This window comes from Schistocerca piceifrons, chromosome 11, assembly GCF_021461385.2.
Source record: "Schistocerca piceifrons isolate TAMUIC-IGC-003096 chromosome 11, iqSchPice1.1, whole genome shotgun sequence".
NCBI classification, from domain to species: Eukaryota; Metazoa; Arthropoda; class Insecta; order Orthoptera; family Acrididae; genus Schistocerca; species Schistocerca piceifrons.
The window spans coordinates 69459058-69603236 of record NC_060148.1 but is presented as its reverse complement, the minus strand read 5'-3'; positions in this window follow the sequence as shown (position 1 = coordinate 69603236).

Sequence of the window (144179 nt, the reverse complement as noted above, 5' to 3'; positions counted from 1 at the left end):
AAGGATTCGAATAAACTTGTGAAGTACAACTAGCTGGTGCATGATTCCCATTCTTTCCATACATCATTAACTTATAGTAAGACAGTCACATCCAAGCCAACTTTTGCTTCAAGGATCATGCAATGGCATCACGGTATTACCGCCTCTAGCCTCGAAGACTTCGTCAACTCGGCGGGGAAGAGAGTTCCGGAAGTTTCTTCAGATACGCAGCATCTGCCCGAGGCCTCCCACTGACGCATCAGATCCCGCAGAGCTACCAGTGTGTGGGGATGTCGGCTGCCACGTCTCAGCTGCTGCTCCAGACAGTACCGTACAACGTCTGCGGCTCTGAGACCGGGTTGTCTAGTGGTCGCCTCGAGGTGCTGTAGGGCACCTGAGTGTTCGTGAAACCGGGAGTGTATGCACGCAGCCCTGGGAACACGACTGTGTGTGTCATCTGCTACAACGCAAGTGTCCAGAGAATAGGGCAACACTTCGTCACCGACAATGTTGAAATAAACGTGCTGGTTCAGGTTCACACTGACCGTAGTGACTGAATCCAAGTCGTGGTGATAGAAACACCCCCATGACACCATGGAATCACCAGTGGCTTGAACTGCATCCTCTATAGGCTGTCAGTCCAATCGCCACCTCCATAATTTCAGAAGAGGCGAAATCGCGCGACTCGTGTGACGCACCTCCACCCAGCCACTGTCCGTCTCTGTGTGGTTTGGCCCACTCAAGACGCGCAGCTGTGTGTGTCTGTGTGAGCGACGGCCGCTGACTCCAAATGTCGAGTCTGTGCAGCCACCTTCCGAACGATTGCTAGGCAGCTGGTTCACATGGAGCTGCTTTGCCAGGCATTGGCAATTTGCGTCTCGTTTGAAAGCGATCGCCAGTCACTTGGAGTGACAATCGTCAACAGCCCTGTCGGCTAGGATCTTTTTAGGCCACTGCCTCACATCACTACGAGTGGTTCACCATTCGTTGCAGGTACTTGGACAGTCCACATTGATAGACCAACAGATCGCGTAACTTTACTAGTGGTGTGGTCGTGGACATGTCGAAACGCAAAAATTCTTTTCTGCCAATTCTCGACATCTCCACGTCGACGCAGGTGACCGCCCTGATCCCACGCGAGCGACTGGCACGTACACACCGGATTGTCACCTCACCGTCACCACTGACGTCAACGGTGGAGCGTCACGTGACCGCCTGGTTCCTCCCCTGCAGCACGGCATCCAGCCCTCCAAAGCGACCACTGTGCTCAATTAAGTGGAGGCATAGCATTTCGTCTGATGACATTAGTTCATGCTTTCCAGAAGGTCTGCGTTTTGTACACTTTTAGCCAACAGTTAATTCGTCTATGATAAGCATCAGGTGGGAAATAACTTTGTAGTTGGCGACTTCAAGCAAACTTTGTTCGTTTTTAATTTCACTCATAAATGGATTACTTTCTTTCTACAAAAGACATATCGTTTTACGATCGCCACCCAAGTGTTGTTATTGCTGTTAGAGGCATATGTGTACTGTTCACTGGACATACACCAATTTCAAATCTTAGTTCCTCATTTGCACATAATGACATTTTAATATCATAAAGGAAAACGTTCCTGATGTTCTGCAACTACTATTTACATAATCACGGACTAGGATTCATGTTCTTATGCTGAGATATGATGGGTTGTGTTTAAATTCGTAACATCTGCTTAACATTGGGAAAATCCGTTGTGATATTATTTTCATGCTCTGTCGATCATCGAACGATAATTCATTTACTTAGTTTCATTTTCTGTCAAATATGGTTATGTCTCCGTCATACACACATGAAAAAAGTTTTGCATCACCCCAGTTCCCTGAACTCCTGAAGACAGACGTTGATTGTGGATATTGTATCACAGTTACAGTCCCTTCGACTGTTCAGAGATGTCACTAAACCCGCGCAAAGACGTAAACAACCGTGCATGAGCAGCGCTTATGACACGGAAGGGGTCCCACAGTTGCAGTCGTCGTTCCACCAGGAAGGAGGTACACGGCTGGTGTTGTCTGTAGTCCAACCATGCCTAGAGGGTCAATACCGCGGTTCGATCGCATCCGCATTGTTACTTTGTGCCAGGAAGGGCTCTGAACAGGAGAAGTGTCCAGACGTGGTGTGTACAGCATCTGGACCACCACCTCTGAAGGTCTCGCTGTATGGTGGAACAACGTGCAACGTGTGGTTTTCTTGACCAATAAAAAGGGCGGAAATGACGTTCATATCTATTCCAATTTTCTGTACAGGTTCCGGTACTCTCGGAACCGAGGTGATGCAATCTATTTTTTGATGTGTGTATTAAGTAGTGAAATACATCTCAACATATCCATATGTTACTAAGCAAGCTAATAAGATTGCTGAAACGTTGACCTGCCACATTCAAAAGGGTGATTAGATTAGGAAGGAAGACTCTAAAGCAGTAGATAAGTTGTCCTATTCAGGCAGCAACATAATTGTTTGCAGCCGAAGTAGACAGGACATAAAATACAGACTGGCTAGGGCTTGGAAAACATCTCCGGAAAATTGTTTTGCTGTTTAACATAAATTTCACCTTTAGGCTGTCATTTCTTAAGGTACTTGTCACGAGTGTATTCTTGTATGGAAGTGAAACATGGATGGTAAGCAGCTGACACAAGAAGAGAATATGAGGTACTGAGATGTAGTGCTAGGGCAAACTGCTGAAGAATAGGTGTTTAGATGGTTTAATTAATGAGAAGATACTGAATCGAATTAGAGACAGTAAAAAATATGCCACAACTTGACTGAAAGAAGGGATCAGTTGACAGAACACCTCCTGGGACGTCAGCGAATCGTCCGTTTGGTAATGGAGAAGTAGTGTGGGGAGAAAAACTTGTAGAGGGACACCGAGTGATGAGTACAGCAAACAGGTTCAGATGAATGCAGGCTGCAGTAGTGGAGGGGCTCGCACAGGATACTGTAGCATGGAGAGCGGCATCAAACCGGTCTCCGAACTAACAATGACAGCGACAAATAACTACGACAATTGTAATGATAACAGAAATGACGTTATTTCTCACTAATCTGAAATATGAATCTTGCTGACAGGTGGAAACTGTGTGTCAGGCCGGCACTCAGACCCAGTCCTCCTCCTTCTGCGGACGCTTCTCACACCAACTGTAGTACCGAGATATGAACAACAATGTGGGCATTGTCGGTCCGCCTTGATGCAAAATAGTTTTGTTGTTCGTTTATTTATTTATTCATTGCCCATGTTAGTTTCAGAGACAAATATCGTCATCAATGTAAAACATGCAGAAAATAGCACAGCTATAAAACGGTGTAAAACGTTATTACATGTTTACTGTTTGTTTTTTAAATATTGTGTTCTGTGGGTACTTTCATAATAGCTTATTTATTATACATTACAGCATGGTTTTAAGATTCTTGTTGGTGTTTGGGGCATATTTTCTGTGGTTTTCTGTTGCCGTTTTTCTCAACATAAATCATGTCATTTGCAACTGTGTGAGCGACTATTACTAAACAAATACGAAAACGTGAACTTACGTATGTCAGCGTTATGCGGTTGGGATTACGGTAGTGTTGTGGATACAGTTTTGGTGTGTACTAGGTTGTTACATAGTTTCTCGTGTACTCATGTTCGCTGGACGGCTTGCAGCTAGTTCTATACACAGAAAAACATAACCGTCGCACTTCTTTCATAATGCATAACGTTACGCCAACTTGCCGCTGGCGTGTCTCGTGAGAAATGTATCACACGTTGCAAGAAGGTTATGAAAATTTAAGCGCGAGTTCTGACGACTTCCGTTCCTCATTTATGTGTCTCTGTCTGATGGGCGAGTGGTTCTTTTGCAAGTGTGTGCTTTCTGTTGTGTGTCGTGCGTCAGTTCTCTCAGAGCAGTGAAGATTGTGTCGTTGAAAAGGGTTGTTTCTCCGTTTATTACGTTTTTCCCTTCCACTATCGCTTTTTGTATGTGATAATTTTCTTCTGTTGTTGTTGGTACAGGGTGTTTCAAAAATGACCGTTATATTTGAAACGGCAATAAAAACTAAACGAGCACCGATAGAAATACACCGTTTGTTGCAATATGCTTGGGACAACAGTACATTTTCAGGCAGACAAACTTTCGAAATTACAGTAGTTACAATTTTCAACAACAGATGGCGCTGCGGTCTGGGAAACTCTATAGTACAATATTTTCCACATATCCACCATGCGTAGCAATAATATGGCGTAGTCTCTGAATGAAATTACCCGAAACCTTTGACAACGTATCTGGCGGAATGGCTTCACATGCAGATGAGATGTACTGCTTCAGCTGTTCAATTGTTTCTGGATTCTGGCGGTACACCTGGTCTTTCAAGTGTCCCCACAGAAAGAAGTCACAGGGGTTCATGTCTGGCGAATAGGGAGGCCAATCCACGCCGCCTCCTGTATGTTTCGGATAGCCCAAAGCAATCACACGATCATCGAAATATTCGTTCAGGAAATTAAAGACGTCGGCCGTGTGATGTGGCCGGGCACCATCTTGCATAAACCACGAGGTGTTCGCAGTGTCGTCTAAGGCAGTTTGTACCGCCACAAATTCACGAAGAAGTCCAGATAGCGTGATGCAGTAATCGTTTCGGATCTGAAAAATGGGCCAATGATTCCTTTGGAAGAAATGGCGGCCCAGACCAGTACTTTTTGAGGATGCAGGGACGATGGGACTGCAACATGGGGCTTTTCGGTTCCCCATATGCGCCAGTTCTGTTTATTGACGAAGCCGTCCAGGTAAAAATAAGCTTCATCAGTAAACCAAATGCTGCCCACATGGATATCGCCGTCATCAATCCTGAGCACTATATCGTTAACGAATGTCTCTCGTGCAGCAATGGTAGCGGCGCTGAGGGGTTGCCGCGTTTGAATTTTGTATGGATAGAGGTGTAAACTCTGGCGCATGAGACGATACGTGGACGTTGGCGTCATTTGGACCGCAGCTGCAACACGGCGAACGGAAACCTGAGGCCGCTGTTGGATCACCTGCTGCACTAGCTGCGCGTTGCCCTCTGTGGTTGCCGTACGCGGTCACCCTACCTTTCCAGCACGTTCATCTGTCACGTTCCCAGTCCATTGAAATTTTTCAAACAGATCCTTTATTGTATCGCTTTTCGGTCCTTTGGTTACATTAAACCTCCGTTGAAAACTTCGTCTTGTTGCAACAACACTGTGTTCTAGGCGGTGGAATTCCAACACCAGAAAAATCCTCTGTTCAAAGGAATAAACCAAGTTGTCCACAGCACACTTGCACGTTGTGAACAGCACACGCTTACAGCAGAAAGACGACGTACAGAATGGCGCACCCACAGACTGCGTTGTCTTCTATATCTTTCACATCACTTGCAGCGCCATCTGTTGTTGAAAATTGTAACCACTGTAATTTCGAAAGTTTGTCTGCCTGAAAATGTACTGTTGTCCCAAGCATATTGCAACAAACGGTGTATTTCTATCGCTGCTCGTTTAGTTTTTATTGCCATTTCAGATATACCGGTCATTTTTGAAACACCCTGTATAAACAGAAAAACTTCTGGGGTAGAATAAAATGACCAACCTAAGTGATTATCCAACACAAAGATATCAAAGGAACCCAGAGACACTAATAGAAAACATCACATGCATCCTCACACAGAACCAGACAAAAAGAATGATACAAAGGAATCCTAAAGCCCGCATCTCGTGGTCGTGCGGTAGCGTTCTCGCTTCCCACGCCCGGGTTCCCGGGTTCGATTCCCGGCGGGGTCAGGGATTTTCTCTGCCTCGTGATGGCTGGGTGTTGTGTGCTGTCCTTAGGTTAGTTATGTTTAAGTAGTTCTAAGTTCTAGGGGACTTATGACCACAGCAGTTGAGTCCCATAGTGCTCAGAGCCATTTGAACCATTTATAATCAAACAAATTGCTGTTGAAAATGACTACAAAACAGATATCATAAACAATCTCAACAGCGAGGTAAATATGAAACATAAAAATAGCGGCCACCCACTCAAAAGCACAAGCAAAAAATCTGAAAACCCACAGGCCAAACACACAGACAACACAGCAGACCACATCACTCCAGGAAACGGAAACATATGGTACACACTGGCATACAGTAATAAAATATCACATAGAACTGGAAACATCTTGAAAAAGCAAGGGATCCCAATAACATTCTAAACAAACAACATAGTTCATAAAAGACTAAGACCAGACAAAAGAATCTCAGAAAAGTTCAGCATGCTGGAATATACCAGCTCACATGTAACTGCTATCAGGGCTAACCCATAGGAGAAACAATCAAAAATATCCGAACGAAGTACACAGAGTCCTAAAAAGTGACAGCACACATTCCACTTTCGCAAGACACCCAATGAACAAAAACTGTACCTCTACTAATATCGAAAGTGATCTACACACAACAGAATGCACACACACGCAAAAAGACATAAACGAAGAACAGAAGTCGTCAGAACTTCCGCTACAATTTTCATAGCGTCCTTGTAACATGCTATACATTTCTCGCGACGCATGCTAATGGCAAGATGTGCGAAACTTACGTTTTTCTGTGTGTAAAACTAGCTGAGAGCCGTGCCGCGAACGTAAGTACACGAGAAACTATGTAACAACCGAGTACACATCAGAACTGTATCCACAACACTACGGCAATCCCAACTGTATGACGCTGACATACATAAGTTAATGTTTTTGTATTTGTTTAGTAATAGCCGCTCATACAGTTGCAGATGACATAACCTATGCCGCGAAAAACGGCAACAGAGGCACACAGAAAATATGCCCCAAACACCAACAACAATCTCAAAACCATGCCGTACTGTATAATAAATAAGGTATTATGAAAGTACTCACGGAAAACAGGATTTATAAAGCAAACAGTACACATATAATAATGTTTTACAGTGTTTTATAACTATGCTATTCTTTGCATGTTTTAGATATAAAGACCCCATGACCCATTAATGATGGCGACATTTGTCGCTGAAACTAGATTGGGGAATAAACAACTAAACAACAAAATCGTTTTGCATCCAGAAGGACTCACAGTTCCCTTTTCTTGTATGCAAGCACCATCTGGAAGAGTTCCAAATAAAATTATTCTATGGAGACATGACTCACGACTTGTATTCACAGCTTCAGTTTTGACATTTTCTTTTCTCCGGCACCTCGTTCTCGGAATGATAAGATGTCAGCCACGGCATTTTGGTAAGCATGTTCCTGTCTTGGAAGAGGCATATGAAGAGCTGGAAAGAAGACAGGACGACAGGCAACTCCTACGGATAGCTAAAGCAAGAGATAAGGCGACCAAGGACATAACATCGGTGAGGCCGATAAAGGATAAATCAGGTGTAGTATTATACGACCTTGAGAAAATCCTGAATAGGTGGTGGGAGTACTTTCAAAGGCTATTGAATGAGGAAAATGTATGAGAGAACTATGAGTAAGGAGATATAAATGAAAGAATGACACAAAGTATAAGTAGGAAAGAAGTCCAACATGCGATGAAGAAAATGAAAAATGGGATGCCCTAGGAGCTGACCAAATCCCAATAGAAGCATGGAGAAGTCTGGAAGAACAGGGTACTGATATTCTCTGGGAACTAATGCAGAAGATCTGGAAAGGAGAAAGAACGCCGCATGTGTGGAGAAGCAGTATGCTTCTATATAAGGGCAATTATAGAGGGATAAAAGTACGAGTTTTTCAAATCGCTGCTTCTAACACTCTGACCTTGTATACAGGATGATGTTGGCTGTGTAATTCCCACCAGATGTTCTGATTATGTTACTTCGTGATCTTCCTAAATTACTTCAGGCAAATGCCCAGATGATTCCTTCCATGACCTCACGGCCAACTGTCTGCTCATCCTCGTTAAACTAGACTTACGGGTGTCCACATGCCTCTATATACATGTTTTCAGTTGTCAACCTGGGAAGCAACCGATGCCCAGTTTTCATCAAAGATGGATCCTCGAAGGAATAAAATTGCACTACACCTGCTACACGAACCGGGACGAGGGTGCTCAGACCGCCTGGTGGTGTCAGTACCCTCTCCACACTCGTCACGTGAGCTCGCGAGGGCCGCCTTCCAAGACTGTGGCGGTACAGGCCCGAGGAGCGACGGCTCGGCCAGTGTGTGGGCAGCACGGCGAGGGTCACGGGCAGGCGTGTCGCGGGGGAGCTGCGGGGCTCCTGCTGCACGTGTCGGACATTAATGATCTGGCAGACGTAGTTAACAGTCACTGCACAGACGGTGTAGTTGTCTGTACCAAAGTGAACATGGTCAGGGAAGGAGGGGAAATGTTGGATTCTGCTCGCGACGACAACGTACAGGAGGTCGCGCAGTCACGATTTATAAGTGGGCATCCGAGGCTGCCGTCGAATGACGGTACAGGATAATAGCTAAAATAAGGAGAATATATTTCAGTGCACACTGTGCAAGGGGCGCGCCCAGAGACGGAAGTTACCAGGTTTAGGCCATTCTAGGAGGCCAAACTACTAATTGAAGATGGCAACGGAAGGGGAGGCGATTCACATTAACTGACGTCTGTCTGCTCGAGGTCTGGGTCACGAGAGAGAGAAGCAACCGTGTTGTGCATTGCAGAGTGCTCCAGTGTCCACACACGTGACCTGTATCCCACACACGCTACTGGGTAAAACCGATGGCGTGAATCCACTAGCAGTCTCAGCACAGGGCTCAAGGCGTCTCTTGTCAGCGGCTTCAACTGGACAGAACTGCCACAGGCAGGCAACTTCTGTCACGTAGGCACAGCGTAAGTTGCTCTGGGAGAAAACTTGTAAAGATTTCATTGGGCCTTTGAAGTAAAATCTTTAAACCATTTCACTGAAATACTCCTTTACTGGCCATCAGCACGTCCAAAAGTACTACCTCAAAGCAAAAGCACCGCATGTACCTAATCGCATCTGGATAAGATCTCAACCTTCGAGCTGGACAGTGTCATTTATCACAAATTTCTTTCTATATGCATTGTTAACTGTCTTACGCATTTTCGAGAACTACTTGAAACTTTTCACGTGTAAGCGCTATTGTCCCATGCCTTTTGCTAAAGAAAGCTGCGGTCTGAGCTGCAACTTAAGGTAGTAGAGGTGCTTTTTCTTTTTCTCTCGTCCACATGTCACACATCGTCCTCTTTTCTTGGTGGTAGGCTTCCCAATTGTTTCAACCCACGGATCTTTGAATTTCTCTAGGAAAGTTGCTACGTTGACAGGAAGGGAAGCAACCTTATCTGTTTTGACTAGCTGAAGCCTCGTGAGGAAAATGCTAAGTCTTTCAACGAAAATGCTTCTTTTCTGGATTTACCTCATTTGCGTCGAAAATGATTTGAGCTCTTATTCCAGCTATATCGATTACAGAATAGGATACGACCAGTGGCCATCTTCTTGTGACCCATGCTATGGAATACGCTCTTCACAGTTGATCGACTACGCAGACCCCTCCATTTGCGACATTGTAATAACTGCCTTATTGCAACAAGTTTATCAGTTGCTCTCCCTTCTTGTCTTGAGCTTTTGTCGTCAAAACGGATGCAACGTAAAAGGAACAGCAGTCTTCTATAGGTCATCACATCTCCCGTAATCTCCATATTTCTGCCATCTGCTTTCCACAGTTCGACAACATTAGTGTGGCTGGCTTGCGTAATCCCAGAGAGGTAAAGCAATCCCAGTAATGCCGTTATTTCTTCTTCTGTAGTGTTTTTAGCACCCCTTTCTCTTGAATACTGTACACTTTCTTTCTTAGACTGAGTACAGAAGAGTGTGTACTTAATATTTTGTCAATCGTTTCCAGGCTAAGTACTGTCCATTTCACTTATGACGTTTCTGGATACACTTTCTGACCCAGGAAACATTTTTACAATATTCTTTCTTTTTGTTTTTATGACTACATTAGCGCATAATTGATTCCATTTTCATTTTTCTCTTTCCTAATAAAAATATAAACAGTGGAGAGCGACTGTTTGCGGTCATCGTCTGAATTGTGTTCCCGTTCGGGATCCGAACCTCGGTCACGTCGTGTGGCCAACTGTTCCTCTTCTTCCTCAGCGTCCTCGCCAATTTTCTTGCCTGATTCGGTGTCGAACCCTGGATCCTCGTCGAGTGGCCACGCAGCCTCCTCGTTGTCGGCCAGCTTTGTTGTGGCCTGTACAGGGTGGCAGGGCCCGCTTGTGGACCAAAGGTAACGAGGTGAGAGAGAAAGGAACGCCACTTACACGACTGGGCGCGTTGTGTACCTTGTATTCTAAGACAGCACACGCGTTGTTTATTATAAGTTTCTGCTGCTCACTTGGACGTATGACAACACAACTTACCACTGAGCTAGCAGAAGCTATAATGAAGGTATACGTACCGCTGGCAATTTTATAACAATAATGCAATTTTTTTATTTATTATGCAGAGAATTGGACAAGACAATGCCATTTGCGGGTGGCGCATTATATGCATAGTCGCGCTCAATCGAGAGTTAAACTGCAGTGAAGACTGAAAACTTCCTTTACTTGTTTGTAAACGTAAAACTGTGCACTTAAAAAATAAGCAGATAATAGTTATCCTACACCTGCCATACCAATGAGTAATACTTGGAATCAGTCGGTTTACAGAAACACGTAGATGTACGAAACACAGAAACCAACACAGAAACCTGTACTGGCAGTCGCAAATATTTCGCTTAAAGCCTACCTGTAAATAAAAGTTATTTGAAACGTCCTGCCTTCAACTAAATACAGTTTCTTCTTTTTCACCCACACATGTTTCGGCGAAGCTTTACCGTCATGAGAGGTTCCCTTCATTTTTCTGTCGAGCAAAGAATATATTCAAACTTCCTGGCAGATTAAAAAAGTGTGCCGGACCGAGACTCGAACTCGAGATCTTCGCCTTTCGCGGGCTATCCCAAGCACGACTCACGCCCCGTCCTCACAGCTTTAATTCCGCCAGTACCTCGTCTGCTACCTTCCAAACTTCACAGAAGCTCTCCTGCCAATCTTGCAGAAACTAGCACTCCTGGAAGAAAGGATATTGCGGAGATATGGCTTAGCCACAAACTGAGGGATGTTTCTAGACGAAATTTTCACTTTACAGCGGAGCGTGCGCTGATCTCAAACTTCCTGGCAGATTAAAACTGTGTGCCGGACCGAGACTCGAACTCGGGACCCTTGCCCTTCGCGGGCAAGTGCTCTTCCAACTGAGCCACCCAAGCACGAATAACGTTCCGTCCTCACAGCTTTAATTCCGCCAGTACCTCGTCTCCTACCTTCCAAACTTCACAGAAGCTCTCCTGCTAACTTTGCAGAAACTAGCACTCCTGGATGAAAGGATACTGCGAAGACATGGCTTAGCCACAACCTGGGGGATGTTTCTACAACAAAATTTTCACTTTACAGCGGAGCGTGCGCTGATATCAAACTTCCTGGCAGATTAAAACTGTGTGCCGGACCGAGACTCGAACTCGGGACCATCGCCTTTTGCGAGCAAGCACTCTACCAACTGAGCCACCCAAACACGACTCACGCCCCGTCCTCACAGCTTTAATTCCGCCAGTACCTCGTTGAGTCGTGTTTGGGTAGCTCAGTTGGTAGAGCGCATGCCCGCGAAAGGCGAAGGTCACGAGTTAGTCTCGGTCCGTCACATAGTTTTAATCTGCTAGGAAGTTTCATATCAGCACACACTCCGCTGTAAAGTGAAAATTTTGTTGTAGAAACATCCCCCAGGCTGTGGCTAAGCCATGTCTCCGCAGTATCCTTTCTTCCAGGAGTGCTAGTTTCTGCAAAATTCGCAGGAGAGCTTCTGTGAAGTTTGGAAGGTAGGAGACGAGGTATTTAGGAATGAAAGCTGTGAGGACGGGGCGTTATTCGTGCTTGGTTGGCTCAGTTGGAAGAGCACTTGCCCGCGAAGGGCAAGGGTCCCAAGTTCGAGTCTCGGTCCGGCACATAGTTTTAATCTGCCAGGAAGTTTGATATCAGCGCACGCTCCGCTGTAAAGTGAAAATTTCCTTCTAGAAACATCCTCCAGGTTGTGGCTGAGCCATGTCTCCGCAGTATCCTTCCTTCCAGGAGTGCTAGTTTCTGCAAGGTTCGCAGGAGGGGTTCTGTGAAGTTTGGAAGGTAGGAGACGAGGTACTGGCGGAATGAAAGCTGTGAGGACGGGGCGTGAGTCGTGCTTGGGTAGCTCAGTTCGCGTGGCCAGCAGTCTGGCTTTAGCTTTCGCCGCAGTCGCACGCTCCTTAAGTTTGCTCCGTGAACGTTCAGTGTGTACGCCACTGTTTTTGTGATTCGTGACTGTTTATTGGCTTTTTGCACGTGAATTTAGCTATTGGTCTTCGTTCATGTCGTCTTTCTACGTAGAGCTGTTGGGATTTCGGCGTTGTCCGAAATTTCTTCGCTGCAGAACACCGTGGCAAACTCCGTGAGAAAAAACGCCTTGATTTTCACCTTCGACAAGTACACCCGTCCAGTACAGCCCTCTGCACTTGAAATACACGTCTGGATTACCGAGGTATTTCGGTTCCATCCTGAATCTGTTCATACCATGCAGCTAGACTCTGATGAATACTGCCTTTTTGTAACGTTTAACGATTCCGTGAGAGTAGACCGCTTTCTGGAAAAATTTGGTTATGAAACGGAATTTATACACCGTGATGGTACTAAAAGAACTGTAAAACTCAGGAATTCAAAATGGTTCAAATGGCTCTGAGCACTATGGGACTCAACTGCCGTGGTCATAAGTCCCCTAGAACTTAGAACTACTTAAACCTAACTAACCTAAGGACAGCACACAACACCCAGCCATCACGAGGCAGAGAAAACCTCTGACCCCGCCGGGAATCGAACCCGGGAATCCGGGCGTGGGAAGCGAGAACGCTACCGCACGACCACGAGATGCGGGCAAACTCAGGAATTCCGAGTCTGTAATAAGAAATGTTAGGGTTTTGAATATTCCCATAGAAGTAGACAACTCGAAAATTAAAGATGTCGTTTCAAAGTGTGGGGTTGTCAGGCAAATAGTCAACGAAAGGTGGGCTTCGCATTTCAAGCTGCAGTGCTTTAACGGCATTCGCTCCGTGGAGATGGAAGTGAAGGCAAACATTGCCTTCCACATCTACGTTGACGGCACAAGGCGCATGTTATGTACTCAGGGCAAACACCTACATGTCATGTATGTAACGAGTCTGGTCACCTCCGTAAGGACTGCCCTCGCCGTGTTTTTGTGCTAAAAAATAACCTTACGTAACGCCGGAAAACAACACTCAACGATTTGTTGCCAGCCAGTAATACAACAGAACCGGCGGCTGTCGTGGATCCTGTTACTACCTCTGAAAATGTTGCACTTAATGTTAATGACTTTCCGCCTTCAAAACCTGCATTAACTGCTGAAATTCCGTCCCGTGAAAGCGTCCTCTAGAGGACACTGAAAAAAATGTTCATGAGGACCCTTCCTGTGAAACACCCGTTGCCAGGAAGCCGAAGCCAAGTCCTGTTGAAAGTGGTAAAAGGAGATGAAATGCAGGTCGACGTGGCTCCCACTTCCACACAAGGAATTATACCGCCACGAACAGATAGTGACGCAGCTCATAGTGACCTTTCACAGGAATGTGACTCTGAGCCTGAGGTCACAGCTGCAATAACCGCATCGAGTGCACAGCCCATACAGTGCGAACAGTACGAGGAAGTACCAAGTAAACAGCCTGCTGGCTCCAAAACGCAACACCGCGCCGAAGGAGGAAATAAACAAGCATCACCGCCTCGCCAGCAAGACAACGCAACCGACAACACCCCGGAGCCAAATATTGACGACTCACAAGCCTCCGCCGTTGCGCAAGACGGCCACCGTCGGAGGCTGCGACCGAAACCAGGTCTTGCTGTCACGCGCCATCAAGCGAAAACCACACCAGAGAAGAAAGACGTCAAGAAAAAGAATATTAAATATGACGTCATCAGGGCCAACACTGACGAGGAGAAAGAGGAAGACCACAGTGACTTATAGCAATGCATTGTCAGGATTTCAGGATAATTTTCTTTTCAAGCACTTTGTTTAAAAGCAGTAAAAATTTTTCTATGAAGCTAGTGCATGTAATGGGCACACAGCTTGTAAACATCGTGACTTGAAGAGAAGCACGTTGCTGCTATAATCATACCGACCAAATAGCTTCTTCTGGTATGTCTGTGATGCAAGTTTATAGCACTACTACTATTAACATTAATAAAATACAGTCACCCTTCAAATTGGCAGAAGCAGAAGAATTCTTGTACCAGTCTGGGACAGATATCGCGTTGCTACAAGAAGTTGCGATGACGGCATTTCGGATCCCAGGCTTTTTTGAAATTGTTAATGTTTCTACGAAAGCCATATTGGTACAGCCATTCCTATAAGGGAAGGCATTCCGGTGACTGAAATCGAACGACTAGAATCAGGAAGAGCCGTAGGCATAAAAATTTTCGATATGACCGTGCTTAACCTTTACGCCCCATCAGGAAATTCCCATAAATTGAATGGTGCGATGTGTTTTCAAGATGAAAAATTTATTTATTGAGGAAAAATCCGTGTTCTCTTATATTAGGTGGACATATTAACTGTGTTTTAAACCAGAAAGATCAACAACCCAATTTCAACTACTCGCCACAGTTAAAAGAGTTAGTAAGTGATCTACAACTCAAAGATGTATAGGAACTTCAGCACCCGACATCAGTCGACTCCACGTATATAACCAGCCACTCCCGCAGCAGACTAGATACAATTTATGTGCCACCAAATTTGGAATTGTTTTTATTAAACGTTGAAACTGTTCCCGTGTATTTTAGCGACCACAGTACACTCTTAACTTGCTTTAATTTAAGTGTACAGCCAACCCGTCGATTCAGAGGCCAATGGAATTTGAATATCTCTTTTTTAACTGACGAAGAACTGGAACAGAAAATAAGAGTAGCGTGGACTATGTGCCTCCGCACAGCAGACAAGCACCCAACAGTCACTGACTGGTGGACTAGGAGGGCTAAACCAAGGTTGCTGAAAGTTGTCGTGCAGTATAGTGTAGCGAGGCGCAGGGAGTTGAGGAATACAATGGAGTTTTATTATAAAGTTTTAAGAGACTTTTATCAAGAGCCACATGATGACGTAATTCATCTGAATGATATCAAAAAAATAAAAGCCAAGTTATTAAGCAATAATCAGCAATAAATGGAGGGACTAAAAGTTAAATCAAAAGCCACATCAGTAGTTGCTGATGAAACTGCTTCTCTGTATCACTTGGTGCGACATGCTAAAAACAGACGTCAAACTTTTATTGATGAAGTCCAGACGCGTACTGGTACAAGGTTCACATACCAGAAAGAAATACTGGACCAAGTCCACAGGTACTATGACAACTTATATGCCCCTACCACAGTGGACGATGCAGCCCTCGAGGACTTTCTCACTATTTTAGGTCCACAGTTGGTTGGTTCAAATGGCTCTGAGCACTATGGGACTCAACTGCTGTGGTCATAAGTCCCCTAGAACTTAGAACTACTTAAACCTAACTAACCTAAGGACAGCACACAACACCCAGCCATCACGAGGCAGAGAAAATCCCTGACCCCGCCGGGAATCGAACCCGGGAACCCGGGCGTGGGAAGTGAGAACGCTACCGCATGACCACGAGATGCGGGCCGGTCCACAGTTGTCGGGAACAGAAAACGCTGACATCCTGTCACCTATTACTAAAGATGAAGTGCATGAGGCAGTGCGTAACTCACCTCTCAAAAAATCTCCGGGACTTGGTGGCCTCCCTGTGGATTTTTATGCCCGCTACTGGTCTATAATTGGGGACAAGATCACTTCCATGGCGAATGTCGTCCTGACTGGAAAAGCGGTCTCTGCAGAGTTTAAGGAAAGTAAAATAGTACTGATTCCTAAGAGTAAAGGCAAAACCAACTTAAACAATTTTCGGCCTCTTTCGCTACTAAATTCTGATTACAAAATAATTTCGCGTATTATCAACAAAAGATTCCCTGCCTTTTCCAACAAAATATTGAGTCATCATTAATCTTGTTCTCCAACCAGAACGATATTCGAAAGTCTATCTGCATACAGAGACGTCATTGCAATTACGTCAGTGGCAAGTATAAAATGTGCTTTAATCTTTATAGATTTCAACAAAGCTTTTGACCGCGTTAGTCATAGATACCTCTTTGCGACGCTGTCAAGAATGGCTTTCCACCCTCAGATTGTCAACGTGCTAAGAAATATTGCAACAGGTATAAATGCGAAAATAGTAATCAATGGCCAAACATCTAACCCCATACAGATAAGGCGAGGGGTTCCACAGGGCAGTCCCTTATCTATGTTTTTATTTTCCGTACCTTTAGAGCCCTTTCTCCGCAGTGTCCACGCAAGACTAACAGGCATAACATTGAGTGGTGAGAAAACCGTCATACGAGTTTATGCTGATGACGTGGGTGTTGTAATAAGGAATAAGGAGGAAACAGTTACACCGGAAAGAGAAATCCAAAAGTACTGTCTAGCGTCGGGAGCGACAACCAATGAAAACAAAAGCAAAATATTGAATCTGCGGGGTCTAGATCACCTCCGACTGGCATGGGCAAAACAAGACAACAAACATAAAACTTTGGGAATAACCTTAATGGCATGTCCGATGAGGATGGCTGCTTTTAACTGGACGGAAGCTAGGAGGAAAGTTCATGGTGCTGTAATGGAGAACATCCATCGAACTGTGGACCCGGTGCGAAAAGTCAGATTCATGAACTCCTGCATTTTGTCTAAAGCGTATTTCACTGCACCGGTATTTCCAATTCCCAAACTAGTAGCGAAAAGGATCATGTCCACTGTTATCAATTATTTATGGCGTCGGTGCGACTACCGTTATACTGGATGTCAGATACGGGGGCCTCGGTTTGGTGGACATTCGAAATAAAGCGTCTGCTCCGTTCCTCAAACGGACTTTCCACATACCCAGAGAACTTCCACAATGTATAACCGCAAATCTCTTTGAGGCTGTGACACCCCATAGCCTGCAAGCACCGATTGATGTGCGAAGGATTAATGCCCGTCTGTAGTATCTGAGGAACTTTTTCCTCGAAGCAAGTTACCTTAGTGACGAAATCAGAAGCAACACATGTATCACAGCGCGCGACATCATACTTGAAAGGAAGTTAAATGAGGGCAGAAACAAAATTGAAAATAAATTCCCTATTTGTGACTGGAAAGCTGTATGGCGGAACATCAACTATCCCGGGCTATCTGCAGACGCCATTTCCGCATGGTACAAAACAGTTAACAATGTCATCAGCACCAAAGAGACACTGTATGGGATCGGTTTAAACCAGACACACCTTTGTGAAAAATGCAGTCTGGCGAATACGCTCATCCATAGATTCACCTGTGGCGGCAATGTGAATAACTGGAATTGGATCAGGCAACAAATCGCCTTTCTCGACAGATCCTCGGCCGAATATATAACGCAATCGCTCCTCCTGAGACCAGACATGACATACTTTCCGAAATTAAAAACCAACGCCATTAGCTGGTTACTGGGAAAATATGTTAATTATGTCATCAACAAACTTGGGTCGGACAACGAGATAGAATTACGCGTTTACATGAAGTGTGAATACGCAAAAATCAGCACGTATCCCAACCACAAGAAGCATTACGGCAACATGCTGAAGATCATTTTTGAAAGAATGGGTGTCGGTTAAATATGTGGCACCACTACAACACCTTGGAAGAGAACGAACAGAAGAAAATTAAAAGTCAGTTGTGTTCTTATTATTATTTACTATTACTTTGCTTCCGAAACTTCTATGTTACACGAAGAGTTTTTTCAAAATTTTCAGAATTACTCGTGTTCGACTTCCAAAGTACTTTGTGTGATTCAAGAAGAATTGTTAAGTTTTTGTCAGTGATGAGTTTCTACTCAGAGAAGAGGTTTCTTTGTCTTTCTTACATCGGAGAATGGGAATTTTGCGTTAAGATTTCTGCACACTTAGTGCTATGACCCATCTGGGGACATGAAAAAAGGGGTGGAAGGGGTTTGGGCCTCGACGCACCGGCAGTGCCGTGAAGAGACCCCACTGCCAGTGCGGCGTGTACCACGACGCCCTGTGACCTTCCTAAAAAAAAAAAGAAGTTTGCGCGCGGGAATAGGATACGGAAGGTCATGGGTTCACGCGTGGGCGGATACGAAAAATTTTCTTTTCCTCTTCATAAAAAAAAAGTTGATAGAGCACTTGCCCGCGAAAGGCAAAAGTCCCGAGTTCGAGTCTCGGTCCGGCACACAGTTTTACTCTGCCACGAAGTTTCATATCAGTGCACACTCGGCTGTAGAGTGAAAATTTCATTCTAGAAACATCCCACAGCCTGTGGGTAAGCCATGTCTCAGCAATATTCTTTCTTCCAGGAGTGCTAGTTCTGCAAGATTCGGAGGAGAGCTTCTGTGAAGTTCGGAAGGTAGGAGACGAGGTACTGGCGGAATTAAAGCTGTGAGGACGGGGCGCGAGTCGTCCTTTGGTAGCTCAGTTGGTAGAGCACTTGCCCGCGAAAGGAAAAGTTCGCGAGTTTGAGTTTTAATGTGCCAGGAAGTTTCATATCAGCGCACACTCCGCTGTAGAGTGAAAATTTGATTCTAGAAAGAATATATTGTTACACGGGGAAACGTATAATTTTAGAATTGTACATTTGCATTCGAAACGTTCTCAGAAAGATGTATGCGTTAATGGCACATGCTGTTGCTGATGTCCGTGTCTGCTATTTCCAGTTAGGCTGGTATCTCGGTATTGCAGATGACGTGCAGCTACATGAACAACGGCATGTGCTACTATGGTTTACATGTCTGTTATAACGTTCTGAGCAAAAATAACACATTCCCAAAAATATGCGTATCCCAATGCGATATTTTACTCTTTACTCTGCAGAAGAATAAAGGAAACCCGCTGGTGATAATGAGATATGGCTGAAATACGTGCCGGCAAAAAGAGAAGAAACCGTGTTTGTTCAAGGTTGAAACTTTTCAAATTTTTGTTCTTAAATCAAAGACGAGATAAAAAAAACTGAGATTTCATGTCGATAAATCACCTCAGATGAATACCTACTCACAACATTACAAGAAGCTGTGTGAAGCGAAGAATCTGAGAATACAAGACGGACGCCTGGCTGTCGCTCTCGTAGGGCCGGCAAAGACGAGGTCACACTAATTACAGGGCGCACAGGAGCGAAGTGGCCGGGGAGACGGTCCAGTATGTGCTACTGCAGGAAAAACCCTCTACCACGCACTTCGCAAGGGTTTGTAGAGTATGGAAGTGGAAGTTGATTTAGATATTACCAACATGTTATTTTTACAGCCTTATGACTGAATATTTACTTTCGCACAGGAAAAAATAAATTTCACGAACTAGGTGACTGACGCAAAAGCGGTAGTGCATGATATAGAAAAATATATTGTCCCAAATAATATATGATCTCAACCACATGCACCCTTATGTATTCTGTAATTACTGCTTCCATTTCCATACAGTTTGCATCCTTCAGCTTTACCTTTAGTTGCCCACATTAAAAATGGTGTTACAAGCAATTTGAGTGAGTGAGGCGCAGGAGTTTGAACTTTCTTCGACGTACAAGACTTTATTGTTTAAACGTTTGCATATCCCTTTAACGTCAGTAACGTCTTCACACTACGACATTCAGTAAACAGATAACCGAAGATTTCCGCTGCTCGCCTGGCATTGTCCTCGTTGTATACCAGCGTAATTTGATGTTATTCTCATATATGTACATACTACTCACACAGCTGATACTAACAGCTGGTCTAATGACATTTCTCAAAATATTGCAGTGTTCTCCGTAATTATCTCGAGTTGATGGCTTTTGATACTGCTGTATTCCTTGGTAATATTATGCTTTTAATATGTGTTATTCTGATGCGTTGTGTTTTACACACATGCTGTTTGTCACTTTTAAAAATGGACATCTTTTTCCTGGAAAATATGAAACGAACTTATGTGAAGTATTACATCTTACATCCAACCTGTGGCCACCGGTGACGCCTCAGGAGTTGACTGAGTGACTTCGCCGCAGCTGGGTAGGGGCTCATAATCACGGCCGGCCGCGCCGTGCCACAAGTCACGCGTGCAGCGTGTCTGGCCCACGGGCCCGGCCTGCCTGCCGCTCGGCTCCGCTCGGCTCCGCTCGGTCCTTCTCGGAGGCGCCCGGAAGAGCGCAGCGCTTCACCCGGCGTCGCGGTGCGGCGTCTTCCGGCCGGCAGGAGTCTCTCGAGTTCGGCAGACTCGCGCTGTCAGCGCTGTCTACCCTTCGCTGTGTGATCTCGGTACGATGGAGGTTCACTGGGCCAGTGGCTGTTTGCACGAAGGAGGCAGTCGAGCGATCTACCATCGCGATTCTTTAAAATGAGTGGCAGTGACAGAAGAGAGCGAAGAGGTTTCCCAATTCATATACGTTACTGGTAGAGCATATCCACTGTGAAACGACAATAGATGTGCATGTACATGGATGCTCTGCAGATCACACCTAAGTGCCTGGCGGAGGGTCCATCGAATGACTTTCACAACAATTCTCGATTATTCCAACATCGAACAGTGCGAGGAAAAAACGAATGTCTATACCTTTCCCTGATAGCTCCCGTTTCCTTTATTTTATCACGACGATCGTTTCTCCCTAAGTATGTCTGCGTTAGCAAAATATTTACGCATTCGAAGGAGAAAGTTGGTGACTGAAATATCGTGAGATGATTCTGCCGCAATGAAAAACGCCTTTTTGATGTCCACCCCAAATTCTGTATCATGTCAGTAAAACTGTTTCCCCTATTTCGGGGTAATACAGAACGTGCAGCTCTTCTTTGAACTTTCTCAATGTATTCCATTAACCCTATCTGGTGAGGATCCCACACTCTGCAGCGGTACTCCAAAAGAGGGCATACAAGCATCTCTTTAGTATATCTTACATTTTCTAAATATTCTGCTAATGAATCGCAGTCTTTGGGTTGCCTCCCCCTCAGCATTACGTGTTCTTCCCAATTTAAGTCGCGTCTGCCCATTCTGATTTAGGTTTTCCGTGATTTCCCTGAATCGCTCCAGGCAAATGCTGGGATGGTTCCTTTGAAAGGGCGCGGCCGACTTCATGCCCCGTCCTTCCCTAATCGAATGATACCGATGACCTCGCTGTTTGGTCTCTTTCCCCCAAACAACCCAACCCAACCCCAACCCCCAATCTAAGTGGCTCGTAATTATAATTCCTAGGGTTTTAGTTGAATCTGCGGGCTTTAGAGTTAGTGATTTATCGTGTAACCGAAGTTTAACAGATTCCTTCTAGCACTCATATGGAGGACTTCATTATCTAGGATCAATTGCCACTTTCCAAAATATACAGATATATTTTCTAAATCGTTTTGCATTTTTTGATCTCAGATTGTTCCTCAGATGGTTACGAAATCATTTATATAGATAAGGAACAGCAGTGGGCCTATAACACTACGTTGGGGAACGCCAGAAATCACTTGTGTTTCGCTCGATGACTGTCAGTTATAAGGAACTGTGACCTCTCTGACAGGATACCACGAACCCAGTTAGCTAACTTAGGTGATATTCCATAAGCACCCAATTTCAGTAGAAGCCGCTTGTGTGGTACAGTGTCAAAGGCCTTTTCGAAATCCTTGTCGATAGCACTCAGCACTTCGCGCTTCACAAGAATGATGTTTTCTGAATCCGTCTTTGCTGTGTGTCAATAGACCGTTTCCTTCGAGGTAATTAATAGTCCTCACACGCAATATATGTTCCAAAATCCTACTGGATATCGAAGTTAATAATATGGACCTGTAATTTACTGGATTACTCCTTCCACCGTTCTTGAATATTGGTGTAACCTGTGCAGCTTTCCAATCTTTTCATACGGATCTTTCGTCCAGCGGACGGTTGTATAAGGTTGTTATGTATGGAGCTGTTGCATCAGCATACTCTGAAGGAAACGTAACTGGTATGCAGTACGGACCGGAAGACTTGTTGTTATCAAGTGATTTAAGTTGCCTCACAAATCGGAGGATATCTGCCTCTAGGTTACTCATGTGGAGAACTGTTCTTGATTCGGATTCTGGAATATGCAGAAAGAGTTTAAAGATTTGATTGACAATGAAACAGGATTAAATCACGAATGTCGACAGACGAGATTCCTTGTTTTGTACATCAAAAAGCACTTTGTGCTAAATTTGCAGGCCTTTGGCACATGGCGAAATTGGAAGAAAGCATAGTATAATTGCTGAAGTCACACGCATCTTCCGTTTTCAGCTGCAACGGTTTTCAGTGAAACTGAACGATTCCTATGGAGACTTCATATCGTACTGCAAAGTACGTAGGTTATGTCGAGAGACATACCTGGAACGACTTAAAACTTGCTAGCGTTTAATAAAGGAATGCAGGAACGAAAATGAAAACATGTGCAATCTAGTGCAGATTTCACATTTTAACTGGACGTGACTGCACACTGCCCACAGTAATGCACTGCAAGCTAACTTTTTCCTCATTTGATGGGGATGGATTTAAAAAGAAAATCGCGTTTCTGGAACGGACACATTCTGACAAAGACAGTGAAGTTCCCTAAGATCACCGGTGTTAAAGGAAATACGGAGTTTGAAGAATACGTTGTGGCCTAGAAAGAATTACAAGGGCAGTTTTATAAAATTTTTGAGATTTTTAAAAGTTTGTTTACATTAGCGCTTCATTGCGTATTAATACAGGTTACGTAACATCAGTGCTCTTGTGCCAAGTCATCCTCTTCCTTTGTGTAAATTTTTCTGGCAAAACATGTCTAGCAAATGCAATGTTTGCTGTAGAAATCTGAAGGCGGGGATGTGAAGACTGTGTATGTTATGGCTTATTGGGGCGAATGTAGCGGCGAGGAAACTGGGAAGATAAGACGCTCTCCATGGCAACGTACGTTATGTAGAAAGGACAGAAAAGTCGCTGAAAAGGAGGCAAAAATTTGTGCCCTTGAGGCTGAATTAGAGAATGAGGACTTGGAAATATGTAGGCTAAGGGAGGAAACAGGGACGGGAAAGGTAGAAGCAAAAAGAGAAACTGTTGAAAAAACTTCGAAATTCAGTTAGTAAATCAGTTTGGCTTGCTATCTGAAGTAGTGTAGGAACGGGATGTTCCAGATACCGCCAAAACCTCACACACGCGATGTTCCTGTTGACATTACTGGTAGGTGAGGACACACTACGCATGGCCTGCACCTAAATAGGAAGGGGAAAGATAAGTCAGCTTCTCCATTAGCAGACACTGTAAGGGGGAGCCTCAGTCACACGAGGGTGACCCCTGTGGTTAATGGCACCAGGTAGACAGGTTTTTTATGTTAAGGTCAAAGTCCAAACAGGCAACACTCAAGAAAAATAGAATAACAGAAGCTTCATGTACAGTAAATAGGGATGAAGCTAAGGGTAGTATCAACTTACTTCATCAGAATATCAGGGGAATAAAAAATAAAGTAGATGATCTGTTAGCATATGAAGATGACCTATTACGCTGTCTGTCGGACAAAAACAAGAAGTTGTTAATCTGTGATGATTTCTAAGTAACCTTTCTAACCAGTTCAGATGGGAAAAGTGCAAGTGTTATTAATTACATATAGAATCAGCTATCAATTTCCCTACACATGTAGCTCAAGGCAGTAGCGCTCTGATAGATAATGTATTTGTACAGCAAGAGGGTGTAAAACTAACACATGCATTTCCATTGATAAATGGATTATCAGCCCATGATGTACAATTGATTAAATTGGAAAACACAGCAAGGTGTACAGTTCAGAAACCATGAAATAAAACTGTAAGGTTGCTCAACCCCGTGTTTATTGAACACTTCAGAGAAAATTTAATAAATGTTAATTGGGGAGATGTATATAATGAGCCAAACGCACTTGTGCCTGGGCATGGCCCGTGAGCCAATGTCTTGGCCACCCCATTTCTACACTCCTCGTTTCTTTTGTAATTCCTGCAAACACTAACACCTGTACTCGTTTTGATAACTAATTTAAATACAACCTACTGGTGAATTTTGCTTAATATGTATTCGGCCACTGTCCATGACATATTTCTGTGCCTAAGACTTCGTCTCCTAAATGTGGAGGCACCACCAGAGGCAATAAACAATGACACAACACTAACTTGTGGAAAGAGACCTATCTGAGATTTCAATTTTGATGTATTCTAGAGCTTCCAGCAGATAAGGGCAACGCTACAATGCTCATGAAATAATGAACCTACTGCAGAAAAACTTGCGTTGTATTACAACCACGAAGGTACAGTGAGATTAAAAGCAATCTCTCAAGATCAGTACTTAGGGTAACGCATCAGCTAGTAAAAGCCTCTTCGATTTCTCTCACCAACTAGAAATGTCTTACTAAATCAGAACTGGTCCCATCAAGATTGTGTGGTATACCAAAAATTCACAAACCCCTCATTCCATTAAGACCAGTTGTTAGCGCTAAGGACTGTTCGACAAGCGTGACTGCCAAATAGCTGGACAGTCTTCTACAGACCTCTGTAGCAAAAAAAGACGTATAAAAGGTTCAGTTCATTATGCAAAAAATAGAATCCTTCATGTCCATCAGATATTAGTCCATTGACACGTTCTATTACTGCTTACTATAGTTGCTCTTAATAAAACGATGTCACATATGGAATTTACACTCTTAGACAAAAAAAGGAACACTCCGTGAAGGAAATATCCGAAAGATACAGAAAGTAGGAGTTGTGCTGTACATGAGCAGACAAACAAGTGGATGACTTCTTCAAGAGCGAAGCTTAACAAGTTAAGTAAGTCAATAATGCGTCCTTATGTAAGCAATTTTTCATCTTGACATTGATTGACAGAGTTATTGGATGTCTCCCTGAGGAACATCATGCCATATTTTGTCCAAATGCTGCGGTAGATCGTCAAAATCCCGACCTGGTAGGACGTCCCAGCCTATATTGCTCCAATTATTCTCAATTGCGAAGAAGTCTGGCAACCGTCCTGGCCAAGGTAGGGTTTGGCAAGTCTAAAAACAAATAGTAAAAACTCTCCCCATATGCGAGAGGGCATTATTTTGGAAAAAAAGTTAGCCAAGAATGGCTTACCTTGAAGGCAGCAAAACGGGGTGTAGAACAGCATAGACGAACTGCTGTGCTGTAAGGGTAGCACAGATTAAAACCAAAGAAGCCCTGCTGTGAAAAAAATGACACCCCACACCATCACTCGAGGTTTTCAGACCATATGGCGGACGACAGTAAGGTTGGTATACCACGACTGTCTGGGGCATCTCCAGATGCGACTTCGGCCAGGAATCTCATTAACTGGAACAGTCTTCTATGATGACCCTCGCCTCTAATTGAGCCCCAATGTCCAGCAAAGATGTGTCTGGAAACGCCTTTGAGATTGGGGGTGGGGTTCCAACCTGACTGTCGCCCACCATGAAGCCCAACAACCGAGAGTGATGGTCTGCGGTGCCGTTCACTTTCATAGCAGGACCACCTTAGTAGTCACCCACACAGCAGAGCGATACGTCGACCATATTCCACGTCCAGTTTTGTTGCCCTTCATGGCAAGCCATACTGACATTACAAATCAGCAAGGTAATGGCCGCCCACACACACAACGAGTGTTTCTATTGCTCGCCAAACATACCTTGACTAGGAAGGGCACTAAACCTCTCCCCAACTGACAACGTTTGGGGCATACCGGGGAGGGCACTCGAACCATCTCGGGGTTTTCATGACTTAACCTGCCAGCTGGACATGTTTTCGGACGAAGTCCCTCAGGAGGACATTCAACAGCTCTGCCAGTAGATGCGAAGCCGAATAACTGAGATGGACCAAAGCGTTATTGACTTCTCTCAGTTTGTGAGGCTCTGGAATAAATCATCCAGTTTTCTGAAACTGTACTCATTACAACATTACAGGAAACACACTCAGCACAGTTACAACGGAGTTCTACATGTAAAACTGGAAGGAACAGCTCATCAGCCCAGCAAGAAAAATCACTATCGTTGGTTTTGTTATATTGATGATACTCATACTTCGTTATATAGCCTCATGGGCAAAAAGAACTCAGAATTTCTAAACTTTCCGAATGATATTAGTTATAATATAAAATCCAGTATAGAAAAAGAGAAAGAAGTTGAAATATTTTAAAATGTACGTCTACTTAGAAAATCCACAGATGTTAGGCACAGAAGGTCTGCAAAAACCTCACTCACACATGTGGATACATTCACAAAAATTCCAGTCATTGTCACAAACTGAAAAGAGCGGTAATGAGAACATTGGTGGGCTTGGCTTAAATAATGTGTCACCAGAGTAGTTGGAGGAACGCTCCGACCATTTAAACACTACTTTCAGAATAAATGATTAATCTGAGAAAGAGATAAATAGGGCAATAAGTCCATAAAGATATGGAGCTTCTCGTGAAGAAGAAACAAAGATTTACTCCCATTCGTAAAAGCAGTCATGGTTCACATGATCAGAGTACGAGGAATACATAGTATTGATGCAGTGTTTATACCAATTACGAAGGAGCGTGAATGTTTCGAACACTGTAAAGAATGTACGGCCAGCACTTGCCACAGGAGGAATATATAAATTGTCTTGCACACACAGAGAAGCACACATGTGTAGTACTCATTTCTTGCTTAAGGAACAGAAGAGCAGTTGTCATTTGCGAAATAGCAATAAATCGGCAGTTGCAGAACATCCACTGGGACCAGGGAAACTAAAAATTCGTCTCTGCAATACAGAACCAATATTACTGTGCTTGAATTTACAGAGAGGGCATTCAAATTCCAAAGCACGAAAGCAACTTTAACGGAAAGAGGAATGAGAGAAATTAGACTAGTTGCTGGCCTCAGTGCTGAATACAGAAACCAGCGCCAAGTGTTCCCCAGCAGAAGCTCGACAACACACGCACTCGTGACTCTGCGCTCTTAAGCAGCCGTCTGATGACATCATAGGGATCCGAACAAACAGTTCAGCTTGTTCAGTTTATAGAAGTTTCAAACTGCTGCCTGAGCCTTTATAGCCTCTGAAGATGTCTCCAGCATTTTGAGACGAAACGTTAGAGACCTTTCCATTTTTTTTTTGAGTCATCTGTCTTCTCATTCGTTTGATGTGGTCCACTACAAATTCCTCTCCTATGCCAACCTCTTCACCTCAGAGCAGCACTTGCGACCTACGTCCTCAATTATTTGCTGGATGTATTCTCCAATTTCGTACCATGGGAGTCATTCCCTGATGTCTTAGCAGATGACCTATCGTCGTGTCCCTTCCACATATTCCTTTCCTCTTCCATTCTGCGCAGAATCTCCTCATTCCTTACTTTGTAAGTTGACCTAATTTTCAGCATTCGTCTGTAGTACATCATCTCAAATGCTTTGATTCTCTCCTTTTCCGGTTTTCCCACAGTCCATGTTTCACTAGCATTCAAGGTTCTGCTCCAAACGTACATTCTCAGAAAATTCTTCCTAAAAATTAAGGCCTATCTTTGATACTAATAGACTTCGCTTGGTCAGGAATGCTTTTTCACCGGTGCTAATCTGCTTTCGATGTCCTCCTTGCTCCATCTGTCATTGGTTATTTTGCTGCCTAGGTGGTAGAATTCCTTAATTTGATATACTTCGTGACAATTAATCCTGATGTTATGTTTATCTCTGTTCTCATTTCTGCTACTTCCAATTCCTTTCGTCTTTCTTCGATTTATTCTCAACCCATATTTTGTACTCATTAGACTGTCCATTCCATTTAGCCCATCATGTAATTCTTCTTCACTTTCACTTTCAGGATATCAATGTCATCAGCGAATCGTGTCATTCATGCCCTTTCAACTTGAATTTTAATCCCACTCGTGAACATTTCTTGTATTTCCATCATTGCTTCATCGATGTACATACTGAAAATACGGGCGAGACACTACATCCCTGCCTACATCCCTTTTAAACCGAGCACTTCATTCTTGGTCATCCACTCTTATTATTCCCTCTTGGCTTTTGTACATATTGTGTATTACCTGTCTCTCTCTACAGCTTACCCCTGTTTGTCTCAGAATTTCTAACACTTTGCGCCATTTTACATTGCTCAACATCTTTTCCACGTCGACAAATCCTATAAACGTAACTTTATTGTTCTTTAGTCTTGCTTCTATCACGGACAGCAACGTCGGAATCGCCTCTCTGTTGCATTTACCTTTCCTAAGGCCAAATTGATAGTCATCTAACTCATCCTCAATTTTCTTTTCCATTCTCCAATATATTATTCTTGTCAGCAATTTGGATGCATGAGCTGTTAAGCAGACTGTTCGATAATTGTCGCACTTGTCAGCTCTTGCAGTCTTAGGAATTGTGTGGATGATATTTTTCTGAAAGCTAGATGGTACGTCGGCGGACTCATACATTTTATACATCAACATGAATATTTGCTTTGTCGCCAGTTCCCCCCAATGATTTTAGACATCCTGATGGAAGGTTATCTACCCCTTCTGCCTTATTTGATCTTAAGTCCTCCAAAGTTCTTTTAAATTCTGATTCTATTACTGGATCTCCTCTCTCTTCTAAATCGACTCTTCTTTCTTCTTCTATCACATCCTTCCTCATGGAGGCCTTCAATGTACTCATTCCATATATCCACTTCCTCCTCCTTTTTTGACGGTGAAATTCCCACTGCACTCTTAATATTACCACCCTTTGCTAACAATTTCACTGAAGGTTGCTTTGACTTTCTTATGCGCTGACTCAGTCCTTCCAACAATCATTTCTTTTTCGATTTCTTCACATTTTTCAGGCAGCCATTTCATCTTAGCTTTCCTACACATCCTGTCTATTTCATCCCTCAGTGACTAGCATTTCTGTATTCCTGAATTTCCCTGAAAATTTTTGAACTTCCTTCTTTCATCATGGGTAATAAAAGAAATACTTCAGTTATTTATTTTAATTCTCATGGTTTCTTTGCAGTTACTTTCTTTATACCTATGTTTTTCTTTCCAACTTTTATTATTGTCCTTTTCAGAGATATCCATTCCTCTTCAAGTGGACTGCCTACTGGGATATTCCTTGTTGCTGTATCCATAGCCTTGCAGATCTTCAAGAGTATCTCATCATTCCTTAGTACTGCTGTATCTGACACATTTGCGTATCGATTCTTTCTGACTTATCTCTTAAACTTCAACGTACTGTTTATCATTACTACACTGTGATATGAGTCTATATCAGCTCCTGCGTATGCCTTACAATCCACTATATCATTTCGGAATCTCTGTCGGACCATGATGTAATCTAACTGCAGTTCCCCATATCACCCAGCCTTTTCCAATTATACATCCTCCTCTTGTGATTAAGAGTATTACGCTATTACTAGCCGAAATTTATTACAGAAGTGAGTTAGTCTTTCTTCTCTCTCATTCCCTATCCCAACCCCACGTTCTGCAGTAACCATTTCTTCCACGTTTTCCCCTACAACTGCATTCCAGTCGCCCATGAGTATTGGAGTTTCATCTCCCTTTACGTACTGTATTACCCTTTCAATACCTTCATATACTTTTTCTGTCATTTTAAGCTTCCGACGTCGGCATGTAGTATCTGAACTATCGTTGTCGGAGTTGGTTTGCTGTCGATTGTGATAAGCGTAACTGTATCACTGAACTGTTCACTATAACACACTCTCTGCTCTACCTTCCTAAAGAATCCGACTCCCGTTATACTGTTTTCTGCTACTGTTGATATTACCACAATAGCAGGCCAAAATACGACCGTCCCGCCCCGCAGCAGAACCCATGGATAGAGAGAGACATGCAGCGGTGCCTGGTTACCTACACAGCCTTGTACGACGATCCCCAGTCGACATTCGAAACCTGTACTCGCCGGTGAACACAAGCCCACTCCACTGATCCAAGTTCTGTTTCACGTGTCCCCTTAGGCAATTTCTTCGCACTCCAAGGTACCAGGTAGTTTGTTATTGTTGTTCGTAGTGGTTGCCTAGTGACCATATTCATCTAGTGGAACTGGCTACTTACTGACTGTGTCGACGAGCCTCCATGTTGACACCAAACAGATGGAGTACTTTTACAGATAGAGACTCCAGCAAAACACAAGCGGAACTGATCCCACAGAGTTCTACCTCCATGATACAGAGGCACACAGGCAGTCATATGAGCCCCTGGATAGGACCAAAATTTCCTGCAGCTACTTCCTTAATTACCTTGGTGTCTCCCTCTTCCCGTCACTGTCATTTATGCAGCACTGCGCGGACCTGTGAAAGTCGTTTGGTTCTATTCTAAATCAACTGTACTACATTCCTGCAAAAAAACTGGGGAGCAAATGTAGACAAACAAAACAACGCTGCAATTTCTCTTGGTTATTGAGCTGTCGCATATTGTGCTAAAGCGTGGGAGAATGGCACTCATACAGTTAAGACGTAAGGAGCCATGTTGACTATTAATGACATTGCTACAACAGCTCCCACTTAGGAGTTGCACGTTCTGTCAAATTTTGTCCCTGCTAATCTCACAATCAAGGATGCCAAGGTGCTAATTTCTAAGACAGAGTGCTATAAGAATTCAGTCCAACTGAGTAAGGTAGCGCAGTATGGTCTTTCTTGTCAGGAGAGACCAAGATTCAACCTCATCCAAACGGCACAAGAGAGACATGGCAACGTCTTGAAAACGTGGTATTATAGTGGAAGTGCTGCTCGTGACTATGGCGCCCAGGAGCAGACGGTGAGCCATGTTGTGGGGGAGCGCCCACTCCATGGCTTTGAAGGCGGTCTGCTGTGATTGTCCAATCATAGTTCTGGCTGCATGTTTGTATGTGAATTCTTATATTTCATCAGAAATGATCAGTTCGCCAGAATATGTTAGCAGACTCGCATACCAGTCGTAATGTACGCAACAATTCCTGTCTGACACCTCGATTCGTCTCTAAGGGCCTGGCGACCTCTATCAATGGGAAACGTAAAAGCTGGAGAAAGGCAAGTTGAGTTTAGTTTTCCTGTTCTATTCTACAAAATACAGTCAAGTTTCAGAGTATCATCTGTCACATAAGCTGACTCCATTTTATTTTGAAAGGTTGAACAACATGGAATGGAACATGACAACGCTGCAAGCGGCTGATCTGAGGCATCATATCCTGTCCCAGTCCGTGCATGCTGTTCGACGCATCACAAGAGCCACGGCCAGCAGGGTGAACTGTCAGTGGTGGCGTCATGTTCAGTTTGAGTGGAGGGATAAACCTGGTGAGTATATTATTTGGAAGTTCGTTATTGTTAAATAAAGTGTAATGTGCTCATTTAGGTATTCTATAAAAACTCTCGTCGATGCTTATGATGATGGAGTTGCACCACATTTGAAAATTCAGTCCCAATAACAGTGCATAGAAATAAAAACATCAGAAGTAAATAATAACCACACTGGAGAAAAGAAACAGTTAGCTAATCACAACCAATTGCATCTAACAAGAGAAGATCACCAACCTGGTCTGATATACAAAACGCACACTTGCAAGGTGTGAGCCCCAGCTGTCTATGTCGCGCGGAGATTTGCGCCACGATTATGACTGTACGCAGTTAAGACCTTCTGAACACATAGGTTTTCAACGCTCGTGTACCACTTGTTTCTGGCACGCTCCGCTGCGTTCGCCCATTGCCGGAGCTCGAACTACTGTACGGTACGGTGAGTAAGAGGTTCGCGTTTATAGTGCCGATGAACCGACAAGCTATAGTGTGGCACGTCCAGGAGCAGTATACAGTGACGGTCAAATTGCCACGTTTAAACGTCAAAGCTCGCGACAGTTGTGACCGGTAAGCGTCGTTACATGTGGCTATTCGACTAACTCTTACACGAGGCAAAAGAAACTCTATGAGCGTTTCTTTGTGCTACTATTTGTACCTTGCGATTTAGTTGCGGCAGTCATAGAGAAGACCCGTTAAATGGAGAGAAGAATAGTTGATTGACGTTGGACTATTCTTTATGAGAGGATGGTGGTGACAATGATGACGAAACCCTTTCACCACGATCATTTTCGTCAAACAACTTCATTGGCAGAATGCGACGGAGACGTAAAATCACGAACTGACTGTTTAGGAAGCTTGCGTTGAAGAAGTAATATTGTCAGATTTCACCTTGCCTCTATCCGTAACAGAGATCTGTGTGTGTGTGTGTGTGTGTGTGTGTGTGTGTGTGTGTGTGAAACACATGGGGCAGACGTGACCGGCTCCACGCACGTCTTCCCACACTTGCGACATGAAGCAGGTATGAGGGCTCTGGACGTCACCCCGCTGCACAGTACTCTGCACTCGTGCATCAGGCAGCTGCAGTAGGGCGGAGCCAGTGGCAGGCAACCTGCACATGCAGAACTTTAAAAACTCTGCATTCAAGACGTCTAAAATGAGTGTTATCTCAAGTATGGCCATTTATTTTAAGAGATGGCGGGTGTTTGGTATCTAGGGTTGAGATCTCGCAAGTGTACGTTTTTCTCCTTACAAAACAAGGTCGAGTTAGTTATATTTATGTGGAAGGTTACAAGTAATAAACATGAAGGTTGAGGACAGATTTCATTCGATGTCAGATAAAGAGAGATCATGCTGACACAGGAGTAGAGCACACCGCCTCTAGCCTCGACAAGGGCCTGAGTTGGCCGACAAGGAGAGTCCACGAGTCTCTCCAGTTGTGTCGTGTTCAGCTGACGTCACTCAGCAGGTCCCGAAGACCCGCCAGATCGCAGGGACGTTGAGACCGCCGCTGTCCACACGCTGGTGCCAGACATTTGCTGTGAGGCTGAGACCGGATGGCTTAGCGGGCATGTCGGGATGCGGCAGGATGGCTGAGTGTTCGGCCGTCCAGCCAGGAGCGTGTCCACGCGGTCTGTGAACACGGCTGCTGTCTTGGGAGCGTCCCCAGGGTACTCAGCATGAAGGTAGCGCACAGTTCCGGATTAAAAAATCACTATGCGAGGTGATGCGATCTAGACTGCTCGCTCACTAAACTTCAGCACAGATCTCTGACACGTGACGTTTTAAGACTCCCGTTCATTGTAGTTGCAATAAGGGTGACAATGCAGGAAGGTACTGTAACTTTTACGAAATTTTTAGACCTTTAATGCCATATGCTACAGAGCGTACGGGGATCCACTACACGATGCCAACCCCAGCAGAACAGACACTAAGAGTCGCAAGAAAAGACATAGCCCATGTCCTTAGAAATAGTGTAATGTGCGTTATAAAAAGTAGCGGAATTTGGCACATTGTGTACATTTATTTACTTCTTTATGCGTTTATTCCACCTGATAAAATTAAGGCATTCGTGCACTCTCTTATATATAACCTGACAACTCAATGAGTCAACATTACGACATGCGAAGTACACGGGCAGCACACGGTAGTGATAACTATACTACTTCTGCTAATAACAACAACAAAAACAATGGAGACACATAAGAACACACGTTTCTTTTGATGGGACATGCACAACTGTTGATACACATCCCAGTGCTAAAATCAACTGCTGATGTATAATTTTCCAACTGTAGCAGGTATTATGACTGATGACAGAAATTAATGTATGGGGTTTCATAAATTCCACATGTTATGCTTTATATCAGAATACACATACTACAAAATTGTAGCTCTGCATCTTTAAGTTGACTTAGATGTAAAACAGTGTAACTGTTTCAAACTGTGGATGCATTACTTTTACATGTTTGTTCACCTTTCTTTTAACAAATTACATAATGATAAAAATATCAAAACTTCACGTACTGCAATTACATAACATTATTGCTTCAGTACAAACAGTCATGATTGCACACAACGTTTGGCCTTGGAGCGGAGTGGAAGAGAGGGGAGTCCCTTTTTCTCTCCCTCTGTCGCTCTTTGTTTTAACTTTGTTTTAACTCGAAACCGTCGGTAGCTATAGAAAACTCTCGCTTCCCCACGGGAGGTAGGCTTCGAAAAGGATGGAGGCACAGGAAAGTTCCATGTGAGGTAACGTCCTGGTGAGACTCTTGTTGATACTCGTACTTCTGTATTTAGGGGAAGAATTGTCCGATTATCTGTGTCTAGAAGTCGAAATCTATCGTTTTCTAAATCCTGCTCTTCGATTGTGTGGCACACCTAGGGCCAGACATAAGCTCAGATGTCAGTTGAATTGAGATGAAGTGTGGATTGAAGTTTAAGAGAATGGTCTAGAAGAACAAAATGCGGAAAGGAGTGGGACACTAAAGTGCAAAGCAATCACGAAATTCATTTGAATTTCTCTTGGTCTGTAGATATTACGTTGATGAATACCACACAGGCAGTTCATTTGAACAGAAATGGACACCTATGAAAAGGGCATCATAGAAATTGGGCAAACAAAGATAGACATAAGGAGCTAACGGAAAAGAAACCTTGGGAAACAGAAAAAAAACATAGCAATTGGCGAAAGTGTCAACCAAGAATTATTGAAGTTGGCGTCTAGAATATACGAGAATGGTGGTATACCATTAGACACAACAATGGAGATAAGAGCAGAAACTTGCAGGCCTATCGCATAACTAGCATAACACCTCATGTATGGAATTTGTCGACAGGACTAATATATACAGAGGAATGGAAAAGATAATAGAGAATATGATAGATGACGATCATTTTGACTGTCAGAAGGCTAATAGCATGAGAGGGCGGTACGTCTGATATTGTGACTGATGAGAGAAACAAAACTTGGAAAATAAAATGGCCACATTCATAGGCCCTAAAGACCTAGAAAAGGCATCCGGAAATGTAAACTTCTGCAAGATGTTCGAAATATTGAGAAAAATGGGAGTAAGTTGCAAAGAAGTACGGGTGATACGTACAAGAACCGAGAGGAAACAATAAGGTTGCATGACCAAGAACAAAATACTGTCCTATCTTCCTACCAAAGCGTTTGGTATGTTCCGTTCTTCACCGATTCTGCTGAGAACCTCGTCATTTTTTCTTTTATCAGTCCATCTAATTTTCGACATTCTTCTCTAGCACCACATCTCAAACGCTTCGATTCTCTTCCGTCCCGGTTTTCCCACTGTCCATGTTTCACTTTCATAGAATACTGTGCTCAAAACTTAAGGGGTAGATTTTGGGAAAGTCACCCAGAACTGTGGGTCAGGGGAAACTTACTGTACGAGATGAGAAGGGAAGACTAATTGTTAAAGGACTGCATCGGACGAGATTTGAAAACCTAAGAGCTTAAGACAAGGTGATATGCACGACAGAGATTACTGCTAAAACATTGATCACAAGTTATTAAGAGTGAGAAGGTAAGCACATTGTACATAACAGAGGTGGGATGGGGCTATTGTAGGAGGACACACTCTTGTTAACTCAAGATCAATGTTTTAGCAGTAATCTCTGTCTTGTATATTACCCTATCTTCCACCTTTAAGCTCCCTGGATGCGGTCCCCAACATTCCTTCTCATCTTGTACGGTAAGTCTCCTCTGATCCGCGGTTCTGGGTGACTTTCCCAAAATCTACCCCCTTTCCCCCTTTTCCAAGACCTGTCCAGTCCTTTTCCTTAACCCTTCTTCCTTCCGTTTCAACCCTTTTACCTGCAGAAGGAGCCACTGGCTCCGAAAGCTTGCCAATCACAACAGTTTCTATGTGTGTTATGCCGCTGCTTCGTAAGTCGATTCTTTTATCTATCCTATTAAATAATTTTATCAATGATTGTTTGATTTCGTTGTTACAAAACTGGCAGTTGATTTTAGTTGACTTCATTTGGCCGTGAACATCCTCTTTGAATGTTCTTCTCTACTCTTTACGTTCTCTTTCATTTTTCCATTATGAGTTAGTTTGTCCTTGGTTAAAATGGCTCTGAGCACTATGGGACTCAACTTCTGAGGTCATTAGTCCCCTAGAACTTAGAACTAGTTAAACCTAAGGACATCACACACATCCATGCCCGAGGCAGGATTCGAACCTGCGACCATAGCAGTCTCGCGGTTCCAGACTGCACCGCCTACAACCGCACGGCCACTTCAGCCGGCTACTTTGTCCTCAAGGTAGCAGAATTCTTTCAGTTCGTCTTGATCCTCGTCTACAATTCTGACAAGTTGAACACTGATCTGATTTCTGCTAGACCTCATTAATTTAATCTTTCTTTGGTTTAGTCTTAATTCATAGAGTCTACCCATTAAATTGTTCATTCTACTCAACATCTCCTACTGTTACCTCTGACTTCCATTGAGAACAGCAATGACATCAGCTATTCCTGTCACTGATAACCTTTCAACATGGATTTTAATTCCATTTCTGAACCCCATTTTTAATTCCGTCATTGCTTCTTCGATGTACAGATTGAATCGTAGGGGCGATTAGATGTATGTCTTTTACCTTTCCTAACCTAATCTGTTTGTTATTGGTCTTCCTACTTTATCCTCTTGTTTGATGTACATATTGCACGTAACCCTTCTTTCCCTAGAGGTTACACCCATTTTCCTTAGAGTTTCGGAAATCCTGCAACATTTTAAATTATCGTACGATTTTTATCTAACTACAAATCCTACGGACATGCCTAGATTTTCCTTAAGCCTCGCTTTAATCATCAATCGCCAACTGAGAAGTCCTTCGCTGATGCCTTTATCTTTCCTAAAACCAAATTGATCGTCATCTAGCACTTTCTCAATCTACTTTTTCCTCTTATATACATATTCTTGTCAGCAACTTGAGTGTGAGAGCTCTTTAGGTAATTGCGCGGATGTCCTCGCACTTATGTGTCCTTGAACATACAGAACTATGTGAATGATATTTTCAAGAGATACTGATTGTTTATCTGGAGAACCAGTTTGAATAATAATTTGGCTTCCAAATTTTCGAAATTCCTAAGAACTCTTCCACATTCCTTCCACATGATTTGATCGCGAGTCTTCCTGTTTGTTTCTGTGGGCTGCAGAGGTAGGCCCCTCGACGACCGCTGCTTCCCGTGACCTCTCACGAGGCCACCTGAGGACAGAGCAGCGTCGACCTGACCGCCACAGGCAAAACCGACTCCCGCCGCTGAACACCACAGAACGCCCTATACTATGCTGCTTGTGGTGTGGTGTCAGTGGCAGCCACAGATCTCAACCCAGGTTACATCGGTCTGTCTGTGATGGCTGGTGAACTTCTCCCAACCCGTGGCTATACATTCTGCAGTCGTTGCCCTACAGCCAGATGCCAGTGTAATGTGTCGGTACGATGCTCTCAAGTCCCTCATGCCGATGATTCGTTTTTTTACAGAGACATAATGATGCACGTTCTTTGGACTTTCTCTTTTGCGATTTGCGCTGAGTAATTCCAATGCAGTATTTTTCTTAAAGACGTTGTGTCTGCCATTAACTGTAACATTATTTGTTTTCACGACTACATTTTCGATCCTATGCCCTTTATACAGGTATACAGCAATAACCGAAAGGTGAAGTGCAGATGGCATGTATAGAACGCCACTATCCTCGCATACATGAGGCAGTTATATTACAAAAAATGCTAAAAACAGCACATCACTTGCATCGGGCCACTGAAGGTGTCAAAATTTACAAATCTTCTGACGTGTGTATATCTCACTGTTGTCTCTGTATGTTGAGTCTCCTAACTCCGAGAGTACATCAACGTTAGATGAGCGTAAGGATCATAGCAATGGCATAAGGTAAATTTATTGTTACTGATGTTAACATCACTAACATGAATCTCCTCAAATGACTGTTCATGTTGTTTATACGACAACTGAGGCGGTTGGTGGGGAACATATTCACAAGTCGTTTCCTCTTTGCTCTTAGCAGTGATTGTACATGCCACAGTAAACGTTTTATACCAGGGTATCTTAATATCGTGTTTACATTTGTTAACAAAATTTGGCATTCTGTTTACGATACAAGCATTTGATGTAAAGAAATAAGATAAGACATTTCTTTATTTTGATAGTGCGTAATAGTACATATGGTATCATCCATCGTCAAAGGCTTACAGTAGCTTGGCTGCTCATAAAAACATGGCAGTAATAATTATATATATCACAAAAGTATAAATCGCATTCACAACTCTCGTACATGAATTGATCGGTTGTCACAAATTACAGAACATTATGTGTATCATCATGTAATTGTAAAATGTACTGTTAATATGTAAGGTACTGTACCAGTACAAATGTAGTTATACATTTCCATGGTCCTTAGAAAGTTTAGGCCGAGAATGGCTTTTTCAGCTACACTTGCAAAACACCTTATTCAATTTTTTACTGCATTACTAAAATATATTACTTATGTTAAAATAAATACATCCTAAATATAAAAACGTTGATGATGTCCGTGCTGTAACTCATATGATTACTGACATTGTATATTGATCTAGTTTCAAAAGGTAAATGCTACCTGTATACACTTTGTGGGGGCAGAAAGTGAAAGCTGTGCTTCCTACAGAAGTCTGATCCACTGGCTTGTTCACCAGTCCGTCGTCTCCCGTCTTGTGCAGAACTGCAGGTCCAGGCGGCTGTTTACTGGGAGCGACTCTCCAGCTACTGGCGGGACTTGGCGCAGCTGCTCTCACTCGGTGCGACGCACGCCCCACAGCTGTTGGTTCCCCTCGCATTCGAACGAATGGTAAGTGGAGTTTTTTCCTCCTCTTATAAACTGTATTATACGTACAGGGGGTGAGAAAATGACACACACCACATGGTCAGTTCTTGGAGAGTGTTTCCCAGTTTACCTTCTTCACACTGTAGCTATCTTTGGCTCTCCAGTTCTAATACTAACCATCTGGAAGAATTCTGAACCAACCTCTACTTCTGTGAGCCTTTTGGGGCTATGATACCGGAAGGCTAAGCTCGAAATGGTTCGAGATCGAAGAAAATCGTCTGTATCTTTCTTTTCTCGTATTTTCTAGCTACTTCTTTAACAGATTCAGATAACTTTGCATCCAGTCCTGCTTTACAAGCTGAAGCATGTTAGCTTCATATTTAGTGGAGTGGTCTAGAGTCTCAGTGTGGCATTTCAAGTCTCCATCAGCATCTTCTCTTCCTAAGAATCTCTACTCCATATGGAAGGCCTATAAAATTACTTCTCTCAACATGGAGGTTCGTCAACTTCAAATCTCGTAATGAACCTGTATACATACCACATAATTTATACAGTTCGTTACAACTGCTCAAACTCTTCCCACCTTAACATTCACGTGACCATTTCCCACGACTCCATGGCCAGACGATAGCGCAGCTGACACCTGTGGCTCGACGCCATTGGTGGCCCCCTGTGCTCACCACTGCCATCCAGCACTGTCCGTGTGACACGGCAATGCCCCAGCCGCCGCAGCCACAGAGGACGCGCGTCAATAACGAAAACCTGCAGTTGAGGTCCACCAGTTGGAGCGTGTTGCGTCTGCGAGTGGCTTTGTTAAAGGCTCTGTGCTACTACAGTCACAACCAGAACATTTTATGAATATGTCAAGGCCAATGAAAATCTCTGTCAGACTAACGTGAAACCGGATGCTGCTTTCTGAGAGCATTCATCTCAGTCGTTAGCCTTTCTGCACGTGTCTCGTGGCCTAACTCGAACCATTATCGAGTCTGAATTCTCTGTCTATGATTTATGAACACCACCACCAGTGATTTTACCACTACCGAGAGTAAAAGCTATGTGCTCTTAACACATACACTCGACTCGCATTCGGGAGGACGACGGTTCAATCCCGTGTCCGGCCATTCTGATTTAGGGCACGGCCGACTTCCTTCCCCATCCTTCCCTAATCCGATGAGACCGATGACCTTGCTGTCTGGTCTCCTTCCCCAAACAACCCAGCCTTAACACATAGAATGGCCACTGTGCATTATGACTGTTTGGATTCTGACAGTAGTATACATGGCAAGTAAAAGGACGCAGTATGATCTGTGTCTTTGTGTAGGTTTTTGTGGCGTATGTAGCAACGTGCCAGTCCCTACAGTATCGCGTGAGCCTCATTTTGGATCCTTTGAGAAGAGAATTACGCGATACCTGTTTTAGTGAACTGAAAAGGTTCTGGGTAAATTAAATCTTTTTTCTATAAATATTACGGATGTTTGCTGGATGGTAATTTCAGAGATTGATAGTTGCGGGTTCCGTGTTTAAGAATGGTTTCTGCCGACATTGTATCATGTCCTGTCATTGCATCTTGTTTTCGTTACCATCATCCATGCATTTCACTGCAGCAAAGGCAATTTACCTGATACGTATCCAATATTTTGTAGAGTTAGTACCTCACAGCTTGCGAGAATGTTTAAAGGACGCCTTCTTTATTACGTTTGCGGTGCAGCTACACTTCGTTGATCATACACTGCACCTGCTTAGGAAAAGTGTAATTGCGAAACGTTATTCAGTGAAACTAATGTTGTACAGATAGTTTCGATTTAAAGACACACTTTGCTTTCTGAATGAAACTTAAGTCTTCCGACAGCTGCAGCAGTCTTGAGGTATTCGTATTCGAGATAATTCCTCTCGTGGTTCTTCACTACAGCCCTGCAAAGTAGTACGGCAGGGCGTGCTGTGGCCCAGGTAACGACGCAGCTCACGATTTTGACCCTGTGCCCCTGGTAACTGGGCTCTCACATAATACTGTGCACAAATATGTATGTATGTATATATGTTCAGAATAGTTCAAATGGCTCTGAGCACTATGGGACTTAACTTCTGAGGTCATCAGTCCCCTAGAACTTAGAACTACTTAAGCCTAACTAACCTAAGGACATCACACACATCCATGCCAGAGGCAGGATTCGAACCTGCGACCGTAGCAGTCGCGCAAATCCAGACTGAAGCGCTTAGAACCGCTCGGCCACACCGGCCGGCATAGATTAGGTCAATATGGCAGAGAGTGCAGTGGCACCATCGCAAGGACGACGGATTCAACGTTTTGGAAGGTGCCGATTCAAAAGTGTGCAGCACCTTCCAATTCACTGCTCCTGCACAACGAGGGAAATTCTGAATTTTATTTTTCGTTTTCTGTACTGCTTATCAACGTACGGGTAAGAGTCGACTGCAGCCACGTGTCACCACTACAGTGAGTTTGGGTCGGTCCGTACGCCGGGCCCCCTACTGTGTGGACTCGGCCCGTGTCGCTGGCTGGCCTCCCTCGCCCTGTGTCGTCGTGACGCCCACAGCCGGGCTGTCGGAAGCGCGAAGCGGCTCAGACCGCAAACGGGATGTTGGCTGCACGCTGACCGCTAACCGCACGCTGTCACAGCGAGGACGTGACGCACGTCCCACACACACACACACACACACACACATGTAAACGCGTGCAGTATTCCTGGCGCACATCCGCAAAGCTCTACTTACGCAAATACGAATTGGAGGCGATAAATCGCGATCCCGCCTAGAACCGGTCGGCCATGTATGTATGTATGTATGTAAATTAAAAAAATATTGTATTCGAAAAGGATTTTTTTTTCTCTGGCACCTGCCATCAATATAAAACTTATAAAGGAGGTATTTCATTCAAAAAATATGAAAAAGAAGAACAACTGTATTGTGAAAACAACTGAAAGCTTTTTAATTTCCATTTTTTCTCGTATTTGTGATATACGTAACAGTTTTGTTATTTCGTAATTGATTCATTACAATATACACATTCTTTTGTGAATAAGGAAATTTTTTAATTTCCAATGTCTATTAAACACTTATTAGTAACTCAGAGAGAGAGAGAGAGAGAGAGAGAGAAGTCTTCAGTGTGTACATACTTAGAACAGCAACAGCAATGGCAGCTCAAAAACAATACACACACACACACACACACACACACGCACACACACACACACACACACACACACACACACACACGCGCGCACCGTAAACATATAAAATACTTTCTTTACACGGATGCATATTGTACATGTTCCACACGAAATATATACTCTCTCTCTCTCTCTCTCTCTCTCTCTCACACACACACACACACACACACACACACACACACACATGGACGCACGCAGTGTGCAATGAAACATTCATAATCTCAAACATGCAGTCAGAACTGTGACAAACAGCTCATCAAACTATTCCACACACACCCAATCAAGTGGAACACCTTTTTACCTTTTTACTAACAAATAAACCCACCTAGACACGTCAGTAAATAATGTGAGTGCAGCAGATTTCCACACCTATGCCCCCCGATGAACCATTTGTGATCGTGGTAGGACACCCCTGCTTCCAGCTGGAATTGCAGTATATACCTCAGTAAATAACCTCAATCGAAAGGTCTCCTGATAAGCATTTGTGGCGCAGCGCCAATGCCCTAGAGGAGGCACCTGTTGAAGTCCCTGAACGTGAAAGTCTTTCAGGCTGTGCAAATCACCGTGTCTGTCATGCAGACTTGTGGGATAGTCCAGCTCTACCTCTAGGACATATCCCTCAACAGCACCAGCAGCCACATATTTGCTTTCCCCAGTCTGGTGATTTCCCCTTTGGACATCCATGAGAGCCCTTCAAAAGGGAGACTTAGTTGCACGGTTTGCCTCTAGAGACAGTTTACATCCAGGTAAAGGATGAAACTGAAATCGTCAGACAACCTGTACTCCCCCTCGATTATTTGCAAGCTATTTGCCTTGGCATACCTGCGCACACATTGGCAAAGTCACTTGTGGACCGCATGTTCCAGGAAGACATGCATCTCAACGTTGGTCAAGAATTCGCTGCTGGCTTGTGTCTTTCTTAACATGGCATCCCACGAAATCTCAGCCGTATGCTACAGAACTTCTCGAAGATGTTGCCGGTCAGATGTACATTCGTGTTCATCATTTTACATGTTCTGATAAATCAAAGATGCCGAAGTCCTGCTGTTCATTCACGAACTGCCCGTTCTTTCCATTCATTATGGAAATGCCTCTTAGTTTACTAGAGAATCCAGATATTCGTATGGAAAGACCCCTTCTCCGTCACAAGTTGAAACTCTTGAAACTCTACATCATCGAGATAAGAAGTGTCGGTGACAGGCATTCTTAAACTTCGGGAACCGTTTATCCTTGATAAGCATTTCCACACCTATTGTTTCCTGGCTCTAGCAGTCAATCAAGTGTCTTTCAAGAAACATGCTCTTGGTAAACGACTTGAGCCATCTACAGCAAAAATATCTTGCACCTTTTTTGTTTTCATTTCAGAGGAACGTATGTGGGACATGCATTTTATCCATACTTTGTGTTGCTTATCGTCTTCAGAGATTAGCAGCAGGTCTACACTTTTTGGATGTTTCTCGGCTAATATGGACAAGTAGAGGGGACCGCCTAATTTACGCTCGACTTCTTTGTCGATGTGCCACACAGCGTGTTAATGTTTGTCTTCTTCTTATGGCTTTCCTACATTCGGCCATAAACGAGAAATTAGAACGTCAGTGGACATCTGGTGTTTGTTGTGTATCTGTATGCCCTGTATTTTTTGGTTAATTTCTATCACTAGTGAGAAGCAACCATGGAAATCAATTTAAATTCCTCTCATCATGATTCTGGGCATTAGGACATGCTTTTTGTTAGCAGTGTATACTTTTGAACAGAGATGTAACTGAACCCCACAATAAGTTGATCAAAATCTTATGAACATAAATCAAGGCAGAGCATACAGCTGAGTGTCTTACAGGACTCCCTTTCCTGCACCTAAGAAAAGTGACTCAGTATGACCACTCTGGTATCGACTCACCCCATGACGTCACGACAGCTCTCCCCCTAACTTGGACAATGCTCTTCCCCTCAACAACACGTCGAACTCCTAATAACTCTGCACATGAGAAGGAGAAAGAGACGCAGTTGATATCTAAGGAAGGAGAAATAAAAATCCGTATTCGTATAATAATAATAATAAATTCTGAGTACTTACAAGTAAAACTGTTGTTGTGTTCATTACTGGAATACACTTCCAGCAACTCATCATCAGTGGGCACGTTTGTCATTAAGGGCATATCCAGCATGGGTACTAGAGGAGGTGTATGACGTCGGCAGGGGAATGTGTCTGAAAGAATATGGACAAACCCAAACGAAAACACAGGTGCAAAAGAACTAGTAGCTGTTGGTCGCGTCAAAACACCGATCATCGCATTGAGTACAAACTAGAGCATCTCAAAAATAACATTTAATACTGTAGAATAAGCGATATCTGCCTCTGAACGATCGAAGTCGTTCCCCAGAGATCATCATCATCGTCATCATCATTATCAGCTGCTGGGTTCAGATCCCACAGCGAGTAACGCCTGCTCGCACCTAGAAAAGAAGAAGTAGAACCCATAAGAATCACTTACACTACTAACCATTAAAATTGCTACACCAAGAAGAAATGCAGATGATAAACGGGTATTCATTGGACAAATATATTATTCTAGAACTGACAGTGATTACATTTTCATGGAATTTCGGTGCGTAGATCCTGAGAAATCAGTACCCAGAAAAACCACCTCTTGCCGTAATAACGGCCTTGACACGTCTGGGCATTGACTCAAACAGAGCTTTGATGACGTGTACAGGTACAGCTGCCCATGCAGCCTCAACACGATACCACAGTTCATCAAGAGTAGTGACTTACGTATTGTGACGAGCCAGTTGCTCGGCCACCATTGACCAGACGTTTTCAATTGGTGAGAGATGTGAGAATGTGCTGGCCAGGGCAGCAGTCGAACATTTTCTGTATCCAGAAAAGCCCGTACAGGACCTGCAGCATGCGGTCAGGAATTGTCCTGCTGAAATGTAGGATTTCGCAGGGATCGAATGAAGGTAAAGCCACGGGTCGTAAGACATCTGCAATGTAACGTCCACTGTTCAAAGTGCCGTCATTGCCAACAAGAGGTGACCGAGACGTGTAACCAATGGCACCCCATACCATCATGCCAGGTGATACGCCAGTATGGCGATGACGAATACGCGCTTCCAATGTGCGTTCACCGCGATGTCGCCAAACACGAATGCGACCATCATGATGCTGTAAACAGAACCTGGATTCATCCGAAAAAATGACGTTTTGCCATTCGTGCACCCAGGTTCGTCGTTGACTACACCATAGCAGGCGCTCCTGTCGGTGATGCAGCGTCAAGGGTAACCACAGCCACGGTGTCCGAGCTGATAGTCCATGCTGCTGCAAACGTCGTCGAACTGTTCGTGCAGATGATCGTTGGCTTGTAAACGTCCCCATCAGGACATGGCTGCACGATCCATTACAGCCGTGCGGATAAGATGCCTGTCATCTCGACTGCTAGTGATAGGAGGCCGTTGGGATCCAGCACGGCGTTCCGTATTACCTTCCTGAACCCACCGATTCCATATTCTGCTAACAGTCATTGGATCTCGACCAACGCGAGTAGCAATGTCGCGATACGATAAACCGCAATCGCGATAGGCTACAATCGGACCTTTATCAAAGTCGGAAACGTGATGGTGCGCATTTCTCCTCCTTACACGAGGCATGATAACACCGCTTCACCAGGCAACGCCGGTCAACTGCTGTTTGTGTATGAAAAATCGGTTGGAAACTTTCCTCGTGTCAGCACGTTGTAGGTGTCACCACCGGCGCCAACATTCTGTGAATGCTCTGAAAAGCTAATCATGCATATCACAGCATCTTCTTCGAGTCGGTTAAATTTCGCGTCTGTAGCACGTCATCTTCGTGGTGTAGCAATTTTAATGGCCAGTAGTGTATAAACAAAAACAATGTAGAAAATATGTATACTTGCTTTCATCCTCAGCCAAGGTGATCATCATGAGTGACATCACACCGTCGTCGGTAAACAGTGACAACAGTGCGGCGTCATCATTGTTGTCCAACGTGCGTGGCCATGACTGCAGTCACCATCGTCGTCACGGATACCGCACGAGCGCTTGACTCCGATACCAGGGCTGGCTGGCAGTCGGAGAGAGAGAGAGAGAGACTGGGGTCGCCCTCCGCAGGGCTGTTTACAAATCCCTTCAGCCACGCAGCGTGCGCTGATCAGCAATTCAAGTCGCAATCCATCACACTTCTCCTCTCCCCACTAACATTACTTACACATAGCGCATTGCGACAGTGCCCAGCGTGTTGGTACACATTTGAACATGCCTCTCTCAACTTGCTACTACTCTCACTACTTACCAAGTGTGGACGCAAGGAAGCACAAACGGGTTTATTTCTCGTAAGAAGAAGAACTTCCACATGTTAAACGAGTGGGATTGTGCTGTGACAGAAATGCACGAAATGGAATATGCTGGCTACAAGTAGCTGCTGATCGGTTACGTTTTGAGTGACACATTGCAGAAACTTGGGAAATCATCTCGACAGTTCTCCAAAAAGAGTGTAGATGTCACCTGGTAAATAAACGTAGCTGACAAAAGAACTGTAAAAAATGAGCTCGGGAGTATCTAAATAAATACAAAAATTTTATTAAGAAAATAATATTTGCACATATCTGCAACACAAGTAAATCCGTTTTTCTCTCCACCACCGTGCACTTGCCTAAGGTGTCTGACTGACATACAGTTGAATGATTCCAAATTCAGGATGGCAGTGTTCTTGAAAATTTCCCATATTCATACCACCACCTCACGACCTTTTGACTGCATAACGCTCTCTCTGTGATCACAGTTTCGGAGTGACGTCAGCATATCCTCACAGGTCATTCCTGTATCGTGGCGGCTACTGCGATAGTGGAATCGAGTCAATCACGCTACTGTCTTCCAAGACATGTCACACTTTATTGTTCTGAGCAGCTGGGCGGAAGTGACAACTGTGTAGAAACTTGTCGAAACACAGACTGAGTCGATGTGTGTGACAACAGCTACATCTTTAATCATCTTTAAACATGAAGCGGCCGCACTCGTCGTGGAGGCCTCGCCCGTGAGCAACAATGTTGTACCAGGAGGCAGGCAGCTTGGACCCTGGCAAGCAGGTCTTCAGCTGTATCTACAGGTGTTTTGTACATAACCTCAGAGAATGAGGTCTAGGGTTGTAAGATCCAGCGATCCCATGGCCATCAGAGAAGACCCCCGTATCCAGTACTACAATGAGTGTGAGTATTCTTCAGGTGCTTGGTGCTTGCAAACATTAACATCAAAGTGGAATGATCTTGGATAATGCCCTAAAATACCTTGAATGAGAATCTTTGCTGTTGGCCTCCGATATGGGTGGCGTGGGTGTTGTCCTCATTCTAGATCTGCCTGTTTGGCTTTTGAAAACAACATCACGGATGAATGAGGCCTCATCCACAAACAATACAAACTGTATGAAGTTGGACAGTACAGCGCTGTGGAAGACACTGGATTGACACAAGCAGACATAGGGCTCAAAATCCGTTCGTCGCAGTGCTTGCACATTTCATCTTTGATTACTCATTGTGCGCTGTACACAGCAACACACCTCACCATGAACACGACACGAGCTATCTGATGCAATGGACAGCTGACAGCAGGGTCAGTGGTGTGCTTGCGGCACAGGTTAATGCGCCACTGCGATGCTTGAGTGCTACGAGCCTAGTTGTGCACAGTAGGTCCGTTTGGTGGTCAGGTGTGTACACTGTTTATCAGCTGCTACTGTTCCAGTGCACAACGGACACCCGAGATCTTTGCAAGAGTGTGAAGAACTGCAGGCATCATTGCAATACATGCATTCAGACTGACAGTCGTTGCTTTGAAGAATTACTATGAGCTACATTGTTGTTAGGTGGTGTATGCTGTGTATGTCCTTAACACAATAAATATGCACTTTCGAGTGTTGGTTTCATATCTCAATATAATCTATTGCGGAACCACTGTCACCTGTTTCAGTGTGACCCAAAAGGATTGGGGACCCCACGTACAGAGAACAAGAGCAGTTCTGTCCCACTTCCCTCAGACTCTCCCGACGGCACCCATGTCTGTGGTGAGCACTCACCTTCCAGAACAACATACTGGGTGATGCTAGGGTAGACAGAAGAAAGGAAAACAGAATGGGCAAGTGCGAGAGGGACTCACGCACTAAGGGTTCTGTACAAACTCCCCATCTTGGGAAACGAGATTCCCAATAATTTTTGCCTGTTATCGACACTTTGTAACTTTATTGGCAAGATACTCCTCCCAGGAATACCAAGATCGGTTCAGAAATTCTACGTTATTTCCTCAGCCCAGCCCAAACAAAGAAGAACAAGCAAGCAGAGGACTTTAGTTTATGTATGTAGGGAGAGAAGATTTAATAACGTATTTCCGTTTACGTACTAAATCATGAATACAACATACATTTTGTGTTTGGATGCAGTAATGTTCGTATGTTATACTTTCAAAGGTCATGAATACAATGTATGTCCAAATCGAAAACGACATTTTTATGTGATATAATTAAAAGTTAACAAGTTTCAGATTTTTTGCTTTACTTGTACCGGAAAACTTAGTTGTTGCCAAATCTCACGATTCCAAGTCAATGGAGAGCACCCTATAGGTTTCGATGAGTGAGTTTTCGATTATCAAAACACGAGACATAAACGGCCGTATCTGTTGACTGGAGTCAGTTATAAGCTTACAGTTTTTACGCCGCCAAGGGTCCATATACCTTTGTATGTAATATAATTTGAACATGATAGTCATAACTGATCCAGAGAAAAAGATTCCCAACAGATGGACAGACAAATAGACTGATAAAAAATAATACGAAAAGTATTTTCTAGAGTTATATAGTTACCAATTACGGATTTGAAGATTTTTTCCTTTATTTGCACTGTGAAATCTGGCTTCTTCCAAAATGTCATGATTCTAAATCAACAGGGAGCACCTTATAGAATTTTGTGAATGATTTTTCAAGTATGAAAATGTGTAATTTAAATGGCCATATCTTTACTGCATTGACTTAGAAACCTACAATTTGTACAACGCCAAAGGAGCATAGACCTTAATATGTGACATAAATGCGAACTTCGTACCCGAAAATGGTCCAGAAAAAATGATCTTAACACTCGGACAGTCAATACATTCCTTCAAATCTGCAATATTCGAGACGTGTTCAGATACAGACGACATTGTGTTAGATGACGAGCAACATACGCAAATTTTTGGCAAAAGCGATCAGCCAGGCAACAGACAAACGCTACAAAATTTTGAGTCAAACTGACATTTCGTGTGTGCACAATTAACTCAGATAATGTTTCAGATATGGAGCGGCTGATGTCTATCGTTGCGTTTGTAGAAGGTCATAACATGTGTTCAGGTTTCTCACATCGTTGGTAACGAGTACGATTTTGACCGATTTGTCAACAGTCTGGCCATTCTATTTTCGAAAATTGTCCAAAAGTTTGAATAAAATCTCGTCAGAGCTCCAGCCACGCCATGTGGCTTTACACGTAGGAACTCGACGCTGCTGGCAGCTCCAGAACATTTAAGTTGGATACATCGTCACGGGAGTATACATTCATACATTCAGACGTCTGTAATGTCAGCTACCAAGAAATATCTGCACCTCTCTTATCGGATGTCACAGTTTGAGTAATGTATTTATTTAATAAAACCCCACTAGGCATCTGCTGTGCATTAATGTTTTTATGCCTGCACAAAACTGAATGTACTACACTCATGCGCTGGCAGTAATTTCAGTGTCATGTAATAGTGCTACATGTAACTGTATATTAAGACAGGCTGCTGCTTGTGGATGTTACGAAAGTAATTTGAACTATTTTCTGTGTGTCTCAGGGTATCCACGCAAGTGATCAGCAACTCCACGGTTGGATTAAGGACATGGAACGTGTGAAAGACATGCTGCGCACGAAATTAACCGGATGGGTACATGACATGCAATTAGCCAGCAAACAGGCGGAGCACTACGAGGTGGAAGAAGACAAGGACAGGCCAGGGAACTTGATAATCAGGTATAAACCAGTGTACACTCAAATGTCTGTCGCACTCACTATGGTTTATTGGAGTTTATCTCACTTTTATCCATGGAAGTATGCATTAAAGTTATAGAAAACACAGGGATCATATAATTCAAAATGGAGTAAAGAACTAGCACTAATAGACAGTAGTGAAGGACATGGTTACAGAAACTCGAGATTTACAAAGGTTTTTGACTCCGTTTAGCCTTCGATTTTTTGATTCGCATTGTGTCTTAAAATGTGCCACGTATTACGTAACAGACCAGCGGAGAAAACTCACACAAAAAACGATGTTACTGGAATTACTAGAGAAAGTATTGATGGTTACAGATACTTCCGAAGTTTTCATAATTTGTGGAAACAATGATGTGGAACCTGAAACGAAAAGTGAGCGTGTCCTCGTCTTATTCGGGACAAAAAAAAAAAAGAAAAAGAAAAAAAAACACTTGGGGAGAAATTACGGTAATACCATGTAGTAGCGACTCTAGTCCAGATACTGGCATCCAGTCGGTCAGGAAAAGAGGCCACAAGGCATGTTCATCTCAATAGATGGAGGAAAAATCCAAGCAGCGATGAGGGCAGGAAGCGGATGGCCATCGTGCTTATATTTTGTCCTGTGGTTGGTGTGTTTAAATCAGTCCGCAGCATAGAGCGTAAATACTGGAGGTTGTGAGCGGGAGGAAAGCGGAATAGTCTCTCGTGTGGTTGACATATGGGGCCGTGGAATGGAGTAGTGTAGGAGATATGTTGGCACTATGGAGGGTGACCAGGTGGCTTCCTATGTGGGAATGGGCAAGCTCCCAGCAGACACCCCAGGTCTTGTGGCGGTGTTGTTGGATTCTTTTAGGTGGCTTATTGTGGGGTAGCTATGGAGGTGGAGAACATGGATTAGGATGGACAATTAGACTCAGTCGTGATTGCTATCAATTGGATGAAAGACTTCTGCAGTTATATCTGAAGAGGTCGGTAGGGGAGACACTTTGGGATGAGTGTGTCTGGGAAATGGACTAGGTCTTCTGAAACGAAGGTGATCATCCGACATCTACAGTTAAGTTCATCATGGGAACTGATCTGGGTAAACAGCTGTGGAGAGGCAGTGGTCAGTGTGAGGAGCGAAATTATGTGCTATAGGATGATGACAGAGACAGGCAGTAGGACAGATCACGGCCAGGGTGGTAAAATACACACTCAGGATAAAGTATTATGCAGGATGATTGAACATGATTTGCAGCCAACTGGAGCTGTTTTTGAGGAACGGTATTGTTACTCCACAATGTTTATTGTGTGGGGATTTTTGGTTTGCTACTCCACATCTGTCATCAGAATTGTGAGTGGGTTACCGGTTCACTGTGTACGGACACATGCAGATAGTGTGACGGGATAAAACTATCGATATTGTGTCAGGCAGTGGGAATGAAGGTAACAGTGGTTGGGAAGGTGAACTGAAAATCGGAGATGGGTAGATTTCAAAACAGGGGTGCACTACACAAAGGAAGCAGCTGATCGGATAGCAGAGTACTTGTGGAGTGCACATGGGGGGTTTCAGACTGGCCAGTAGTTTGAGGTACTCTCATGAACACTCGCCAGTTGGTACACATTTAGGGAAATCAGATAGCTTTCAGAGTAAAGTCAGTTCGACTCTGAAACTATTATCAGTCAACTGTCGAAGTATTTGTAACGTAGTTCCCAAATATGCTCTCCTCCATGAACGTTCTCAGCCTCAAATTATTCTTGAATTGAGAGCTGGCTAAGACCCAAAGTAAAAAAACTCTGAGATATTTAGCGAGTCCTGGAATGTTTATCGGAAAGACATATTCGACGCCGTAGGAGTGGAAGCGTTCATTGCAGTTGACAAAAAATATTCTCTTTACTGAGGTTGAATTTGAGTGCAATAGTGAAGTTACGTGGTCGCACATAACAGGACTAGGTGAAACCATATCAGTTGTTGGATGTTTTTACCACGCACCCGACTGCGCTGGGACAGATTTTGAGCCATTCAAAGAATCAGCATTGCATAAATATCCAGATCACGCGACACTAGCTGGCGGTGACCTTAACCTACCGAGTATAGACTGGGACGTCTATGGATTCACTGCAGGTTGTCCAGACAGACAGTCTTGTGAAGGACTTTTGAACACGTTTTCCGAAAACTGTGTTGAGCAGCTAGTTCGTCAGCCAGCACAAACAGGCAGGACCTTATCGATGGCGTCAGCATAGAGATGGGGATTAGTGATCACGATGTCATCATAGCGACTATGGTTACGAAAGTCAGTAAATCAGTCGAGAACGCTAGGAGAGTTGATATGCAGTTGTCAGCGTCTCACTTAGACAATAAAATACAATCATTTAATTCCAAAATTATGTCCATAGAGGAATTATGGCTAAAGTTTAAAGAGACTGTAAATCGTGATCCGGAAAAATATGCGCCTACTCAGTGGATCAAGGGCGGAAAAGACTCATCGTGCTTTAATAACAAAATTCGGAAAATGCTGAGGAACGAAATGCTGTTACATTCTCGGTTCAAAAGAGAACGCGCAAATGAGGACAGCAAGATTTGTAGACATTCGTGCGTCTGTGAAAAGATCTGTGCGCGAAGCATACAACAGCTACCACGGAGAACCGGAAAAAGTTTTGATCCTCCGCAAAATCGTTAAGCGGATATAACGCTTCCATTACAGTCACACGTTGACCAGTCTGCTTTGGCGCTAGAATATTCCAAAAGGAAGGCCGAAGTTAAAAATTCCTCGTTTAAGAAATCGTTCACGCAGGAGAATGGTACAAACGTGCCGTCGTTTGACCATCGCATAGTAATGAGTACCGCAGGCGTAGAGAAACAGCGGAAAATAAATAAGTGACAATGCCTAGGTGGAATGCCAGTTTGGTTTTACAGAGAGTAGTGTGCGGCACTGGCCCCTTACTTAGCTTGCATTTACCGCGAATCTTACGATCAGCGCTAAGAACCAAGCGAATGGAAAAAAGTGCAAGTGAAGAAAGGTAAAAGAACGGACCCAGAAAATTGCAGACTAATATCCCTAACACCTGTTTCCTGCAGAATCCTTGAACATATTCTCAGTTCGAACATAATCAACTTTTTTTAGACTAAGGAGCTTATGTGCACAAATCAACACGGTTTTGGTAAGCATCGCTTCTGTGAAACTCACCATTTCCTTTTCTCGCATGATGCACTGAGAGCTATGGATGAAGGTCAACAGGCATACTCCATATTTCTAGATTTCTCGAAAGCATTTGACACGGTGTCCCATTGTGGGGTGCTAACGCAAGAACGAGCATATGGAATAAGTTCAGGGACTGCAGGTTGACAGAAGGTGACGGCGACAAAATTTCTGCTTGGTGTGATGAATGGCAGGTGGCTCTTGCTGTAGAAGACAGTGGATGAGTAGCAAAAACGAACCCATAATATCCGGATACGGCATTCCAAGTGTCCTGCTTACCACAGTCACTTCGTTGAAATATCTGGGCGTAATGTTGCGAAGCGAGATGAAATGGAATAAGCATGGGAGGATTCTGGTAGGGAAGGGGAACGGTCGACTTCGGTTTATTGGGAGAGTTTTGTGAAAGTGTGGTTCGTGTGTGAGGGAGACCCCGTTTAGGACGCCAGAGCGACTTCTTGTTCAGCATTGCTCGAGTGTTTGGGATCTGCACCAGGTCGGATTGAAAGAAGGCATCGAAACAATTCAGGGGGAGCAGGTAGATTTCTTACCGGAGTTTCGATCAGCATGCAAGTGTTACGTATATGCTTCGGGAGCTCAGGAGGGAATTGCTGCAGTGAAGAAGACACTAAAAAAAATGGCTCTGAGCACTATGGGACTTAACATCTTAGGTCATCAGTCCCCTAGAACTTAGAACTACTTAAAGCTAACTAACATAAGGACATCACACACATTCATGACCGAGGCAGGATTCGAACCTGCGACCGTAGCCGTCCCACGGTTCCGGACTGCAGCGGCTAGAACCGTACGGCCACCGCGGCCAGCGAAGACACTCATTTCGAAGAAAACAACTGAGGAAATGCAGAGAACCGGCACTTGAACCTGGCTGCAGAACGATCCTAATGACGCCAGCATACATTTCTGGTAGCGACCACGAAGACAAGATACGAGGAATTACGGCTCCTAAGGAGGCATATAGACAGGCGTCTGTCCCTCGCTCTGTCAGCGAGCGGAGCAGGAAAGGAAACGACTAGTTGTGGAACAGGGTACCCTCCGCCACGCACCGGACGGTAGCTTGCGGATTATGTATGTAGATGTAGATACAAAGGACGATAGTTGAGAGGAATTATTGGTTTCATGTTCGTAAATTTAGTGAAAACACTTTTGGCTTGGTTTCATTTGGAATCGTGATGTTTTATTCTATTTCATTTGTTTGGTCTTATGACTGCATGCATGGGGCTTGTAGTGTAATAGGTGGCCCCAGTTGTGTGTAGATAAGGACATTGACAGGAGTTTATGACGGCGGTGACGAAGCTACAGTGGTGGTGGATGTGGTTGGAACTTCCTGCACCGGCAGTGTTGGGGGCGATGGGGCGGGCCGCGGATGGGGGCTGGCGACGGTGGTGGCGACAGAGCCAGCGGCAGAGGCTGCTGGAGAGGGAGTCGACGGTGGCGCAGGTGGCGGCGACGGTGGTGGATCATTTGACGGAGGCAGTGGCGAAGGGGCTGCCAGACTACGGCTCTCTGTGAGTGGTGAAGCAGTGAAGACGACGGCGAAGGGTGGGAGATGATCGGCGAAGAACCACTGGCAGAGTCCATGTGAGAACTGAGGTGCTGGCGAAGTATAGTGGGGCGTGTCAGTAAAACGGAGGATATACGTCGTACTGGAAATTTTGGGAGGACATTTTGATGTTCACATGAGTAAAGCGAGTCAGAGAATATACTGCAGCCGAGAATGCGCTCATCGCGAGTAAAAGGGTGAGGGATGTTGCTCAAAACAAAGAACGTTCTCCGATTTCGTGTGAACAAAACTAGAGGAGCTTCTCACAACCGGAAAATATTCAAGCGAGATCTGTAGCATTCTTCGGGCTGAGTAAGTTCTGTTAAGTTTTACCCACATTTTGGCAATGATGGCAGAATTCATATTGCTTGGGAGGCAAAAAAAGAAATATATAGCCTAACGAAGTGCTGAATTGAGGAGCTGTAGAAGTTTATATCGCTTTGACAATAAGAACATCATCTGCGGACGACCTCTCAAAAGAAGTGAAAATTGAAACATTTTTAGTGCTATTTAGTAGACCCAAGTTTTCAGACTGACGTACGAGAACATTCAGCTGTAGGCCTACACCAAACAACCGTGTCGCTGACTTTTCCAGACGTTCATCATCATGTCTTCTCACAGCATAAGTCTTATATAGTGTGATGTTAGAAATAAGTAGGGTTACCAGAAAAATTAATAACTGGTTTATCGCAAACCTAGCGACCTGTTACTCGTAACGAACGCATGGTGGGGCGCTTGCGTGCTTGCCAAGCGAGCAGACAGTTGTGGGCCGTATTTAACCAAAATTATCTCGTGTTAGAGAACTCTGACAGAGTTTCGGCTTGGAGTAGATAAAAAGTCATGTAATCTTAAGATTTCGTTCGCATAATGTTCGCCCGACTTCTATAACTGAAAAGTTTTCCGCATGTTGTAAATTCGGTAACATCTCAAGAAAATGCATTTTCGTAAGCTGTACGTAATTGTCTTAATAATTTGTTGCCGCACATAAAATAAACAAAATGAAACGTAGTGCAACTCTGCCTGAACACACTGGTGCCGGTTCCAGACTTGTCGCCCGTTTGAGCGAGCTGAATGACAGGTGACACTGCGCGTGCTTTCTGTGCCGGACACGGCAGACCACACACACCGAGAACTCAGCAGGGAGCAGAGGTAGTGAGAAAAAGGAATCCTCTCGTCACAGATTATGGCTTCGAATGTTTTGCTCGTAAGAACTTTCCCTGAGAATGTTCTTTGGATGGAGAATCTTCTCCAGAGAACGTCGTCTTGTTTATTCATACGACGCAGCGTGTTTACCTTCTGGTGGATGTCAGTACAAAGGCGATAACCAAACACGCATGAGGGGTCACAGAGCTCCAGCGGCAGTGGTGCAGCTTAGGTAGCGCCCCCCTAGTCCAGGCAGCGCACCATTTCGTGTCTCTTCTGTAGTTCACGTATCGCCATTTACAGTCGGCCATTTCTAAATTCCGCCAATCCACTTCATTACTGGACTCGCATGATAGCCTTAGTAATGGCTACAGGCCAAAGCCGCCTATAGCACACTGACCCTGCCTCTGCACCCTAATTGACGACGATTGCCTTCCGTGGCAGCGGTCTGCCCCGCTTGTCGACACTCCAGCTCCATGTGGCGAGTATTTATTGCGTCCTCTGTTGATATGGCACTTTGTGTTGCAACGCACTTGCTCCTAAACTGAATATGGCAGTCAGTTTTGTATCATTATAGCAGTCTAGTACATTCGCAACTGTCCAGAAGTTTCGAGATTTTCTTTAGAGCTTGTTTCAGTGGATATTGTTTGTTCACTTCCTTGCTGCATTTAAATCCGTTCTTTCGTTGCCTTAGGGAATGAACGGCTCTATTACGTTAAAAACAGCCCTTTCCCGAAATTCTTCCCCAACCAAATCTCCGTATAATGTTTACTCAGATCATTGTCAGTATGCACGTACATCCTCCATCTGGGGCGTAGAAATGATGATTTTCATCACGGCACGGGTTCTGAGTCCCAGCTTGTCAGTGGAGTAGGTGTGGTACTGTAGCTCCAAGCAGAACAGCGTGCTGGTGTACGTAGCGTGTAAATGATTTGCGAGCCTTAGCACCATGGCACCACATGTCTACTATGTAGGAATCAACATGGATTCCGGAAACAGCGATCGTGTGAGACCCAACTCGCTTTATTTGTTCATGAGACCCAGAAAATATTAGATACAGGCTCCCAGGTAGATGCTATTTTTCTTGACTTCCGGAAGGCGTTCGATACAGTTCCGCACTGTCGCCTGATAAACAAAGTAAGAGCCTACGGAATATCAGACCAGCTGTGTGGCTGGATTGAAGAGTTTTTAGCAAACAGAACACAGCATGTTGTTATCAATGGAGAGACGTCTACAGACGTTAAAGTAACCTCTGGCGTGCCACAGTGGAGTGTTATGGGACCATTGCTTTTCACAATATATACAAATGACCTAGTAGATAGTGTCGCAAGTTCCATGCGGCTTTTCGCGGATGATGCTGTAGTATACAGAGAAGTTGCTGCATTAGAAAATTGTAGCGAAATACAGGAAGATCTGCAGCGGATAGGCACTTGGTGCAGGGAGTGGCAACTGACCCTTAACATAGACAAATGTAATGTATTGCGAATACATAGAAAGAAGGATCCTTTATTGTATGATTATATGATAGCGGAACAAACACTGGTAGCAGTTACTTCTGTAAAATATCTGGGAGTATACGTACGGAACGATTTGAAGTGGAATGATCATATAAAACTAATTGTTGGTAAGGCGGGTACCAGGTTGAGATTCATTGGGAGAGTGCTTAGAAAATGTAGTCCATCAACAAAGGAGGTGGCTTACAAAACACTCGTTCGACCTATACTTGAGTATTGCTCATCAGTGTGGGATCCGTACCAGGTCGGGTTGACGGAGGAGATAGAGAAGATCCAAAGAAGAGCGGCGCGTTTCGTCACTGGGTTATTTGGTAACCGTGATAGCTTTACGGAGATGTTTAATAAACTCAAGTGGCAGACTCTGCAAGAGAGGCGCTCTGCATCGCGGTGTAGCTTGCTCGCCAGGTTTCGAGAGGGTGCGTTTCTGGATGAGGTATCGAATATATTGCTTCCCCCTACTTATACCTCCCGAGGAGATCACGAATGTAAAATTAGAGAGATTAGAGCGCGCACGGAGGCTTTCAGACAGTCGTTCTTCCCGCGAACCATACGCGACTGGAACAGGAAAGGGAGGTAATGACAGTGGCACGTAAAGTGCCCTCCGCCACACACCGTTGGGTGGCTTGCGGAGTATCAATGTAGATGTAGATTTAGATGTCTTATGGGAGGGACAGCTTTCCAGTCAAACTGGGGACGCAGACATCACACGGAACTCATTATGATGCAGCTTCATGCTGTAATTGGCAACGTCGTTGTCAAGTAACAGTGATAACCAAGAACCATACTACAAGGAGTACAGGGAGTACTGATTGTTCTGCATTGTATCTGGCAGTATGGAAACTTTCCATCGTTGATGGGCTATAGGGAATGCATTCGTAGATTAATCAGGAAAAAATGGTCTCATACCCGATTCTGAGGGCTCCATTCTCATCACAACATGTACCTGACACATATGCATCGAATCGATGTACGGAACACTGACCTTAGGACAAAGTTTTACGGCCAACAATTTCTGTATGATAATTTCCACTGCCAAACGAGACACCCGCACCAACCACTCACGAAACGAGACCGAGCGAATGCTTCAGAGTCAAGTAAACAAACATTAGTATGCAATACTGAAGCGTCATTTTGTCAAGTTTTACGTCAACAGACATGTACTTTTGCACGTCATGCATACAAGTGTGAGATGGTGGGCTGCGCACTGCCGGATGTAAGCGGAAACGTTATAAAAATGCCACAACTGATAAGGGTATAATGAGTAAAGCAAAACACGTATTGAGAAATAAAAACACATGTTTGGCATTTGCAAAGACGAATTTGAAATAGCTTAAGTCATCGTATCGCGCTGTCCTTAGCCGTTGGATTAGCTGAAAGGGACTGAATAAGTGGACCTGCTTGACGGTACACTCACGTTTGTCCACTGAACTCATCTTCCTGTGTCATACAGTCTTTACGGAAAATGTTCGCACATGTCACATCACCTAAAGCAGGTAGGAAACTCCCTGGCAGGTCGGATCCGCGACGTTTCAAGTGACTGCACTCTCCACTGCAGAGTGAGGATTCGCCCAGGAAGCAACTCCCGAGGCCTCTGGTCACTGCAGTGCCCATCCTTCCGGGAGCGCTGGCGCCGCCGGCCGTGCAGGGGAGCTTCTGTGACGGCTGGAAGGCAGCGGCTGAGCTACTGGCGGAAGTAAGGCTGTGACGGCGGCTCTCGGTTCCTGCCTGCCCAGCTCGATGTCTATTTTTTTAAGGACGTCATATTCGCCATTGACTATAAAAATTGTTTTACAATTGCAGTTTCGACCTTATGAGCCATTTTCAAGTGGTAATGTGGAAGATATTGCTTCAGCTCATGACAGACGTGTCTACATGTCAGCGTCTAAAATCAAGTCATTCATATCCTTAACATAAATATCACATGATCACTCTCTTGCAATGCATACGAAATTCTTCTTTAAAGAAAAGAGGTATTCAGCGGCAAGCGCTGCAGTTCTGCTGTTTGATGTGTCTGAAACCAGTTAAAACGATATAGCAGCACAGAACGGAGTGGATGATCTGCAAGAAATAGTTACAATCGGTATATCACTCAAGTGCTCTGAAATCTAAAGATGAAATCTCGATGCGCTAAAATGCTAAAAAGACCAATGGATTTGCGATTGTTTGCTGTGTTACTATGCATCCTTTAAAGAATGAAAAAGTTCCAGGTTTGTGTCCCAGTCTGGTACATAGTACTCATCTATCAGGAAGTTTCTAATCCACTGCTGAGTGGAAATCCGCTCGGGATACTTTTAGCCGCGCGGGATTAGCCGAGCGGTCAAGGCGGCGCTGCAGTCGGGCTGTGCGGCTGGTCCCGGCGGAGGTTCGAGTCCTCCCTCGGGCATGGGTGTGTGTGTGTGTGTCCTTAGGATAATGTAGGTTAAGTAGTGTGTAAGCTTAGGGACTGATGGCCTTAGCAGTTAAGTCCCATAAAATTTCACACACATTTTTGGATACTTGTACGTTCTTGCATAAACTATACATGCTAGGTTTTCAACTTTTAACCCGGCACCTTGTGTGCTACAGGCGGCCGCTGTTGAGTGAACGCCTGCTGCGCTATCAGCCGTGGAGCCTCTCCTCTCACGACGACTTCAGTGCGCTGTGCAAGGAGCGGCAGCCAGAGGCGTCGCAAATGTTCAGCCTCGCTGACGATCTGTACGCCTTCCTTCGTGTCTACTGGTCCACTGCAGCTGAGATCATCGATTCAGAGCACGAAGATGATTTCAAGATTGTAGGTAAGTTTAATACTGGGACCCGGCCACTTCACGGTTATGCGCTGACAACTGTTCAGTTGTTCGAGGAATGAGATTCAAATACCCTTCTGAATATGTATTTTTAGCTCTTGCGTGATTTTGCATGCCACGCAAGATAATCTCTGGTGCTCTTTCCAAAGTCAGTGTTTAGATTCCTCGACAACTCTCCGTCTGGATCTATGACAAGCTAACTACTTCATTTCGACGTATTATTGACTTCTTCGTTATGGAAGGACTAAAAAAAGACTACGTACACAAAATTTTGGAGCGTTTAGAGAAGATTAAAAATAACAAAGTTTATGTGACACAAAGGTCATAGGTGTACCCTCCACCTGCTCGTGGCCCATGAAGGTTTCGGCGCCAGCGATGTACGGAGGCTGTGTGATGTTTTGGAGACGTTACTCAGGTGCCAGCTGGCTGCTAATGGTTGTGTAACACACTCGAAACAAGTGGGTGTCTCACAAATAACGGTTGCAGCCTCAGGCTAACAGGCAACCACCTCACCTGGGGTGTCTGCCAGTGCCTGGTACACTGAACAACTCGTCTCCCTCCCGTAGGAGGCACGCAGCACCTCTAAAACAGGGCCCATCCCACAGCACTTTGAACACCGTCTCTGAACGCCAGTGCAGATAAGACCTTCATACGTGTGCGACACGTGCCTCATATAAAAAAGTGTTCCTTTTTATCTTCTATAAACACTCTAAAATTCCGCACATGTAGTTTTTTACAGGCCTGGTCTAAGGCTTTTTAAAAATGGCGAATGCTCTCTGAAACATAACGGCTACAGACAAGCTAATTTTCTGTCGATACTGTAACTGGTGTAGTGATCTAAATTTCTCATGTGTGATCCTAGCACGATACTGTTCGTATTTACTAATTTTCTTTGACGAACAATATTTCGATTTGTAACTGAACAGTTAATTGTATGACGTACACTGTTAATATTATCCTTAGAGGTGTTAATACTATGAACTGTAGTAGGGCTGAGGAAACACAGCTATCGCACCTCTCTGCTAAACAACTATATTTGTTCGAATCACTATATTTTTTAAATTTATTATTTTATTATCGTTGCTGCACTTTATCTCTTACTCGATCACCTATCCATCGTGCACCAGACATGAAACGAGTTGTAATAGTTTAATTGTCTCTTTGTACCTGCCTGATAGCTTCTTGTTCGGCAGGGAGTACATCCATTTAAATGACAGGAAGGGGGGACAGTGGGCTTGTGCTCTCTCAGCGGAAAAATTATTTATGCCTGCCGTTATCACTCTTTACCGCTTCAGGCAATCGAAATTGCAGGGTTTTCATTGGTAGTAAGCGGACAAATTAAGAAACTAAGGTGGTCGAAAAGGGTTACAACAGATAAGGAAGTAAGTTATCGTAAGAATATCCGTATATTAGAACCAGGAGCTGTAATACTGAGAAAAAAGGCCTTTCCAAAATTTCGGCTGTCGCCGATAATTTACTGCAGACACTCATACGATTAATACTGGCACATAAAAGGAAATACGCATTGTTAGCAAGTTACCAAACAAGCAGACTCTTACCCCATCTGTTGCTAGACTGAGCTACACTCTGCAGCATGTCTATAATTATGACTGAAACTGTTATGGACACCGAGAACAAACGTGTGAGCTGTAGTTGATGTTTCAATTCCTCACGAGTGGCGACAAGATATTAAAGAATGAGCAGCGACAAGACCTTACAGAGTAGTGGACAACTAGCTGTTTGTCTGGAAGCTAACTTTAAGCCCGACATTGAAGATATCTTCAGGGGAAAGTTCTCGTGAAAATCCAGAGAGGACGTGGCAGTTCGGTCGAGATGGGGGTAGGGGGGGGGGGAGGGGGAGGGAAAGAAGAAACTGGTGCGAATCTCTTCTGAGCACGTGGCGATGTTCGAAATGGTTTGCACCATCCAGCAGGCTGCTACAACGGCCCTGTCTGAAGGAGTTGCCATGGCCACTATTTAAACCGTGGCGCTTCTCTGCCGGCTTCTTCACGCATCACTGTCCAGCAGAACTAGATGCTTGCCCACAACAGACCAACGTATCAAGAACTGAACCCTGATCTGTTGTCGCTGCCATTGTGTAAAATCACCTAAATCGCAAATCCAAGCTTACACACCTCACAAATACTTCCTGTGTGACGACTATCTGACCCAGTATCGCCGGCCGGTGTGGCCGTGCGATTCTAGGCGCTTCAGTCTGGAACCGCGTGACCGCTACGGTCGCAGGTTCGAATCCTGCCTCGGGCATGGATGTGTGTGATGTCCTTAGGTTAGATAGGTTTAAGTAGTTCTAGGGGACTGATGACCATAGATGGTAAGTCCCATAGTGCTCAGAGCCATTTGAACCTTTTTTGACCCAGTATCGCAGAACCACCTGGCCTACCCCAATTACAAACAAGACCAGTCCAAGTTGCAATTTTTTATTTTTTATTGATTCGATGATTTGTTTCGGACCGACACCCATTTTGAAATCACCATAACATAGTCGAAAATGGCATTTCCGAAGATGTCAAAAACGTGCAATGAACATTTACAGTGCATAGAGATAACTCATCGAATGAACAAAACCTTGGAACGGTTTTTCGTTCACTGATTACCAGATGTTGCTGACCCAAACCACTGCAGCATACTGGAAGTTCGTAAAACCACCCATGTTAACTATGCCAAATGTACAACCCTTGCACAATTGCATCATCTACACAGCCTCAACTCGAATGATCTAATAAATATAAAGTAAACGCATTATTCACGACACTAAACTTACATTTCGCACCCCAACAACTACATGCACTGCACCCTCACCATGAAAGATATTGAGTTCAGATCCACAGTTTTCTACACCGTCAGTCGAGCTCACCGTCATCATCTCAACAGTTTTTTGTGTCGCATCCCTAACATGAAAGACATCCAGTTTAGGACCACTGTTTTTCACAACATTCACTCTCTTTCAACGTCCACATATCGTCCAACAGATGACGATAACAGCCACAGCCACCTTCCATTTTAACATCCAAGTCACCTATTCCAAAAAGCAATCCAACTTTATCTTCAGCCACACCAAAACATCAGCTTAAAACCTATACCTAACCTTGTTTCGCCACATAAAACATCAAAACAAAGCAGCAGCATAGCATTCCATCCATATGTCTGTTCCGTCAGCTCCAACGAGATCTTCATCACTCACATGTTATCTCAATGCTACAACTATATTTTAATGCAAATTGATACAGTCACGTGACACAGTCCCAGTCACTATACACTCTACAAAGCACAGATAATTACTACAACATACAATCATATGGTACTGCCAATGGGTGCTTGTGAGATATCCTGATACCAGCACCTCATTCTGCAGATCAGAAACCCTGGGATTGGTGATACACATGAACAAAAACACTGCCACATTTTCCATAAACTGAACAATCTATTGAAAAAGGATTCATTCTCCTCTCATCCATAACAACCACACGTTACCAAACAACCTCAACAAGGCAGACTCAGTGCTTCATATCTTAAAGATATACTCACTGTATCTAATGACTGCTCGACAATTCGGTACATACAGTGTCACACAAATACGACCACCATGTCTCTTGGTCCCAGTTTAAAATACCTGTCTATAACGCCACAAAACGAATTAAATATAGCATTTACAACACAAGACTATAAAGTCACACATTTTGTGAGTGTGTGGGTTGGTGCTATTCTGTCATTCTGCACAGCAGATTAATCTGAGATGTACCCTTTACCCTTTGGCCCCTGCAAGATGCAATTTCCACCCCCACACTACTACAGAAGTCAGACGGACACTCCTAAAGTTCTAAAGAGAAATGCGTGAAAAACTTTCAGCAATAAATACCTTCTGGAGTCGTCCACTGTAAGGAAATGACATAAAAATTCACAAAATGTCTTACGTAACTAGTGGGATACCTGGGTACTGGAGTAGTGCTAGTTAGTGTAAGATAAACATGAAACTAACGAAAATATTTATTTATTTTGCAAAAATTCTGAGAAATCACAATAGCACTTTTAGTTATGAATAGAACACATTATTTGCGGGTTCTTTTCAGAATGTGAAGTTACCTCTTAAGGATAGGATTCGCTAATGAAATTTCTATACAAAGTTTAAGATTGTTATTGACTTGGCAGAATGGCTGAGAGCCGCACCTACTCAACTTGAATAATTATCAGTTAGAATGTTGCTAGGTACAGTTGAGGCTGTCACGTGTGATATGCAGTGAAGGGTACTGTTGTGGAGGAAATGTGGGGGTCGAAGAGCTGTAGCTGTGATGACTGCTGTCTGCACCGCTCGCTGCCGACAAATAAGATAACTCTCGTTCTATCTGGATTGACCTTCGCCAATCAAACTCTCCCTACACCTTGATGAAGTCAAGGACTGCTATTCGCCCCTAGTCTATTGGCGTGGTACACCGGTCAGATAACCAGTCCACCACGATGCCACTCAAAAATTCGCTCGCAGGCGTTTAACTATTACTCAGTCCATTCACACTGCACAATAAGTGTGTCGGCTAACACAGTGAACAACGCTTAATCGCAAGGACTCAATATAGAGTCGCACTTCGATTCGCTCTCGACAGAGGTGCTCTCCCAGTGAAGTACTGAGGAGAGACTTGTTCCTCGCTCTTTGAGTACATGTACGAATGCACACGCTCTCGTTACGTGTTCTCGCTCGAAGAGCGACAACGGAATGGACCCTCTGCACGCCAGACGTGAAGGGGTATATCTTTCGACCTCTTCCATTACTCCTTCAGCTCAAGGCGTCAGAAATATCGTCTGCCAATCAGCATTGCTCTTCTAAAACGGGAGAATGACGTTTTGTTTAAGGTGACCAATCCGGAAATATGTAGTATCGGTGTTTGGCGTTTGCTGTCTCCCTGTGAAAATCTCTGAAACTGCATTCTAAGTGTAAAGAATGCGTAGGCTGGCCGCTCCCACACAATGTAGCGGAATTTGCTTTTAAGCCGAACACGGGGTCGTCCTTTCACTCGGGCTAACGCTGTCTGCTCTACAGGCAGTCACTGGCCGATGTAGACAGCTTGTGACCGGCCTCCTGGGGTGCAGTTGCCTCTCTCGAGCTAAAAGCTCCTGTGACCGTCGTGTCTGGAACGTATGTGTGTACGCCAGCCTCGAGTATTTCAACCACGGTGCGCACTTGCGATTTATTAGTTATCTGCATATCGTTTACATGAATTCATACAATACTGACTTTATCTTATCGAGTTTGGGCTCGAATGAAGCGTCTTGATGTACAGAATATGATTGTGAGGGCGGAATATGTAACCAATGAAGGAGACCACGACGTCTTACAATTTCAGGAAATTCTTATGAGAGGCTGCTCATGACTCCATTACTTTCGACCTGCTTAAAAAACTCTTATTTCCTACTAGCTCTAGTCAAGTTGTGTGATATCATACTGTATGCAAGTTTATATCCCAAGGCTCACCTATGATTTAAGGGTAGTGTCTTTGTATACTAATCAAAACGTCATGGGACCCAGGATCAAACCTCGCTACTGCTTAAATTTAGAATAAAAATCATCAGTAATGATGGATGGGGGGATAGAGCTTCAAGGCACTTTCTTCCCCTGCTCCTAAAACCCTGAAGAGTCAGCAGTGCTCAAAGGCATGAGAATGCAGAAGGTAATGGGAACCACTGGTGTCTGTCCACAGGACATGTGGCCTATAATTGAAAAGTGGTATGATGACCCCTCCATTGGCGAAATATTCCGCAATAGTCGCACATTCGGATCTCTGGGAGGAAACTGGCAAGTGCCAGGTGTCCCAATGAATTATGTTTACTGTATAGCTCCTTGTCTGGCACAACATGCTTCTTTTGTTACTGTAAATCTTACTCAACAGCATATCTCCATCTGCCTCGATAACTTCACCTCTTGGTGTAGCCTCTGCTACATCAAAATCACTTATGTTAAAAACCCAAGGAATTATTACAATAAATACCGCCAATCATTTCTCTCTCCCTAACTTCCACCATGGCACACAAACAGGACTGTGTGGTGGTACCCTCTTCAAAGGTAAGCTGGTTCGAATCCAGGTGATGGAAGAAATTTGCATTGCTGGTATTTCCCCAGTAATGGGAGGGGGAATTGAAGCATAAGGTTTCTCATCACCAGACCTCGTGTCAGTGTTCTACATTACATTACCTCTCCTCAGTGTATCATGATACACTGATGCCTGTGACACTGTTGAAGGTGACACATGTGGTGTCGACGATACTCGCCTGCAGCAAATCGACAATCGACCACCGCAGAGATGCTGTACACCTAAGCAGCATCGCCACCGCCTATGAGAAAGAAGTAGTAAGCCACTCCTCCTGTAGCTTCGAGGCGCCACACACGACAAGTATTTCCAGCTCTGCCAGTGCCTGGTACGAGTTCTGCCAGAGTCCAGCCTGACTTCTGTTCCGTCTACGAGGGTATCAACAGTTCCATGACGACTGCAAAGAAGCGACGAATTTCTGCCTTCAGAGTGCAGTGTCGGCGTAACGTCACTCAGTCAAGCCTAGGCCAAGCATGCACGTACAGAGAGTCGAGGGCCAACAACAGACACATATTTGGCACAGTTGTAGTAAACGTTCAGTGCTCATCATGTGCAGACTTGCACTGTAATGCCGCTCAGTGTTTTCAGCAGCTCCTGTGTATTTGGACCCCAATTAATACCACACGTGCTCACACAGCCACAGCCACGACGAGCTAAAGATAAGTGTATTGCTTTCCAAACAATAAGGCGTTCTGATCATTGACTGTTTCATCTATCTACTTGTAAATTTAATAAAAGCATGAGACAACAACATGTGTGTCAGATGTGGATGTTAAGCTCTTAACGCATCCATTACAGTCATGTACACTCAACAGATAACACCGAGTCACAGTTCTCTCACAATGCAAGGACAGTGCCCAATTACGTGGAGGAAGATAAGCGCTTGCAGTAAGGCGGTGGACTTGCTGCTCCATTCCTCTCTGCTGACATGGGCAGAGGACTCCCACTTTCTCATATCTTGGAATAATCACGCATCCCCAGCTTACAACAAACTCAAATTAAGAAGACAGGAAACTCGACAATGTGGGGATTCCATCATTCAGCCATCCTCTGTACTTGGGTAAAACCCACTGAACGAGGCGATGCTGTGGTAAGCTGTTGGCTCCAAACTTGATTTTCGACCATATTTAGTTTCTCTGCGATGTCCCTACACAGCTTAAGGTGAATGACACGACGATTCCTATGGATGGACGCAGCTGTCCTGCTTCCCCGTTCTTCCCAATTCTGGGTTATGCTCTAATAGCTGTTTCACCAACAGGACGTTAACCCCTGATCTTGTCTCTTCCTTCGTCTTTCCAAAAGCCTTAGTGGCCCCAGTGTTACTTTCGCCAATATAGCTTGGATCTCAGCAATCTCAAAAATTTACCATTCCTTACAGTCTTAGAACACCTTGCATTCTGTATCATATTTGCAGTATCAGACGCAACCTCTACCAGCTGATTACATTGCCCTCTCTTCTGAAGTTCATCAGACTTTGCCACAAATTGTAAACGTCCCATAAACTTGGGGAACACAAGCAATTTTTCTCGCCTATCCTCTGGATACCTAGGCTTCTGGTGCGCCTATACCAACATGTCATATCCACCCTCCACTTGCCACACTTCTGTATCCTATTCGAGCGGAACTTCAGCTGGCTAGTTCTTCCTGTTCCAGAATAGTATGTAGACACTTACTCCTCCAACCAGCTATAATCCTAGCGTCTACGCCTCTTCAATATGTAGATGATCCCGCTTCCAGCCTCCTGACCACTGTCATCCCTCCCTCAACCTCCTTCTACCCACATCAACTTGTCAATCATACTTCCCAGCCCACTCCAACACCTTGAATACATACACCCTTTCTGGCCGGCACCTGCATCATACTGTATTACCCTCGTAGTAGTTATTGGGAACTGACTGCCAGTGACTTGCCAGAAGCAAGAGCCTTATCTTCACCATAGCACCATCATCAGCTTCAATGTACATGTGTTTATGTAGAGACGCTATGTCTTTTATTTTTTTGAAACCTATCATTTTATTCATTCTCCCATAAAAGCTATACTGGCCTAACTTCGATAGGCTGAAGAGCAGCAAAGTGTCCGAAGCTTGCGCACCACACGATAATGTTGTGGGAGTGGAATGAATAACAAAGAAAATGGAGTGTTTACGACAAAGTCGTGCATTCGGCCTTTCACAGAATGTGCCGGTGTATAAGAATCTTTCACAACTTATTCGTCTTACTGGGTATACATTTGCGCTCAACACGCCAATGAACTATACAGGGTGAGTCACCTAACATTACCGCTGGATATATTTCGTAAACCACATCAAATACTGACGAATCGATTCGACAGACCGAACGTGAGGAGAGGGGCTAGTGTAATTGGTTAATACAAACCATAAAAAAATGCACGCAAGTTTGTTTTTTAACACAAACCTACGTTTTTTTAAATGGAACCCCGTTAGTTTTGTTAGCACATCTGAACATATAAACAAATACGTAATCAGTGCCGTTTGTAGCATTGTAAAATGTTAATTACATCCAGAGATATTGTAACCTAAAGTTGACGCTTGAGTAACACTCCTCCGCTGTTCGATCGTGTGTATCGGAGAGCACCGAATTACGTAGGGATCCAAAGGGAACGGTGATGGACCTTAGGTACAGAAGAGACTGGAACAGCACATTACGTCCACATGCTAACACCTTTTTATTGGTCTTTTTCACTGACGCACATGTACATTACCATGAGGGGTGAAGTACACGCACACACGTGGTTTCCGTTTTCAATTACGGAGTGGAATAGAGTGCGTCCCGACATGTCAGGCCAATAGATGTTCAATGTGGTGGCCATCATTTGCCGCACACAATTGCAATCTCTGGCGTAATGAATGTCGTACACGCCGCAGTACATCTGGTGTAATGCTGCCGCAGGCTGCCACAATACGTTGTTTCATATCCTCTGGGGTTGCAAGCACATCGCGGTACACATTCTCCTTTAACGTACCCCACAGAAAGAAGTCCAGAGGTGTAAGATCAGGAGAACGGGCTGGCCAATTTATGCGTCCTCCACGTCCTATGAAACCCCCGTCGAACATCCCGTCAAGGGTCAGCCTAGTGTTAATTGCGGTATGTGCAGGTGCACCATCATGCTGATTCCACATACGTCGACGCGTTTCCAGTGGGACATTTTCGAGCAACGTTGGCAGATCACTCTGTAGAAACGCGATGTATGTTGCAGCTGTTTGGGCCCCTGCAGTGAGGTGAGGACCAATGAGGTGGTCGCCAATGATTCCGCACCATACATTTACAGTCCACGGTCGCTGTCGCTCTACCTGTCTGAGCCAGCAAGGATTGTCCACGGACCAGTAATGCATGTTCTGTAGATTCACTGCCCCGTGGTTTGTGAAACCCGCTTCATCGGTAAACAGGTAGAACTGCAACGCATTCTCTGTTAATGCCCATTGACAGAATTGCACTCGATGACTAAAGTCATCACCATGTAATTGCTGATGTAGCGACACATGAAACGGGTGAAAGCGGTGACGATGCAGTATGCGCATGACACTACTTTGACTCAGTCCACCGGCTCTCGCAATGTCCCGTGTACTCATGTGTGGGTTCATGGCAACAGCAGCTAACACACCAACTGCACCCGCTTCTCCTGTGATGGGCCTGTTACAGACCCGTTTGCGTGGTACGACCATACCTGTTGCATACAGTTGGCGGTAGATGTTTTGCAATGTGCGGCGCGTTGGATGCTCTCTGTCCTGGTACCGTTCTGCATACACCCTGCAAGCTTCAGCTGCATTTCGTCGACACTCGCCATAGATGAGTATCATCTCCGCCTTTTCAGAGTTCGAATACACCATGGTCACAGTTCCTACAACACTACACTATCACAGACGTCTGGTAACACGGTGTACTACAGTTGGTCTGCGTGCGGAGACGAATGCAGAATAACAATAGCAGCAAGCGCTACATGCGGACATTGCGACAGCTATACCAAACCACAACAGTGCGCTACAGCCACACTCGTAAACACGGTCGTCATCGTAAACATGTCCCTGCAGATGCTGCTCGCCGACCGTGGCCCGTGTTTGTTACAAGACGCAACTGAATGTCGGAGGTTTCAAGCGTCAACTTTAGGTTACAATATCTCCGGATGTAATTAACATTTTACAATGCAACAAACGGCACTGATTACGTATTTGTTTATATGTTCAGATGTGCTAACAAAACTAACATGGCTCCATTTAAAAAAAACTTACGTTTGTGTAAAAAAACCTACTTCCGTGCATTTTACTATGGTTTGTGTTAAACAGTTACACTAGCCCCTCTCCTCACGTTCGGTCTGTGGAATCGGTTCGTCAGTATTTGATGTGGTTTACGAAATATATCCAGCGGTAACGTTAGATGACTCACCCTGTATACATTGGATGATGTGTAGCATATCAGTATCATTCTCCTTTGATTTGTACTCCGAACAGGAATAGTGCTCGAGCAAAACGACCATCAGGACTTCTCAGAATGCAGTAGGTAAAACCGTCATCAAGCTGAGGCCTGGTTTGGTCACCACAGTGCTTCGTCAGCCACTGTCCTACTGCAGGTTGTCGTCACTCGCCGTCTTCCTACTTCTGAACTAACTTACCCAGTTAATAATTGTGGGACACAGTTAATTATTGGGTCTCTGAACAATTCTACAGTTCCAACATTTTCGATTTCCATAAATCAATGTCAGAGGTGAAAGAAGAGATAAGTGACAGAAGGAATCTCGGGAGCAATGGCTGAATCCCAAATCTCTGGAGTTGTAATCCCACATTCATCCACTCAGCAGATGAGGCATGTATGTCCCAATTGCATTTATTGCTGCATTATTATCATTACACTAGGTACGAGTGAGACGAAGTAATTACATTTTTCTCCGTGCTTTAGAATGTATGCAAACAGAGTATTAACAGTAAATCGTTCATTGTGGTAAAGGTACTTCCAAAATCGTCAGTTACTGTATTTTGTTGTGCTTTTTCTCGACAATCTCGTGCTAACGAAATAAACTGGCGACAAATATGCTCCATCACTTTTTTTTACGCTGCGTGGTGGGGTCACTAAGTTCACGGAGGAAAGTGAAATATCACAAAGTCGAGAATTCAGCCTGCATCCAATTTCTTTGTACAGGACGCCAATGGAGTTATGTCAAAAGAGTATATTCTATATGGACGTAGTTAGATATAAAAAAATAAGTATCCAACGGATCAATGTATGGACGATCACACCTTCCTCAGATATCTATGTGTCTCGCTGTCCCCCTTGCTTTATTGCGGATCGTTCTAGTAATTCTGCTTAGAAAGACTTCCTCAACACTTGTGTCAATTTTCCATTAATCTTTCAACGTTGAGCCACATAAGGCTTTATTATTCTTCATATTCAGTTATTTGCGTGGTAAGATCAAAAGTCTGTCATGATGATTTCAAAAGGTTGTTGAGGTGGTAATGTTGGGATTTCGTGGTAACCATTTTAATATGTCTTTAAATGTTGCAGAACCAAATAGAATCCGAGAATAAGTTGTTCATTAAGAAACCCACACATCTGAACAACGAAACGAGACTCAAGCTCCTTCCTTCTACAACCACACAAGATCCGTGACTGCCTTGTCATGGAGCTGAGATACTGAAAACTTCTGTTGTACAGAGAAATGGAAGTTCCCATTCATGCAAACTTCAAGAGAATGTGGTCCTGACAGGTATTCTGATCACACAATGACCCACATAAGGTGAGGTAGGTTCCCTTGCAACTCTTGCTGATAATGGGTACTTCCCTTAGACAAGAAAACAATATTTTTCCTGAGCAAACAGTGGTATATGGCACATTTATAAGTAAACAACACTCTTGAGCGAGACATGGCACAAGTCGCCACAACAAAGTACAGTAGGTTACAAATCGTTGCTCTACACCATTGTCAGATAATTCAGTAACAAACATGGGCCTAAATCCTTTCGTATTCATATTTTTTCAGTGTGGTCGTGCATTGTTGAAGAAGATGCTTGAAGTCCAACTGCTCTTTTGCAAATTATTTTCATTGGAGACTGCTAATCTGATTAAGAGTGGGTGACACACGTTTCCTGTCACTTTTTATTGCTTCCAATATGTGGTATGTTTTTGAGACAGCCTAAAAATACAGGACATTTATCTCAATCAGGCATGGCTACTTTACGAGGGGGACTGAGGCAAATGGTCTCATCATACCTTACATAGGTTTTCCTATCTGCGGATGTTCATGCACCCACGAATCCTCCACTAATCTCTCCTTTACAAGATAACTGTTGGTCCATGGATTCGGAACTCAAAGACTGCAGTGCTGAAACAAAAATATAATTCTGATAACATTGTTTTTTTGCCATCTTCAGTGCAGGACTATCAATAAAACCTATTTACTTCCTCATTTTTACTATGTCAAGAGCGATACAGGGACTTCTTGGACACCCTGTAGATGAAATAGACGTGCATAGTAACACGATATCTGTCTTTCTTAATACTCCTACTTTGTGTTGACATGCCGCCTTACATAGTTCTGGGTAACTGAACCTGGGTAATGTGGGTAAACGACGCCCAGGCTCGTCATCCAGAGAAGACTTTGGATTCAGCTGCCTGCAGTGTACGGCCACCACCTACTTGCTGTCGTTTTCTTGCAGACGGGGAGTGGCAGCTGGAGGACAGAAGCCACGATACGCTCTCCGTGGACACTGACTGCGTGCAGCTGTTGGTGAACGCCCTGGACCACCCCACGTGTCCGCTGGAAGACCTGCCACTGGAAGCCGTGAAGCAGCGCGAGCGGTGCCGCGAGCAGCTGTGGGACGACGTGGTGCAGAGGTCGCCCCACATACCCGTCACCAGCTACCTGGCCTACACGCAGAGGGTGGACGTCAACCTCTGTCTGCTGGCCTGGATGGCTGTCAACTCGTACGGCATTTGTCAGGACGTCCCGTTTAGTATGATACAGTCGGTGCACGATGCTCGCTGCTATTTCAATAGTCCTGACGATCAATCATGTCTGCAGTCGAACGCTACAGACGCCATCTGCTCTGTTTCCAGAGCTATTCTGTTGCTAAAGTGTCGCGACTTTTCCGTCATTCGGACTTCCCATAATTGTACGTTCACTAGGTTCGGATTTGGAGTATTCCGTAGTACTAACAGGATGCTCTATCAAAAGCTAACAGAAGAAACACTAAACTACAAGAACAGTTTAAACAACGCCACCTTGAAATACAAGGATTTCAAAATAGACAGCTTGAAGCCTTTAGAAATCTCATTTATACTGATAAATATCATTTTCCGTTTTTCGACTGCCGGAGTATACATGTATCTTCCCCAGTTACGCAACTTGCCTGGAAAGATACTCTTGTCCTTTCAGATCACGTGCATAGTCCAGATCCTGTGTTCTGAGGTCGTGTATCGTATGGCAGGCGTCCCTGACTTACCTACAGCAGTGCTGATAGACAGCGCCCTCACACTTCTCAGCTGTATCTGGCTGAACTCATTCTGCTACCAGATGTATTCTTGTGTTCGCCATCTCAGGCTTCCTAACCAGCTACTACCTGCTGAAGTAAGCCAGTTATTCTGTCGTGAGGTGCTGTGTGTGCTTATACCGTGGAGTATAGTATGTGTGGCAGCTGTTGCTTTGGAAAAGACGAGTAAATATTACCTGATCTACAGTCGTATGGTAGTCCTTGCAGGGATTTCAGTGTCTGTGGCATTCAATTTGGTTTGTCTCGGACTGCTTGGATACATGTACCTACGTAATCGGTGCTCCATGCGGCAACTCGAAATTGTTGATAACAAGAAATTTGCCTCAAAGAAGGAATGTCTTTTTATGTCAGTTAAGGCCATTATATTAAGTGGAACAGGAATTATTATTAGAACTGGGTTCCACCAAGCTCAGGGAATAGCGCAGGTAGTGTACTATATGCATCTAGTTACGATGGTGCAAGGACCAGTGCTCTTCGTCTGTTTCGTTTGCAATGGAACGACGCTCCCCATACTCAAGAACAGGATACTTCTTTGGTGGGACCCAACCAACATCCCTGCAGGTCTAGAGCTGTGTTCGGCAGCCGAGAGGAATCTGGCCAGGAGAAACAATGAACAGTCTCCCTTTTCAGAATCCTCGCTGTAGCCTCCTTCAGTATTTTTCGCAAATAACTGTTTCCACACTACACTGCATTAAACCCAGCAATAACAATGGACTCTACCTGGTATGACAATATTAAATGTCATTAAATCTGATATGGTACAGCCAGTATTTCTCTTTCCTAACGTCTCCTTCATTTATAACTGTGTGCTTATTTGTGAGTGGTAGCCTCTGTCTACCTATTCTAATGCACTGAGACTACTTACTAAAATTGTTGGGAAATGCTTCGTGTATACAACAGGCTGCGTCAATCACACGGCCTGTTATATACAAGGAAAACGCAGCACGTTGTCGGAGGAATTCCCGTTCGTCAGTGTCATCTACCGTGGCGATGGTGCATTTCTGGACACCTGTTCGTAGGACGTTTTTTCTCCGTTTTCCTTCGAGGATCTGTCTTTGCAGTTTGTCGGTTTTATTAATGTATAATGTATGATATTAGTATATAACATTATGTCTGAAACAAGGAAATTTTCCATATGTGTGTGAAAGATGTACTTTTACATGATTTGTAATTCAAGTACCATGACAAGAGACATTCAGATACTTATAAAATCAAAAGAGAGGGGCCAATGACTGAAGTGGTGTGTGCATGAAAGTGTAAATGGGTTTGTTCAGCTTATTAGTGGTTCGATTACATAGAGTGGCTCAAACAGGTATAGTAATAAAGTAACACATCACGTGTTGTGTGAAATGTGGCTTGAAGTGAACGCAAAGTGTCGAATGGCAGAGTTATAAGAGATTAGTATTATTGGGTTTGTGAGACAAGATGGTGATTTGTTAAGCTAGAGGTTTGTAAGGGTACTATGGCAGATGTTAAAAGTTAATGTTCCATGTGCCACTCTTGAGCAAGGAAGAACATTACTTAAAGGCGTATTTACAGGAACAGTACTGTGGAAGGATAAACTTGTGCCAGTACTGTGAGTCCTGGTAAACATGTGCCATAGTAGCTTCACCAGAAGCACACAGTACGCCGAAATTGTTGTGATTCGTAATCAATAGACGATCTCCCATTTGTTCAAATAAAACCTGAGTGAGCAAAGTAAAGGAGTGTCTGTGTGAATTTAGTGTCCAGCCCAACTGAAAATCCTGTGATAAATAGTACTACGTGGAGTGATTTTCGTGAATTTTGCACTTAGCAGGGACCCGCAGTATTAACCGCGATTTTCGTACTGGACGCAGTGGAACCAGAGGCCGCAGCGCCACGAGGGAGGCAGGTGCCGGGTGCAGCCCGCCTGGCCGCAGGGGGGCGCCGGCAGCTCAACACATTCTGTAAAACCGTTTGACGAAGATTTGCAGGCCGTGCGCCTCGATTCTGTCAGCGCAGCGCCAAGCCAACCCTGGCCCGCTCTGCGTGAAGTCACAAGAGCGCGCCGCGGCCTTCTCTTTAGGTGGTGGCGGCCAGAGCCGACACGGGGCCCACCCAGACAAGCGTCCTGCACCACCGGGACACGCGTAAAGTCGGTCCGACACAGTGGTCGCCAGCCGAGCCTCGACCCGCTGGAAAGTATCGAACCTCATCGCTCGAAAGCCAGTAGTTAACGGCCCTCGTGCTACCTACTTACCCCCAGGCAGGATCCCGAGTTCCGACCGCAGTACTGGGAACATTCACAGCCGAGTCCAGGAAATAACTTTCGACTGGCTGCACGAAATATACAGTTCAAACTCAACAGGAATTGTTCAAGGAATAGAGCAACATAATCGCACAAGAACAAGCCGGGATCAGCGGCAACCACAGCACAGGAGACCCGGTCCCAGCACTCAGCAGCAGCGCGACGCAGGCTGAACGCAACACGGCAGGCGCGACGCCAGCACGCTTTCTCGTGGACGGCGAACGCGCCTTGCATTGGTTGTGGCATGCTGGACTGCTCTTTGAAACGTTACTTTTGAACTTCGCATGCCAAAGTGTGCAGTTTACTAAAAACGTTGCTGGAAACAGGTAAGTACTAGCGCTGCTTGGTGATCACCATTCGACAGACGCAGAGACGCCACGTGGGACAGTCACGTCTCCACTGCTACACACCAGCAACACGGCTGACATCGCTAAAGGTCGAGGATCGAAAGAAGAGCCCTGTACACAGATGACACTGCGTACTGTTGTCAGGGCCCGACATGTGGCAGAATTAACGAGCAGGTCAGCCCCTTCACAAACAAGCAGGAATCATCGCTAAGCAAGTCGAGTAGGTTAAAATACAGTGGATCCACGAAATCTATCCTTCATCACCAACCTGTGATCTTCAACCACCCCTACTTTAAATAAATATTTATTCCTCACGTCATCTTCAGAGGTACTCTGACAGTCAGTTATAAACAATGAGGAAATACGCCAACTGGAAAATAAGATGTTATAACACAGAGAGATGTTGTTTCGCCCCTCAGTGTGAAGACTGGTTTTAAAAATAGCTCTCCATTCTACTGTATAACTTGCAGTCCTCTTCATCTCCAAGTAAATACTGCAGCCCACATCCATCCCAATCTCCTTACTGTATTCACCACCCGGTCTTTGTCTAGGATTTTTAACCTCCACACTTCCCTTCAGGTTTAAATTGGTTACCCGTCGACGTCTCAGAACGTGTCCTACCAACCGCCCCTCCATTTGGTCAGGTTGCGCCTCGCATGTTCCCACATTTCTCAGGAATCCAAACTTATCTTCCCTGAGGTCGGCGTCTACCAGTTTTTTCATTCTTCTGTAAAGAATTTGAGTTAGTATTTTACAACGACGAGTTATTAAACCGATAGTTCAGTAATATTCACACCTACCAGCAACTGCTTTCTTTGGAAATGATAACATTACATTCTTCACCTGTCTCATACGCCGGGCACAACAGGTGGGAGAGCACCGCCGTGGCCGGCTCTCCCGAGGCTGCCAGTAATCCTGCCAGAAGACTGTTTACTCCCGGGGCCTCGTTTCGACTTAGATATTTCAGAACACTGTCAAATTTGATCTCGCACGGTTACATCTCCCACCTCATTTACATTCATGAGCACTTCCCTATCTGTAATATTACCTTCAGTGAGATATAACTGACATAACTACATTAGCAAAAAACAAAACCTATGCGATGTCATGACAGTAGAGATTCTAAATATGTTGTAGCTATGCTATTGACTATACAAAGACATAGACCACTACACCATTCAGACAGCTGTTTCTCCTACATAACATGGCACTTACCTCTGACTTACAAAGTTATCTTACAAATCCTTCGTACCATACTAGAGATTAGTTCCTAAGCATTAGTCTTAAAGACTACTGGTACAATGTAACAGGACACAAAATGCCATAACGATCGACAAACAATCGGAGGTGATGCTTTTTTAAAGGAAGGTTTTAACCCACTCATAAGACGAATGCCAGGACTTAGCTGTAAGAATAACATCGTCCTCCAATCCGCCAGGATTACACGCTGTGTCCAAACCAAATAAGAGCCTCAGATTTAAGATGGACAGCATCACTAAATCATTAAGCGCATTTCCGTTCAAAGAGTAACAAGTTTGGTAAGGCTCATTGCTGCTTGTATTAAACTTAAATATTTTCATTTTGACCTCTCCCCTGTCAACAGTGACTGTAATTGGGATCAGCAACTCAGAAACAGACATTCTTTAACAAAATCAGTCTGAAGTAGTCGACGAATGATCTTGACATTAATCACATGTTATTATGACCTGACATATCAGGTGCTGCAGATAAGTGATCTTAAGTATTTCTAAAACATTAAAACTTAATTACGAAACCTTTTAATTTCCTTGATCGCAAAAACACATTGCTTTACCATTCATTACACGTTTCGGTTGCCAATCAACTATTGTTAGATTGTAAAAGAAACAATAAACAGGGAATTGCCTTAGATTTAACCAAATTTAACAAAGTTACGTAGTATTGCGTGATGATATGCCAATCATGGTAAATACAATGTGGCTATGAATTCTGTAGGCTTGAACGCCATCATCTAATAGCATATCTTGGAACTGTGTAAGTAATTGGAAAGTACCTATCGGGTGTATGTGAATAGTAAACTGTTTTCAGATATTAAAGAAATAAGCAAATAGAAATAATGAAAACATACCATGCTGACTAATGAAACACGTTTTCCATAGACTATTGGTTACACCAACGAAGTTACAGAGTTCAGCTCTCAACATATAGTAACAATCGAAACACACTCTTTCGTTAAGAATAAAGACGCTAGCCCAGCTTAAGAAGCGAAAGTAATTTAAGAAAGAGACACTATCTCTAGTTACTTATATCGAAAATGAGTATGAGCAGAAATTAGTAAGTGTAGCTGCCTTTCTGGCCCTATCAGCTGTTCTCTACACTGCTTGGTGAGAAGCACTTCTTTAGAAATTCACGATTGTGTCGTAAATTTAAGGACTTACCTAACAACATGCTAAACAATAGAGCATTTCATATCCATTCTCACAATGACAGATGCAGGGTAATTAAACCAAATGATAGTTTACTTCAAATGTCTGTTCTGAGTCCACTACCACTTCGGTCTGTACATGCACAGCTTACCAAAAGTCTTCAAAAAAATTGATTTATGCTGATGACATTTGCTTGGTGGCTCAGAGCCTCAACGTTTATGATGCTGAAACCTCTCTATCCACTAATATGGAAGTCTTTTTACATCAATAAATAGTGGCTCCACCTAAATCCACAGAAAATAATTGTATCTACATCACATCTATGCAGAAGACAGTCAGAGTGCACACCAGAAGAGAGATTCAGAGACCAAGTCTCGTTGTACTGCATTACACCATAATACATAGGAACAGCGCTAGATAGAACTCTTGACTTACAAGTAGCACCTGAACTCAAAACGAGAAAGAACAGCCTTAAAAATTTGGTGGTATCTAATGGGGAGCTAATGCTCGTGTTTTGAGATCCATAGCTCTAACCCTATCATAGCTGCTCTGTTGCTGAAGATTACTGTTCGACCAGGATCAATAGTGCTCATACTAAGAAGATAGATGTCCAACTGAATCAGGTATTATGGAATGTATTCAGAGTACAATCGCTCTAAGACTTCCTGTTCTCAGCATCATCCCACCCCCAGCTCTAAGAAACCAGCTCTCCTAAACCGAGCGAGGTGGCGCAGTGGTTAGCACACTGGACTCGCATTCGGGAGGACGACGGTTCAATCCCGTCTCCGGCCATCCTGATTTAGGTTTTCCGTGATTTCCCTAAATCGCTTCAGGCAAATGCCGGGATGGTTCCTTTGAAAGGGCACGGCCGATTTCCTTCCCCATCCTTACCTCACCCGAGCTTGCGCTCCGTCTCTAATGACCTCGTTGTCGACGGGACGTTAAACACTAACCACCACCACCACCAGCTCTCCTAAAGGTCTGGAAGAACATTCTGAAGAATCCTCAGCTGGCCAGTCATCGAGATGCTCCACAGGCAGAACATCAACAATTGAAATCAAGGAAACCCTCATCATGCACAGCAGAGAACCTCGTTGTGTCCTCTTTGATTGTCAACCATTTACGGAAAATTCAGTGGAGTCCGTCATCAATAGTCAACAAGCATCTAGTCAGGGACCCATTCATGCAGACAGGATTCGATCTCCCCAGACATCAGTAGAGGATCTCGAAATGGATTAGCAGTGGAGAAGGCTGATGTGTTTATCTCAAGCATGGGGTGAGTGTTCTATTTACAGACAATTCAATGTCACTTTCTAAATATTCCAGTTTCAATGGCCTCAGTATTATCACAACAGAAACATGGTCACATGTTGCAACACGCTTGAGGCAGCTGCATGTCCTGCCCGCTGCTGTGACATCACATGATGATCAAATCTAATGCTAATTCCAGAAATCTCTTTATCCTCACACGTGCTGATTCTGTTATGTGCATGCTTAATCATCAGGACATGTAATTACCCAGGGGCTGTCTTCTGGATCCTGAGGTGTATGTCATAATTTCATCAAATAATTACATATGATTTATCAGTTATGTTTCTCCCATGGTCTTGGTCTCTGTATCCTGAAGTGAACTGGACTGTGGATACTGAAATAGCACTTACCGACGAGAGTCGCGGCACAGTGTCATTTTCACTATATCTTCACTGCTTAGAAAGTATGTTAACTGCCCTGTCGTCGTGCTATATAATTTTTGCATGTTGTTGCATTAAGTCTTGGGATTTCGAGGTCATCTATACTGCAGAGAGGCATATAAACCATACAGTTCTATGATATTATCAGTTCATTTCAGAATGCTACTATTTACCTGTACATACATGTTAGCTTATGGTTCAAAACATGTAAATGTAGGATTACCATGAGATCGTGAGTGTGAAGTTATAGTAGAATCTGAGGATGTCCGTCGTAATGTAAAACACAATTTACAGGTATGAGTTAGGGCGAGCATTGTTAGCCGATGAAGCACACTGAGAAGTTGATGACAAGAGACTACGATCCTTTTCAACTTCCTCTTCACATGAACATCTGTAGCAATAAGGCAACCATCGTCGACCTGTATAAAAGTGTCGTGAAGTTGTATTGGTTATGCAGTGCACTACGGATTGCAACAGACAAATACGGTGGCAAGTATATGTGAAAGCGTTACTAAACGATGTTATATGTTATGTAAGTGAATGTTGCATACAAGATGATTTAGAACAATATGTAAACATATGTATGGTTGCAGCACCAAGGGCTGCTACTATAATCCTATAAATATTGAAACTGTAGAGCCTGGTTTACAGACAGAGAACGGAGATACGACGTCGCTCCTGTTGGATTGAACACAATGGAAGCAGAATTTATATCATAAAAAAACCAATTATTTAAAGAATAATACAGAGATATAAGACAGAACGAATATTAAGAAATGTGTCAACAATTTTTATTTTTTATATTGTGCATGTAAAAAAGGTTAATAAACAAAGTTATTTAAAATGTGTATTTGTCTTTCATTGAAAGAGCACCAGTGCAAAACAAATATTATGCAAGATATTTACAGATATGATAAACACGTCATACTATTCTGCAAACCCTCAATCATACATACAGCAAATATATTCACTCACTGAGTGAATAGAGCCAGTATGGTACAGTGTCAAAAAATTTCGACGATATAAACACACATTTAAAACAGTTTAAGAAGGGTTCAAGTTACTTGCAAATACCCACATACTTAAAACAGAGATATGAGCAACTGAAGACGGTATTGACTTTGTAAGAGGAGGTCCAATAGTACTACCTTCAGGCTTTCTGTTAGGACAATGCTTAGCATTTGATGCTAAAAAGGTTTGCAAATCCCATCTGCCTGTAGATACACACATCAAAATGTATTACATCACATCGGTTCCTAGAGATCCAGAACCTGTACAGAAACCTGGAATATAATCAAGATAAACATCATTTCCGCCCTTCTTATTGGTCATGAAAACCACACATTGCATATTGTTCCACCATACAGCGAGACCTTCAGAGGTGGTGGTCTAGATTGCTATGCACAACGGTATCTCTAACACGCAGCAGCACGTCCTCTTGCAATGATGCATGCCTGTATTCATCGTGGCATGCTATCCACAAGTTCATCAAGGCACTGTTGGTCCAGATTGTCCCACTCCTCAACAGCGATTCGGCGTAGATCCCTCAGAGTGGTTGGTGGGTCACGTCGCACATTAACAGCCCTTTTCAATCTGTCCCAGCCATGTTCGATAGGGCTTATGTCTGGAGAACATGCTGGCCGTGAGATACAGGAGGATTCCAGTTACATTACATTATAGTCAGGCAGAGGTTCCGAAATCAGGTATTGGCTTGTAAGGCATACCCAGGAGCAGTTATAGACGCAGCTCACAATTTAATAGTGGTGAAGAGTAGACTGAAGTTTGAAACATTAGTCAGGAAGAAACAATACGCAAAAAAGTGGAGTATGTAAGTACTAAGTAATGGAGAGGCAAGCTTAAATGTCTCCGAAGCTACTGATACTGCAATATAGCGCATTATCCAGTTCAGTAGAATAAGAAGGACACTTCTATAAAGGGCGATCAGAGAGAAACAGTCCAGTAAACGAAGTTCTAAAACGCATACCTTATGAGCTATGAGCACTTTTTCATGGTCGATATTGTGGAACGAGCACTAAATAGTTTACCGCTCACTCTTTTTGACGTGTCAGTCCTTTTGTATTTCGTTCTTTGTACCTTACGAATATGTCTATAGTAGTGGAAAAGGCCAGTCACTTGTGTCCTGATAGCAAAGTTTAATCATCCTCCACTCGACCGTCATTTCAGCATCGTCAGAGTTCTGAGGTGCAGCGATCATGGTTCATTAAGTTACTTCCTCAGTTTGCACACATACCTGCAAATCCATCGCTATCCTCCGGTGGAAATGATGAAAGTAACTGTGACTGTTCACATGTATGAGCTACGCGTGGGCATTATCGAGGCATTTCGAGCCATGGAACAGAGAATAATTTTAGGAACTGGAAAATATATTTTAGAAAATGCTGCTTGTTCCAGATATAGGCACAGAAGCTCAGGACGACTCACGAGAAATATGCACAGACAGTCCAGTTACGCTGGATTCCCTGAAAAATTACAGCAATCTTAGATAAATAAGGGCATAAATGAGAACTGCGCAAGGGGGAGTGGCACCTCATCTTGGAATGATCAGAAGTAAAAGTCTGCAGTCCTGCGAATGAATTAGGACGCGAGCAGGCCAAAGAGCGAGCCCGAGAAAGTCCAACAGGAAACTAAAGCGGAAATTTTGCGTCAGTGAGGAAATGACAAATGCAGCGCGAAAGAGAAGTGAGAAAGAGTGGTCTGAAACCATGAAAGAGACTATGACAGAAAAAATTTTTTTCAGCTGTTCAACATCGCCATTCTAGCATTTACCACTGTCGCCTAGTGTTACAGCTGTGTCGGCTGTGCAGGGGAGATTAAAGGCTCTCTCCAGCTTGCTGAGACAGTTGAGTCTGGTGGGCCTGGCGGAGGGGCGCGAGCCCGGAAACCGAGGGGTCACTCGACGAACTCTCCTCGGGTTATCAGCCGAGTGGTGGCGTCGTCTCTCTTATACTATGGCCAGCAACTCGCGATCGCGTAAAAGCAGTGGAATTTGGGGTTTCTTCACAGATTTAGGTGATGGGAAATCAAAGTGCAACTGTTGTTCTAAGTGTGTTTCATATAAAGGAGGAAATACATTTAATCTAGCGCGTCATGTTCGACTGCTGCATCCAACAGTGTCTTTGTCAGTCAGGCGCTTAGCGCCCCCTGCTCCTGCATCTTCCGATATTTCTTGGACAAATAACCCGGACAATCCGGAACCAACACCAGCAATTGTCAGAAGCGAACAGCAGTCGGTGCCAGAAAATAACAGTATCACTTCATTATCAGACAGCAGGCATCAATAACACAGGACATTACCGACGTATTTTTCGAAACCTCTTTCGAACAGAAGAAATCAAGAGATAGATTTCACACTTCTGGAGATTGTTGTAAAGGATTATTTGCCCTTCAACATAGTGGAAAGCAAACATTTCCAACGTTTTGTAGGTAAACTAAATGGTGCTTACAGAATGCCAGCTCGGAAGACCATTTCCAATACACTACTACAACAACAGTACACCATGATGAAAGAAATTGTAAGAGTCAAAATAAATTCTGCGGAAGTGGTTGTGCTGACAATTGATGGGTGGACCTCAACCACAAATGAGAATTATTTGCCCGTGACAGCACACTACGTTAAAGACCTGGAGCTGGCATCTTCCCTCCTAGAGTGCTTTAAATACGACGAAAGGCACACGTCACAAAAACTCTCCGAAGAACTGCGACATGTAACAAGGGAATGGGACATTCAATAAAAAGTCGTGTGTGTTGTTAGTGACAATGCTGCTAATATTGTGGCAGCTATAAGACTCACAGCCTGGAAACACAACCCCTGCTTTGCACACACAATCAATTTAATTGCTCAGAATGGGCTTCCACACATTCAACCCATTCTGAATAAAGTAAAAAAAAATTGTTCAATTTTTTTAAAAAAGTTCACAGGCCTGCACGAAACTGAAAATGATGCAGGAACAGATAAATGAGCCAGTTCTGACACAAAGACAGGACACTGTTACAAGATGGAATTCAACCTATGATATGCTGCCAAGAACAATCGAGGTTAAGAATTCCCTAATGACAGTTATCACTTTGAATTATCCAGATGTTCCAAATCTGGGTGCAGAGGACATTGCAAGTGTAACACAGGCCTGTGACCTGTTGAAAGTGTTCAAAGACTGCACGGAGAAAAGGTCAAGTGAAAATGTTTTCACTGCTTCTAAAGTTATACTCCTTAGTCGCTCGTTGAAAAAATGGTGTTGCAGGTTTGTTAATAACACTGAAATTCATGTAGATGTGCAGCAAATGGCCGAAAAGCTAGCTAAGGACCTAAAATGACGGTTTCGAAATGTAGAGGAAAATTCCATTTTCGCAAAAGCAACTTCATTAAATCCCCGGTTCAAATTACATGGTTTTTCTGATAAAAATTCTGCTGAGAAGGTGAAATTAAACCTGATCAGGCACTGTGAGAAATTTGTGACGAACACATCCACAGCTACTGCAACAATCTCAGTTCCAACCACTGAATCTAGTTCTAGTCTCTAGCTCGAATTTGACGAAGTATTTTCCAGGCTGCAGGGTAGTCCACACCCGAGAGCTGCTGCAATAGTGGAAGGGGACAAATATTTACAAGACCCCCGCTACAGAGACAAGGCTGTCGGTATACCCCTCGCTCTTTGAACTTGGAAAAATACGACTGTGTATTGTTGCAACCTCCACGCCGTCTGAAAGAGTGTTCTCGAAGGCAGGACACCTTATAACTGACAGAAGAAATCGGCTGACAGGAAAAAGTGGAACAAATCATGTTATCAAACGGAAATCTCTGAACATTCGCCAAATCCGTTGATGTTTATTCATAAATATATATGTATTTTTTAAAAGTATAATTAGGACAATCCTTAAGTTGACATTTAGTGTAATTATTTCAATAATGTGTAAGAGATAAACAATCCAACATGAACGATTATCTTTCAAGCGTGGATTCGACTGATGCTTCAGTTCCATACTCAGAAGGTAAGCATTTTACTTTCATATTGGCTGTGCGTGCTCACACAGCCAGCCTCTTCGTTTGTATCTTTAATATTCATTTGTCTGCAAGCGCTGCCAACGGTAGGCTACCCGTAGACGCGAAGTATAACTGCACAAACAGTCTCGGGTAATGTTGTCAGCACTGCAGGAAGCAGCTGACGCTGCCTTCTCCTCGCCCCTCACCACACCCGTCCTAAACCTATCGTTCCCCACAAACACCGCGCGATTCGTCGACAGGCAGTAGAGGGAGGACTGAAGTGAAGAGAGGATGAGTGACGTGGGTGAGGGAGAGGGGAACAGAGTGAGTGAACTAGAAAAATGTGTGGAGTGTGCTATCTGTGAAGAGTTTGAAGTACCAGTTCATTGAAATTGAGTGGTTAGTTGACACTTCACTGGAGTATAGCGTTCATTTGAACGACTCATTCACGAGCTCCCCATCACTAGCAGGCAGTCAACTGTTTCGCGATGGCGATCTACCTGCCCAGTCGTCAACCGGTCAGACTTTCGTGTCCTACATGAGACTTCAACCTTGAACCTTGACCATAACTTCTTACCGGATGAGCAACCCGGCCACATCTAACGACACTGGTCAAAACACATCTAGACGTGGAATGTTTATGATGTTATGGCAAATGTGCCAACACCTTGTAGATAGAGTAGGTCGAAATGCACGCTATCTAACGCAGACGGGCGTGAATTCTGGAACAGGATGAGTAGTGAATTCTAATAAGAAAAGTATGCAGCTCCTCGAATACTTATCTTTTAATTCCTCATTGGTTTACAACGTTCTTGATGAGACATTTCATACGATAACTATCAAACTATGTAAGGCTAATGGCGCCTTGCTAGGTCGTAACCATGGACTTAGCTGAAGGCTATTCTAACTGTCTCTCGGCAAATGAGAGGAAGGCTTCGTCAGTGTAGTCGCTAGCAAAGTCGTCGTACAACTGGGGCGAGTGCTATTCCGTATCTCGAGACCTGCCTTGTGGTGGCGCTCGGTCTGCGATCACACAGTGGCGACACGCGGGTCCGACTTGTACTAAATGGACCACGGCCGATTTAAGCTACCACCTAGCAAGTGTGGTGTCTGGCAGTGACACCACAGTTTGTCTACGCCGTACGCTAATGTCTATGTGAAACGGTTCTGTACTGTGCCACGTCGGTTGTAGTTCACTGACACTGTTAACGGGTTGCCAGAGTACAGACACACTTCTACAACTATGACTTGGGCCGTTTTTACTTTGACCAACGCTTGTCCTTAACAGGTAATTTTATATAGTCAAACTCTGCTATCTACTATTTGTAGAACTTTTGCCCTACTTCGTTTTCTGACGCTTAAGTGTCAGTTTTTATGTAAGAGGACTATTCTGAGCAAAACCTCACTTTGCTTTTGTTTCCATTCCATCACCTGGTAGCAAGGTGAACTGATGCGACGAAAATGACGTCAATAAAGTAACATCCTATGTTCTCCTACATTTTGAAATCACTAAAAGATTCTTTTACACATCAATAGGAGTAAATATATAGAATTGTGAAATTCGCCTGTACTCCGCCTCTCCATAAACTGATGTCAAAAGTGTTAGCAGATTTTTGTGAACCGAGCTTACACACTCCATGGCTAGCGGCGCCACCTGGCAGTCGGCGCTTTCGTGTAGTAAACACATACACACATATATACATTACATACGCGGCCAGTTCCCTGACGGCCGTAGTACAGCCACTCCCTGGTTCCTGCAGCATTGCGAGTGACGGGCCATATCTACTTCCGCACATGGGCTGTGTGATAGTTACCTCTGTCAGAGTCTGTGCATTCCAACACAATAGTGGCATTATGAGCAGTGGACCTGTATGGCTGACGTTGCACACTGCGTATCCAGTACGACCTACTTTAGGCAAGTTCAGTGCTTGATTTGTGATGGTACGCATAGGTACTCCCCACTGGTGTCTCGGTCTTGGGGAAAAAAAAGGATCGATACTGCAAATTTTGAGATGTGGTATGATAGAACATTATCTTTTTAGTAGTAAAGATGTTGTACCGTCACTTTTGAAATGCGCAGAACAGCGTTAAAATACCGTCTTAAGAGGCCAATTGCAGAAACACACATCTACACATCTGCCCCCCCCCCCCCCCCCGCTGCCACCCTGGAAGGTCACACCAGTATCGGAACCTGTTTTTTACAAATCAAGCACTAGCTGAGGTTAAAGCTGTACACCACTTACCAAATGCACTTCATGTCATTATTTTTGTCACGGTATATAAAATTTTTCAGTGTGTGCATAGCAACAAGAGCGATTCAGCTCAACAGATTACGGCGCTGTGTAATGCCTGGTGGCTGATACGTACCAATAAATATTACTACTTGTGTGTCTGAATGGAATTTTAAGCATAAAACGTATTATGCTATAGTTGACCTCCTTTATGCTACCTTTTTGTATTTTTGATCTGAAGAAGTCTCGTCAATGATCTGAAACTAGTAATCAGTAGAGGAGTTTTACCGATCTTGAAATACGATTTTTATCCACACATTTTAACATAACAGATCGCCCATCATCCCTTTTGAAAATGGGAAATAATAACGAGAAAAAGTCATTTTTTGCACTGGGTTGACGCCACCTGCGACTGCAATTCTAATTCGGTCTAAATTTCTTTTGGCAACAGAGAATGCAAGATTGATGGCGCATTGTTGAATGTCTAGTTGCTTAGTTTCATATTCATGGTTGATTTATAGACTAACCACTATTATTAGCAGTTTGTCACAGTAGAGCAAACGTGTTTCTTTTGAGGAAGATTTTCTACATTGAGTCATAGAGACCTGAACGAGGCGGAAATTTTCGGTTAACATCTAATAGACGAACAAGTATCCGAGTTACAGGATTTCGAGTCGAATTATATAGACATTGAAGAGAATACAAATAAAGAAGATACGGGGGGGGGGGGGGCAATGAAGAAACAATGCACACAGACAACACTCCCAATATGCTACAAGTTCTGGTAGAGTGCATCCAGAAGCAGCTCCAAGAATATGTAAAAGTGGTTCTGCGAACTTGGCCCATAAACCTCAGTGAAGAAGTACAGCTGGGAAAGAAGTATCTGAATCAATCAAAACAATTTTCACTCCTGAAATGGTTAGAAAAACAGCTGACGATACAATTGCATCATGTGAATGCAAAAAATTGATCTCTTGTTAGCGATCCTGAACTATACGCTGTACAGTAACATATACAACAATATACTGCCCTACTTAACGTAATCTGTTACATTTGTTTGCTTTTAGCATCTAAGATACACGTACTCACTTTGCATTTGACGATGTATTCGTTGTGACGCCTGATTTGAAACCAACAATGTGCAGAAATCGAATGTTTGAAAATAAGAGTTACCTCCCCAAATAAGCAACAAAAAAAACTAACATTGGATCTTACAGCCGATACATTTGTCCGAAAATGGAATAAAAATACGTAGTTTTTATGGGTAAGTCGCAAAAAGAGACGTCGTAAGGGACTTTATAAATACAGCGTTCATATAGGGTTTAGACGGGACCATTAGATTCCTGTGTTATAGCCTAAATACAGCATTGATGTAAGGTTTAGATAGAACCATTAGATGTCGATGTTATAGCCAATAAGTCGTTAAAAGTGATGTCGCTATGAACGGTCTCGACTGAATGTATCCACAGGACGTGTGGCATGTAATTGAAAAAGTGGCGTGCCAACGCGTCTCCTCGAGGCTTTCAGGCTTGCAGCGAAATGGCCACGACGAGAAAAACTGAGGATCTGCAGCCAATATAAGAGGCCCTGCCGACGATCGCCCCAGCCACGCGACATTCGCGAGCGGAACAGGAGTAGACGGGTGACAGTGTGAGGAGAAATGTTGCTGAGAATAGGTTCTGGGTTCGAACCCCAGTCCAACACATAGCTTCACGTCACGGCATTTCAAATAAGTTACGTGCAAAGAAGCAATATTTAACATCTCTCGTAGTTCGTTAACAAGGACAATAGATGCTGGGTAGGAATCCGCGTCCGTTAAAAATGTTTACGTTATGTAATTTATAGTTGATATTTGCTAACTGATACTGTCTAAAATCGAGGTATATCACTCTCTGTACACCTAGTCAGGAATGACTGTTAGTTTCCGTCAGTCACGAAATCTTTGCTTAGTCTACATGACCTGGGTTTGCATCCATATGCAGAACGAGACGGTTCGTCGTGTCATTTGAAGTTCATAGATATTCTCAACTAGCTCCGCGTGAATAACTTAAATTTTTAATGTCATTTTGCGTTAAATAATAAGTACGGTATGTTACTTTGAAGAAAAAATCATGAATATGACGAACTTACTACGTGCATTACCTATCCGATGTAACAATGAGAGTGGTAACATTTGAGGTATGTCATTTATTGTAATAAATGTGAGCTTGCAAGCGTTAAGGACAGTTTATATGTGATTGGGGGTTCCCTGATATTTGTAGTGTCGTGGTATTAGTTTACATATTGAGCTACTGCGATACAGAGCAGTGTTTCCTAGTGGTGACTTGTTGGAACCATTTTCAACAGTCAAACGACTGTACTGAGAGGCTATTAGAGGACCTGCTAAACAGCTGCGTTATGCGGGTTGCATGCGAATCAGGCGAAATGCAATTCGATTCGTTCGGATACTTTTGAGCATGACTGTACGTACATAAGTTGTGTAACAGAAAGGAGTATTATGGATCCCATACAAGTAGGCATATTCTCACCATTTACGTACGTAATCGTTCATTGCTTACGGAAAGATTCCGGCAGTAACGTACACAGTGTAAGTACTGGCATCAGAGGCGGTACCTTCAGTGTCGGCGATGTGTGGTCAGGAAGGGGCAAAGTGCAAGCACGTTCTGTGAAAGAAATATTAGGCGCTGCTGTGACTAATAGTAAGGGCGCAGAAGTATTCTGTTTGTAAATATTGTCGGTGGTGTTCTTGGAGGCAGATTATCTGTAAAAATATTCCTACGTTATTCAAAGAATTCGTGAATAAAATATTGTCAACCGATCGGACTAAAAATTGAACTAATTTTTGGCATCACATAAAACCAGCAAGCGGATCGAAACCATGAGTTGAGTCTTTCAGTGTCCATACTGTTACAGAAACGGAAGATGACCGACAGAAGGCGAAAAACAGAGCTGCCATGAATCATTCACTCGTTTCCAGAATTCTAAATTTTCGGAAATATTGCTTGTACAACTATGATTGGTGTATGGATATAACAGCCAACTCGGCGAGTTTAAACTGTGCTGACCACCTCATATTAACAATGCGGCGCCTTGCCAAAATGCCGACAAAGCGAGAGAAGAGTTTTCTCGTGTTGTAATATGCGGGATATTTGACCAAATGTGGCAGCTGCAACCGTGTAGGGGGGTGAGCGAGATTTCTGTACGCGGTCCAAAGAAGTCAACTGCAGGCGCAAGCCGCGAACTCTGAACACCGCAGCAAAGTGTGTGGAACACCGTGCGTCGGCGGTCACACATCGGACCGCGCCGTCTGCATTTCTCACAACAGTTAAAAGCAGAAGGTTGCGGCCGGCTCCTTCAGATTTGCGCCACAACGCACGGACCGGTTGAGGATGGACATTTTCGTCTGCATGCTCATATTCAGCATCGAAGCAACCTTGCATTTATCTGAAAATGTTTATCTCCGCCATGTGAGAGTGTGGCGTACTGAGGATCGTCGTAGTTCCTTCACAGAATAAAAACGGCCCATTCAAGCTTTGTATGTGACACTGTGCAGAAAACATTAACCATCTGCGAAACTGGTTCATGCTCCGCAATTTCATGAGGAGTTTCAGTAGCCCACACTCATATTGCGGAGATTAAGTTTTTCAGATAAATTCTAGGTTGCTTCGTCGCTGAAGATCAGGATGGAGGTTCAGCATGGAGGTTCACCCTCCAGTGATCCCTCCGTTGTGGCGCGAATCTGAAGGCGCCGGCCGAAACCTTCCGGGCTGCAGACGGTACGGTTCGAAGTGTAACAGCCGACGCACGGTCTTCCACACACCTTGCTGCGGTATTCAGAGTTCGCGGCTTGTCGCTGCTGTTGACTTCTTTGTACAAGAATCTCGCTCACCCTCCTCCACGGCCGCAGCTGCAACATTTGGTCAAACATCCCGCACATTCCAACACACGAAAACTCTTCTCTCGCCTTGTCGGCATTTTCGCAAGGCGCTGCATTGTTAATATGAGGTGGTCGGCACAGTCTAAACTCGCTGAGGCGAAAAATATATTCGCAAAATGAAGAATTCTGGAAACCAGTGAATGATTTATTGGTAGCCCTGTATTTCGCCTTCTGTGTCGTCTTGCGTTGCTGTGACGGTATGGTCACTGAGCGACTCAACTCATGATTTCGACCCCATTGTTGTTTTCATGTGACGCCAAAAGTTCTCTCAATTATTAGTCGGAAAGTTTGACAGTGTTGTATTTACAAATTCTTTTAATAATATAGATAATATTTGCACACAAAACCTGCCTCCAACGATTCTCCTGACAATGTTAAGGATCAAAGCACTTCTGTGCGTCCCCAATTAATCACCGCGGCGCCTAATATTTCATTCACAGAATGTACTAGCACTTCTGTACTAACTAGTCACATACTGCCAAAACTATGTAGTGACTTCAGTGCTACTACCTATACTGCGTACATTACCATCTGCCATCTTGCTGTAAGCAATCAACGATGACGTACGTAAATGGTGAGTATATGCCTGCTTGTATCCGACTTTTATTACTCCTTTCCAGTACACTATTCAGTAAGTACGAACATGCAAACCAACGCAATTTCGCACCTGACTGACGAACTCATAGACCAAGACACAGGTATCGTTAATAGGAAGTGTGTGTTTGAATTCCGTAAATAAATCTAGAACTTCTTTCTGTGGAGTCTCAAGAATGAAACATTAATACGCCAACGGCTTTATTCTTCGTGCAAAACAATGATGAGAAATTTATATATCATAGTGTTTTCTAACAGGTATGGTGAGCTATTCATTAACTTTAAATTCACGTCTTACTGACAATTTACTTATAGAATCGAGTAGCTCCTTTCCTTACCTAAAATACCGATTACAAGATACGAAGTGCCACAGTTACTGACCTAACGTTCTTTACAAGGCAGATGGACCTGTACTATATCACTGGCTTGTACCTATAATGCTCATCATTTTCGTTGCCACTCACGAATGATCCTGCGTCCTGTTTATTTTTCATTTAACGCATACTGATTCTGTAGCTGATTTCACTGTTGCCTTTCATCTAGTAATGTAGTGTCCCAACACAAAGCTCCGACGTCATTTGCATGGGAAAATTTAGTCGATAATTTCACATCTCCAGACAAAAACCGATCGTGAAGGTTTGATATTTTGCACAGAAACGAATATTCTTTTAAATGGCGGTTAACGCAAGTACTGATCAGCTTTTGAATGCCACCTAACAACTTTTTTTTTGAAAATCGGAAACCGGTAACGGTTTTGTGTAAATAAACTTTGCATATCATATTCGTGGTTGACTGCTCTAATTAAGTTATAATCCTTATAATTTTACTACAGCCTAGTTTCTCATGCTATTTGTTTTCGAGAATGCAGCGATAGATAGCAGGCACTATATAGTGTGTCTCAAATCAACATGAATATTATTCAAAAGGCCATTAGTAAATGATACGTGTTACCACTGCATTGGAAAGCACTTTTCCTCATAACATTAGCACTAAAAAGTTCATCTCGATTATCCATTATATCATTCAGAAGAAACACTAGATGTTACCGATAACTCGCGTCATAAGTATGCAGATAACTCGGTCATAAGTATGCACGAAGATATTCTTCAGATCCATTTGTTCCTTTTTAGGCCACTCGGCCAATGGGTTAACAACAATTTGAAAGCGCACGAAAGACTAGAACTTAATAGTGCGACGCAGCAAAACGGAGCAAACGAAACAAAGTAAACGTACGTTTACACTAGCTACGAACTGTGCCCAATACTGAAAAATACTGAACCTGCCGTTCCAACTGTGTTTCGATCCATGACGACATCAAAACGGACATAAAACACTCATCGAAATGTAACGTGCATAAAATATCTGACAGAGCAAGAATTATTGTTACTGTAACACTTCATTTCTTTGGCTCCGCTAACTAACAACCATACTGGAACCTGTCAACCCAGCCGAGACCTCGGGCTATGAAACACATCACTTTTCCACCACAACCTATAATAGAAAAAAAACGTAATAAAGCACCCTATGTAAATATCACTGCGTCATGGACTGTGCGGCTGATCCCGGCGGAGGTTCGAGTCCTCCTTCGGGTGCGTGTTTGTCCTTAGGATATTTTAGATTAAGTAGTGTGTAAGCTTAGGGACTGATGACCTTGGCAGTTAAGTCCCATAAGATTTCACACATAAAAAAACATCATGGCATGGGCCACAAATGCGACAGCGAAATTTTCGCGAATCGCTTTTTCCTTCAGCAGAGGCATGGAAGTACCGGGTGGTCGTAAGTAAAATGTAGCCACTCACCGAGGTCCATTGTGGTCTGTAATTACCGTATGGCAACGAAACTTGGCAGGTATGCTAAGGCGTTAATGCGAAACCAGTTTGCGCCGGAGGAAATCAGTTCTGGTTTTAGTTACCAGGTGCGAATCTGTCGTTGTGCAACGTCTCGCAGAAGTCTTCGGTGCTCATACTGAACAAATTGTGCAGCTGGCGATTAATAACAAGATCTACATTCTGCCTTTCTCACTTGTTTGAACCTTCCTGCCCACGTTCCGTTGCCAATCCATTACATATGGAAACATTTCTATACGTCTTTCTTCCGTTGATAGAGCCATTTGGTGGCCGAAATCGGAAATAATTTCTTTCCAGTGTAAATCGGTTCCGCAAGGGGGCTTTAGTATACCAAGTTTCGCTGCCATACAATAGTTGCAGTCCACACTGGACGCCTGTGAGTGGCTCAACTTCAGATTATGAGCGCCCAGTGGTGCAGCACCGCCACTGCCAGCCCAAGTATCGTGTGAGACATTACACTGTCAAATATTCTGCTGGTGGACAGAACACGTGAAGAATTAAAAGCACCCAGAAACATTGTACACATTCGTAAGTCACCAGCGATCACAATCCGTTATTATGGGCAATCGATGTGTGCCTCAGAGAGCGAATTCCACACACTATCGATTAAATGGCGGCCTTTTTCTGAAACTGGTTTTGGCTGCGGCCACTCTTCATCCGTCAACGTCACATTTCCCGACAATTCAGCCAACTGATCTCGCTACCCACGAGACGTTTTGGACAGGTCTTCAATACGGTGCTTCAATTGCGTTGCACATTTTGTGATAGCCGAGTATAAAAACGGAAACCACCACACACACACACTTCAGTGTCACAAAAGTGAGAGCCATTTGGAGTTCAGATTTCGGGTTACGCATTATTCATAAAATTCGTGGAACTTTTATTTAATCATCCTGTCCCTCACGTGTGAACACAGTCACTTTTATGTGACATCACGCGTCCTGTGCTGCGATTGGATGCGGCGAGCAAACTGGACAGTTGCTGTGCTGATCTACCTGTTTGCGAAGTTAAAGTTAGCAGTGTCATAGCTTTGGTACTCAAATTTGCTTTTTATGACTATATGTAGTCTAAATGATACACGACATTTCAGAAGTCTTCAGGATTTTCAGTACTTTATCATGCTAAAATGTCGGTAAATCTGACGTCAGTGGCTACCGATAATTCCCGAACAGTGACTCACCATCAGTAAAGGGTAAGGCTTCTGTAGCAGTATCTGCCTAAACGAAATAATATTTGCTATAGGTTTCAGTCAAATGCCGCCACAAATGTAATTCCGACGTGATTCAGAGCTCTAACGGAAACTAATAACAAATCTACCTCGATTCTCGCAAATATTGCACTGGAAATGGTACAAATTAATTCTAGATTCTGCCGTCGTTATAGGCCGCATATAAAAATTTACGCTGCACTTTAATTGTGTCACTTGAACGTCAGATAAAGAAGTTGGCAAGTGACAGTCAATCACCATCATTCATTCTTTGGTCACGTAAGACACGACTAATGCGCAAGCACGATTGCGACAACTTTTCTGCACAACAAGCCGCAGAGAACACGACGCGTCTCAAAGACCTCTCATGCGTTGCTTTGTCTCTTATCAGGCAAATAATAACACGTGACAGCCAGACAAAGCACTGCAGAGTTGGGTTCAAATGGCTCTGAGCACTATGAGATTTTACTTCTGTGGTCATCAGTCTCCTAGAACTTACAACTACTTAAACCTAGCTAACCTAAGGAGATCATACACATCCACGCCCGAGGGAGGATTCGAACCTGCGACCGCAGCGGTCGCGCGGTTCCAGACTGTAGCACCTAGAACCGCTCGGCCACTCCGGCCGGCGCTGCAGACTTGTATAGAGCAAAAAAATTGTGGTGTGTGATCGCTTCTCTTTCATCAGCAAATCCCAAACGAAACGTGACGTCACACAACGATAAAAGAGAATAAGAAAGTTTTATTTCATGAAACGCAAACATTACGATAAATTCTCAAGAATTTGCAACAAGCAACCAAATCTTCGCCTCAGTCTAACGTAGCTTGGGGAAAGCAACAGATCGCTCGTGCATCACAACCTAAATTCCAGAAAATTGTAAAAATACTGAAATAAACACTAGTGCTGCGTTTCATCGTCCGAAACATGTCGGCATGACGCCACGAGTTCTGATTCGCGAGTGGAGTACAGGATTCGGAATGCCTACGCACTAAACAACTTCGGACGTCTGATTAGTTTGCAGACGAGTTAACGTCTGTAATATTTGACGTTAAGCGTGTAAGCGAGAAAAAGTTTTGGAACTCTTTAAAATTATTCTCAACGTGTGTTCGAAGTCGCGAAGTGCTGAAATACTGGGTGAATAACGTTCGCGTATTTCAGCGCCGTGCGTTACGTTACCTCGCGACACGCCTTAAGTTTACAACTGTGATACTTTTCTTACTGTGTGAAAACCGTAACGTCAGGTTATACCTTTGAATGAGTACCTTACAACATTTTAGATGTTCAAATTCGGCCAAATTAAGCGAAATATTGAAAAATAAGCTTCGGTCAGCCCTGCAAGCCGCTAGATAGGCAACCTGCAGTCGCTCCCGGCTGGCGGTCCAGAATTACAGACAACCACGGCTGCTGGAGTCAGTGGCAACAGACGCCGTGTCGCACTGAAACTCACTCAGTCCGAGGTGCTGACTGTTTGATGGTGTTCGCATACTTTATGTAACGTCCCCTTAGAACAATTTATACACGACTGTGCTTAAACTGACACACAATATTTTTAGCGCAACGCAATCTGACTATCAAAGATCCCTGCAAAAGAATGGCCCTGAGTAACATTAAACTATACCTTTCACAAATAACTTACCTCACAAAAATCTTCATTACTCGAACTACTGCAATACAGCGAGCGCCATTATTGCCAGATAAATAAAAGATTCAAACTACGGAAGTCACTAACTACTGATAGGGATAGTTAGCAAATGAAAGATTTTAATAGAGAACAAACACTGTATTTACCTTAATAATCATAATATATATAGCAGTTCAATTTCAAAACTTCCGCCATCTCTCTCCCCACATCCACCACTGCTGGCGGCTCACCTCCAACTGCCCAACGCTATGCGCTGTTCACATCCAGCTGCCGCTGCCCAACACAACACTGCACACAGCACAGCCAGTGATTTTCATATAGAGCGCTACGTGACGTTGCCAATAAGAAAACATAAACAGCCTACTTACAACTTGCGTCCTCTACGAACATTGGTTATTTCGTTGCAGTGACGTAACCAGGAACGTGTGGTTTTCGTTTCCAACCACTGTGGTACGAGAAATCTGCAGAAATCGACAATGGTACATCGAAACACTGCCCGACTGAATGTGGCGCTATTTTCCGTTCGTTGCACGGTATTCTCGCTCAAGGTATCAGCGGTTAAACGACTGAAACAAGGCGATAAATAACGAGTAACAAATTATTAAACACTCGACGCACTAATTTAACAAACTATTCGCCATCCCTAACGTTCAGATCGATCCTAATTGTTAAAGTAAGACAATGTATTAAACAGGAGCAGTTCCGTCATGAGTTACGCGACAAGCCACACAAAAGCGAGCAGAACGACAGCCGCGGCTTCCAAGTACCCCAGTGGAGGCCGGCTGCCCGCCTCGCCTGTCTCTGGTGTTCTCGCCGAGAGGCTGGACTGCGCCGCACGCCGCCACACGCCTGGCCGCTCCGCCACAGCTGGGCCGCACAGACAGCCCGGGCGCAGGCAACACCTGAAACCCAACAAGCATCGGTACCAACACCTATGCCCCCAAACAACACGACCCCACTCCCAGAAATCACGTGCTGCGAAGAAACGCACCATTTACAGGAAAACACATCCACACAAGAACCCCCCGAACCCCAAGCCCAGAGGAGAAATAGACGTACACGCAAACACAGGGCGGGGAACACGAAATCACCACAACAGGCCACGCAGCAACAACAGAACAGCAGCACACAGGAAAACAGTCAACAAGACACCGAGACTGTAACTCACACTACCATCCCCCTCACCACAGAAGTAACACAGGCGCCACAACCTCTGTCACAAAGCACGAATGCCTCTCCTAACAACACACCAATACCCGCACAAGCGGCCGCTAACCCCACAACAGCACCTCAGGCTGCCACACCCAACACCAACACACCACCTGGGGGAATACTGGAAACACTATTCCCCCGACACACGACCGTTCAAATCCTTACCAAGGTGCTGATGGCCGTCACTACACTCATCACCCAGCTCATGAGCGCCGAACCTGGGCAATACTGGGCTGTCATACACACTGCCATCACAACACTCTTTCACACTCTTACATGAATAATATGCCACACCCGGCCCATAACGCAGACCTGCACACACTATCACAGATCCTGTTCTGGAATGCAGACTCGATCCACAACAAAAGGGCAGAATTTGCCGCGTTCATGGAGCGCAAGGGAATCCTTGTCGCGCTACTGCGCGAGACTAAACTTAAACCGCACAAACAATTAAACTTTCCAGGCTACTGTGTCTATCGTACCGACCGACCGGACGACGCCGTGGCAGGTGGAACTGCAATCGTCATACACAAAGACATTGAACACACAAACATAGAGCTCCCTGAACTGGAAAAAATCGAGGCTACGGCCGTCAGAGTCAAGTTCAACGGAGCCTACACCACACTGATATCGGTTTACAACTGCCCTCTAGGCATCTCAACACGCGATATCAGCACATTACTCAACATTTCACCGCGAGTAATAGTCGCTGGAGATCTGAACGCAAAACACCCAGAATGGAATTCATGCATACGAAATCCCAACGGCAAAAAACTGTACGAACATTCACTAGGCAGAAACTACATTATACTAGCGCCGACAGAACCGACGCACATTCCCTATCAGAGGGGACACAGGCCAGACTTGATAGACATGGCCCTCATCAAGGGCATTACAGCGACACTCAACGCCGCTGTTGAAAACGATCTGCCCTCAAACCACCAACCTGTAATACTATACATTGAGGAAACACTGCAGCACACGGAACAACGCAAGATGTTGGACTACGGGCGTGCGAATTGGACATTGTTCAAGCAAACGCTTGATAGCCACATCCCACCTATACACGAAATTAACGAAACAGCACAAATTGACGAGGCAGTAGAAACCCTCACCAACGCCGTCCGGGACGCAATGGCAGGCACCATACCTGATCGCACCTCACAACAACGCAGTGCAGCCCTGCCCCAGGAAATCCTGGGCCTAATCTCAATGAGGAATCGCCTCAGGAGACAATGACAGCACACCAGGCGCCCGCACTTCAAACGGCACATTAACAGACTACAGGGCATCATACACGATAAAATACAAACACAACAGTGGAACCAAAAACTCGAAGGGCTGGACACCACACGACCTGGCGTGTGGCAACTAGCCCGACACTTCACCAGGGAGAAAATATACACCCCAACGCTTCAAGGGCCTGACGGACCTGCATACTCAGCGGAAGAGAAAGCAGAACTAATGGCCCCAACACTCGCAGCGTCATTCACACCGAACCTGGTACCATCAGATCCAGCGTTCACACTTGCTACTGACCAAGAGGTTACACGCATTCTATTCCAACCATCGCGCGACGACATTCGACATGCTAGCACAGCCGAAGTCTCCTGGGCTATAATGCATTCCGCTGCTAGGAAAGCCCCTGGTCATGATGGCATTCAAAACCGTGTCCTCCAGGAGTTCACGGATAAAGCAACTGAGTACCTAACACACGTAGCGAATGCCATACTAAAACACCAACACTTCCCCGCCTTTTGGAAGACGGCCAGGGTCCGGATGTTCCGGAAGCCGGGGAAAGACCACAGCCTCCCAACAAATTACCGACCCATCAGCCTTCTGAGCTCGCTCAGTAAGGTTGTTGAGAAGGTGATTCTCAAACGCATCACTAGGCACTGCATAACAAATGACATCCTGAGACCGGAGCAATTCGGCTTCAGGAATCACCACTCCACAACACAACAACTCCTACTGGTCGTTGAACATATAACACATGGCTTCAACATAAACAAAGCTACAGGGGCAGTGTTCCTGGACATCGAAAAGGCTTTCGACCGCCTATGGCACAACGGCCTCATCCGCAAACTCAGCGACGCGGGATTCCCCGACGGTCTGCTGCGTCTAATACACTCATACCTCACAGACAGGAGTTTCAACACTGACGTGCAGGGAAAACAATCAACACGACACGGTATACACTCGGGAGTACCCCAGGGAAGCATCCTAGGGCCCCTACTGTTTAACCTCTACATAAACGATCTCCCAACCACACACAACACAATGATGGCAATCTACGCGGATGACACAGCCATCCTTGCGCAAGATTGGAAACCATCAAACATTACGACACGCCTACAGACTGCACTCAGAGTGGCCGAGCCTTGGTTGGAGAAATGGCATGTTAGAGTAAACGTCGACAAGTGCGAAGCTGTTCTGTTCACTAGAAGACCGAAGCAACTGCGCAAACACCGCTACTGCAGACCAATAACTCTACATGCACGTCCAATACGTTTACGCGAGAAAGTCAAATACCTCGGTGTCTGGCTGGACCGGAAATTACTCTGGGGGGACCACATACAACACATGACCAACCGAGCTAGCGCGAGGCTCAAACAGCTCTATCCTATGCTCAACAGGCGTAGCACACTGAACAGAAGGGTGTCGAGGTCCATGTTCATGACACTTGTCCGACCCCTGATGACGTACGCAGCTCCTGTCTGGGGATACGCTGCGCCTACACGCCTGCGCCGTCTGCAGCTCATACAAAACAAAGTACTCAAAATCATAAGCAATGCTCCACGATACACACGCATCGCGGACCTTCACCGGGAATACCGACTTGAGACTCTCACGGAGGTAATCCACAAACTCACCACAAGACTACACAGAAACTCCAGACATTAGCAGAACCCGTTTATTCTGAATCTGGGGAACTACGACCACAACCATAGATGGAAACATAAAAGACCAAAAGACATACTTGTAAGGACCTAACATCTATGGCCAAGCATACGGAAACATAACGGCACAGGCGGGCCACTGTTAATCAGACGCCATTACTAGATATCCAGCTGAGATACACTGACGAATAACTGGCACCACACAGGGAAGCCGTACCGTACACTGCATGCAAACAAGCTCCACACATCCCCCACACAATGAGATGATCTATGATGGCCGATCTCCCACTACTGTATAACGATCTTGATTGTTCCAGGAATGTGGCAGCTGCATCAACTGGGACACATCGCCATCGCTTGTCACGGTAATGATGCATGATACCAATACTAACAAATCCAGTCTTGCATGAGCTATCGCAGCTAGTAAGCCACTACTGCTCTTACTACCCATCCCACAGTCGCAGAGGTTTTTTCCCACGGCACTAGCCATGGCACTTTTTTCCCTCTGCTCTTCAAATCGCTACCCTCACTCGCGTTTCGTCCACTTTTTATCACCTGATGGACCGTGTTAATGCGTAGCCTTACCCAGACGCACGGACAACATCACAGCCCAGCATCCTGTGATCCACATACTAGACAAATAACATGTTTACGGAGGTGACAGTAGAACTTTTGGTTTGGTCACCACATTGGTGCGGGCGTGGAGGGGCCCCATCCCTTCCGTGTGTAACGCCGCCACATGAGGGCCACAGAAGCGCTTGTTCAGAATGCAGTCTGCCACTTTAGTCACACATGCACGCACGGGGACGCCAAGTCTAATTCTATCACAGCAGACAGGGAAATGAGTGTTCCATGTGGTCTGCTTCCAAAACGCCTACAGAGACGCAAAAGTGCACTTTGGAAAATTGCTGTATATATCCACTGTTAGCTCCATGTCTCATGGGATTGAGTATAACTCTCTGAGAGATGGTAGTTTGTTGTGTAAGAGGAGCATGCAGGTGTGTGGGGAAGGAATGATTTTAGGTGGTTCTCTAATTCTCTTTATTTGAAGCTGAGCTGGCAAGACGGCTGCAGATGGTGTGAGCATGATGTGGTGTATGCACTGCTACCAATGTGACGTTGCAATTAAGCACGAAAAGTACTTGTGCAGTGCAGGCACAGAAGTGAATTGAGTGTGAGGTCGCAAGCAAAGATACATTCTGAACAAACAGCTCACGTGGCAGTAATTTGAGTATGGTGCGGTTTGCACTGGTTGAACACAGCACCATAGAGGTTGCTAGCAAATTGTTTGCAGTAATTACGTAATGTGGCGGACTGGTGCAAAGAACTAACGTTAATACAGGTAGGTGACGTGACTATTGGGGCAAAACCAGTACAGTCCGACTTCACATTGTTCCCAGACATACCCAAGATGGCGGTGATAACGTCATCCAAGATGGCGTCATGTAGAATTCTCAACAGCGCATGACGTCATCCAAGATGGCGGCTGTGACATAATCCAAGATGGCGGATTTTGGTGGGTGGGGAGTTTGAATTTTGCCTGGAAGAAGGTCAATTGGGCTACCTCCTCTAAGCTAACCCCCTCCTCTCCCCAAGAAAAATGGCGGGAAGTTCAAATTCCAACAGGCCAATGCATCACACCTAAGAAAATGCCAGGAAAGAAAGGTCATTTGGGCTACCTCCACTAACCTAAGTCACCCAACCGACACCTCTTCCTAGAGATTGGTGAGAAAAGGACTCAGCCTGCACTGGGCTGTTGGAGAGAATAAGGAAGGGGTGTACTTTATTTATTTTGGAACAATTTATTTAGGTATGGAGTATATTTAACACCTCATTTGGGCTACCTCCACTAACCTAAGTCACCCAACCGACACCTCTTCCTAGAGATTGGTGAGAAAAGGACTCAGCCTGCACTGGGCTGTTGGAGAGAATAAGGAAGGAGTGTACTTTATTTATTTTGGAACAATTTATTTAGGTATGGAGTATATTTAACACAGTGATACAGAACACACGATCAAGACATGCTTGGGGTCGCGCCACACAGCCTACAGACATGCAAACCACTAAAACACTCTGCAAAAATGCATGTTAATCGTCAGCTGTTGAAATCGTGCACCAGTCTTTATTTAAACAATTTGAGCCACTAACGCCATCCAGTGTGGGTGTTTGCCATGAGGTCCAGAGCCCAACTGACTTAGTACACAGTACCACCACGAGAGGGCTCTGTCGTCCATTCCGTGACGTAATCCAAGATGTGGGAAATGATGTCAGCTGATGACGCAAGCACTGTTAGGCCTGTGACATCACAGACACACTGATAGGGTTCCCACCCCAATTCCAAGATAGCGGCGGTGGCAAATTCAAAAAGTACCATACCTCCCTCCCAGGTGGCAAATTCAAAAAGTACTTTACTGTACGACAGAAGCAGTTCAAATATGACCGTGACTGTACCTCGATTCACGGTACTGCCTATGAGGACATGTAAGCCTTTATTACTATGCATTTACTTTTCCGGCACTACACCTTTACCTCCTGAGTTGAGTATCGTACTAAACCAATGTTGTAGTTGAAAGGTTAATATTAGTAAAGGCGACATCTGTCTATGCTAACCATCCCTCCTGCCTGTATTTTCAAATGAGAACTCTGCTTCTCAACTGCGTATTTGGATTCTACACCTGAATATACGTACTGTTTCTCATTCGTCATAGATGGTGATAAAGTCACCAAATATGAAGTGTCCATGTTCTTGGAGTTAACAACTGACCCATTTGATCCTACATTTTATTTATGTAGTAAATAAAAAGCTTTCTGTTGTGAAGGTTGACATTTATGTTCGAAATTTGCTTTAATGATTCAAATATGATTATACAGTATAAATAATATGTCTAGCCATTTATATTTCTCGCAAATAATCTACTTGTAAGGATTTAGAAGCATACATCACCAACGGAAAGATCGATACCGCCCACAGGAAAATTAGCGACGGCTTTGAAGCGAAAAGAAGCAGCTGTATGAATATCAAGAGCTCATATGGAAAACCAGTCCTAAGGAAAGCACGTTAAGCTGAAGGAGTATATAGAGGGCCTCTACAAGAGAGGTGTATTGAAGGCAATATAACAAAAAGTCATACCTGCAAAATACTAACACCTTATTCTTTAGAGTAGAATGGAAAAACTGGCTGAAGCAGATCTCGGGGAAGATCAGTCTGGATTCCGGAGAAATATGGGAACACTGGAGGCAATACGGACCCTACAACTTATGTTAGAAGAAAGGGCACGCTTACCTTTGTGGTATTTGTAGACTTAGAGAAAGTTTCTTGCAGTGTCGACTGGGATATTTTCTTTGGAATTATGAAGCCATCAGTGGTAAAATATAGCGATCGAAAGGCTGTTTACAACTTGTACAGAAATCAGAGGGTAGTTTACGAATCGAGGTGCATGAAAAGGGAAGCTGTAGTTGTGAATGGCTTGAGACAGGGTTGTATCGTATCCCCGATGTTATTCAATTTCTACGCTGAGAAAGGAGTAATTGATACGAAACATAAATTTAGGGTGGGAATTAAAGTCGAGGGAGAAGAAATAAATGCTTTGAGGTTGGGGTTAAACATCGCAGAGGGAAAACAAGAGGTGAATACAGTAGGCAGAGGCAGTTGGATGTAAGCTGCAGTAGTTATTCAGAGTCTTGCCCCGTATAGAGTAGCATGTGGAGCTGTATCAAACCAGTCTTCACACCGAAGACCACAACAGCAACAAGCTACTTGTGTGGTGACGCAGCTTTCTGTTGCTACGGGGCTGATTGTAGTGAGACCATCAGAATGCTCGACTTCGGTGGCCACCCTCGAACACCGCATCAGGGTCACTGACTCCGGTGCGAGTTTCCACCCGACCGGCGTCACCCTCACGATGACCGCCACGCGGCTACTGGTGGAATACAAACCGCAGCCGCTGTGTTGTGGCGAAACGTGGGTGGAGCGACAGAGGCTGGCGCATCTGGCACGGATGCTCACAGAAGTCAGGCGCCGCATTGGGCACAGGTAAGGCGACTCACCGAAATCAAGCATCCACATGGGAACAGAGAACTACCACATCCACGTCGTTTTTGTGGATTACGCTAGACGTGTTTCTAAACAAACATTGAAACGATTAACTATATTGTACTGTACAAACAGATTTGCAACACTAACGAAAATGTCTAACCTAAATATCAGCCGTTAGAGGGCAAGGGTCTACATTTACATCGTAAATGAAATGTACAGGGTGAATCACAATGTTTTGACGATTTCAAATTTCAATAACACCCAAAGTAATGACGAAACATAGATTAACATTCTACACATGATGCAACTTTCCCTATGACAAGCTACAATCGCAGCTATACAATACTCGACCCATTTCACTCAGTTTTTTAACACATATTTCATACGAGATTGCTGAAGGAATTCCGGAATTCTCGTCATGAATTCGAACAATTAATTGTTGCGAGCTTCTCTGCCCATCGGAGTACGCTCACGCCTTCAAAGAAGGCAACAGTCTGGCACAGTCAAATCAGGTGAAAGAGGCGGCTGTTAGAGGCAAGAGCGTTTGGGGGTAATGTGGTTACCAAACGCTTCACGGGGAACTCGCAAGATTTCGTTAGATGTGTGGCATGTCGCGCTGTCTTGTTGGAATCAAGCTGAATGGTCGCGTCTACGACTGCGAAACGTGTGGATCAGGAGCGTCTGCAACACCTCTGCACACCGTGTAGTGATCGCACTTCCTTCGACCACTACGACGTGATTACTTGATGTGTCCAAGGCGAGCGCCTGCAACCTCGGCTACCCGCAGAACAGACTTGTAAAGCGGGCCACAGACAGAGTGGGGGTTAGCTTTGCCGCCCCCCGGTCTACGCAAACTCCAATCGGCGCCCACTACGGGAACCTCAACTGCGTGTTCGGATTCTACGTCAGAATATACGTACGGTTTACTTAAACCATTGTTTCTCATTCTTCGTCGATGACGCTATAATCGACAAATATCAAGTGTGTCTGCTTCTGCAGTTAAGAACCGACCCATTTCATTTTACATTTTATTTACGTAGAAAATAGAAACCCTCGTGTTCTGACTCTTGATACCTATGTTCGAAATTTGTTTTAATGTTGCAAATATGATTGTACAGTATAAATAATACGGCTAGCCATTGATGTTTCTGACACATAACTTACTTGTAAGAATTTAGAGGCATACATGACTAGGGAAAGACAGATACCGCCTACAGGAAAATTAAAGAGGCCTTTGGAGAAAAAAGAAGCAGCTGTATGCAAATCAAGAGTTCTGATGGAAAACCTGTCCTAAGAAAAGAAGGTACACCTGAAATGTGGAAGGACTAGGCAGAAGGTCGAAGTATCTACGGTTCTACTTTCTTCCGCGCACTACGAGACGGAACGTAGTAAGCAATGTATCATGGGGCGGCCGTGGTATATTTTAAATCGTCAAAACATTCTGAAACACTCTGTAGAAGCGAATGCGTCGGTCTTTATTTGTGAAAACAGGCTCAGTTGATATTTGTTGATTAGAGCGCCTTCTACGACGAACGGAAAACAATGGTTCGAGTAAACTGTTCGTATTTTTTAACATTCAATACGCATACAAGATAAAAATTCGAGGAAGTGGTAGGGCGAGATGTCACATTTGGAAGTGCAAATTTAACACTGCCCATGCAGGAGGGGTGGTTAGGAGGTGGCTAGTTTGTGGCACAGACATATAGCCCCTTTACTAATACTAACTTTTCACCTGGAACATTTTTCTCGTACAACACGTCATTTCTGAGATACGTAGTTGTCTCAAGTTAAAACAAATTCCATGTATGTATTAAAATCAAATGATTGATACTTGCTCTTTAACACACAATAAAGTTTTTTTTATTTCCTGAGAGTAACCATTGTTCGCTTACATTTAATTTTTATTTACTTTAATATTCCGGACAGTCTACCTCTTTCAACCACATTTACTGTAGATAAAAACTTACGAACAAATAATCTTTGAGGAAAAAAGGGGCCGTAATTGCACGAATGGTGCACTTTTGTTTTTCCACAGGAAATCTGTTTATTACTCGTATGCGCAACATTGTATTAAGATTGCACCTTGCCCGTACTTCGGATATCTGCAACGTGCTGTGATAAAGGTTGAATGCCGGCTTGTTTTTCTGCTAATCACGCAAGTTACCTGGCGACTGGTAAGGAACATGATTCACAGGCAACTACGTAATTCCTTTCTGTTCTACACTGAAGAGCCAAAGGAACTGGTACACCTGCCTAATATCGTGTAGGGCCCCCGCAGGCACGCAGGAGTGCTGCAGCGCGATGTGTTATGGATTCGACTATCATCTGAAGTAGTGCTGGAGGGAATTCACACTGTGAAACCTGCAGAGCTGTCCATAAATCTGTAATAGTACGAGTGGCTGGAAATCTTTTCTGAACGACACGTTGCAAGGAATCCCAAATATCCTGAATAATGTTCATACCTCGGGACTATGGTGGCCAGCGGAAGTGTTTAAATTGAACAGAGTGTTCCTGGAGTCACTCTGCAGCAATTCTGGACGTGTGGGGTGTCACATTGTCCCGCTGAAATTGCCCAAGTCCGTCGGAATGAACAGCGGACACGAATGGATGTATGCGCTCATAGAGGATGCTTACGTACGTGTCACTTGTCAGAGTCGTATCTAGACGTTTAAGGCAACCATACAACTAAGCCGACCGGAGTGGCCTAGCGGTTCTAGGAGCTACAGTCCGGAACCGCGCGACCGCTACGGTCGCAGGTTCAAATCCTGCCTTGGGCACGGATGTGTGTGATGTCCTTAGGTTAGTTAGGTTTAAGTAGTTCTAAGTTCTAGGGGACTGATGACCTCAGATGTTTAAGTTCCATAGTGCTCAGAGCCATTTGAACGATACAACTGCCGTCGCCCCACACCATTACTCAGCGTCCACCAGCTTGAACAGTCCGCGGCTGACATGCAGGGTCCACGAATTCATGAGGTTGTGTCCATACCCATACGCGTCCATCCGCTCGATACAATTTGAAACGAGACTCGTGCAACCAGGCAACATGTTTCCAGTCACAACAATGCATTGTCGGTGTTAACGGTCGCAGGCGAGGCATAAGGCTTTGTGTCGTGGTGTCATGAATGGTACAGGAGTGGGCCTTCGGCTCCGAAAGCCCATATCGATGATGTTTTGTTGAATGGTTCACATGCTGGCACTTGTTGATGGCCCAGCATTGAAATCTGCAACAATTTGTGGAAGAGTTGTACTTTTGTGACGCTGAACAATTCTCTCCAGTGTCGTTGGTCTCGTTCATGCATGATCTTTTTCCGGCCGCAGCGATGTCGGAGATTTGATGTTTTACCGGACTCCTGATACTCACGGTTTACTTGTGAGACGGTCGTACGGGAAAATCCCCACTTCGTCGCTACCTCGGAGATGCTGTATCCCATCGCTTGTGCGCCGCCTGTAACACCACGTTCAAACTGACTTACATCTTGATCACCTGTTATTGTGACTGCAGTAACTGCGCCAGACACTTGTTGCCTTATACAGGCGTTGCCGACTTCATCGCCGCTTTCTGCCCGTTTACATGTCACTGTATTTGAATACGCATCCCTATGCCAGTTTTTTTTTTCGTTTCAGTGTATTTACGTGGTAAATAAAAACCTTTGTGTTTTGACGTTTGCCATCTATCTTCGAAATTTGCGTGAATGATGCAAATAAGATTATACAATGTAAATAATATGGTTATCCATTGATATTTCTGACAATTAAGCTACTTGTAAGGGTTTAGGAACATGCATCACTAGAGAAAGACAGATACCGCCTGGAGGAAAATTAAAGAGGCCTGTGGAGAAAAAAGCTCCGATGGAAAACCTGTCCTAAGAAAAGAAGGGTTAACTGAAATGTGGAAGGAGTATGCAGAAGGTCTCCAAAAGAGGTCGCGATATCTAGGGTTTTACTTCGGACACCACGTCACGGGACATAATTAGCAATGCATCGTGGAGCAGCCGTAGTATGTTTTCAGTCGTTAAAAAACCCTGTAGAAGCAAATGCGTTTGTCGTTATTTGCGAAAACAGACTCAGTAGATATTTGCTGATTAGAGTGCCATCTACGACGAACGGAAAACAATGGTTTGAGTAAACTTTACGTATTTCTGACGCAGAATCCGTATATACAATAAAAATTGGTGGAAGGGTTAGGCAGAGAGGAAAATTTGGTGGAAGGGTTAGGGGAAGTGGTCACATTAGGGAATGCAAAGTTAACACTGCCCCTGCAGGATTGGGTGTTTTTGAGGTGGCTAGTTGCAGCACAGACAGATGGCCTGCTTATTAACAACAAGAGTGTACCTATGTAATGTCTTTACGGAATGTAATATCAATATAATATTACGATGATGCGCTACCGTAATTGAGACGATAACGCACTTTGCTGTTGCAACAACGTTCTCTGCTGTGAGAAAAAGTACGTAGTTTTTTTGCAATTGTTGGAGATAAGGAATGTCGATTGCACATTGCGTTTTTTACGTCAGATAAATTTGCATATAGTCGTATTTTGGAGCGCAGAGGTCAACTTGTGATTGCAGTTATCAAGAATAAAAACATTCTATTATGAAAAATAAGGTAAATATCGTACACGAACTTCTATTCGGTGTTGGATCGCCGGACCTTCATAAAAACTATTAGTGTGTTTAACAATACAGTGCATAGTGATTTCTTCGCGAATTAAGGGGAGTACGTACGTCCTATACCCACAGTGTTAAATATGCAGTATTGATGACCCATTATCTCAGAACCTGTAACAGATAGAGATCTGAAATTTTTGGGATATATAGTATCACTCCTTTTCTGATTACTAAACCAGAATCAAAATGTACAAAGAAATAATTAGATAGTTATGATTTTTAAAAAATGTTCTTCCATATTTCCTTTTAAAAGTCCACTTTTTCTTCCGTAAGTAAAAAACCGTTAGAGGTAGAGACGTTTCGGGAGGTTCAGTAGGTGCAGTGTACTAAGTGGTAACATGGTGTAAAATTAGAGATATGTATCTGTAATAGTTCCTGAGATGATGGGTTAAAAATATCATTTCTGGCAAATCAAGTTCAAACATTTTATTTGATATTAACTTATATATGGAGGCATGCCAGCTTCTAGAAACAGCCAGGCCCATAATCAGCATTATCTGGATCCTGTTTTTGACTATCCTGCAAACCTGGAAGCTTCCTTCTTTTCCTGCCTCTTGCTTCTTTAACCATTTCTTCTGCAGCACGCTGGGGTTTCATGATCCTAAGTCGATCCATTCGCTGAAAGGCTTGCAGTGTGTTGGCACCTGGAGTGATACCAAGTTTCTCTAGTACCCCAATTCTTTCCTTTATACCATCATTAAACATTATCACAGCATCACAAACACCCAAGCATAGAGTTTTCCTTCCTACATTTTTTTGGTATGCGGGTCCAAAAATCATTATTGAAAGACTCATTAGGGTTTTATGTTCGACCATGGAGACATTTGGAAAGAAGGTCAGGATTAGCTAATTCTCTATATATTGATTTAGTGGCTTCCGTCACTGCAGATGGTGTGGTACTTTTGTGCCTAAACTGTTCCTCGCTACCCGCTGCCTGAGCTTTGCGGTACTTGCACCATGAATCAGCACCAGGCGGACAAAGACCATGTGTAGCTGGGTGTATCATCTGTGGGAGAATGTAGCCCACACTGCTCGTTGCATCCCTTGTAGGTCATGTGTATCGTTTCTTATTTCCATTCCATAACAATGCTGGAGTTCATCAATGTTTTTGTCTGTAAGTCTTCCTTTACCATTTAGAGTCTTTCCATCTGATAACTTCTCTCTTCCTTTTGTCTGCTTCAGTTTTCAGAGACGTATTCCCATCCGTTTTTGAACGTGGCCCACACATTAAATCTTAACAATCTGCTTATCACCATAAGGTTGGCTTTCCACTACTGATTTGTAAGCTTTTGAATCACCACCGCCCAAGTACTCAGTGTAGCACACACCTCTCTCCTGTTGTGAACGTCTGAACACAGGAACAACTGCAGCAGCCTCCATACCCCCACTAGTTTCCTCATAATTCTTAGCACAATTTGTTTTATGTCTTCACTTGTTTCATCAACTGATCTACACTGACGACAATATTTAGTTAGCACTTCAATGTCCAAAACTTTACCTGTGTCAACACTAGTGACAGTTGCAACTGCATTTTTTGATGTCTGACCTCTCTTCTGCCATGTGCCATCAACTGCCACAGATAAGTCTGTTGTGTTATTTAATTCTACTGCTTCTTTAGCAGCAGCTTTCATAGAAGCAACAGCAACAGATTTGACACACTCGCCAATTACTTCTGCGTACTTACTTGATCTGGTTGGTGGGTTTGGCAAGTTCAGCGTAGCACATAATACTTCAGCTGCAGTCAATCCTTTCCCAATGCACCTCATTCCATACAGGAATCTAACATTGCCCTCAAACAAGTCATTCTTGCACTTTTCAGAAGGCCAAAATGATGTCGAGAGCCTGCAAACTTTGCACTGAATATCAAGTTTGTTAGCCAGTCCAGTTCTTGCAGGCGAGTCCTCAGAGATGCTAATTTGCCCACCACAAACCTTACATGACACAGAATCTTGCAAAACTTGTCCTAACACATTCAAATCTAAAAGAACATAACCTAAACTATTTTGATCTTTGCCAATAAATAAATCCTCATGGTCTCCAAGTTTCCTCTTCGAAGCACTAGTAAGAGTGTCCTTATTACGGGTATGTCAAAAATCTATTTCAGGATCAACACTGGATTCAGATTTTGTGATATGCTGATTTCCATGAAAACGTCGCTTCTTAAAACAACCCTTTCGTTTCGTCATGTTGAAAAGAGGTATAATAACACACCAAACCACTATGTTTTCAGTTCAAAACTTATCAAACACAACAACCACAAAGTAAATAAACAAAATGCATGTGCTGTACCGCCATTTCTGTTTACACAGTGCATCCAACCTCTTAACACGAACATTAACATGATTTCAAGTAATAAATAGCTGAAAACCACAGCCTTCTAGATTGAATAGTTCAAGAGATAGAGATACTTCGGCAAGTCAGTGCAGAACGAGCGGATAATTTTACACACGGACTATTAACTTTGAAATGATAAAACTACACTTGCAATTGGAATTTTTCGACAAATAATGCATGCATCAAATTATTCAGGAGAGATCAAATATTAATAAGAGATAATAATCCGAAAATGTCACTTTTCGACCAATTACCCTTAACAATACTGGGCGAATCTTCTACTATCACGGTCCGAACGACGCGCAGTATTTCGCCGTCAGCTTGCGTGTTCAAGACGTTCCCTAAGGGGGGACAGTTTGTTAGTCAGAAGATACCACACTGCCACTGTTGTTCAACCTTCTCATTCTGAGAGTGTTTCCAGAAAATCTCACGGCGGCTGTGAATACTCTAGCTACCAAGGGAGACGGAGTCTTCATCGCGAGTTGTAGCAGTTTTCGCCGACTTTGCCCGGCGTTCTCTGAGAACCGGACAAACGGAAACCTCCGACCCCCAACTCGTCCTGTACCTAACCCGTTTTCTCATTATAGCAGCCATGAAGAAAACATAATCATCTAAAATTAATTTTTTCACAGATTTTAATCTTAGACAGATAAAAAGTTTTAGAATGAATGCATCTAGGCAAAAAAAAAAGATCAGAAAGAGCTAAATGGCAGTACCTTTCTTATCTGTGTCAAAGTCAAAGATCAAGTTACCTAATTGATTAATTTATTTTTTATAACATAGCAGATAATTATACCTAGAACATTTTCCTCTACAAAACGTCGTTTTTGAGATGTGTAGCTGGGTCAAGTTAAAACAAACTTCGCCGGCCGCGGTGGTCTAGCGGTTCTAGGCGCTCAGTCCGGAACCGCGCGACTGCTACGGTCGCAGGTTCGAATCCTGCCTCGGGCATGGATGTGTGTGATGTCCTTAGGTTTAGTTAAGTTTAAGTAGTTCTGAGTTCTAGGGGACTGATGACCACAGATGTTAAGTCAGTGCTCAGAGCCATTTTGAAAACAAACTCCGTGTATATATTACAATAAAATATCTGACGCTTGCTCTTGAAACACAGAATTATGTTTCTTATTTCGTGAGATTAAGGATTCTTCTATTACATTTAATTTTTATTTGCTTTAATATTGCGGTTCGTGTGCCTTCCTCAACCACAGTTGCTATATACAAAAACTTATAAGCAAATACTCTTTGACATAAGAGGAGGCCGTAATTGCACAACAGCTGCACTTGAGTTTTTCCACAGGAAATTTGTTTATCCATCACATGCGTAACATTCTAGAAAGATTGCGCCTTGTCCGTACTTCAGATATCTGCAGCGTGGTGTGATAAAGGTTATGGACGTCTCTTGACTGCTGGCTTGTTTGTTTGCTAATCGCACAAGTCACCTGACGATTGATAAGGAACATGATTCACAGGCAACTTCGTAATTCCTTTCTGTTCTACACTGAAGAACAAAGGAAATTGGCACACCTGCCTAATATCGTGTAGGGCCCCCTCGAGGATGTTAGAAGAGCCGCAACACGACGTGGCATGGACTCGACGAACATCTAAAGTAGTGCTGGGGGGAACTGACACCGTGAATCCTACACGGCTGTCCATAAATCCGGAAGAGTAAGAGGGGGTGGAGATCTCTTCTGAACAGCACGTTGCAAGGCGTCCCTGATATATTGAATAATGTTCATGTCTCGGAGTTTGGTGGCCAGCGGAAGTGTTTAAACTCAGAAGAGTGTTCCTGGAGTACTCTGCAGCAATCCTCGGCGTGTGGGGTGTCACATTGTCCTGCTGTATTCGCCCAAATTCGTCGGAATGTACAGCGGACAAGAGTGGCTGTAGGTTACCAGATAGCATGGTACCGTTTATGTCACGTGTCATAGTCGTATCTAGACGTGTCAGGGGTCCCGCATCAGTCCAACTGCACACGCCCCACACCATTACAGAGCCTCCACGGTCTTGAACAGTCCCCTGCTGACATGCAGAGCCCACGGATTCATGAGATTGTGTCCATAGCTGTACATTTCCGTCTGCTCGATACAATTTGAAACGAGCCTCGGTCCGACCAGGAAACATGTTCCCAGTCATCAACAGTCCAACGCCAATGTTGACAGGTCGTGGCAAGGTGTAAAGCATAGTGTCATGCAGTCATCGAGAGTACACGAGTGGGCACTAGACTCCAAAAGCCCATACCGATGGTGTTTCGTCGAATGGTTCACACGCTGACACTTTTTTGTGGCCCAGCATTCAAATCTGCAGCAATTTTCGGAAGGGTTGTACTTCTGTCGCTTTGAACGATTCTGTTCAGTCATCGTTGGTCCCGTTCTTGCAGAATCTTTTTCGGGCCGCAGTGATGTCAGAGATTCGACTGTTTACGGGATTCGTGATGTTCACGGTACACTCGTGGAATGCTCGTATGGGAAAATCCCCACTTCATCGCAACCTCGTAAATGTTGTGTCTCATCGCTCGTTCGCCGACTATAACACAACGTTCAGACTCACTTAAATCGTGATGACGTGCCACTGTAGCAGCAGGAACCGATCTAACGACTGCGCCGGAGACTTGTCATTTTATATAGGCGTTGCTGACGCTACGCCGTATTCTGCATGTTTACATTGTATTTGAATACGCATGCCTCTTCCAGTTTCTTTAGTACTTCAGTGTATGTGATTTCGAATGCTCTGGACCTTGACACAGGTATTGTTACTTCCTTCGCTCTCCCTTGGGTGGTATCAACCAAGAGGCACAGCCAGTGCTCCCGAGTACAGGACTCTCTGCTCTGTGGCTCTCTGGGCGGGAACAGTATTCTAGGACGTGGCTGGCAGCTCGTGCTGGGCTGTGGACACCCGCTGCAGCTGGCTGGCTGGGTCGGTGTACTGGAAAACGCGCCCAGCCAATAACGCGCCCAGTGAGATTCCGCCCAGAAAGCGTCCAGGACGGGTCCGCCAATCCCCTTGCCCCGCAGACAAAAGAGCTGAGGGACGCTGCCTGGAGGTTTCCCAGCTGGAGTTTTCAGCCGTCAGACAGATAGAGAGAAAGAGAGAGAGAATTAAGTTTCTTCCACACACCACTGCAGTATATACTAGAGATTACATTCTTTTGCTTCACTTGCAGTACCATTCAGCAGTCATTACCAATATCGTTTTCATTATAACAACTACACTTCTTGAATACTCAGAAATATCAAGTGACTCTATACTTGGCGATTAGTAATGTCACTTAATTTTAACTCTTAATTTATAACAACTAGCGACGAATTGGGGTGGTGACTCTTGAATGAGAAGTACAATTGTAAAGGGTTGACTCTGAAAAGGGTTCGCCTTTGTTCCGGTGTATTGTAAAACACATATACTATATTTTAAAAATAATCTGATTTCCATCACACTTTATCCAGGCTTTGGACTGGCTAAAAGAGCGAAAGTCATTTAGGGGTGTTTAAAATCAGCTTATAAGCATCGTCAATATATTTTTTAAATTTTTATTATTTTTTATATAAGTTGCTATTTACATTTGAACACTATTGTATCTATATACATCTTCTGATGAATTCAGTCAAGTTTCTGTAGGTAGGATATGGCTTTCAAGCAATCCTTGATCTCACCATCCTCTTCGTATTTTTCCCAACCTTTCATCACGTTTCATGTAGACTGTTTTTGTCCGTTCACCTTCCATACTCAGTTCTGGCCTCATTAAGACGCTCGCTGAATTTTCTGCTTCTCTTTTCAAACACCTAAAACGTCATTAATTTTCGGATTTGGTTTAGCAAGCATGTTATTAACTTTGTGGAGCCAACCTTCGATAGCGTTGGTTTTTCGGTGGCGCCGTTTTTAGCAACTCCAAAGGTGATAACGGTTTCATCATTTTCCAACCATCTATCTACGAAGTAGTCAAAAAATTCAGAAAGTTTGGGGATATCCGGTGCATGTGACTGTATCTCCAACCAACCATCACATACATCTTCAGGCCGTAGAAACGCCAGCGTAGCACACATGCGAAGATTTTGTCTCACTTCTTCACTTTCTTTGTATTCAGGAACAAGTCCTAGCTCTTGAACTTTTCTCCAGAGACACATTTTCATATGGAAATAACATCGATGCACTTCAGCTATCGGAAATACAACTTTAATTGCTGAAATCGCAGCTGATTCGAAGTCTACGGTCTCGTTTGAAGGTTCCATTCTGGAATTCTTTCCATCAAATTTCGGAAAAGACGGACTTACGTCTCTTTTCTTTTGTTTGGCAGTAGTGCAAAGGCAACTGGATAGACGTTTGTCTCATTATTTGTACTCCCAAAGTGGACGTGAATGGTGTATATTTGCGAAAACTGTTTGCCGCAGCACTTGAACGTACCATCCTTAAAAAAGTCTTGTTTACTCCTTAGAGCCTCGCTTCCTGTCCTTCCGCTAAAAACTATTATCCTCTCTCCCAGTTTGTCGTCGCTTAACAGAAAACTGCTGCCATCGTTCATAGCTAGTATATCTGCCTTTAGGTCAAGTTCTTCTCTTGTCGGTGGATCTCTCTCATTTCCCTGTGATTTTGCCCGCTGGTAGTACAAAGCTCTCTTCGTTGTTTGCTGCTCTGCCATTTCAGTGACAAAATCATAGCCTCGATTATGCAGGCAACCCAGCTCCTCTGAATATATTTTTTAAATAGACGTCTCTTCGTCTCTTGCCCTCTTCTTTCCGTGGTTCAAAGTCTTCCTTACTTGCAACTGAGCGATATCCGGAGGTCCACATTGATGCTCGAATGAAAAAAGCACTGTCGAATCCTCCGTTTTCACCAGTCCCTGGCAGCGGTTTGCTCTCTGTCTTCAACAGCGCCACGTTACTGTTCCATCTTCTTTAGTTCTCTTCACTATGTAAGAATAACCTTCGTAGTGGCAACATGGCTTACTGTGATTAGTGGTTGAAAATTCCATATCTGAACTACTGAACTATTGTGTCGAAAATACACAGCACTGTGTTTGTGTATCAGACAGTCGGCGGCTGTGCCTAGTACCGGGGGAAGGGGGGGGGGGGGGGGGAAGGTCCCTGTGTCCGAGGTTCAAAAAATGGCTCTGAGCACTATGGGACTTAACTTCTGAGGTCATCAGTCCCCTAGAACTTAGAAGTACTTAAACCTAACTAACCTAAGGACATCACACACGTCCATGCCCGAGGCAGGATGCGAACCTGCAGCCGTAGCAGTCGCACGGTTCCAGACTGTAGCGCCTAGAACCGCTAGGCCACTTCGGCTGGCCCTGTGTCCGAGGAGCAGGTAGTTCAGGGCGATTAGGACGGCCCAGGCGAAGGTAAGCCTGACGCAAAGGGAGCGAATCTCACACATTTCTGGTTGGGCGCGAATCTCACTGGGCGCGATTTTCATAGATTCGGTTGGGCCAGATGAGTGGCGGGCGGGGGTCGACGCCGCGCCCAGGAGACAAAGCCCTGCAGGGCTCCGGGCTCACCCCAGAAGGGCTCACTCTCAGAGGCCCTTCCCTGAGGCCCTGCAGTGGAGGGGCGTGGCGCTGGGCGCTCCTCCTGGAGAACAGCTGACACGCTGCACGCTGCGCTGTTCTCCACCTCCAGTGGTGCTCCGTCCAGCTCCAACGTACGTGTCCCAGTTACCCCGGTATGTCACACAAGACCTAAACCTGGTGCCACTGAGGAAATAACTCATACCTAAAACACCTTCTGTGTCTGTTAATGGATGGCATGTTGCAATACGTAATCTTCCAGCAGTACAACCCATTATTAATTACTTACATCGTGCCTCTCCTCAGACATCACGTACAAGGTGTCGCAGGAGCGGTGGTCAGTATTCGAGATCGTGACAGGAACGATCACTTGAAGCAAACAAATCTAGTCAACGTGGGCTATAAAGAGATACTAGCAATTCATCATCCTAGATACTATGATTCAAATCCCTTACAGTGCCATCACTTACCTTTCATTGTTTTGATCGGTTGTAGTATCGACCACATTAAGAAAAAATCTCCAGCAATCATTGGATGTAAAGTGCATACTAAGGTATGACCACTCGTTCATCTCAGCTACTGTAAAACGCACCACTTCTAATGAAGAAGTTCTCATAATTTGAACTATACATTTTAGAGCACACGTTTACTGGACTTTTGTTTATTTGCTCAACAACACTTCCTCACAAAATAAGGAAAGCGAAGAGGTCACAGTAGAACAGGTTTGTTTCGCACTGTCGAGCATGTACAAGTGCTCGTACCTCTTAGGTATGCATTTTAGAGACGTTGTTTACTAGACCTGTTCTCTGGATGACTGTGTTCCTATCATATCCCTGACAACAGACGATTTGTCCTGGCACACGATACATATTTCCGCAGCTCTGTCGCTGTGGAGTTTACGAACAACTTTGTGTGTCATCTTGCAGCGAACAGCAGCATATATTACTGAAATGTAAATAAAGCATACTCTTTCTTTGTCGCCACAAGACCATCGACGCCCCATGTTTCGACTGAAAACTGTGTCGCCCCTCATCTACCATGCTAGTCTCATCAACCACAGATACGCAGAATGAAGTCTTGCTCTGCAACGAGATGTGCGCCGACATGAAACATCCTGGCTGTCTAAAACGGTGTGCTAGACTGGGGCCAGAATCTGGGACTCTTCGTTGCCAGCGCCCTACCGACTTAGCCACGCAAGTGCGACTCACGACCCCTCGACTCACCTCTACTTCCCCCCAGTACCGCACCTCCCACGTTCGAGTTTGTGTCCGGCACGCAGTTCCAAACTACCAGGACATTGCCAACCCACGACACTTCAAACATTGCGTGAACTGCTCTGTCCGTTTGCAGACTTCGTGTAGGCCATTTTTAGGTGTCTCAAAATTGAAGTTCCGCTGCCCCCATTTTGACTCCTTAATTTCGCATTTATGAATGTTCTCCTCACTTTTATGTAAGACATGTACTGCCTAAATTAGTAACCAAGTATCAGTGGCACGCATGCTGCCACAGATCATGACAAATAATTATATAAATACAAGTAAGCAAATACATGGCTGTAGGGCGAAAGTTGACCCGTAAAGCATTGTGTTTCAGTTATCGCTACGTAAAAGACTCGCGATTTTCCAGCTAAACAATGCACCATGCACTATTTACGGAGGTACTCTCCTGAACCCTCACGTGTGTTCCTCAGCACCTCCCGTGTGATATAAAACAACGCATCTGTTTGCCACACCGTAGGTACGATAACCTTTCACGTCTGCAAAGTCCCATTCTTTACTTATAATATTACACGTTTCAAGCCTCGCCAACCTCGCGTGTTTTACTGCAGAACTCATGAATAATTTCGGCCCAGTATTGTAAGGAACACTTTTACACATTAACCCCTTCAGTTTGTTCTGTGATCATTGAAGTGAGCAATAAAAATAAAGCCCATTCCGATTTTGTTAACACAACTGCGACAAATAATCTTCAAGGTACACCATGCTCCATTATTAATGAAAATGTTAGTCCTGTCCATCATCATTATGATTATTCGCCTCGCTTACTTTGATTTACAGTAGAACCATCAGCTACTGTGCTGCGAGGAACAGAAGCCTAAAACAGTCTGCTGTGTTTGTTGAGTAAACTTTGAGTTGTATTGTGCAAACAAACCACGTTTTGCTTCCGTTCCTACATTGTCAGTGACACGTGCCTTTCCAGGTGAACAATGCACCATTAATTGATTACAGTGTTTCACTTCTCAATCCCCAAGTATGCCCCTCAGCTCCCTGACTATTAAAATAGTACCACCTTGCCAGAAGCAAGATGTATGGAGGGGTAAACTTCAAATAAATTCAATTGGTTGCTAATCAAACAATGAATATTCTCCTCACTGTTCAACCCGTTTTGCACAACCATTTCTGACAAGTGCTGAACGTTTTTGGGTACCATTATAAAGGGATCAGTGACCTACTGTAACTTGGTGTAGATAGCTAAGGGATACTTGAAGGGCAAAGCGAGTCTGAAGCATATTGTGCTATAGTACCTGAAACTTCAGTTAACTTGACTCTAGCTGTACAGTACACCATTTATAAAGTTACTCTTCAAAATCCCGCCAAAGTCCCTCAGCGCCTGTGCTGTTCTGTACAGAATCAGCATGAGGTACCAGGCTGTAGTTAAAAATAACTTAGAAGAACTTTTGTTTTCTAGGAGAATATTCAATAATGGCGAAGCAAGACGTTTAAGCTTAACACTGCTTCATTACTTACTCACTACTATACTCTTCTAATTTTAGTTACTATACCATGGTTAACAAGTTTTTCCAACTGAACAGTGCACTGTTGGTTACTTACGACAATATTCAGCTCAGTCGTATGCCTCGTTACCCAGTTTCATTATAGTGACACGCAGGTCCAGACTACAGTACCGTGTTGTAAGGAACAGTGGCCTAGAACAGTCTGTGGAGTTCGTTGAGAGAATGATGACGTGAGCAGCGTGAGGAAGACCACAGTGTTTCAAGGTTTTTGATATTACTGAGAGAGAACATTCCAACTGGACAATGCCCCATTGCTTGCTACTGCAGTTATTCACATCAGTCCGTCCTTACATTCCACAGTATCAGTACAGTGAGACACTCGATCTGCGAGAACACTGAAGTGAATATTGTGAACCAAACACAATCTGCTTCCTGTTTATAGCGTCAGCATATGTATTTGTCAGGAACATTTTAATATTTGTTGCGAATTGAAGAACGGTGTGACTCTGTCTAATGTGATAACTAGTGAAACAGAAAATCAGTGGTATGGAATATAAGACTGTTAATTCTACGAAATGTTACTCTGGAGAAAACCAGTTACAATAGAGACTTGATGTAACGTGCTACGACTCAGTGTGTTTACATCTGTAAGTCTTACAGTTTGGTGTATACATAAAAGAGACACTGTGACAGCGCCTCTCTCCACGACGTTCTCTCTCTGGCGCTCTTTCTCTGTCTCTGTCGTCGTTATAAGATGGCTCCGCGCCTTCCAGGTCTGTACGACTGTACAGTACGTTATTAATTGTGAAATACATTTTTGACTTGAACTGCTATGTAACGCCTTCATTTCGTGGTCGTAATCGCCCTGTGTGAAATAACGAAGCGTTTGCACCACTACCAGCACGCTGGCAGTCGAGACACCGTAGCATCGCAGGAGCTGCCAGACAGCCGCCATTACGCGGCAAATTAGAACTGTAATGCTTTTATTTACAGTTGCACAACTGCTCGCACAATTAGTGTAACATTTCTATTTCTCAGGAGCCTGTGAACCTGGAGGGGATTTTATTTACATCGAAACAACTACATGTACAACAAATGATTGATTTTTCAGCTGGACTGGGTACAAACCAACTAAGGCGTAATTTAAAGTCACGTTATAAAGGAAAGGTGTCGGACTGTGCACTGGTAAACCATTATGATCAGAAATATTTACAGTCGTAGTCATTTACAGTAGCACGCCTGATTTTGAGGTGGTTACGGACGCTTATCGTAACGAGATTGTTCCAACTTCATCATTGGTTTTTTATAGTATTTACGTCACGCAGTCATAATAATTAAATGGAAGGCTCAGTTCACGATTATTGAAGGAAATGTGACGAAAAATTGTTCTGCAATTTACGACGCAAGCGAAAGTGCTAGGCTCAGAATCCATGCAATATTTTACTACCAAATTTGCAAAGTATTTTATCCATCTTCAGCAACTGTAGTTATGTACACTGAAGCGCCAAAGAAACAGGTACAGGCATGCGTATTCAAATACAGAGAAATGTAAACAGGGAGAGTACGACGCTGCGGTCGGCAACTCCTATATAAGAGAAAAGTGTGTGGAAGAATTGCTAGATCGGTGGCTATTGCTACAATGGCGGGTTATCAAGATTTAAGTGGGTTTGATCGTGGATTTATAGTCAGCGCACGAGCGATGGGACGCAGCTTCTCCGAGGTAACCATGAAGTGGCGACTTTCCCGTACGAGCATATCAAGAGTGTACTGTGAATATCAGGAATCCGGTAAAACATCGTTGCGGCTGGAGCAAGATCCTGCAAGAGAGGGACCAACGGCGACTGAAGAGAATTGTTCAACGTGACACAAGTGCAACTCTGACGGTACAACGCAGTCCTTGCTATGAATTTTTTCGCTTCCTTAACACATGAAACTGTTTGTATACGATGTGTAGTCTAGTGTAAAGATGTATTGTAAATAATATGTTTAAATTATGTAATATTCAACACAGGCAAGTCAGGGCATATTTAGTTAACGTTGAAGTCAAGAGAGATTGTTTTGTGGTGCCGCTGGGTGCGGGAGCGCGCCAGCGGGCAGTAGTAGCAGTGACGCCGTGCTCGGAGTAACAAGTAGAGCCGAGGGCTGCTGGTCCTAGCTGTGTTACATCTAACGGCTGGTGTGTGGGTCTAAGTACGACGGGAAAGTAATGGTCGGCATATCTGGAAGCACGGCCGAGCAAGTTATTATGGATTAATCGGCACAGAGCTGAAGAAACGAGGGCTTCAATGTGAAGCGCACTGTGGGCCCGAGTCGCAACAGGAAAAGCCCGCTGCCACATTGTGTCGCCGCCGTGGACTTCTGTCGATCCACCGACAACGAGGGAAGTAAGATCTACGTAATTTTCGTGGGATAAAATTGTAGAAGGCTTGCCAGTGACTGAGCTTTTCTCTGAAGTTGAACAATTAATAACAAGCACTTTACAATCGAAGTGTTGCAGTTACATTCCACCCGACAATAACACCAAGTAGGTTCCTTCCGATCCTTACCTTACTGAACCGAGTGTGTCACGCCATTGTCAAGAGAAAATATGTTAATTATCAAATTACTTGCATAGACGGTGAAGAGTAAATTTCAGACTGTTTTGTACGATTGGTTATCGTAATTAATTGTTGCACTTAATAAGCTTACGCCAACCGTAGTAATAATAGACTGAAGTAATAAATTTCATTATTAAGATTTATTTCAATCCATATTCAGCTGAAGTTAGTTCAAGGATATTTCATGAAACTATAAAGCTTATTCCACCTGACAGTTCCCCAATTAATGAATTATTATCATTCAAAACATAGTTAATCAATTATTGGCAATATATTTCATTATCAGTAGATTAAACTGTGCAAAGTACCTAATTTGAAAGACAGAATGACAGTCCATTATTCAAGATCTCCATAGATAATTATCTGACTTGTCAGCATTACACTTAGCTGATAAATTATGAACAAAATAATTATCAAAATACTTATTAAAAGGTAACCATTAATGTTTAAGTGTAGTTAGATTGTTATGACATTATTTTATATGACTGCTGAGCCTGACACAGCACTTACGTATGTGTTCCCATTCCACCTGCTGCTCTACAAACAGGTAAACTTTACTTTTGACACAATTATTCACGTACTCAACAGTACTGTCGCTCATCGGTTGAGCTGTCAACCGATTTTGTAATTGCTTTTACAACTTAATCATTTCTTTCGGCAAAATTTCCACTGGCAAAATTTATTTCCGAATTATTTCCATTATTTCATTTACGATCGTTATTGAATAAAATTACTCATTCAATGACGATGAAGTTATAACGTCTCCTGTTTCCTGCGGAATAATCATTATTTACTTCGGACTCGGATGCCTTATCCCGAGGCGCGTCAAAATTCATAATTCACGGTGATTGTCAACTTGTAATTTCGCGAATCCCGGGAAGCAGGGGGGTGTTATACGTCGCGACCGTGGGACAGGACATTTCCAATTTTGGAATTGTCCAGCGGCCCGAACCTAGCAAAATTACAATTCTTTAAAAAACTAAAAAATTATCAATGGAAAATTAGGCTGAACAATAGTAGAATGTTAAACTGGACAATGCAAGTGGAACGGAAACTACAAAGGCCTGAGTCAGGTTCAGCATTGTTTGATGCTGAAATGAGTAACGATAGTGGGCTAGGTAGCTCAACTAATGCAGACGATATGAGCCATGTAGTAATAAAGCAAGACTCATATCAAGAAAATTATGAAAATATGTTTACTGAGGATAATAATATTAATGAAGTTGTGACAGGAATGAAACACATACCAGGTGTGACGGACATTGTTGCGCAAGCAGTAACAAATACGGGAGGTAGTTTGGAATCTAATAATTGGGATAAATTATTTCAGATGATAAGTTCGATGAAAAGTGAAATGCATCATGAGATGGGTTCGATGAAAACTGAAATGAAAAATGTTCTCAACAGTGTGAATAGTAATATGGGTTTGTTGAAAAGTGAACTGGGTGGGCAAATTAAAACTTTGGCTACGAAAATGGACGAAAAATTAACCGAAAAAGTTATTGAGTTAGAAAGTAAATTTGTTAATATGATGGAAGCATTAAAGAAGGCAGTCAGCAATGGAATTAAAAAGAAAAGAGAGGAACTGTATGACGCGGTTTGCAGTAGGCTTGTGGGCGATGTCAATTCAATACGTAATGATCTGAAGGAAAAGTAAACCAGGAAATTAAAGTGGTCACTGACGAAGAAGCGAAAATCCGAAACGAACTAGATCGGTCAGTCAGTACTTTGATGGGACAGATCGTGAAGGTTCAGGATGAAACAGAAAAGAAATTAAACGAGACGGTAATCGCAATTAATACAGAAGTACAGGATACAACGCGATCGTTGGAGGTCGGCGTGAACCACAAACTCGTAGAGTGTAAACATGCAGAAGTAGAGAGTTTGAGGTCCGAAACCAATAGAATCAAAGAGCAAGTGAAAAACATAGAAAATGTAAAAAAATTTGACGCCTACGTTCGCGTTGGGTGGGGCATACGCTAGCCATGTGACTTTTGAAATCGAGAAATTCGATCCCAAAGGAGGGGTCCACCCCGCTATATTCACGGACGCGCGCAGGACAATAATTCCGGCCGCGTTACCCGAAGAAGACAGGATTAGAATTGCGAGAACTAAATTAATCGGAGACGCGAGTAGCTGAGTCGTCCATGCAAAGGATAATTGTCGGACATTGGAGGAATTTATAATTAAGTTCGAAGATAAATACTGGTCCGCGGATAAGCAGAACGAAGTTTTGCAACAACTTGCTTCTCCTTACCGGCCAAGCAAAGATGCAAACATGAAGTCAAACCGTGAAGACGTATTCAAAAAAGTCGAGTACGTTCAGGGACGGATGTCGGAAAAATGTATGGTCACGATACTACGCGGAAAATTACCGTGGAGTGTTCGAGGCTACTTAATGAATGAAAATAGTAAAACAGCCTTTTTGAAGAAGGTGACATTGACGTGTGCTGCCGAGACGGTGACAGTCTGTTCCACGGCGGTCAAAATAATCAGAGTAGGAACAATTATAACAGACACCAAAATAACGAAAGACGTAATGAATATGACGTGAGATTTACTCGAGTAGACCGAGGTAGGAGAGGAACGGGTGGAAGCCACAGGAAGAGGTCAGTGCCCGGTCGAAAAGGCGCATGTTGATGAAGTGAAGCAATTAGGCAATGAAGGGGGATGGCTACTACAAATGAGCAAAATATATGAAGGTGTAGAAGAACGGAAAAGGGATAGAAAACGTGGAAGAAATAAATTTAATAAGAATAAAATGGATAATAGTGATGAGATAACTTACGTTAGTAATGATGAAGGGGCACGTGGCATGCTGGTAGGTGAAAGTAGGAGGAATGCTGTTTCCGAGACAGCCGAATTCGACGGATCTGAACTAACTGATTAGCGCCGTTCACTGCAGACCGAAGGTGCAAGTTCTGACCGCGGCATGAATCTGGTGCGCGAAACAAGTGATTACAGCGTATACGAGGTCAAAGCAGTTGTGATATACCCAGGTAATAATATTAGTGAGAGTAAACCCGCCAAACGGTTCAATACAGATGACGTAAAGCATATTTTGCGTCAAACGAAAGAAAGTAGTAGGGGAAGACCCAAAAAAATCCCAGATAAAATAATTGAGAGAAACGATGCTTCATGGAGTGATTTCGAAGTTGAAAAAGGTTTATTGTGGGAAGAGAAAAGTAAGGAAGCAAAAATATGTGACCAGTTAATGATACCTAGTAAAGTATACGGTACGGAAGTTCAAGTTAGGATTGACAGTGGCAGCCAGATTAGTGTAATTTCGTCGTCATTTTACGAACGGAATAAGGCCGTAACGGAGGTTGTAGAAATGCCTGTTACGGGAATAAAAGTGATAGATGCTACAGGTGTCTGTAAAAACCCAATTAAGAGGCAGGTTCTGATGCAATTTTGTATTAAGGATGTTGCGATGGAACATGATTTTTTAGTTGTACCGCAATTAAGCACAGAGATGATTGTAGGCATGGATTGGATGACGAAGTATAAAGTGATTATAGATTGTGACAGAAAGATTATGATGTGTTTGGTAGGAGAGTTTAAATTAGAAATGAGTTTTGATGATGCTGATCAGGAATTTGACATTAACGAGACGAGATTGAACGTAATTACCTTACCAATGAATGAAGGTCTGAGTGGAGGGCCAGAGTGTTATCATGTTAGGAATATAAACATGACATCGCCGTCTGACGTCGAATTTGCAGCGATTATCGAAAATATTTCGGGCGTCACTAACGAACAGAAAATTCAATTATATGACATTCTAATTAACAACAAAGAAGTATTCTCGGATAAACCAGGTCGCGTGCGGGATTTTGAATATAAGATCGATACGATTCCCCACGAGCCGTTTTCTGGGCCGGTTTATCAGGTGCCGATAGCTCGGAGCAAAGCGGTGCAGAAAGAAACAAACCGCATGGAAGAATGGGGCATTACTGAACGTTCTAAGAGCCAATATAATAACCCGCTCGTTTTGGTCAATAAGAAAGACAATAGCGGCAGGATTGTGAGTGATGCCCGCGAACTTAACAATGTAGTGAAGCGTGAGACGGACCGTCCGGAGAGTTTAGATGATGTGTTACAGAAATTTCATAATGACAACCCTCGATATGACCGCTGGATACTGGCAGATAAGCCTCGAAGAAGAATCACGGAAACTGACACAAGTCCTATTTGCAGGAAAGTGTTATCAGTATAAAGTTATCCCCTTCGGATTGAACACATCTGTGTCGGTGTTTATCCGAGCGCTCGACGGTGTACTGGCAAAAGAACTGAGTTCCCGGATTACAATCTATGTTGACGACCTGCTGATAGCGACGTCATCATGGGAGGAACATTGTGAGCTCTTGAATGAAGTACTGCGAGCATTAAGACGCGGAGAGATGACGTTGAAATTAAAGAAGTGCGAGTTTGTGAAGAAGGAAATTGAATTTTTATGGCATATTATAACAAACCTACCCCCATGAACCATGGACCTTGCCGTTGGTGGGGAGGCTTGCGTGCCTCAGCGATACAGATGGCCGTACCGTAGGTGCAACCACAACGGAGGGGTATCTGTTGAGAGGCCAGACAAACGTGTGGTTCCTAAAGAGGGGCAGCAGCCTTTTCAGTAGGTGCAGGGGCAACAGTCTGGATGATTGACTGATCTGGCCTTGCAACACTAAACAAACGCCTTGCTGTGCAGGTACTGCGAACGGCTGAAAGCAAGGGGAAACTACAGCCGTATATTTTCCCGAGGGCGTTCAGCTTTACTGTATGGTTAAATGATGATGGCGTCCTCTTGGGTAAAATATTCCAGAAGCAAAATAGTCCCCCATTCGGATCTCCGGGCGGGGCTACTCAGGAGGACGTCGTTATCAGGAGAAGGAAAACTGGCGTTCTACGGATCGGAGCGTGGAATGTCAGATCCCTTAATCAGGCAGGTAGGTTAAAAAATTTAAAAAGGGAAATGGATAGGTTAAAGTTAGATATAGTGGGAATCCGTGAAGTTCGGTGGCAGGAGGAATAAGACTTTTGGTCAGGTGAATACAGGGTTATAAATACAAAATCAAATAGGTGTAATGCAGGAGTAGGTTTAATGATGAATTAAAAAAATTTGAGTGCGGGTAAGCTACTACCAGCAGCATAGTGAACACATTATTGTGGCCAAGATATACACAAAGCCCATGCCTACTACAGTAGTACAAGTTTATATGCCAACTAGCTCTGCAAATGAAGAAATTGATGAAATGCTTGATGAGATAAAGGAAATTATTCAGGTAGTGAAGGGAGACGAAAATTTAATAGTCATGGGTGACTGGAATTCGAGAGTAGGAAAAGGGAGAGAACGAAACATAGTGGGTGAATATGGATTGGGGGAGAAAAATGAAAGAGGAACGCGTGTGGTAGAATTTTGCACAGAGCATAACTTAATCATAGCTAACACTTGGTTCAAGAATCATAAAAGAAAGTTGTATACATGGAAGAATACTGGAGATACTAGAAGGTATCAGATAGATTATATAATGGTAAGACAGAGATTTAGGAACCAAGTTTTAAATTGTAAGACATTTCCAGGGGCAGACGTGGACTCTGACCACAATCTACTGGTTGTGAACTGTAGATTAAAACTGAAGAAACTGCAAAAATGTGGGAATTTAAGGAGATGGGACCTAGATAAACTGACTACACCAGAGGTTGTACTGAGTTTCAGGGAGAGCATAAGGGAACAATTGACAGGAATGGGGGAAAGAAATACTGTAGAAGAAGAATGATTAGCTCTGAGGGATGAAGTAGTGAAGGCATCAGAGGATCAAGTAGGTAAAAAGACGAGGGCTAGTAGAAGTCCTTGGGTAAGGGAAGAAACATTGAATTTAATTGATGAAAGGAGAAAATATAAAAACGCAGTAAATGAAGCAGGCAAAAGGGAATACAAATTTCTCAAAAATGAGATCGACAGGAAGTGCAAAATGGCTAAGCAAGCGTGGCTAGAGGACAAACGTAAGGATGTAGAAGCTTATCTCACTAGGGGTAAGATAGATACTGCCTACAGGAAAATTAAAGAGAAAAGAGAGCCACTTGTATGAATATCAAGAGCTCAGATGGAAACCCAGTTCTAAGTAAAGAAGGGAGAGCAGAAAGGTGGAAGGAGTATATAGAGGGTTTATATAAGGGCGATGTACTTGAGGACAATATTATGGAAATGGAAGAGGATGTAGATGAAGATGAAATGGGAGATACGATACTGTGTGAAGAGTTTGACAGAGCACTGAAAGACCTGAGTCGAAACAAGACCCCGGGAGTAGACAACATTCCATTGGAACTACTGACGGCCTTGGGAGAGCCAGTCCATTAGGAAATGAGACACTTAAAGTAGTAAAGGAGTTTTGCTATTTGGGGAGCAAAATAACTGATGATGGTCGAAGTAGAGAGGATATAAAATGTAGACCGGTTGGTAGGACATGTTCTGAGACATCAAGGGATCACAAATTTAGCATTGGAGGGCAGCGTGGAGGGTAAAAATCGTAGAGGGAGACCAAGAGATGAATACACAAAGCAGATTCAGAAGGATGTAGGTTGCAGTAAGTACTGGGAGATGAAGAAGCTTGCTCAGGATAGAGTAGCATGGAGAGCTGCATCAAACCAGTCTCAGGACTGAAGACAACAACAACAACAATTATAACAACTTCAGGAATAACCAAAGATCCGAAAAAATTGGAGGCGATATGAAATTGTCCTCCACCGAGAACCAAAAAACAATTACAAGCTTTCCTAGGTCTTTGTAATTTTTATCGTAAATATGTTGAAAGGCAAGCGTTCAATGATCCCGATTTGTGCGACTTGTTAAAGAAAAAGAGTGTCTTTGTTTGGACCGAGAAATGTCAAAGAGCTTTTGATAGATTGAAAGATGAGCTTGTGAAGGAAATAGTACTGTATCACCCGGATTTAGCAATGCCATTTCACATGGGGACAGACTCGTGTGATTATGGAATTGCGGTGCACATTTTCCAAGAAGTAGGAGAAGGCGATGCCAAGGAGTGTCGGTCCATTGCTTTTGCGGGCAGGACCTTGACTAAATACGAAAGAAATTATATCGTTTCAGTGAAAGAGGCGATAGCCATTGTTTGGGGATTTAAAAAATGTACATGCTTTTTAGGGGGGCGCAAAGTGATTGTGCACACTGACCATAAAGCTTTGACGTTTCTAAAAACGTGTCGTTTATTACACGACCGGTTGAAAAGATGGGCGTTGTACATCCAACAATTTGATGTGAAATTTGTCATGTGAAGGGAGTAGACAATTGCGTAGCTGACGCATTGTCAAGGTTAGCGTGTGATCCTGGAGAAGTAATAGATATAGATAGTACGGAAGCTGTGTTTCAAGTTATGTATTTCAAAGACGTGGAAGGTAAAAAGAAGGTAGAGAATCTGTGTAAAAATATGCGACATTATCAGAATGAAGACGAGTGTCTGAAATTGGTAAAAACAGGTTACGACGCAAAAGATGAGAAAGATGAGAAGTTGAAGAAATATTGTAAGATATATAAGGGTATTTTATATTCACGAAAGAATACAGAATGATAGGAGTGGCGTGTCAGATGGCCAAGTAAATACCGGGTGATCAAAAAGTCAATATAAATTTGAAAACTGAATAAACCACGGTATAATGTAGACAGAGAGGTACAAATTGACACACATACTTGGAATGACATGGGGTTTTATTAGAATCAAAAAATACAATAGTTCAAAAAATGTCCGACAGATGGCGCTTCATCTGATCAGAATAGCAATAATTAGCATAACAAAGTAAGACAAAGGAAAGATGATGTTCTTTACAGGAAATGCTCAATATGTCCACCATCATTCCTCAACAATAGCTGTAGTCGAAGAATAATATTGTGAACAGCACTGTAAAGCATGTCCGAAGTTATGGTGAGGCATTGGCGTCGGATGTTGTCTTTCAGCATCCCTAGAGATGTCGGTCGATCACGATACACTTGCGACTTCAGGTAACCCCAGAGCCAATAATCGCACGGACTGAGGTCTGGGGACCTGGGAGGCCAAGCATGACGCAAGTGGCGGCGGAGCACACGATTATCACCAAACGACACGCGCAAGAGATCTCTCACGTGTCTAGCAAATGGGGTGGTTCTAATAAATCCCATGTCATTCCAAGAATGTGTGTCAATTTTTACCTCTCTATCTACGTTATTCCGTGGTTTATTAAGTTTTCAAATTTATACTGACTTTTTGATCACCTGGTATGTGTGCGAAGTAATTGACTGTCTCCACTTAGCGTTTGGTCATTGCGGGGCAAAGAAATGTGTTAACAAAACATTAGAGTCCATTAGGTTCGATAACATGAGTAGGGAAGTGGCTGGAAAAATCCGTACTTGTGGCCGATGTAGCTGCAGTTTATGGCGGGTCATTGCTCATCGAACATAGGCCGATGTGAGGCGGAGATTACACCATTAAGTTAAGTAACGGTTTAGACTTTGTACATATGTACTGATTCTGTTTTCCTTTTTTTCGTTTATAAATGTATAGCTATGGTGTTCTTTTAATCATTGTGGGAGGCACCCACATGCCTTGCTCATACTGTGGCATCAAGCAGTCAGGCCTGTAAGATAAGTGGTCTGCCAAGCGAGTGGATTCATTTTTTATTTATCAAGTAACATGAGCTCTAGTACTCACAATTAAGTTACAAATTATTCTCCTGTTTGAATATTAACCAACGGAAACGGATAACGCAATCTGACTATTAAAAATTTACACAACTCTGATTGTTCTCTACGCACTGGCAATACCACATTTTCGTTCTTATTCAACGGCTTTGATCAACACGTGGCCATCGCACTGAATGTGAATGGCGCACACATTATAAATTCTGGGTATCATGGCAACATACTATTTGAAGGAAATGGCCACCAATCTTTTTCTTTTCACTATCTTATTTATTCCGATAAATTCTATAACCTAAACACACAAATTCTATAACCTACAACAATAACACATGAGAAATTCCGCCCAGTGGGCATGGCTTTACACTGGTGATTCTCTATCTTATGGTCTCGTAATTATTTAACGCTACAGTGCACTTTCTGTATAGGATGGTGGAACTTTTTCTATATCTCACACTTCGACTCTCACACCCATCATCACGAAAATTTCCTCCAGACTGAGTGGTTAAAAAAAGGAACATGCATAACAAACTGCCTCTGAAACTATCTTGTTACTCTCCCATGCAAACCACACATACCTAACTTTAATGAAAAACATCACTTTCCCACTTCAATTAGTATTCATCCCAGTTTCACACGACACTGCCCCACTTTGTAACTTTTCTTTCCTACTACGAACTCTGGACGTTATATGCACGTCTTCCTGTGCAATGCAAGCCAAGTGGCGTTGCTGGATAGACGGCCGACTCACCTTACTTCTCTCTCAGAGTTTGAATCTAGCGTCACACGGAATCATATCACGCAAAGTAATATTAAGAACGTATTCATCACACACGCGAGTCCTCAACTGATACCATGGACGAGTACTTCTCTTTATCTTTTGTCTAATACACAGATTGAGACTCACACAGTACTCACCACATGGAAGTACTCGTCTCTAATTTCAAGTTCTGCACACCCCATTCCTTAAATATTTCCAACTTATAGTACACACGCCAGTAATTCAGCTTAACTTATGCACTCGGAAGTATTTCAACTTATTGCTACACGTGGCTTCATTGTGACCGTTGGTCACTTCCGAAGATTACTACGACCCCCTTAATATTACCTGCTGACATTTAATTCTCCCCACAAAAGTTCCTGAAATAGAGAAATTATTATTCCAAACTATCGTTAAGTATTTCACATGCATACCACGTCTCCACTCTTTTGTTTTTACAGAGCACACCTAAGGCAGGTCTTACCAACACTAGATCCAGCGGCAGAGTGCTGAAACATGGCCGTTCTTCAGGTCCTCTCGCACCTCCGTCGAGGTGGGAGAAGACCATGCTACCGCATTGGTCAGCCACATTTCAGGCGCTCAAAGCTCAGGTAAGTTTCATCTCTTTGTTCCCACCAAAGGTGACCCAAGTACCGTCTCAAATATGATCATATACTGCACATTCACTATCTGTGGTTAGCAGACGACCATACGTTCATTCATTTCGCATACCTCACCAAATTGGATACAGGGATTTATTTTGTGGGAGTGCACATGTGATCAATTAAATAAATAAATTGTCATTCTTTCCTGCACTGGTATCCGGCTTTGGTGTATTAAGTGAAATTGAGTTATTATTACAAAAAATATGTCGTTCTGACAAGAATAACGAAGAATGTTGTACCTATTTTCAATGTCGGGCGGTACTGTACCCTTTCAATTGACAAAGGTCTTCTTAGGCACTTGTGGGTTTTATTGTTCTGAAGAAGGTGTAGCTATCTACGCCAAAACCTAGGTTAACACTAGGTGTTTTTTTTGCAATCGAGGTGGGTTTCTAGTTTTTTTAATATGTTAACCAACGATTGTTGACGAGCTGCGACGTTGAAGGTTCTTCGATGTCAGAAGGTAAAAAGTAACGAATGCAACCAGTCGCAGTCCTATGCAAAGTATTCAATAATTTGGAAATTCTACCAAACGGACGTTTACGGTCCTTCAACGAAGACATCTGGTAATTTAGCATACATTTTGGTCGTGTTAGACACGTTTTCAAAATTTTGTAAAGCTATATACTTTGTGTAAGGCTACGGCCAAGGCAGTATTCAGTAAATTCAGTGAAGATTATTTCGTGAAGATAGGTGTAACGAAGGCGATATTGTTCGATAACGGACCACAATTTATTTCCAAAATTTGGAATGAGGGGATGAGAGAAAGAGGAGTAGAGGTTATTCACATATCGGCATATCACCCCTCCAGTAACCCTTCGAAGCGGTATATGCGAGAATTAGGACGATACTTCCGAACGTACTGCCACAACAACCACAAAGCCTGGGGCAGGTATGTAGAGGATGTTGAAAGGATTATGAATACATTATCTCATGAAAGTACAGGGTTCACACCAGAGGAAATTATGTTGGGTGTTAAATCCAAGAGTATAATAGAGGAAATATTTGATTTTACACCCAGAAAAGATATAGACATTATTCAGTAGAAAGAAATGGTGAGAGAAAAGATGAAGAAACGTGCTGAGGCTAGGATTAAGAGGCACGATGAGAATCTGAAGCCAGCAAAATTTAAAGTAGGAGACAAAGTCGTCGTGAAAACTCACGAAAAATCGAGTGAAATCGACAATGAAATAGCGAAGTTTAAATTTGTTTATAATGGGCCGGTTAGAATTGAAAGTATTCCCCATCCTAACGCTTTCTACCTAGTGTACCCACAGTCAGGCAAAAGGTTAGGAGTGATGAACATAATAGACTTGAAGCTGTATCAGAGCAGGTTTTATTTACTAGCTATAGGATATATTTTGTGATTTGTAAAGTAAAATGAAAAATCACGTCTAATGTAATTAATATTAAGAGTGTACACTGTGTATTGTCAGTAAATGCCAGTGGACTAAGACTGTTTATTTACGTTACAGGTTGATATATATATTAAAGTGGACAGTAATTAAAGTGCAGGACATGATAATGGTGAAAGAGGTACCTATTGGGCGTGGATAACATGTGGGCACCCAAAAGATAAAAGTTCTGTAACAAAATGAGTGCACAAGGCAGTACACTAGCAATGTCATTTTCGTTGCTAACGCAGATTAAGAAAAGTTTTGGGCATACAACACCGACTAGAACAAATGTGTGTGCAAATTATACAAGTGCAAATACGTGTGTTGTAATTCTGGTTAATTTCAGGTGGACACAGTTATGTTCAGGCTGTGTGAGTTAGTTAATATGTTCTTTGGTGTAGTGCTAATTTTCATTGTTGTTGAATAGACACAGTTATGCACAGGCTGTGTGAATTAGTCAGTTTGTTCTTTTGTTGTTAGGTGATAATTGGTTAAAACAGACTCAGTTATGCTCGGGCTGTGTGAGCTAATTAATATGTGTTTTTGCTTAGTGCCACTATAGTTGCGTTTAGGTATGGACACAGATGGTATATGCTGTGTGAGCTAATTAATAGGGTTTATTATCTGGTCGTGGAACAGTCTTACCATTTAATTAATATGAAGTGATGATAAATTACTGTACCCACAATATTTACTATTGTTTATTGTACTATGCAGCTAATTGCTGTACAAAATAATGTACAAGGAAAATAATTAATGTAAAGGATATTTTTTAATAATTATGTATACAAAGGTATTGAATGTCAAATGTGTCGTAAGTTAAGTTTTACGGAAACAGCGAGTAACTACTGTAAGTTTATGTAATGTTTTGAAGTGTTTTTAACGGGCAAGGGCTGGTTGTTCCGTTCTGGACGTTTCGTTGAGTCTGGTTCTGCTGATAAAGATCACCGAAACGTGGGGCATATCTGACGCTACAACGCAGTGCTTGCTATGAATTTTTTCGCTTAACACATGAAACTGATTGTATACGATGTGTAGTCTAGTGTAAAGATGTATTGTAAATAATATGTTTTAAATTATGTAATATTCAACACAGGCAAGTCAGGGCATATTTAGTTAACGTTGAAGTCAGAGAGATTGTTTTGTGGTGCCGCTGGGTGCGGGAGCGCGCCAGCGGGCAGTAGTAGCAGTGACGCCGTGCTCGGAGTAACAAGTACAGCCGAGGGCTGCTGGTCCTAGCTGTGTTACATCTAACGGCTGGTGAGTGGATCTAAGTACGACGGGAAAGTAATGGTCGGCATATCTGGAAGCATGGCCGGGCAAGTTATTATGGATTAATCGGCACAGAGCTGAAGAAACGAGGGCTTAAATGTGAAGCGCACTGTGGGCCCGAGTCGCAACAGGAAAAGCCCGCTGCCACATTGTGTCGCCGCCGTGGACTTCTGTCGATCCACCGACAACGAGGGAAGTAAGATCTACGTAATTTTCGTAGGATAAAATTGTAGAAGGCTTGCCAGTGACTGTGCTTTTCTCTGAAGTTGAACAATTAATAACAAGCACTTTATAATCGAAGTGTTGCAGTTACATTCCACCCGACAATAACACCAAGTAGTTTCCATCCGATCCTTACCTTATTGAACCGAGTGTGTCACGCCATTGTCAAGAGAAAATATGTTAATTATCAAATTATTTGCATAGACGGTGAAGAGTAAATTTCAGACTGGGTATCGTAGTTAATTGTTGCACTTAATAAGCTTACGCCAACCGTAGTAACTTAATAATAGACTGAAGTAATAAATTTCATTATTAAGATTTATTTCAATGCATATTCAGCTGAAGTTAGTTCAAGGATATTTCATGAAACTATACAGCTTATTCCACCTGACAGTTAACCAATTAATGAATTATTATCATTCAAAACATAGTTAATCAATTATTGGCAATATATTTCATTATCAGTAGATTAAACTGTGCAAAGTACCTAATTTGAAAGACAGAATGACAGTCCATTATTCAAAATCTCCATAGATAATTATCTGACTCTTCAGCATTACACTTTGCTGATAAATTATGAACAAAATAACTATCAAAATACTTATTAAAAGTTAACCATTAATGTTTAAGTGTAGTCAGATTGTTATGACATTATTTTATATGACTGCTGAGCCTGACACAGCACTTACGTAAATGTTCCCGTTCCACCTGCTGCCCTACAAACAGGTAAACTTTACTTTTGACACAATTATTCACGTACTTAACAGTACTGTCGCTCATCGGTTGAGCTGGCGACCGATTTTTTAATTGCTTTTACAACTTAATCATTTCTTTCGTAAAAATCTCCACTGGCAAAATTTATTTCCAAATTATTTCCATTATTCCATTTACCGATCGTTATTGAATGAAATTACCGATTCAATAACGCTCAAGTTATAACGTGTCCTGTTTCCCGCGGAATAATCATTATTTACTTCGGATTCGGATGCCTTATCCCGAGGCTGGTCAAAATTCATAATTCACGGTCATTGTTAACTTGTAATTTCGCAAATGCCGGGAAGCAGGGGGGATGTTATAGTCTGAATCTATTTTGACGATCGGCAGTGAAAACAAATGGCAGACTTATTGCAGCAGAATATCGTTGTCTTTACCGATAAACGGCGTATAGTGAAAGGCTACGTGTAATTTAGAAGTGTACTCACACAGTACATATTTCCAAAGTTTTTATCCCATACCTTGGCGACTTGGACCATCCGTCGATAAAGAATTGCAACGAATGTTGGATTGCAAGTTGACTGAGCCATCAACAAGCCTATACTGTAGTCATTTATTCGTTGTCCCTAAACCAGAGGGCAAAGGAATCAAAGTTCGACTAGTTTTGGACACAAGACTGATAGATAAGATTATAGTGGAAACTTCCTGGCAGATTAAAAATGTTTGACGGACCGAGACTAGAACTCGGGACCTGTTGTCTTTCATGGGCAAGTGCTCTACCGTCTCATCTACCCAAGCAGGACTCACGACCCGCCCCTGAGTGAATATCTCATTCTCGAAGATTATAGTTCCTGTCCTCACTCATCCAGATAATATTGATGGGCTTATACAGAAGTTTCATGGCGAGAAATTATTTTCAACTGGTGATCTTAGAAGTTCTTACTGGCAGATAATGAGAAGTCCTGAATCGAGGAAGTACACAGCATTTGGTTATACAGAGAGAAGCTATCATTTTAAGGTTCTTCCATTTCGCCTGAATGTTAGCTCTGATGTGTTTATCCAGGCACTGGATGCCGCTTTAGGACCTGAACTGCAAAGTCAACTTGGGAAGGACACATTAACGTCTTGGCCAGAGTCATAAATGCATTTAGTAAAGCAGGCGTGACAGCTAACCTGCGAATATCTCATTTTGCACTCGAACGGATCCGTTTCCTCGGGCATATAACAGACAATAAGGGAACAATGCCGGATTCAGCGAAGGTGAGCGCCATCAAGGATTCTCCCACACCATAAAACAAGAAGCAGTTAAAACCTTGCATAGGAATGGCGACCTTCTATAGGCGATTTTTAAATAAACATGTGATGAATGCAGAGCCCTTACATCAGCTTCTACGAAAAAAACATACCGTGGGATGGAAAAATGGCTCTGAAGTTCCAGCTTATCAAAGACGCTCTAGCGGATGCAATATTGTTACACCACCAGGATATGACTTTGGAGTTTGGTTTGATGACTGACTCATAGAGCGTAGGTTTAGGTTGCTGTTTGTTTCAAATCAAGGACATCAATAACCAACCAACGTTCTGTCCCATAGCTTACGCAAGTCGCGTGTTGTCATGTTGCGAACGCTCCTACACAACCACAGAATTGGAAGCTTTGGCGGCGGTGTGGGTGTTTCGAAAATTCCACTGTTACTTGTTTGGAGCACTCACTACCGTGTACTGCGATCATCAAGCTCTCACATTCTTGCAACAAGCCAAAATACATCAAGCTCGTCTATCACGCTGGACTTTACAAGAATATAATGTCAGAGATATATACATAAAGGGGCAACGTAACCAGGTCGTAGACGCTTTATCTAGACCACCTGAAGATTTGGAGAACATTAGCACAGAGGAAGAAGAGGAGAAGCAACATAGGAACTTGCTGATGCAAGATTTGGAATCCAGGAGGTATTATTTATACATGTGTAGTAACCTATCTGTCCTCCAGCAACGAGATGGTCATTGGTCTATAATTTTCAATAAACTGAGCTAGCCAGACCAAGGGCAGCTCCGTAGTCGATACTGTTTTGTTCTACAGGAGGTCTGATACTTCAGATAAATGGTGGGTATGTATACCAGAAGATTACGTGGAAAAGCTCATACTGCACACTCACTATGTTTGCGGTCATTTTGGTGTACTTAAATGTTCAAGCAAGATAGGTAGCTGTTATTACTTTCCTAATATTAGGAGAAGAGTTCAGCAGGTTTGGAAGGAATGCGAAGTTTGTCAGGTGACTAAGCCTTATAACAACGGTACACAAGATGAAATGCACTCCATCATTCCACATTAGCCCTGAGATCTAATCTCTGAGGACGTCTCTGGGCCAGTTCCGCGGGCAAGAGGAGGTAATAAATACATAGTGGGATTTTTGGATACTTTTCTAAGTACGTAATGTTGTACCCAATTCGATCACACACCACTAAATCCGTTATCAAGGAATTGTGTTCTGATTTTATTCTGTCTGTTGGGAATCCAAGAACGATTGTAAAGGGACAAAGCAACGATTTGCACGTGTTTTACTTGGAAGAAGGCTTTACAGGAAGCAGATATTATACATGTCAAAACGTCATTTACAACCCCGGCGCAAGTCCCATCGAACGTGTATTTAGAGTGTTCAATCGTTTTATGAGAACCTACTGCTCAACGAAGCAATCCAAGTGGATTGATCTGTTGCAAGACTTCAACCGTAAATTACCTACAGCATACAACTATCGGTTATACCCCGGAAGAATTGCTCGTAAATACCGAAAAAATATTTGTAGTTGCACGCATTACCAAAGATACCCCGAAACACGATCTCACCAGAAGAAAGAGAAAGTTGTTATGAGGAAGAAGAAACACGACGATGGATTAAAGGGAAGACAATATTATAATGCTGGAGGTTTAGTGTACATATATATATATATCCCGAAATGAGATGGGATACCCTATTCAGACGAGAGAGTCGAAGAAACTCACTTAACGCTAAGACACGAAATCAGAAGCTTGCAAAATGGCACTGAGCACTAAACTTCTGAGGTCATCAGCCCCTAAAACTTAGAACTACTTAAACCTAACTAACCTAAGGACATCACACACATCCATGCTCGAGGCAGGATTCGAACCTGCGACCGTAGCGGTCGCGCGGTTCCAGACTGATGCGCCTAGAACCGCTCGACCAAAGCGGCCGGCCAGAAGCTTGCGAGAAATATATAAAACACAATACATAATATTACAGAACAATTACATGTATATAATAATAATAATATTTTCAAGTTTTACCTTTGCAGTCAAGCAGCAACAATGTTCCCATCTGTGAGGACAGGTAAAACTTGAAAATATTATTAGGTACATGTACTTGTTCTGTGACATTATGTGTTGTGTATTATCGCGATTACTGTGTCTCATGCCAACTATTCACTGTTCTGGGCAGTAATCTTCGGAATTGTGTGAAATCACCTTCAGCGATATAAAGACAGTGCACTTTGCTCCTGTGAGTTGTTTTAGGCCTGTGTCTCGTCTGACAGTGAAGTTTCAATGGAAGTGTTGTCGATTGACAATGATGTTGTTTTTGTGGTGTTAGGCAGACTAGTGTTATTATGCAAAGGCAGTTATCTATCCTGCTCAGTCGCTAGCACACAAGTGACTGTTTGCACCAATCTGTCTGAGGAGTTCTAGTGTCATTTTTGAATGTAGCTGTGGTGTGGATAACGCATCTGGTGTTGCCATGGTACCTCAGTGAACATTGTTTCCACCGTGCTGTGACCTTTTTTTTTTTTTTTTTTTTTTTTTTTGTACACACTCTGGAGTGCAAGTACAAATACGAACCGAAGGACTGTTTATACACAGGAGCAAATTGGGTAGAGTTGAACGCTAACCCGTTTTCCTTCAGATATGTGCTGTAGTTAGCCGTTTTGTCCTTGCTCATTCTTTTGTGCCTTGTATGTAGTGGGAACTTCTATCTTGGTCCTATGAGGCCTTAGTGGTTCCATCCCAGCCTCCAGTCCTTCGCAACCAACCACCTGACCAGCCATCACCACCGACCACCAGTCCCTCCCGTCGTCTTGAACATTCTCACCATTCTTCTGTACCATCGGCATCGCACCGTCGACATCGTACCATTATCACCGCAATATGACTGTAATATTCCGGCTGCGAGTACCAGTGATGACGCGCAACCATAATTGAGACGATAACGCTCTTTGCTGTGAATAAAAACCATGTGGTTTTTTCGCAATGTTTGGAGATAAGAGATGCCGATTGGACACTGTGCTTCTTTTTCTTTTTTTTAGGTCAGATAAGTATGCGTATAGATGTAACTTGAAGTGCAGAGGTCAACTTGTAATCGCAATTGTCAAGAGTAACAAAAATTCTATTATGAAAAAGAAGGTAAATACCACGTACGAACTTATATTCGGTGTTGGATCCCCGGACCTTCATAAAAAGTGTTAGTGTGTTTAACAGTACAGTGCAAAGTGATTTCTTCGCAAATTAACAATACTGGGCGAATCTGCTACTATCATGGTACGAACGACGGGCAATATTTCGCCGTCAGGTTGTGTGTTCAAGACGTCTTCTAAGCGACCAGTTTGTTAGTCAGAAGATAACACGCTGCCACTGTTGTCCAACCTTCTCATTCTGGAAGTGTTTCCAGAAAATCTTAACAGCGGCTGTGAGTACTTTAGCTGCCAAGGGAGACGGAGTCTTCATCGCGAGTTGTAGCAGTTTCCTCCGACTTTGCCCGGCGTCCTCTGAGAATCGGAGAAAGGAAAACCTCCGACCGCCAACTCGTCCTGTACCTAACCCGTTATCTCCTTACAGCAGCCACGAAGAAAACATAATCATCTAAAATCAGTTTCTTGCACAGATTTTAATCTTAGACAGATAAAAAGTTTTAGAATGTATGCGTCTAGGCAAAAAAAAGATCAAAAAGAGTTTAAATGCAGTACCTTTCTTATCTGTATGAAAGTCGTCAAGTTAGCTAATTAATTAATTTATTTTTTACAACGTAGCAGTTCATTATATCTAGAACATTTTCCTGTACAAAACGTCGTTTTTGAGATATGTAGTTGAATCAAGTTAAAACAAACTCCGTGTAAACATTACAATCAAGTAACTGACGCTTGCTCCTCAAACACAGAATTAAGTTTCTTATCCCCTGAGATTAACGATTATTCTATTACATTTAATTTTTATTTGTTTTAATATTGCGGTCAGTCTAACTTTTTCAATTTTGCTACAGATAAAAACTTATGACCAAATACTCTTTGACGTAAGAAGAGGCCGTAATTGCACAAAAGGTATACTTCATTTTTTACACAGGAAATCTGTTTATCTCTCACATGCGTGACATTCTAGAAACATTGCACCTTGCCCGTACTTCAGATATCTGCAGCGTGCTGTGATAAAGGTAATGGATATCTCTTGACTGTTGGCTTGTTTATTTGCTAATTGCACAAGTCACCTGACCATTGATAAGCAACATGGTTCACAGGAAACTACGTTAATCCTTTCTGTTCTACACTGAAGAACAAAAGAAACTTGGACACCTGCGTAATATTGTATAGGGCCCCCTCGAGGATGTTAGAAGTGCCGCAACACGACGTGGCATGGACTCGACTAATGTCTGAAGTAGTGCTGGAGGGAACTAACACCACGAATCCCGCAGAGCTGTCCATAAATCCGTGAGAGTACGAGGAGTGGTGATGTCTCCTGAACGGCACGATGCAAGGCTTCCAAGATATGCTCAATAATGTACACTTCTGGGGAGTCTGGTGGCCAGCGCAAGTTTTTAAAAGTGAGAAGAGTGTTACTGGAGCCACTCGTAGCAGTTCTGGACGTTTAGGGTTTTGCATTGTCCTGCTGGAATTGCCCAAGTCCATCAACTTGCAGAATGCATGTGAATGGATGCAGGTGACCAGACATAATGTTTACTTACGTGACACCTGTCACATCTAGTAGACATATCAGGTGTCCCATATCGCTCAAACTGCACACGCCCCACGCCATTACAGAGCCTCCACCAGCTTGAACAGTCCCCTGCTGACATGCAGGCTCCATGGTTTCATATGACTGTCACCATACATGTACATGTCCATCCGGTCGCATCAATTTGAAATGTCCGACCAGGCAACAGGTTCATAGTCATCAACAGTCCAATGTCGGTGTTGAAGGGCCGAGGCATGGTGTAAAGCTTTGTTTCACGCTGTCATGCAGGGTACACGAGTGGGCCCTCGGCTTCGAAAGCCCATATCGATTATGTTTCGTCGAATGGTTCACACGCTGACACTTGTTGATGGCCCACCATTTAAATCTGCAGCAATCTGCGGAAGGGTTGCACTTTTGTCACACTGAACGATTCCCTTCAGTCGTTCGTCCCATTCTTGCAGTATATTTTCTGGCCGCAGTGACGTCAGAGAATTGAGTTTTTAGAGGATTCCTCATATTCACGGTACACTCGTGGAATGGTCATAAGGGAAAATCCCCACTTCATCGCTATCTCGAAGATGGTGTGTGTCGTGGCTCGTACGCTGCACTGTTCTCCGGAAAAAGATCCTGCAAGAATAGGACGAACAGGGTAACCACTGTTACTGTCCAACTACCACGTATGTGTCCCAGCTCCCTCCGTGTGACACACAGGACGTAAAACTAGTGCCACTGAGTAAGTAACCTAAACCTAAAACACCTTCTGTGTCTGTTAACGGATCGTTTACATGTGCATCATCAATGTAGTGTATTTTGCAACACGTAATCTTGCAGCAGTGCAGCCCAGTATTATCTACTTACATCATGCCTCTCCTCAGGCATCACGTACAAGGTGTCACAGGAGCGGTGGTCAGTATTCGAGAACGTGACGGGAACGATCACTTGAAGCAAACAAATCTAGTCAACATGGGCTATAAAATGCTTTCCTTAACATATATTAGCAAATCTTCATCCCAGATACTATGAATCAAATCTCTTGTAGTGCGATCTCTTAGCTTTCGGTATTTTGATCGGTGGTAGTATCGACCACATTAAGAAAAATTCTCCACCAATCATTGGATCTAACGTGCATACTAAGGTATAACCACTCGTTCATCTGAGCTACTGTAAAACGCACCACTTCTAATGAAGAAGTACACATAATTTGAACTATCCATTTCAGAGCACATGTTTACTGGACTTTTATCTGCTCAATAATAAAAAAAAAAGCACCCCGTCTTCAGGCCACAAGTTTTATTGACTCCTTAATCCCGCTTTCAGTTTTCCGTAAGCTATGCACTGCCTAGTTTCGTGACCAAGTATCAGTGGCACACATGCTGCCGCAGGATAAATAATTATATAAATACAAGTAAGCAAATACGCGGCTACAGGGCGAACGTTGAACTGTAAAGCATCGTGTTTCAGTTCTCGCGACGTAAAAGTTTCACGATTTTCCAGCTAAACAATGCACCACGCACTGTTTACGGAGGTACTCTCCTGAACCCTCACGTGTGTTCCTCAGCACCTCCCATGTGACATAAAACAACGCATCTGTTTGCCACACCGTAGGTACGATAACCTTTCACGTCTGCAAAGTCCCATTCTTTACTTACAATATTACACGTATCAAGCCTAGCCCACCTCGGATGTTGTACTGCAGTACTCATGAATAATTTCGGGCCAGTATTGTAAGGAACACTTTTACACATTAACCCCTTCAGCTTGTTCTGTGATC